Source organism: Melozone crissalis, unplaced genomic scaffold (genome assembly GCF_028551555.1).
Source record: "Melozone crissalis strain CALT ecotype California unplaced genomic scaffold, PUWL_Pcris_2 ptg000019l_1, whole genome shotgun sequence".
NCBI classification, from domain to species: Eukaryota; Metazoa; Chordata; class Aves; order Passeriformes; family Passerellidae; genus Melozone; species Melozone crissalis.
This window is the reverse complement of record NW_026535797.1, coordinates 3,989,557-4,133,735: the sequence shown is the minus strand read 5'-3', so window position 1 is coordinate 4,133,735 and position 144,179 is coordinate 3,989,557. Positions and strand designations below refer to the sequence as shown.

Here is a 144,179-nt window from a genome sequence, read left to right as displayed (position 1 = left end):
TTTGTATTCTTTAAAAAATAATAAAATAAACCAAAACCTCAAATAATTTATAAAGGAGGACCATAATTTTTCTGTAATTTTTCTGTAATTTTTCTGTAATTTTTCTGTAATTTTTCTGTAATTTTTCTGTAATTTTTTCATTTATTTCATTAAAAACTAAATCGATGAGAAGACATTCAAACCACCCCCAATAATGCTCCATTTTTTAAAAAAGATAGAAAGAGTGTTTCTTCCCTAAAAATTTTCAAGAGGTGCAATGTAAAGAAAAAAAGATAAATATGTAGGAGCTGTTTTTGTGGTGTTCTCTTTGGAGGCACAGCAGTAATTGTACCTCAGGTTAATTAATCAGGTGAATTAATTCTGCCCATGGAGTGATTTCCTCATGCATGGGGACCTAAAGCAAGTAATCTTAAATATAATGATCCTTTCAGGCATATCTTACAGCTAACTCAAAAGAAATGATGGTTTAATTGTTGTGCAAAAGTTAGATATTATTAGCTATGGCTTAGCCTCCCTCTGCAATATACTGAATTCAAGTATGCTGTTAGCTTCTATTTTTGTCCCAATAACTTCATTTTCTTCAGGAAAAACATCCATCCATCACTATTATAAATTTAAGACAAATTATTCCCCTATCCAGAAAACAAATCCGTTCCTTTTTTTTTTTTTTTTTTAGCTCTCAAATGCATTTTATTACAGTTTTTAAAAATTTTATTTGTGTCAGTGAGGATATGTACTTTCCTCAAGAACCAGGTCAATGGTGATTGGTATGTTATTTTAAAATAAATGGAATCAAAGAATAAAATTAAAATAAAAATAAATAGAATCAAAGAATTGTAGACTGTTTTAGGTGGAGAGGGACCTTAATTTCCATTCAGTGCCACCCCAGGCATGGCAGGGACACAGTCCACTATCCCAGGATGGTCCAAGCTCCAATGTCCAACCTGGCCTTGGGCACTGCCAGGGATCCAGGGCAGCCACAGCTGCTCTGGGCACCCTGTGCCAGGGCCTCTCACCCTCACAGGGAGGAATTCCTTCCTAAAATCTAACCTAAACCTACCCTTTTTCAGTCTGAAGCCATTCCCTGTGCCCTGTCACCTCATGCCCTTGTAAATATTCTCTCTGCAGCTCTCCTGTGGCACCTCTGGGCCATGGGAGGCTGCACAGCTTGTGATTTCTTCATCCTTTTCACTTTTAATCTTTTCCTCTGAGTCCATTTTTGATGTTTATCTCTATGTTGGGGAAAGGTAGTAGCAGGACAGAACTAAAATAAGTGTTTGTGTGCATTTGAACTCTCCTTACACTTCCAACCCAAAGGCGGCCAGAAATCAACCTTGCATTGCTACAGCCAGAGCAGGGAGAGAGAGAGAGCAGAAAACTTCAGCTGGGAAGGCAAAGGTTTCATGTTCTTTCATTTCTCTCTGTGCTGGAAATGCCCTTGAACAGAGAGATGCCAAGAGTGGCACAGCTTGTGACACCAGCTCATGGACCCCTCTGCTCCTCACCCTCCTCTACAGCAACACAAAATGAAATTCTTCTCCTGCTATCAAAATTAGGGCAAGCTGTGGTCATTAAAAATCAGGAGAAAATTAAATCCATCTATCAAAGCATCATCCTTCTCACAGAGCAACCTGGAAGAAGGCAAAGCCCAGTGAAAAATATGTAATTTTTATTTCCACCACTGCTTTTGATCTGAGTTTTGCTGGGGAGTGTCACAGGGTTTTATATTTTTAATTGCTCCTAGGAGCAAAATCTCAAAGAGTCCACTTGAATAACAAGATAGCTTTGAATTTAGCGAGTGGAAATCAACAACTTAAGGGGGAAGAGGTTTCTTTTTGTTGGTGGAAAAAGCAATTTTATCTTCTAGAAGCACATTCAGCCTGCATGGGTACTGTAAGACTTGCGAATGCAAGAGGGTGTTGTTAAAAACAGAGGCTACAGTGCAGAGTGAGTGCAAACAGAGCCAGGTAAGAGCACACTGAATATCACTCAACAAGTGGACTAAAATGTTTGTTATTCCGCATTTTCCCTTTTAACCAACCGTTTGAAAGATTATATTTCTTTTTAGCTTTTCTACAACAGCAGGCATCTTGTTTCTAACCTGAATTCATCTTGTTATTTTTCTTAAAACAGGAATAAAACCAGGTCACATGCTTAAAATCACAAGAATCTTTTGAATCTTGCTCAATTTTCAGTGTCTTTAGAATAATTATATTAGATTAAATTTACTCAGTTTCTTTTTTTTTTTTTTTTGAAAAACTGTTGCAGTTCTACTGGAAAATATTTATTCTCTTGGCTAAGGATAGTGTTGATACCACCTTTAATTCATGTTGCTATTTTGTCAATGGCAAACCATAATATTTCCATGTGTAAGGAACGTATAAAATACAGAATGTATTTTATACATTTTGTACACCATTCTGTATAAAAAGGCATGAAAATAAACCCATTTCTTGGGAGAGAAAAGAACTGGTGGGACTGGGAGAAGTTTCCATCCCTATGAGCAAAATACTCTTTTGTTTAGGTCAAAAAGCAGCAATCCCCCCAGAAAAGCAGTTTCCTTGTGCATCACCCACTACTCTTGTCAAAATAAATTGTACATTATGTATTTAGGAGAAAACAATATCCAGGGAATTAGCTCAGGCGAATTTAAACCAAATTAATTGATCTACCTCAGGAAAATACAAATCACCAGCTCACTATTTTTATTTTCCAAAGCTTTTTATAACTTCATAAGAGGAAAAACTCCAGAAGAGCAATCCATAGCTGCACATGCAGCTGCCTAAAACACGAAGGAAATAATTTATTTCTCTGTGCCTCTGACATTTTTCTTGGGTAAAAAAGATATTTAAGCTTCACAGCACAAATATCAAGAGTGTAGGATCTTCATTTTTCTGGGATAGACTCATTGTGTGCTTGCCTCTGTGAGATGAAGCAGAAGACCCAGGACAATCTTTTTGGCCCATCCTTTGTGTGTCTCTTGTAATTTTCTTTTTTGGGGTTTGTCTGCTTTCAACCTCAGTGTCTTCTGGGGACTTCTGTCAGTAATTCCTTACTCAGAAGCCCAATTGCACATTTTTTTACTTCCCTGCCACTTTAGCTCTCAGTGACCCCCTAGAAACATTTTCTGGGGAAATAGTTGTGAAAATCCACACTGATATCAAGAATTTATCTTTTTTTTTTTTCCTAAAAATATTCTCATAAATAAAAAAGGTCACTTGCAGAGGTATTAATGAAGATTGTATAGTAGGGATTGAAAAGGTAGCCTGGAGGAAAATATTGCTTTTATTCAGGTAAGCAGATAAATGATGTTTTTAAAAGCTGCATTGTGATTGTGTGTGAATTTATATGTATATATATATATATAATATATGTATATATGTGCTTGTGTATTTATATACACAGATGTTAGAGTTCTAGATACTAAAAAAATTTAAACTTTCTGTACTAAGAGACTCTAACTCCCAAGAAAGCACTACCTTTAACCTAAAACCATAGAGAAAACTTCCAAAATTAATTAATGACACTAAGATTACGAGAGTATAATTTGATTAGAAGTGTGCAATATCACAAGGTAGAAAACTTAGAGTTTAGAATTTTAGGATATAGACTATGATAATATATATATGGAACAAAAATAAACATTTCGGAACAGAAGCTAGTCCTTCTTCACCTTCTTCTTTGTTTGCAGCTGCTGTCTACCAGCACATGCACCTCATGGATATGAGATTTGTTACAGGAATATGGAGAAAATGTGGGAAAGTGTTAAGAGCACCTTCTGGAAGAGTCTGTGGGAGCCCCCACAGATAAATCCCACAAACTCTGCTGGCACTGAGGGTCTCCTGGACTCACGTGTCAAAAGCCACCTGCCAAGTCCTGGAGGAGTTCCAGCTTCCTGGGCCCTCTGTGGGCACAACCATGTCCACAGGGATATAAATAAAGAAGGCATTTTACCCTGGAAATGCACGCAAAATAGATCCTTGATAAAAAATAATTTAGAGAAATGATGAAAAAATACAAAAGATAAAACCCCATTTCAAAGCCAAATCATCCTCCCCAACTGAAGACCAACCACAGACAAAACTAATAACTAGAAGCAATTTATAAGGAGCTGAGAACACCATGAGAATAGGGGAATAAAATACATTTTGACTAGGACAATATAATGTTATTGGCAACACAATGGCATACAAGCCTCTGGAGGTGTCATGCTGTCTTCCTTGATTAAAAGCTTGAAGAGAAGCATGAGTATTAATTTAGAAAAACTGTTTATATCTTCTGTCTCTCTAGAATATTATTAATTGGAGTGTGCAAAATTAGGTCTTCAGAGCTCTTGCAAATTACTGTAAGCAGCAAGTCTTTATGCAGAAGGATAAAGCAAGGATTTCAGAAGCTTTGGGAGAAGTAATTAAGTTCTGTTACTTGCAAAGTTCTGTTTGTTTACAGGAAGAACTTTCCCTACAGAAGTGGACATAGTTATTTTTCTTTGTTTTCCTGACAAATATTTCCTCAGGGATGACTACCAAGATTAATTAATCCTATTAGATCTAAGGCAGAAAACATCTCACTGCTGTGAGAGACTTGAAAATCTGCACTGGCTGTCCCGGATCCTCAGGCTCCATGACTTGGAGCATCAATAATACCACCCCATCCAAAGGCAGGGGACAGCTGAAAAAATGTCATTTGCAACAATGTCCTTCTTCCAGCTGCCTAAAGAGATTAATTCCACTTTAAATGGGTTCAGGTAAGACAGAAATGCCTCTCTGATCTTTCCTTTAGTGACAGCATGGGATCCATGAGCAGCTTTATTCCTGGGTATTTGGTGATGTGGGAATGGAGAAAGTGTTTTACATTTATCTCTCCCTTTAGGATTTGAAATCAACATCCACCATTCCTTTTCTATCTTTTTTAATCTGAATTCATCTTCACATATCTGGATACTTTTAAGAGATACAAATCTGGGGCTTAAGGACAGAAAGAAAGCAAAAAAATCATTGAGTGGTTTGTACCATGGAGCAGTAATTAAAAAAAAAATAGAGGTCATATTGTTACCTAAGCAATTAAACAATTTAATAATTGTTTAAAATAATTTTTAAAAATTAAAAATAATTTAATTTAACAATTAAATTATTCCCTAATTTTCACAGCAGTCTCTTAATGAAGGCTTAAGCTGTCAAGCTCTGCAGGTCAATCCAAGTGATGGTTTTCCCATGAATAAGGGTTAAAGGATGGGCACCCCAAATGTGCAGCTGGTGCTGAGCAGAGAGCAGTGGCTGGGAGGATGATGTATGCTCAACCTCCAGCTAAAGCCATTACACTGAGAGTGAAGGAGCTCAGGGAGTGCCCATTGCCCGAATCCAATTTTCATAGCACTGTGTTGCTGAGAGTGCAAATTACTGAAAATTTGCCAATCCAAAGGTAATATTCAGAAAAGCCTTTCCAGTAAAAGTGGAAACAGCCTCTCAGTTAGCAGCGCTGCTCTTCCAATAAAGCACAGGTGGAATAAACGGCACATAATTTCAATAAATAAACCAAAACACAAAGCAAACAGCCCTGTAAAAATACTGGGGAGAGGAATTGCATTCTAACACTGAGCACATGGAAATAAACGCTTTTGGAATGCTTCCACTCCAGCTGAGTTAGAAGTAAAATAAACCTTCATGTGCAGTCAAAGACCGATGGATTTCTTGGTGGGAGGGAAATCAAGTAGCTGAGTATTACCAGCAGAAAGGTGGGAATGCTGCATGCTAGCAAAGCCTAAAGGTTGTCTGCTAAAGTGAACCTTTCCCCACCTAATCCATTCACTGCCCCTTATAAATGACATATTTCCCTGCCTCCTTTTCCAGCAAATTCATTCCCAGGTTTCTCCCGGTCCATCCCCACAGGAGCTGATGTGACTGCTCAGTTCCCAGGTCTCTCACACCCCCATGGAAAGGCTGTGCTGGTGGTGTGTCCTGTAAACCCTCGGTGTCACCAGCCTCGGGTGGAGATCTCCAGAGGTCATAGACTTATTAATTAGTGATTTCCTTTCCAAATGTGGTAATGCAATGTCTAACCTCCCTGGGATGTGTGCCTGTGAATCCCTGGTCGTTGCTTTACCCCACAGGAGGGAACAATTTGGCACCACCTGCAAGCTGAGCATGTCCCCCCAGCCCCAACCAAAGTCTCACTGATAAAAAGTCGAATATTGTGAAAGATAAACTCATTAAAATTATTATTAAACCCAGAGGGTGCATACCAAATACAAGTAGAATACAACTTTTTGATGTGGTTCAAATATACTCACCTATAAATGTGAGTGAGTGAGTGCTTCCACTATGGCATGTACCTATTTCTTTGGCCAGTTTGGATGGAATTTCAGAAAAGAGGAGTTGTTTCCATGTGAAAGTTCCAGCACTCAGCCAGCCTGGCTTTACCTGCCATGGCACTGGACTGAGTTGTTGTTAGGCATCATATCTGCTCTAAAGGAGAGATTGTTTGGAAAACTGTATTTGGAAATCCAGGAGTTTAATGGAAAATGAAGTCTAATTTCTGTCAGTGAAGTTTGATTGCTGAGAGTCAATTTGGTGCCTTATGAAACAAGAAAAATATTTTCTGCCTCAGGAAATACGCATGTTAACTGGATATTACTCTGAATATTTGACTATTCTGGCTGACACATCTGTTCCAAGGAGATACAAACTCCTCTTTCATGTGGCGGTTGATAATCTGGCAGCTGATGGAGGGAGGGTGATGAGGATTGTTTCAGAGGAAGATTGTTTCGAAACATGATTTAAATGCTACCCTGGGATTTATAAACTTTAATTAGTCCCAGTTCAAATGCTTTTGTTTCCAAGCTGATATTTTTAAGTGCTGATGCCTGGCCAGGGCTTGTGCAGTGGTCTGGCCTTGGGCTGGGGGGCCCTGGATGCTTTTTTGTCCCCGTGCTCTCAGAGAAAATCAAATCTGTGCCAGGCACAGCAGCGCACATGCGCTGCCACCAGATCCACACAGATGTGATTGTCTGCCATGCTGTAAACACTGCTTTTCATGATGCCCCAGAAAAAGAGAATCTAGTTCACTTCCTCCAGGCTACACAGAGCTAACTGGGATGGAAAAGAGTGAGCAAATAGGTGGAAAAGAGCCAGCAGAGGGAAGGAAGGCTGGCATCCCCGGGAAGCAGAGTGCCCTGCAAGGGAGGCTTTCCTGAAGCTGCCTGAGCACAGGGCAGCCAGCCCAGCCTGTAAAATGCACATTTGCTGATGGATAAATATTGTACCTGGCATTTGGAGAGGTGATGCTTCCCAGGGAATGCTGCCTTCCCCAAAGAATGCTGTTAAAGCCCTGCTGCTCAGGGAGAGTGTGCCAGGGCTGCTTCCTTGTGGGAAATAGTAAAGGTAAGAAGATTTTCAGAAAGCTGGGAAAACAGGACTTAGAAACAGAAAGAACAGAGAACTTACAACCAGCTACAGCTGTAAAGTCTGAAGGTAGAAAAAGCTACAATAGTACAGCAAGCAAGGACATGAAACGGCTTGAGTTTTAGGCTTGGCTAAGATAATTCTTAAGACTGCAGAAAAACATGCTTAGCAAGATAGTAGAAGGTTTTAAGTTTAATAATGGAGTATTGTGTATTGTAATAGAAGACATAAAAGCCAGCAGTGTATGAAGCAGGCGTACATGTGCTTTTAGTGATTGGCTAGAACAATTTATTTAGCAATATGCTATTGGCACATTTAGCAATATGCTACTGGCTAGAAAGTTTTTAAAAGGCTCTGTAAAAAAAAAAATTTGGCTGCTGCTGGCTGTATGTGAGCTTTTGCCACCTTTCTCTTGTCTCAACCCTGTCAGGAGGCTGATGCTATAAATAAAACTCAAGGAGGGTCTCTCAGCAGTTCCATTCTGATTGTGAAAAAGAAAAAAACTTCCCACGCACTTCCTCCCCTCCCCAGCTAATTGGAGAGGATGACTCCAGGTCTGTCCAGCTGGGAATCCTCTGCCCTGTGCACTCGAGCATTCAATATTTCTGCTGCACTTTGAGTCACTCCATGATACTGCTGTTATTAGCAACAGCTGACCAGAGCAAATGGAGCACAGCCTTTTAGGGGGGTTGTTTCTGCCCTTGGCCTGTTGGTTTATTTATTTGTGAACATGCTGGCTGAGGGAGCTTATTAAATAATAATAATGATAATAATGCTGGCATGCAATCCTCAAACAGCTGGTGTAGTTTGTTCTTAAAAAACTGATGGCATCTCCATGCTGCTGGATGTTCAGCTTCAACGTTGGAGTGGATTTAAACAAAACAAAAAAACCAACCAACCAACCAAGAACCCAAACAAAAACAAAACAACAAAAAACCCCCAAAACCCCACAAAAACAAAAACAACCAAAAAACCCCAAACAAAAAAAAAAACCACTAAAAAATAACAAACCCCCTGACAAAAACACAAACCCCAAAGAACCAACCAAAAAAAACCACCCCAAACTAAAAAGAACCCTCAAAAAAACCAAACAAAACCAACAACAACAAAAATCCCCCTGTGTGCTTCTAGATGGGATTTATTCCCAGTTTGGTGGGTTTCAATTTCTCCTTCATAATTTTGCTTCTGATTTGGCTCCCCATGACAGACCTGCCTCACTTGATTGCTGCCAAAGGAGTTAACCCTGGATTTCTGTGGCCTCCCCAAACAGCCAGAGAGGAGGGGAAAGGGGCTCAAAGGGATCCTGTGGGAGGGGAGAAGTATGAGAAGGACCCCTGAGCACAGAGCTCTGTCCCTCCCCTGGCTGAGGGACCTGTGCAGCTTCCCCCTGCACCAACTCACTGTGCTGCTGCTGTCAGAGTTATCCAGGGGGCTGGCATTGCCTTGGTAACTCAGCAAGAGCCTTCTCCTTGCAAAAATTACCATGTTTTACCTGTTTGCAAACTATGGGAGCAATCTGGGTGCCCAAATGAAGCACTTGTGCTGTTTCAGTCCTTCCAAGCTGTCTCTGAGCTGCCCCCTGACCCCTCCACAGCCCCAGAGGGGGTCTCAGTCACCCTCAGGGGGGAAAATGGCACTAGGTGCCTGTGTTTGAGTCATTAAATATCATCTGGCAGCCCTCTTTGCACACAGAACCTGATGGAATTGAGTGAAAGCATGAGAGAGAAGTAAGCCAAGCAACACTGAGCCTTTTTTAGGATATGCATATGGATGGCTTTCAGCAGTCTGGGGTAAGGGCCAATTTACTGGGGTTTCCCCTGCAATTAGGAAGTTTTTCATTGCTCTGGAGCTCTGGCAGGCAGCTGAGATGAGAGATCCTCTGGTTTGAGGGATTTCCTGATGATTATGGCTTTTTCCCTCTGCTTTGTATGACAGCTCAGGGCTCCAAGTATTTCCCTTAACAATCTCAGTGGTAATTACAGTTTTCCCCCATTGAAATGGAGGTGGGGGAGAATCAAGGCAAGGAGGTGCTGCCCTCACCATTAAAGCTTTCCCTGAATCTCTTGCTGCCTACCTTGGTTTGAAAAGCCAGATGTCTGCTAAGGAAGGGAGGAGCCTCCCTTGAAATGGGAAATGTAAACCCCATCCCTCTGAATTATTAAAATTTTGAAAGTAAGAGGCTCTCAGGAAAATATATGGGAATAGAAATAACAGTCCTTTAATAGGAAAATTAAAAATACAAATGCAATATTGCAAAAAAAATCCACTGACAGTCAGAATAGACCTGCCCCCCTGTGTGTCAGGGTGGTGTCCCAGCCCCATCCCATGGGGGCTCAGCCCTCCTGCAGTGCCAGCTGTGGCTCTGCTGCAGCAGGGATCCTGCACAAGGGGGGAGTTTTCCTCTGCAGCTCCAGGGCTGCTGCAGATGGGCCTGGGCTCCCTCTGGCAATGCAGGGCAGCAGAAAGCTGCTCCTCTGGCAATGCAGTGGGCAAAGGCTGCTGGGGTGTCCCAAAGCTCAGATTGGATCCAGGTAGGAATGCTTGGCTCCTCCCCTGGGCGGAGCATCTCCCCATGGGATGATGGAATTGGATCAGCCCTGCAGGGACACTCCCTGGCCATGGACAGCAGAGATCTCCTGAGGGAGGATGGGTTGTGGGAGAGATAAAGAAAAAACTGCCCAATGAACAGAGATAACTGGGGAGGTGTTCACAGGGGTCCCAGGATGAGGGAAGAGATGAGGATCTGACTCCCTGTTTCAGAAGGCTGATTTATTATTTTATGATATATATTATATTAAAACTATACTAAAGAATAGAAGGAAGGATTTCATCAGAAGGCTGGCTAAGAATAGAAAGGAATGGAATGATAATAAATCTTGTGACTGACCAGTGTCCAAGCCAGCCAGACTGTGATTGGCCATTAATTAGAAACAACCACATGATACCAATCCCAGATGCACCTGTTGCATTCCACAGCAGCAGATAATCATTGTTTACATTTTGTTCCTGAGGCCTTTCAGCTTCTCAGGAGAAAAATCCTAGCAAAAAGATTTTTCATAAAAGATGTCTGTGACAGATAAGTGCCCCACCTCTAACAGATGGGGATAGAATACATATCCCAGCCCCATCTTTCAACTTTTAGGACACTGCCTCTTTCAGGGGCTGGGTTGTTTTACCTGTGCTCACACAACACGCTGCCCCTTCCCATCCCAAAGTGGGCTCTGCAGGAAGAGAAGCTCCTGCTTGCTTCTGGCATTTTCCCTGCAGCTTCTCTGGATTCCTGCAGGAATCAGAGCTGTGACAGCTCCCACTGCAACAGCACCAACCCCAAATCACACACCTTGCAAGAGTACAACATCCATCATCTCCCTGCTGAGGCTGGGATTTTCTTTGCAGCTGCAGCAGAATCAGACATCCTAAATCCGCTGCATTTCAGTGGGATTTGTGTGTCTGATTCCCCTCTGACAGGCTGCCCCTCTGTTCCTGCTGCAGCCAGCTCTAAGCCTTTCATCTATTTTGGTAATTACCACACTATTAGCACCATTTCCCATTAAATCTCATCCTGCATCGAGTTCCTGACACATAACAGTGTTATAATACTTCATAACTTCACATTTACCTTATAACATTTTCAAACAAGATAAAGTGATTCACTCTTTTGGCAATCTCCCACTTTTGTGTCACATAAATTATTATAGAACTCTTTAAAAATGGAGTGTGTCTGTTTAAAATATGTTTCTAAGTGAGGAGGATGTATGAACAAAATAAGCTTTGTGCAGAAATGTTTGACCTGGTGGATTTAAAGCAGCACTGATTAGAGCTTCCTAATACACCTTTTAAAATCTCTCCCCCATCACCTCAGCTGGCTGATTGCAGAGTGATTTTGCCAGAGTCCTCACAGAGAATGAGCAGATTTTGGGGTTCATGACTCATTATGTCCTTCCTTGGGCTCTGGGCTGATATACTGCCTCTGCACTTGGCTTGGCTTGGGCTTGGGTTTGGGTTTGGAGAGCAGATTCCCCCCTGCTGTTGTGTCACCTGAGCACAGAGGTTGTACTCTCACGTAGTCATCATGGGACAATCAAATCTCAGCACAGTCAGAGTTGTTTCCATGGCTCTTGCTAGGATATTATCTGGATTTCATAATCAAACAAGCCTGGCACAGTTGATGTTGCACACTGAAGTCTGTGGCTCCCCACAAATATGAGCAGTGAAACATGGCCTGCTTCTCCTTTATGCCCTGAATATGTTCCTAAGGACCCAGAGCAGCAAGGGAGGGCTCTGTGAGCCACCTCTGTGTTCTGAGGCCAAAAAGGGCTTTTCCATCCTCTGTGTGAGTAGATGAGCCTGGCACACATTTCACAGGACCAGATCCTGCCATGGAATCACAGAGTGGTTTGTGTTGGAAGGGACCTTAAGGATCATCCAGTTCCAACCCCCTGACATGGGCAGGGGCACGTTTCCACTGGATTTCTCCATTTTTGTGTTCTCTTTCCATAACCAAGGTGTAGCACAAGAGCTTGGAGCTAATAAACACCAAGTGGATGAATCTGGGAGGGCAAAAGTGCCTGGCTAAAGCCAACAGTGCCCATTCAATATCTCTGCAGGCCGTTCATTTCAGCGGGTGGGACGTCTCCCCTTAGTCCTCTGCAGAGCTGGAGGCCAGGTTTGCCCCAAGGAGGGTCCTGGGGACTGGGCTTGACCTCACCCAGGGTCAGACAGGGACACATCTACCACTTCTCACCATCCTGATCAAAGGCTCTGTGCTTCCAGATCTGGCAGAGGAGCCCTTAGCAAATCTTCAAAAGGTGGTGCAAGCAAAATGGACTGTGAGGTTTGCTCCCAGCCCTGCTCTCATTAGCAATTAACACACCTCCCTGCTGGAGAAGAGTTAACGATCCCTTCGCAGGGGTTGACATTCTCCCATCTCCAGAGGTTGCTCCCCGTAGGCAGAATGCCACAAACTGTTGGATTTCCTCCCTAAAGTGCCTTGTCACTGAGAGAGCAAGCAGGGAAACAGGCAGCCAAGAGGTCCACCACGTGCAATTACCACATCTCCCCTCCTGTTCCTCTATCCAAATCCAGCTGGATCCATCCTGATCTCTCTGGATTGCTCTGTCCCCAGCTGTCCCACCCCTATTGCATTGCACGTGTCTTCAGCCAAAAGTAGCAACTCATGAATAAAAAAGGGATTTCTACCCACTACACCCTATATTCATACTGCATGCACAGGATTTATTTAGCTCTTACGGAGGGATTTTATTTGATGCCACAAAATACCTGAGTGGAGCTCAGTGCTTCCCTAACACCTTCCCACTTCTTGGAAACACCCTGTAGGCAGCTCCAAAATTGCTCACCTCAAGATTATCTCACACACAAGCTTTAAAAGTGACATGGTCACAGTTTTCCATGTTTTACACCATGGTAAGAGGTCAAAATTGGCTTTTGGTCTTGTGAGAGTGCCAAGGTGCAAGAGGATCCAGGGGAATCAGAGAGTTATGGGATGTCCAGGGTTGGAAGGGACCCACAAAGACCATCAAGTCCAGCTCCTGGTCCTGCACAGACACCCCAAGAATCCCACTGTGCTCCTTGCCATGGGAAGGAAGATAAGGAGCTGATGAGCAGCAGCAATCCTCTCCCATGGGCAGCAAGCCCAGTGTCTCCAGTGAGCAGCCAGTGCTTTTTCAATGCCTGCTGCTTGCTGCCCAAATTTTTACCACTTGGAAAACCCCAGGAGAGGGAGGAAGAGCCCAGCAGCAGTGATTCCTGCAGTTTGGGCAGTCTGACACCTTCCTTTGGATCCCTTCCCTCCTGGGCACCGCCACAGCTCAGGGTGGCAGCAGCACCCCCTGCTCATGGATCAGTGATGGCCATGCCTGGTGGCTGGTGCACAGCCTGAGCACAGCTCCTCATCTTTTCCAGGGAACCCTGGAATTTTGAATTCTTCTGAATTCCTGTTCTGAGAAAATTCTGGTTTTACTGGGAAATGCTGCATTCCTGGAGACTTTGAGAAATGTCACATTTGCAGCTCATTTAATCTGCATATTTGTATTTGGAGTGACATTACATTAGGTCAGCTGTTATTATCATTCCAGATAGTCACTGATTTCCATGTTTGTATCCAGCTGCTGTGTCCCTTTTGATGTTACAGCAGGAGCTTTTCCTTCTTTATGTTTAATCTTTATTCCTTAGAATACTTAAGGGAACTGTAAACCCCCCATAATAGGGAAGATAAGGTGGTTTTCCAGTACAGCAGACCACAGGAAGAAAATCCAATCTTTCAATTATCTTTATTTAAATTCATTTTATAACCAGGGAGCAAGGTTTTCCTGCTCTTTAGAACATGATGCTGAATTTGTCTGGATTTCTTGGTACAGACATTCATCCAGTTACATTTATTTAATGTGCTAAATGACCTTTTAAAAGTGCTTTTCGATGTCATGTGGAATATCAGCAACACATTTTAGAACAGCAGCAATGCAAGTTCTTTTTCTTTCTTACTTTTGCTGTAAATCAAAAAAATGAACCATGCTTGCAGTATTTTTTCTAACAGTTTTTTGGATCAACTACAATATATGGGTTTTTTTAAAAAAAGAGGATAAAACAATGTTCAGTCCTTCCAGCCCATCTCAGGTGCTAGAAGAAATAAGAGACTGAGAATTAATCTGTAATCTCACTTATTTGCTTAAATTTTTCATGTTCCTAGCTGAAAGGACCTATTAGTCCTATTCTTCCACAATTTTCTTCTAGAGCTGAAAAATACCTGGAGATTATGGACAGCACACCAAACCCCAGGGGTGTTTAAGATGAGTTATACTGGACGGAAAAGCTTTAACAGAATAATCTTTCAGAATACTAATTGGTTGGTAATGCTGGCAATTAGTTGCTTCAACTCTGTTTTATTTCCTTCAATTTAGACAGTTAAATATAGATGCAAAGTTTGATAATTACACTCCAATTGGGAGATGTACTATAAACAAATAAGATACAGTGTCTAAATTGATTAGCAAATCTGCATAAAGCTTTCTTTAAATGCAAGATGTATTTTTCATTACTGTGTAATTATTCATTAAACACCAGCTGTTAAAAGTCAAGTTAATGAAATATGAAAAAGTGTAGGATAACAACCAAAGTCAACTCATTTCAAAAGAATTTTCTTGAAAGGGTTCTCTGAAAATAAACATGTTTGATTTGAGCCAGTGAAACTTGTCACAAATCCGAGGAGGAGAGGATAATGTTTGCTGAGGATTTCATTGTGAAAACAAAACCATTCCCATTTCCAAATACCATTTTCCTGTTGGTTTTTGAGAATCAAACATAACATTTTACCCAAAGTCTCCTAGAGCACAGTGATATTTAAGCTCTTAGGAAGTTTATGGGAAAGCAAAACTCGCCACTTCATTTCTGTCTGAAACACTTCCTAGATTTTCTCTGTCAATTACTTCTCATTCTAATTTAAACATGAACTTAATTGCATTCAGCACATTCAGCTGCTTCCATGTGGAATGAGACCACAGTGAGGTCTGACAGAGCACAGAGCTTAGGATTAAACCCAGATTCAATCTGAGACCTTGGAAAAGGCTTCCAGACTGAGGTGCTAGAAGTGAGAATTTGGATTTATAGTTTAAAACAGAGACACATTAAGTAAAGGAAAGTTTTAGAGTTTAAGATATAAAAATAAAAGTAGTTACAGAGGTAAGCAAGGAGTTTAGAATGCAGCACTGTGGGTTTGTGTGCCGTAACAGGATTGGCTAAGAAATCTCACGCTGTAGCATTGGTCCATAAGAAAAAATATTTAAGGATTGGGTCAAAACCATCAATGTACTTGTTAGCAGTGTTTAGTTGGTCAATAACTCCTTAAAAGGTCTTGTAACTAAGGGTCTTGTGACCTTCTGAACCGTGTGGTAAAGATGTGAGCTGAACTCACCCTTCCTGCCTATGTGGAAGATAAGAAAATAAACCACATCATCAAAAGCAATTCAGAGGTCCCGTCTCAAATTTCTTCCAGAATTCCCCACAAGTGAATTTTCACATTTTGGACACAAAGATACAAAGAATTTTAGAATGGTTTGGGTGGGAAGGGAGCTTAAAGCTCATCCAGTGCCACCCATGGCCATGGCCAGGGACACCTCCCACTGTCTCCAAGCCCTGTCCAACCTGGCCTTGGACACTTTGAGGTGCCCACAGCTTCTCTGGGCACCCTGTTCCAGGCCCTCTCCATCCTCATTGTAAAAAACATCTTCCTTAAATCTGATCTAAACTGATCTTCAGCTCCAAACCATCACCCCTTGTCCCACCACAGCAGGTCCTGCTAAAATGTTTGTCCCCAGTTTGTCAAACTGAAAAGTCCGGCACAGCTCATGCAGCTGCATTTTCAGCCTCTCTGCCAGTTAAGCAGCAAGGGCTGTCATACATAAACATTTTTTTCAGAAACCTGATCTTATTCCTTGCTGCCAATTAAGTTTAGCATAAGCAATTTTTCTTCCCCAGCTCTTTTTCCTCTCTGTGCAAAAGCCTGATGTGTTTTTCTGCCTAAGTCCAGCTGAGAAGTCAGCAAGCTGAGTGATTTGCAGGATGGAAAGTTGAAGGCAGCGTGGATACAACAAAACATTTGGTTTTAACTTTTTTAATGGAAGCAAAAGGTTTGGATGGACCCAAGTCAAAGTGTGTAATTTGGATTTGTTAAATGAAATCATAACTCTGGATTGCAGTCTGGTCTGACACGGGATGCCCACAACAGCTGAATGCTGTTTCCCTGGATTCATGATGGTTCACAGCCACCAAGATGATTTCACTGTGGTTCTTCAAGTCTAGGAAATAAATCACATGGAAAATGTGTTTTCTAATGTTGTGGGAGCCACAAGGACAGGGCAGAGTAGCAGGAGGAGGGAGGGGAATATCTTTGGGCTGTTGATAAAAGACCAGAGTGGTTTCTAAACCATCTGCTGGCTAAGCCTGTGTTACACTGGAGATGATGTTTGGGACTTTACCCTATTTTGGATCATTTGTCATGGCATCCTAATCTTGTTTTATTCCTCAGAGCTGGAAGATGTTCCTTGCATGTCTGTATTGCACAAACCACTTGGGTGTGTATCAGCCCTTATCCAAAGTGCTCTTTGAAATTCCACTGTCATTGAATTCTAATGGCAGGAAATGCCTACACAGTTTATTAAATATTGAGTGATTACCTTGGCTACAGAGTATTTATTTCCAGGCTGATAATTTTTGATAAGAAGCTGAATATGTATAATTAACTAGCTAAATTAGCTCTAAAGATTGTAACATATCTTACCTACGACAGTCTTTATTTCACGTAAAGTCATGACTTGAACAAGGGCCACACAAATGTAAAGATTTATCTGTTAAAGAAATGGTGGCTGTTTAGGAAGTTTGTTCATGTTTATGAGCAGAAACTAATTTTTTAAGATTTAGAGTGCCAAGAAATCTGACTGCATATAATTCTGCCTCTTGGGGTAATAAATAAAATGAAAGCAGGATAACACAACTTCTCCCTTTCTGAAATGTGTCATAGTTCACAGAAAGGATTAATGTGCTTTTCTTTGGACATTTCTTAGGAATAAGAGGTCAAACTATTAAAAGGAGTCTCAGCCTGGCCTTCAAATTTAGATTGTTCTTACTTTCCTATCCCTGAATGCATTTACTCAGCTAAGACAGAGAGCATCTTACTGAATTCCATTTTTCCATGGTGAATTCCATGGTGATCAGGCTGCTTTATTACACCTTGTACAGGTCTGATCATGGCCACAGGACACTCCTTGGAGCAGATATGACACACACAAGGACCCAGTCTCAGACAAGAACTCCTCATTTTCACCTGAAGAACCAAAAGATGGAGAGATCTGCACAGACACATGCTGAAGGTTTTCAATTATCAGCAACTAATGTAAAAATTGATTGGAGAAAACCCTTTAGGCTGGCAGACACTTTACTGACAAAGATGTGTTGGGAGAGGCTGAAGCCTTTAAATCAGTCATTTACAGGGCTGGATTGTCACTCATCTCTCAATCCCATCAAGAGAAAATTGTGCCTTATTCCATGTGCTGGTTTATCTACTTCAGGGTGACTGAGATCACCCAAACCTCAATGGCCTGACTGATTGACTGCAAACTGACTGCTGGGTTTACTTCTTTCATTTTATTTGGTATAAACATATTCAGTATTTGAGTTTCATAACTTGATTTGTGGTCTGCCACTTTGGGAAGCACTCACTTTCTCCCAATTAATGCAGGAAGGCAACTGAAGCCAATTATTTTTGTCTGTTTGGGAGGTTTTCCCCTGTTTGCTGAAATGCTTAACAAGGGTTAATTAAAAGCCCTCAAATTCTTCCCACTGATCTTTACATAAGTCTTTACTCCAGAAAACTCAGGGTCAGGCCTAAAATACTGCGTGCTATAGGGATGGATGTCTAAATCAAATAATGAGCAGGGGATAGAAGTGACATGAATGAGAAATAATCCTGATTCCAGCATAAAGAATGACCTAAAATATTGAAATGCAGTAGACTTGTGCCTTGACAACTCCTGCCCATGCTGCAAACAACAGCAAGACACATAAGTAATAGCCTTTTCTATCTAATCTTGCCAGAATTGCTCAAGAAATATCTTTTGGGGGATTAACTGTTCCTGAACACTTTCTTCAGTGTTTCAGCTCAGAAAGCTTTTTTCTTTTTCTGTCGTGTCTTTCTTACCTATGAGAATTTTTTCTTTAGACAAATAGCAACCTTAACCCAGAAAGTGCAGCTTTTCAGATCCTATTAGGAAAGACCACATTTTGCTTGTGCCTTTTATGCTGCTGTATTGAGGAGAGAAATAATGCTGCCACACTCATCTGGGAGGGAAATGCTCAGGGCTAACAGAGGCAGCCAGCTCAGGAGGAGCAGCTTTAGAGAAAACAGAACAAGGATATTGTTATTAAAAAAAAAAATCCAATGAAGCTCTTTCCATATAAATTCAGTAAATCACCAAAGGTGAATTTAGTGATATTTTAAAGCAGTTTCTTCTGGTAGATACAGCAGAAAATAAACAGGGTGGTTGCAATCCCAAGGATAGAGTTAGGACATATTTTGCTAGGATGGAAGTCTGAGCAGGACATTGTTTTTGTAAGGTGTGTAACTATTCCCAGTTCCCACTTTTCCAAGCCCACACTCACCTATACCTACAGCTGCTCACACAAACCCAGTTCTTCTTAGGATCCATGTTCCTTTAATACCCATACAAGCAAAATCTTTCTCTTAATTTGTCTTGGAGCTAATACGATGCTCTGACCCAGGAGCTGGGCAATGAAAATATATATTAATATGTTCATCTCCAAATCAAATGATCAGAAAATCCCTCCTTGGCTCTCTGCATGCCAGGTATAGCATTCTACAATGGTACAATTAAAAAATGAAGGGAATGAGACAAAGAACTTTGCTACCAAATCCCTTAAAACAGATGAAGTTCTGTTTGGATAATGTAGTTCCTCTTGGAATTTTTGCTGCACATCCTCCTATGCTGTTTTTCAAACCCATTATAATACAGCTTTCTCTGGTGAAAATCATCAAACACAGTGCTTAATAAAGCTGCACAGCAACTAATCCTGTCCTTTGGTGGATAAAGGTAATATCCTGGAATATTCAGGGATTTATCTGTATTTCTGTCTGTATTTCTGTCTATCTGTAGTAATTTTCCAAGAACAATTACAATATCCAGGGTTATTCTCATGCTTAGGAAGGAGATAGGTGTAAGGACAAGGAACAAGATTTTAAGTCCAGTTTTCCTGTTATCAGCTCAGGGATGGAGAAAAAAGGGGTTTTTTACCTCATTCCTCATTCTGAAATCTCTGTGGATAACTGGGAGCCAGTTAAAGCTGTAAAGAGCCTCCAGTCCTTTCCGGGATGGAAAAGGGATTTCACCATTTACAGCCCCTACACCTCATAGGATTTGAGTAGAGAAAGGCAGTAAATACTCACTGCTACACCCAGGATCACCACCCACACCTGGGATTTTACACTCTGCTCATCCCCTGTGCCACCACAGCTCAGACCGCTCTGCTAAAAGCTGGAAAATCACAGCATTTGGCTCAAATTTGTTGTGGGTTAAACCCTCATGGGGCGTCACAGAGGCAAAGTGGCTTTTGAGGAACATCCATGTGGAGCACAGAGGGTTTCTCTGAGCCTGTGTCAGTGCAGGTTTGTGTTCACAAACCTGTGCCATCACTTCCATTACAGGCAAATATCCTCAGTGATGCATGTCTTGTCAGAAAAAATCATCTTAAAGCTGGGGTTTGGCACTGCAGGACTCATCCTGCGAGGTTTATAAAAGAAAAAAAAAATCCCAAAGCACACTTAGAAATAAAAATATTGATTTTAGCTCATTCCTGACTCAGTGGATAAATATGAGCTTTTATCTTTCTCTGGAAAGCTTGGGAATACAGAATTTGGGTCTCCCTGTTGCAAAAGGAGATGGCTGTCTCTGGAATTACACTTTTTTAGACCAAGCAAGCTGTTTGTTGATAAAGACCCCCAAGTTTGTTTCAATATTGCATTCCCATTTCCTCCAGTTGCAACAACCCTACAAATCTTTTTAAGGCAGGATTTACTTGCCCCTAAAATGAAATTCTTACAAATTTTCTTTCTGGAAATCATTCCAAAGACTCCATGAAAATCATGGGCAGAAATTGTCCCGTTTTTGACATCAAAAGCTTTGGATTTTCTGCCCTTTCAATCCTGTTGCCACCTCCATGTAACACATAGGGAAGGAAATGACCTTTAAAGGTCCCTTCCAACCCAACCCATTCTGTGATCCCATGATCTGAAAGGGCTCACTGCCCTGCCAGGGTGAGTTAGAGGATTTCCTGAGGGGCAGACAAGCAGTTTCTACTAATTGGATTGAACTTTATATGTGACAGTGTTCACAGGGGTTCTTGGAAGAGGGAAGAGATGAGGATCTGACTCCATGTTTCAGAAGGCTGATTTATTATTTTATGATATATATTACATTAAAAGTATACTAAAAGAATAGAAGAAATGATTTCATCAGAAGGCTGGCTAAGAATAGAAAAGAAAGAATGATAACAAAGGTTTGTGGCTGGGACAAAGAGTCCGAGCCAGCTGACTGTGATTAGCCATTAATTAGAAACAACCACATGAGACCAATCACAGATGCACCTGTTGCATTCCACAGCAGCAGATAACCATTGTTTGCATTTTGTTCCTGAGGCCTTTCAGCTTCTCAGGAGGAAAAATCCTAAGGAAAGGATTTTCCATAAAAGATGTCTGCAACATTTATATTATATTTATATTATTCTGTGTTTGTGCTCTCCTGTATCACTCACTGGGATGCTCTTCCCTTCCCTTAAGTCAGCACCAAAGGGATACTGTCAGATGTGAAACAGCTCTGATGAGGGAAAAAGTGAAGGAGAGTAGGGAAGAAATGAGGGAAGGTTTGCAAGAAAGGTTAGAAGAAAATAAATTCAAAATCCAGTGTGACTTCTACAGCTGGAATCAAAAAAGGGTCCAGAGGGGAGGAATGATGTGGCTGGAAATCCAAGGCAACAGCACTGTTTGCAAATGAGGGAATATTGCAGACATTTGCATTAAGACAAGCTCGATTTCTCTGCACTTAAAGCCATTTTTGAAGCCATTTTTTCCATTTCAAACAGTGTACCTGGAAGTAAAAAGTTCCAGCAGCATCTGGCTATGGGGCTGAGGGATATTTCCTGTGTCTCCAGATGTGGGGATGCTCCTCCTGCACTGTTTCCTCACCTCCCAGGCCCAGAGGATGAGGAGGAATATGTCCTTGAAGCTAATTAAATTATCTTGATTTCAAATGGAAATTTTAAAAAGAACCCTTTGCTAGTGATAATTAACATTTTTTCTTTCACATGAGAGAAAAAGATCAGCATTTTGTAAGGAAAGCAAATCCCCATTTGTGGCTTTTTGTTGAAATCTTTAGGGGCTTTGGCTTTCACACAAATAACAAAAGTGGGGGCTCAGAGTTAATTAAATAAAGCTAAAAACTGTGATGAAGAGCAGGAGGTCCTCAACAGTGGAAAAAGAAATCAGTCAGCAACTCCTTTAATTTTTCCCTCTTTACAGCTACCAGATCAATGAGGCACTCGGGGCTGCCCAGGAAATTCTTAACGTGAACACTGTAAAAGCATTTTCATCTCCAGAGCTTGCCAGGAAAATGCAGGTGTTCCTGGAGCCCCAAGTAATAAAAAACCCAGGGCTCTTGGGTCTGGCTGCCAGGGATTCCTGACAAAGGGAAGTCATCTTTCTGCGTGGGAGATAATTGCAGGTGATGTTTATTATGCCTTGGCTTGATAAAAATCAAAGAGTGATTAGGGACATAGACAAAACTTCACCACTTTCTTCTTTTCTGCCTTGTAATTAGGTTTTGTGGCTAGTATCCCAGCTATCAGGTGAAATTTAATATAAGAAAAGTAAAAAAAAAAAAGGTTCTAGAATATTATGATATAGAAGATATAACAGCTTGCTTCAAAGTCTCTGTCCTTACTTGCTCCTTCCACAAATCTTATATCTTCCTGTGTGTTTGCTTTTCTCTTTTCTCATGATTTCTCTGAACCTTTATCAGAGGAATATTTTAAAACGACAAATGGATTAGCCAGTAGACATGGAAACAGTCTACATGAATGTGGATTCAATCAGCTTTTTCCATGGAAAGAACTCACTTGAGACAGGTCAGGAGTCCTTGGTAAAATTAAACTGGAGGTATCCCTGTTCATTTACAGCTCATAAATGCACAGTACTGCTGTGGTCTGGGCAACTTTCCAGATTTTTACATCAGGATCTTGCTGAGCTGGGACACCAGGCTGGTTCTGTCTCTGTCTGAGTTTTCTCCCATTCCAGGTAACCTGGGAGTGGCCAATACTTCCTATTTCATTCTTTGGGTTATGTAAAACATTTACTGAATTGGAAAAAATTTAAAGGAGATGACAAGGCAGAGTTGGAGTTGACTGAAGGGCTGTGACTGTTTTAGAGGAGTTTTATCCCTGTGTTCTACACCAGTAGAGAGAAGAGGGACGTTGCTGAGCTCCTGAACATAAACCCTGCAGCAGCTGCATCTTGGCAAAGGGTGACACTCCTGAAACCAGACCTCAGAACTCTTTGGGTTGAGCTACTAAATGTAAAAAAAAAATCTTAACCCTCGTGGAATTTAACATAACTCACCAATTTTGCATTTGCATTGTTTTATGGGACGTGCTCTGCTCCAGGCCCGAGGAGAGCCATCACACAGGACCTGCCATGAAATGAAGGTCATGTTTGCTGTAGAAAACATCTGTGGAGCTACAAATGGGACAGCTCAGAGCTAAAGCCCTGTTTGGTGTAATAAAGGGTCCCAGGATTTGCTCTTCCAGTTTATTGCCATCTCAATAAATTTGATACAAGAATACAAGATGTTTTCAAACTGCAGCCACTGATCCTTGTAATCTTCCTGGATTACAAGGGAGTTATTAAGGGAATGCCAGTACAGCTGCATTTCTGGTGATTTCCATGTCAGGCTCAGAACCTGCTGGCTAGGGTTGATGGACACAGGATTGCTTTTCTTTTTAATATAGAAATAATAACAATAACATGATATACTATAATATACTATAATATACTATAATATACTATAATATACTATAATATAATATAATATAATATAATATAATATAATATAAATATAGAAACGAAGTGTGGTGAGTATTTACCTCCTTTTGCCTCCATTTACTCACAGCAGCTGTGGCTGCCCCTGGATCCCTGGAATTGTCCAAGGCCAGGTTGGACAGGGCTTGGAGCATCCTGGGACAGTGGAAGGTGTCCCTGCCCATGGCAGGGGGTGGGATGGGATGCGTTTTAAGATCCTTTCCAGCCCAAATCATTCTATGATTCTATTTTGCTTGTAAAATATTGACTAAGATTTACAGGTTCCAACCAAAACCCTTTTACACTAATAACATTTCAAAATGAAAAAGCCAAACTGATGGCAAGGGCAGGCCACACCTCATTAATAGTGCTTCCCATACTATGGCCTGGAAATAACTCATGTATTTTTAAAAGGCTGTTGAGTTTATTGAAGGGATTGCATAATTTCTTCATTACCACAGTAAGCCAGTTAAATCAATAATTAAAATTAGAATTTCAAAGTCCTTAAACATACTGGACTTGTGGAAAAGCTGCCAGTGAAAAAAGCCTTACAACACCTTGTCAATATATCACAGATCCAAGGGAATCACAACCCCAAAAGAGCTGTTACAGGGACATAACTTAAGCCCTTAATAGACTGCTTTGCAGTGAGTCTTTTAGTCTCTGAGAGAATGTATTGGATGTGTCCTTCCCTGAGCTAAAATAACCTTAAAAGGCTTTCCAGTGTATTTAAATTAGCTGTGCAGAATTTGCAGGTGACACAGAAGGAGTTGAGCCCTGAAGTCCAAAATCCCAGCAGAGCAAGGGAGGCAAAGCAAAACCAAGCTCTGCAAAAAAATAAATACATATGCTCATGGAAATTAAATTTATTTTTGAACCCAAACTCTTCTGCCCAGCCTGCAGCAAAGATCCAAATATCCTTCGTTAATAAAACAGACATATTTGGTTAGATCATCCCCATATGTATCATAACCTCCTCCCCTGCAGAACGTATTAGAAAGAGCAGGAATGGTATTCTGTTCAGTTTAAAAAAAAAAACAAAAACCTGAACACACCAAACCCCAAACCAGCCAAGATGCAAAAATCAAATATTGCAATCACAAGATAACAAGATTAATAATGGACATGTCATGAATGGATAGATAAGAATATCCACAATAAATTGCTATGGTAGAGGAAATAATGGGAAATAAAATACTTAGCTAATTGCTAAATGGAAGTTTACAAGGGTGCATGCTCATGCATGACTTTTTATATAGAAGCAGGCACTGACATCTACGTTTCAGTTTGAAAGCCTTCTGTTCTAGCCTCTATTTTCATCTTTGCTGAGTGAGAAGGAGCCAGCCCGGTTTAAAACAAGAGGAAATTGAAATACCACACATCTAAAAAGAGCAAGTGTGACAAAAGTGATTTCTGCTCTGACATTTTGAAGGAGTACAGGGTGAAGTGAACAAGTTCTATCTAGAGCAGTGTGGATTTGACAGGTGTCACATATCACATACAGGACCAATATAAAATGCAACATATAGCAAATCCAGTCCTGCCTTTAATCCTAAAATATTGGGAACTAATTTGCTTTACCTGTCTTCAGATGGCCAAGAATATTTGGGGTATTTAAATTAGCAACTGCCTTCCTTCTTCCTCTGCATTTCAAATACCCAGAGCTTTTCCCAGGACAGTTTAAATCCCAGAGTGACTGCACATCATAGGTGACATTATGAGAGGTCACCCCGAGGTTAATTCCTTTCCCTGAATAAAATCCTTCCAGTTCCATCACTTTCCCACTTGGATACAGGTCCCTAAGCCTCTCCAAGCCCTTTCCAGGTGCCCTGAACAAGAACAAACTTCCCAAGGCAAAGCAGAGCTCAGGCTGCTGCATCAGTTCACAAGGCAGCTCTGATTGCAAAGACAATTCTCTTTCAGCTGCTGCAATAAACATCCTAGAGAGAAAGGGAAATGGGAAACTGGCACAGGGTGCCCAGAGCAGCTGTGGCTGCCCCAGGACCCCTGGAAGTGCTCAAAGCAAGGTTGGAAAGGACTTGGAACCACCTGGGATAGTGGAAGGTGTCCCTGCCCATGGCTGGGGTGGAACTGGATGAGCTTTCAGCTCCCTTCCAACCCAAACCACTCCAAAATTCTATTTAGAATTATTATATTTTTATTATTATATTTCTAAGTTACTATTTCAGCAGTTCCTGGAGGCTGGAAATCATTCCTTCCAGAAAAGAAAGGTTGTTGGTGTGTGCTGAATAACTCTACAGGCTGTGATATTATGGATATACTAATTGAATTCCACTTAAATAAGATGGAATTTTGTTTGTTTAATTGGAGTTTTTCAACATCCCTCAAAGATGCTAATTTTCCCATTAGTTACTCTTTTATTCATTAGCATTAAGCAAGAGGCGAGGAATAAAAATAGGTTGAGAGCAAAAAAAAAAAAAAAAAAAGCAGAAAACCAAACTAGAATTCTCTTATATCTTTAAAAGCGTTAAAACATAGCTAATTATTTTTTGTTAATAAATATTTCCTGGGGTGAGAAATGGCAGTGCAATTAAAATCTAAAGCCCAAACTCTATTTTGAGCCCCCCTTTTTGTCTTTGAGGTAAACCAAATAAAGCAGGTACATCCACGCACTCTCTCCTTTAAGAGGATGCTGCTCTTACAGAGCTCCATATGAAGATGAAGTGTGACTCAATATCTGCATCACTGATGGTGCTGATAGGGAGTGATTCTAAAATACAAATTGTGAAGCAGAGCCCCTGCTGGAATCTGTCATTTAACATCCTGCATTTGCCAGAATAACACAGAGGGACCAAGTCACTGAGCTTGCTCATGCCCTAATTGGTCCCCAGGAAGGAAGGAAGCTCTCACCTGGCTCCAAAGGAGCTCAGGGAGGAGGAAGTTCTGCCATCCACCTACTCACACATCCACCCACAGCCCTCCCTGACTCAAAGCTTCCCATGCCTTTCTGCTCCTCCTGGCTTGATTTGGTTTCCTCAGCTGCCCTGAGAGTCCTTAAAAGCCCACCCAGCAGGCAGAAGTGCCAGGAGCACCAGCCACATGCCTGATGTTTCTTTAATTCCATGAAGCAAAGCCTCGGTGACAGCCCAGGCGTGGATAATCCACCAGGAGGGTTCTGGGAGCAGCTGGGGAGCTGTCCTGGCACTCCCAGCTCCAGGGCTCTGAGCTGAAGCAGTGAAGGACCTCTCTGCCCACTTCCCCACAGTGGTGCCCCATGAGGAGCCACCCGGCTGGCACAGTTAGCCCCAGTGTGCCACACACTGAACCTGCTGGAGAGGAGGGGGATGTAGCCGTGATATTTTCTAAAAAATCCCTTTGCTAGGAGTTTTCTCCTGAGTAGCTGAGAGGCCTCAAAGGAAAAGAAAAACAATGATTATCTGCTGCTGTGGAATGGAACAGGTGGATCTGTGATTTGTCTCATGTGGTTGTTTCTAATTAATGGCCAATCACAGTCCAGCTGTCTCAGACTCGCTGAGAGTCACAAGCTTTTGTTATCATTCCACTTCTTTCCTTGCTAGCCTTCTGATGAAATCCCTTCTTCTATTCTTTTAGTATAGTTTTAATATATCATTTTCTTTTAATATAATATATACCATATATTATATGGTATATATTTAATATAATATATACCATATATTAATAAATCAGCCTTCTGAAACATAGAGTCAAGATTCTCATCTCTTCCCTTATCCTGGGACCCCCGAGAACACCACCACAGGGAGCCAGGCCAGAATCCACTGGGTGATGCTCATTATCTGGGGCTGGGGAGAGTAAGGGCTGAAGTAAATGAATTTTTGGTCAGGGAAGGGGACAGGGGAGGTGTAAAGGTCACCTCTGATGCCCCAAAGAGGGGCAGACCTGTGGCTGCTGTCTCCATCAAGCAGCCCTGCCAAGGGTTTGCATAGTACTGGCTGAGGAGAGACCAAAGTTTACCCACACAAGTGCCTAAAGAGCTTCCTTTTCTTCCTTAGATTCTGGTACAAAGTTTTAGACTCTAGTCTAAAATTTTAGACTCTGTTCTGACCCAAATGACTCAGTGATTCCATCCCCTGGGAAAAGGGCAGTGACTGAGCAGTGCTCAGGTGCCAGCTGGGGTTAGCCCTCGACAGATGCCCAGCAGATTCTTCCCTCCTGATTTTATAAAATGAAGCCATTTCGTGGGTCCATCGTGCTCCCTTAGGCACACAAAATAAATAAATAAACCCAGAAGTGTTCAGCAAACCCCCTCTTGCAGGGATTAGCAGCAGGGGAATTAGTTATGTAAATCACTTGGGCCTTCAGAATACAAAATACACACTGACACTCAAATTACTCACTGAGAAAAACTTCAGCTTCCTCCTGGTATCTACAAAGGTTTTCCCCTTGATTGTAGATTTTATCTGAAATCTGACCTTCCATATTTAATTGCAGCTTCACTGAACTCTCCCATTCTGCCTCCCATTATTTCACATCCATATCTTAGGGAGAATCCTCTTTTCCCCACTGTCATCCCTAATCCTTTTTCTCCGGGCATGAATTTCCTCCCCCACTGTTCACCCAGGCTCTCACTGATGCCAGACAGACCCCTGTCACAGCAGGGAATTACTCAGGAGCAGGGCTTTCCAATCCTGGAGGCAGCACAGCTCGCTGAAGGGATAACAGCAGGAAACCATCCTGATAAACCCAGGGCCTCGTGCATTGGAGGCAGGGGAAAATCTGAATTTCCCAGTCCTTGTGCAGCTGGGGGCTCTTGCAGGGTTCATCTGAGCCCAGGAGGAGGCTGAGTGTGGAAAGAAGAGCCAGGAATCCCCTTGATGCCAGCTGAGGGTGAGTTTCCCCTTTACCCTGTCACAGAGTTCCTGCCTCTCATAAATGCATCACCAGAATTTCCCAATTTTTTTTCCCCTGTTCTTCCTAGCAAGTTTTCCCACATTTTTCTTCACAGTGGCTCCCAACTCACACAGCACCTTCCTGTGGTCCTGCAGCTGCCTCTGCCTGCTGAGCTTGAAGGCTTTGAGCTGTCCTGAGTGTCTCTTGCTCAGGCTGTGGATGCCAGGGGACCCCTCTCAGCAGGGCTGCTGCTCCCTACCCAAGGAGGAAAGCTGCTGACGTTCTGGTGCTGTGAAGCAGCAGCAGCAAAACCTTCATCTTCTCCCTCATTTCCTCAGTCCACCTCTTCTAAGAGGGTAACAACCCCTCGTTTTTAAAGAAGGGGTCAGCTTTAGGCTTTTCTCACAGGATCATTAAGGTTGGAAAATCCCTCCTAGATTATCAAGTCCAGCCATCAACCCAGCACCTCCAGAACATTCACCACTAAGTCACGTCCTCAAATGCCACATCCACAGGTGTTTTGAGCACTCCCAGGGATGGTCACTCCACCACTTCACTGATGTGGAAAGGAGACAGACACTGCAGGTGTCTCCTCATCCCCTCAGCATCAGGAGTCATGTTCTGGACACAGGGAGCTCTCAGGGCTGAGGGACTGACCCCGAGCTGCTCCTTTCAAAGCCTGGCTTTTGGAAACAAAACAAACCAAAACTGCAGTGAAAGAGGCTTTTTCTCCCCCATGCCAAGCTCTGGCAGCGAGCAGGCTGCCAGCTCTGCTCCTGAGCTGCAGTGAGCAGCTGCTGCTCGTGGAGATGCTCAGCTCTGGAGGGGAAACTGCCCGAGCATCGAGCACCGAGCTCTCCCACACGTGCAGAGGCACTTGCTAAGCCCCAATAACTCTGCTGCAGGGTATCTTTTGCCTTCTTATTGTACAGGGATTAAAGCCTGGCTGCCTCAATCAGAAAGCTGTCCTGATTGCTCACAAACTCTCAGAGCCTCCCCGGTTAAAACTGATTTAAAGAGACAGGAAAAGCAATGAGAAATCAGCTCCCGCTCTATCCTTTGAAACAAACTTAATTTTGACACCTAATTATGTGCAAGTCAGGCTCATTCCTATTTCCTTTGCCAAGCTGCTTTTTAGCTTGGATCTCACAGGGTGCTCACCCTCAGAGGGAGGGAGGCTTTGATTAGGAGGAAGGAGAAACTCCTGGAGAGGAGAAAGGCTGAGGGAATAAAGGCACCTGCAGCACGATGCTGCCTCTGCCCCTCACCTGCTCTGTGACCTTGGGCATGTGGCTCTGGCATCTGGGCTTTGATTTCCCCACTTTTAAGGAAAGGAAGCATCAGTTTCCTCCTCCACATGGTATTTGGAGACAAATGCATAAGTGCAAAGTGCTGAACTCGAGCAGCAAAACCATTCCCGGAGCCTAACGACAGCTCCAGAGAAGTAGCAGGATATATCCATTTTCCCCCATCTCTTTAAGCAGAGCTGAGGAAAAGAAAGCCCCTGCCCTGGCTGAGAGCAAGCAGCAGCGCTGCAAGTGATGCACAGAAATGTGGGGAACACGCCGGAGTGCAGGAATTCGGTTACAAGGCTCGTTTGCAAATTAATGGCTAAATCAATTAAATGAGAGCATGGGATTTCTCTTGAGGAAAGTCTAGTCACGGTGGCAGGGAGAAGGGGAGGGGTTGTGGAGCAGGGATGACATAATCACGTTTGCGAATCACCAGCACCGTGCACGCTTTAATCCATTAATGGGGTTTTTATCTGTGATCATAAAAAGCAGGTTACATTCAGCCTGGAAGGGAGCGAGGCTTGGAGGAGAGGGGAGGGGAGAGAACGACACAGAGGGAGAGAGAGAGGCAGAAAGCAAGGCAGAAAGAGAGCGCAATCCACTCGGTGCGTTGCTCGCAAGCTTGGGGCTGACAATTAGGGATCTCAGGAGAGCAGCTTCTCAGAATAACGCGCTCTCCTCCGCATGGACCGACGGCAGGCAGTGGTTCAGCCCTGCTGATATTTTTTAAGCCCTCCTCGCGGTTTGATGGGCATTCCCAGTGCCTTTGTGCACGTCTCGGGAAGCGTTGACGTGGAAAGGAGCAGCGAGGAGGGGGAGGCTGGAGGAGAAAGCTGCAGCTCCTCCAAAACCAGGGAGGGCATGCACGGGAGGGAGCAGGCTGGCAAGGAGGGGGCACCTCGCACCATGGTACCCCCGTGCCGGCGCGGCGCAGTTCCGGAGATGTCCCTGCTGTGACTGGACGCACCATGAGCATCTGGGAACTGCTCCTGGCTTTCCTGGTGGTGCTGCTGATGCTCGTGGCCCTGCTGGCCAACGTGCTGGTGCTGATGTGCTTCCTGTACAGCGCCGACATCCGCAAGCAGGTGCCGGGATTGTTCATCCTCAACCTCACCTTCTGCAACCTGTTGATGGCCGTCTCCAGCATGCCCCTGACCCTGGCTGGGATCATTTACAAAAGTCAGCCGGCGGGAGATCAGGTCTGCCACGCTGTGGGCTTCCTGGAGACTTTCCTCACCACCAGCTCCATGCTGAGCATGGCAGCTTTGAGCATTGACAGGTGGATTGCTGTGGTCTTCCCTCTAAGCTACCACTCCAAGATGAGGTACCGGGACGCCGCTCTCATTCTCAGCTACACGTGGTTGCACTCGGCGTCCTTCCCCATAGTGGCAGCTTCTCTCTCCTGGCTGGGTTTCCATCACCTCTACGCCTCCTGCACGCTCTGCAACAAGAGACCGGAGGATAGGACACAGTTTGTGATTTTCACTGGGGTCTTTCACGCCCTCAGCTTCCTCCTCTCCCTGGTAGTGCTGTGTTTCACCTATCTCAAAGTGCTGAAGGTGGCACGGTTCCACTGCAAGCGCATCGACGTGATCACGATGCAGACCCTGGTGCTGCTTGTGGACATCCATCCCAGGTAAGCTTCCCCTGAGGTCAGCAGCTGCTCCTGGCAGGAGAATTGAGGAGGGGGCTCAGTGTTGTGGTAGATAGAGATTAACCTGTCTCACAGCAGGGGATGGAGAGGGGGAGGAAACAAACATCCTCTCAGCCCGTTTCTGTTCTGCACGGTTCTCTTCACTTGTGTTTAATTCTCTCATTGCTGAACTCATTTTTTTGTTAGGCTTAGGTTGTTTTGGGAGGGAGAGCAAATGCACAGGCAGCTTTGGCCAAGCGTGCACTTCCCTTTGAGACAGTGGTCTGATCAGTGCCCTTTGTGTCTGAAGGTGGATTTAGTGGCCGATAGCTTTGCATATTTTGGGCACTGCCAGCCCCAGAAGCGTTGCTGGATCCCTGAGAGGGAGGAGGCTGCACACGTGCCTTGGAGTTTGGAAGGGAAGCTGAGTGCTGCCTGCTGCTCCTTTTCCCAGCAGTTTCCCCGTTGCTGTGCTTTCTGTAACTTTATCATTCCTGAAAGCAGAATCCTTAAGGGAATTACATCTGCAAAATACATGTGCTCGAATGCCTGTACTTAAACCTAAAGTGAGAGAGAATTCAGTGGGAGAGTGAATGTGACAAACAAGGGATGTATAAAGCTTGTTTCAAATGGGAGATTTTAGGCAAGTCCCTTGTGCCTCGAGACCAGAGGAGAAAAGTCCCCAGGGACTGTCAGGATCGTGGGCTGGAAGGCAAGAACCAAACAGGGAGAGGAGTGTGTGCAGAAATCATACCAGGGATTATGCACAAGCCATAAATCTTGCATGAATAATCGATGTATAGGTCTGGAAGGGATGCAGGATTGGTGTGTGATACAGGGAGGAAATGTGCCTGGAGGAGAGGAGAGCAGAGAGGGCAGTCCCACACCACACATCCCATCTGAGCATCCCTGCTCCCCTTTGCTCCACCAGCCTCTCCATCCGAGCAGCCAGAGCAGAGCTGCAGGGCTCAGAGCACATGTGGCTGTCCTCAAGCACAGGTCATGCTTTGGGGATGCCTGAGGCTGAGACAAATAGGTCTGGAAGGATCAGGGCAGGGCAGCACATTTTAGAGGGACAGAAACATTTGCTCAGAATCCTCCTGTTAAGCTGTTTGAGCTGTCTCTGGACCAAGAATGCAGACCAGAACTTTGGGCAAGTCTTGCTGCCGTTCCTGAGAAATACAGGGATAAATCTTCCCTTATTCACCAATCACACTGAGGAAAAAAACACCCTCCTGCCCTATGTGCTGTCTGCTTGATGAGCTGTGCCTCAACTACCTCAGCTCCTGCAGCATGAGGGGATGTGGTGCTTTCTCCCAGCAGAGTGCCACAAACCCACCAGGGCTGTTTGAAACCCCACTTGTTTTGCCTCATGCTAAAAGTATGCCTGGACTGCACAGAAAAGTTAAGTAAAAGGGCAAAACCCTCAGTGTTGCCTCTCCTCCCCTGCGTTTTTTCCCGGTTGAGGTTGATTTGAGGGTGTTTGTGCATTTTGTGATCCTCTCCCTGCGGGATGGATTCAGTGGGGCTGTGGGGATGATGCTTCCTCTCTTCAGGGCAGCCAGAGCCGTGCAGGCACTTTGCTGTGGACAACCTGCACCACTGCCTGCACCTCTGGCACCAGGTTATTCTGGTGTATCTCTCTAAGAAAGGAGCTTCAGTTTATTTTCTGCCCTGCAGAAAATAGTGGGTGATTTGACCCCTGGAGGGGCTGCTCTAACCAGTGACAACTCCTCTGCTGAAAGGGGCAGATCTGAGGTCACCAACCCTCCTGTGAGAGCTGCACAGGGGCTGCAGCTCTGCTGGCAGAGCCAGGGATGCTCAGAAACCTCTGATAACAAAAGGCATCATTTGCATTGTGTAACAGGCAATTTCAGGGTGCCCCTAGTACCTGACAGCACAGCTGTGGATGCTGGGAGAGCCCAAACGAGAAAATAAAGTTTGCAATCCCACTTTAGGCTACTCTGACTCCTCTGGTCCAGTTTCAGCGCTGGGAAATGTGTACAGACAATTTTCTGCTTCCCATGACTCAGAATCCAGCCGCAGGGGGGTCTGGTGACAGGATTGTGACAGATGGCTTTATTACCTGTGACTTAGAAAGACACCCGTGATCTCCTGAAGATCATTCAGGACGAGCACAAAGGAAACCTCCAAATACCCTGCAAATATGTGGGAATGTTTAGAGCATGTGGCATTTCAAGTTAGCTGATGTTTTTTTTAGTGGATCCTGCTTTTTCTTTGTTGTTAAGACTAAAATATCTTGGGTATTGTGGGAGATTTGGGCAAAACTTCACTTAAGCGTTTAACCCGTGTATTTGTTAAATAAAATTATCTATACTATCTTTTTGGTGTATCCAGCTCTACACATCTTTAGGTCCAATATCCCATAAACTTTGTTTAAAATACCAAACCTTCAAAGGGATATAGCTCAGATTTCCCAGGATATAAAAATCTTTAAATGAAAGCTTAGCCAATAATCCTGTTCTATTACTGATGTCGCTGCTAGAACTCACACATGTCTTATCTTAGTGCATGAAAGTGTGTGCAAAACCAAAATATTCATCTGTGTGCATGGTCTACATGAAGGAGTGAGATAAAATACCTTCCTCTGTGATGTGGAATTTATTGGCTACATCTGGAAGGGCTGAACAAAAGAAATGGGTTCAAGTCTACCAGGACAGTCATGGGTGAGCTCCAGGAGTGAGAGACAGCTTTGCATGTGCCAGAAAGGAAAAGATGTGACTGGGGAAACAGAGACAAAAATTACACCACCCTCTCCTCCCCAACAACACCTCAATTGAACCTGTCCTGGAGAGTCATTTTTCTGTATTGCCATGGGCTTGGGATATTCTGAATTTAAGAACACAGGTCTTAAACGAAGCTCATGAAACTCTGAGATCATTTTTCTGCACATAAAAATACTCCAAGTTCCCCAGCTCTTGCAGAATCAAAAGCACACAGGTTCCCTTGAAAAGGTGGATTTTTTTTCCCTTCTCAGCTGCCATTGCTAGCTGCAAGTAATTCACATCTAGAACATGTAACACCTTTAAATGTGTCATTTTCTTTAAAAGACAATTTGTTAGAAGGACAAACTTTTCCTCCAGTATTTATTTCATCACATCATGATAGCTCTCTGGGCCTGACAATGTAAGACCAAATTCAGAATGGAACAAAAGAAACACTTTTTCTTCAACAGAACCAAAGGAGCTCATTGCCACAGACATCACTGAAACACACTGAGATCCTCAGGACACAGCCTGTGTTTGCGTGTTGATAAAACATTTACAGATGAAGTAAATAATGTAAGGGTATGGCCATGAGCCTCAGAGCGTGTGGAGCCTGAGAGTGAGTCATCAATTAAAAATTTACAACAAAAAATGGAAAGACTAATGCCAAACAGTTGGGTTTAAAAAAAAATTATAAATATATATAAGTGCAGGACATGGGGCTGCCATTCAGGTTGCCTGAGAAGTGACTGTGGCACTGTGAGATCTGTGCAAGGAGTCAGCAACTCTGCCATGGGCACAGAGAGGGGTTCAGGATGCCAGCCTGGCTTTGCTGTGTTCTTCCCAAAGGGATTTATTGAGGTACAGGCAGTCCTGGCACTGTGGGAGATGCCAGTGCTGCCCAATCCACCTGCCTGGAGCAGACAGGAGCTCATCCACATCCCTCAGAAACCATGGGGAGCACAGGAGTCCCTCAGACAGGGAGCGGAGGAGGACGAGCTTTCACATTGATCACTGTTTTCACAAGAGAAAACCCAAAGGAAAAGCTCCCATCCTAAAATACCGTAGGGTAGGAGAGAAACCAAGGTGTGACTAATTTAAACTTGTTTAGTTAGAAACACGGTTGGTTTGAGATGAGGAATGAGGATATCCCAGGACTGTGGATTTGTGAAACAATTCCAGCTTTGTGGAGCCTTCAGCCCTGCAGATCTGATGGGATGTTTATGGGCACACAGCTCAGTGGGACACAGTGAGAGCTCCCATGTTGGCCTGGGGGTTCAGAGTGTTCTTTTTCCCATTGATTTTGTTGTTTTGTTTGGTATCTTGCTGGGACATTTCTCCTCTCAAAGGCAGTGGAATTGCTGTGTCTAAGGAAGAAGAATGTTGCCTATCCCACTCTGGATATATGGGGATTTTTGAAGGAATTTTGAATGAGTTAGAGATGGAACCTCTGAATTGTTTGTGATGATGGGGTTAATTTTCTTATCTTCTACAACTCTAAACTTCTTTTTAACTTGACATGTCTCTGCTTTAAACTATAAATCCATGTTCTCACTTGAAGCACCTAAGTTTGGAAGCCTTTTCCAAGGTCTCAGATCAAATCCTGTGTTTAATTCGGATTCCAACAGGATATTTTCCAAGTCTCTGAGTATCACCTTGCCTGCAAATACAGCTTACAGTAGTTCATAAACTGAATTCAAGGATGAAATTCACCAATTTTTCTATAGATTAGTTGATATATTGGGGTTGTGTGCACACAAATATTCAACCACGTATTTGTCAGGAACTTTGTGGAGGCTAAGATGAAGAGACAATGCATTAATATTTGGGTTTGTCCCATTTAAATGCAGTGCACAACTAAACCAGATTGTTCTCCATCATTCCATGGTGAACTGGAATTGGGAATTGTCACCTGGTGCTATTTGTGGCTGATTTGGTTGTGTTTGTGTTGGATGTCTCACAGCGTGCGCGAGCGCTGTCTCGAGGAGCAGAGGAGGCGGCGGCAGCGGGCAACCAAGAAAATCAGTACCTTCATTGGTACCTTCATCCTGTGCTTTGCACCTTATGTAATCACAAGGTAAGTTTGGACTACATCCTGGAAAAGGCTGCTGAGATGCACTCCTGGCTCGGGGAAGTAGGGCACTCTGAGCCAGAGCAGGGTTCCAGTCTCCGGGGGAAATCTGATGCGCCGCTTCCACTCCTGTAGCGGAGGTTGCATTTACTGAGCTACCAAATGATGGAAAATGTCCCAGTGCTTCTCCTCTCAGTCCTGATGCACTCTGAGGGTCAGACTCTGCTCACTCAGCCCAGTCAATGTACTGCTTGCATGGGAGGGATTTAGGAAACCATAAGGTTTTGCAGATGATGCCTCAGGTTTTAGGTTTTCTATTTTTCCCATTCTGTGCTGCTTTAGTGTGTGGGTCTGGGCTTCACATCAGGGCATGGTGAGTTCTCTTCACAGAGCAGGGAGACAAAACAATTCTTGCTCCAGCTGGGCACCAAGGACAAATGATCCAAATCTCAGGCTGGGAAGACTGAGAAGAAGGATGAGACTGCATGGGCTAAAGCTGGAATTGAAATTAACTCCAATGTGCAAGTAGACCAGAACTTATAAAAGTGACAGACCCCGTGACCTGCTGTCCATTTTTTGTGACCATTTTGGTTCATGTTGAGTATGGCCCTGGCTGGGCTCTTGTGCTGCCCAAGGTGGCTTCATTGAGGAGATCCTTTTAATAAATCCCTACTTTATTAAGCTCTGTCCAGCCTCTGCTCTAGGTCAGCCTTCCCCAGGCATCACAGACATTTTTTTGTTGTCACCTACTGCTCTGACTGACTTCCCAGTCCAGGGCTTGATCTCCAGGGAAAATCTCGCCTGAATAGCTCAGACTGTAAAAATTTGGTCAACAAAATTCTACTGAGGTGAAAACATGGTCCACAAACTCAAACAACAGTTTTGTCTGATTTGGTAGGGTTTATTAGTCATAAATATCAAATATCAAAGCTGTGCTAGCTCATAACTGAAAAATCTTCTTGTGATTTATGGCAGATATCTATCCACCAGCTTATCTTTGGAAATGGCTCCTGTGGGAAACACTAAATTACTCCTGTGAAATAAAAAGTGTTAGAAAGTGAGTGCATCCAGAAAAAAAAGTTATCTAGCTGTTAAAGGAAATTTACAGCTTGCATTCCTTATTATAAGATTTTGGAAAAACTGAGATGCTGCTATGCACAACAGAGAAAGAAAAAAAATTAAGGTATCTCCTATTCCAATACTATTAAGCAGAAATTAGTGAGGCTGATCTCATTCAAATCGTATCCACCTTGAAAAAAATCATTAAAAAATCTGGATTAAGAATCAATATAATTGAACTTTTGGCCAACTTTGAGTTTTTCCAATTCAGTGTAATGCCCTGAATTCCCAGAATTAGAAAATTTAAGTAATTTACTAGAATTACCTTAATTTTCCCTTCATGGCCGCAAGACACCACTGCAAGCCATACACTTAAATGGTGTGAAAGGACTTGTAATTAAGGGCATTTAGCCTTAATTCTCAAGCTGCAAGATATTAAAGTATTTGTCTTTTTGCAAACGGCTAATTTTCATTTCATGTTACGTCTCTGAACTTCCTGAAAATCCTCCCAGTCACACAATAGCTGGCAGCTCATCCTGAGTGACACCAAGTGCTCTAACCAGAGCCGTGAGGAGTATTTTTGTGCTCCTTCAAAGCATTCTCAGCACTCAGGCACCACCTCCCCACCTCCTCTTCACTCCATGGCATCCCAATTTGTGTCCCAGTAGCCTTAAAATACAGAAGAGGGGGTAGAAAAATCCTGGGCCTGCTCCCTTTAGTCTGTACAAGGATCACGGCAATGTTCTCCTGCTGAGGAGCAGATTCTCCACAGAGGGAGATGGTGAGGAGAGGGAAAATGCAGCTCCTGGATGCATGAGGATGTTTTGGGGTGGGGTGGGAGCTGGTCAGACGTGTCAGGAGGGGTGAAGCCTCCCACATTCCTGGCCCTTTCAATTCTGACATGTGTAAAAGGATCACTGCATATCATTGTTACCACTAATAATGAAGTTTTGGGACTATTTTCAGGCTAAGAATGATTTATTGCTCAGACAAACATCAGTCTCAGAGGCCCTGAGATTTTAGAGGAGCAGGCATTCTGCCATAGCTCAGAGCAGTCACAAGTTCTTTGTTACAAGGCAATCTAGAACTTTCTAACCCCATGGACAGCTGCCACAGGGTTTATTTTGCTTTTCTGACCCATCACCTTTACTCACTTCTGCTGCACTGAGGATACTTTTGTCCAGTGGGCTTCTGTCTCACAGGCACATATCTGCTTCTGTTCTAACTTATAAACTCTTTATTTACTTCATACAACCCCACCCCTACATTATAAACCCTTCACCCTCTTATGAGTGCAGTTACTCACTTACTTCAGGCATATTCTTACTTACAACTATAGAAATAGGAGTTTATTAATTTTCTGCTTAATTCTGTGTATTGTATTTTTACATCAATCCAAGGCTGCAGATCAAACCCTTCAGTGTCTGTGGGAGTTTCTGTTTTTCCATTCCCACAGCTGCACAGCAGGCCAAGGGAATTCCCTGTTGAGCTCCCTGAGAGCCCTTGCTGGATACCTGCAGGGCTGGGTGTTCCAGAACACTCATCCCTGCCTTCCATGGGCTGCGCACCCTGACACCAAGGGGATTGGGAGAATTGGAGTTTAATTGTGTGAACAAGTGTGTAATTGTGTGTAATTTCTGGACTACATCCAGTGCTTTGCATTCTCAGGAGGGACACGATCAATCACAGTTCAATCCATGGACAGAAGTCAGGACAGGGAGTGCCTTGCCCAGCCTCTCCTTATCAGCAATATATTTCAATTAAATATGCTTTTAAGTACTGCCTGAAGTGGGGGCTGACAGCAGCAAATCACAAGGTTTCACTACAACATCTTCCTGTTTCCACACTAAAAATATTCCATGAATGAGTGAAGGAGCTGTGCTCACGACCCCAGACAGAGAAATGCTTCTGTGGGCAAACCTGAGATTTTCAGATCACACTGAGGCAAAAATCAAATCAGGCACTTCATTTATCAAGAAAACACCCTTCTAATTAGTTCAGTGGATGATCATAAGTGGTGTATCAGAATCTGATTGCCTATGACCCTGTGTTTCCACTTCACCAGCATCACAGGTGTAATCCCCCCATTACATATTTCCAAGCACAGATTGTTTCTTGTTTTGTCAAATAACCTGCTGGTACACATTTCTTCCTCTGCTGTATTTATCATTATGCAATTAAAGATACTTGTTCCAAACCTCTTTTCTCCAAGGAACTTTTTCATAAGAAAAATGAAGATAAGTCATACAAGTTTCTAAAATTCATTTCCAACTCCAGGCATTTCATACTGAAATACAGAACTTTGCTCATGTAAGTTAATAAATGCTGTCAATGTGTGAGGAAATTTGCCTTAAATTAAAAATCCTGAAGTAATAGCAGGCAGAAGTTCATAATCCCACGCCCTCAGGTTACAGAGGAGGATGGAGGAACAGGCAGAAGATGATTAAAATTCTTTTGTATCATCTCTGGGGGATAGGGGGTAAGCAAACCCTCGTTTTAAACTGTTGTTTGCCCTCTGCATATGCAGATCCTGCTTGGGCACACAAAAAGCTCAGAATTCTTCTGTAATTTGTGTTCTTCAGCTTCCCAGCTGGGTGGGCACACGTTCAGTAAAATATTTTAGTGTAGTGGTGAACTGCACATGTAAATAAAGGATTTCCAGTGTGCATTATGTGTGTAGAGATCAAGGTCACACTCTTCCACATGGCATTCTTGTTTGTTTACTGAAGGGGAAATAAAATAATTGGATAGCCGTGTGAAATGACACACTCTACAGAGTTGTGAGTTTCTAAAATATCAACAAAATATCACAGAAAAAAGAGCTTAAAGCTTTGAAATAAAAAGAGTTTGAAGACCAGACAGTAGAAGAGAGGCTTATGAAAGCAAGCCAGGGAATTATGTAGTTGATACTGTAAAATTTAATTTACAGGTAGCACTGAAATATTAATGTACCTTCACTGAAAATGTCTTCTTTCAGGTTGAAATGTTCCGTGAAAATGGAAGCCGTGCATATCATTTCCCTCACAAATGAGAACCAAAACCTTTCAAAGGCAATAAATTCTGTGATGTGCTTTGAAAGGATGACATTTAATTGTTTGTACATGAAATGGAAATGCATAGCTCAGGGTTTGGCTACATTTCTATGTTTGCTGCTTGATAACAGCAAATGTAATTTACTATAAAAAATAATGCATGAGAATTGAAAAATGTGTAAATGTCAAAGAAGCTTACAGAATGCAAGGAAAATATTTAAGATCTTGTTAATAAAAGTGTAGGCTTTTCATTTGATCAGTCAATGAAGGTAAAATTAGCAAGTCTAGGCTTGCAACCCTGAAGTGTCTGCTTGATGTGCTTTAAATGGAGATTGTTAATGTCTCATAGAACTGACTGACAGAGCCTCAGACACAAATTTGTCATATTTTGGTTATTCAAGGCATCCGCTGAATTTAATTAAACGTAATCAAATTCACATCTGTAAAGCACTCAGTAAAAATAAATCATCCAAATGAGATTCAACGTGGTGAAATTCAAAGTGTGAAGTAGGCATTGAATAAATGAAGTGGAGAACAACAAGGATGGCTCACGGTAGATTACAAAGCAAATATGACTCAATAGGTGGTTAATTTCAAAATTGTCAATTCTCATTTTAGAACACATTAACGTGGGTGCCATAAGTTGCATTTTATTAAAGAAGAGAGAATACACCAGATGAGACCACCTGGAAACTCAAGCAGATGAAAATTTTGTCTCAGTTCTGATCTTTGTGGGAAAGATAACAACCATGAATTATAGGGAGAAGCTGAAAGAACTTTGGTTTATTCGAGATGAGAGAGAAATGGGACAGATGGGGGTTCTTTGGGACCTCAGAGCTGCTGAGCCAAGCAGCACCAGTAGAGTGGCACCAACAATTCCCAAGTATTTTCATTCCCTGGTCACCTGAAATGTCCCTCACATTGACTGGACTGTGACATCTGCCAGCATTATTTTAAATAATACGTTGTAGTGAAAGGTTATGGAATGGGAAATGACTGAGGAAAATAAATCCTCATCTCTAAACTGCCCGAAGTACCAACAATATTGTCATTGCTGCTGCAGGAACCACCCTCCAGAATGCTCCTTGGAGGTGGTGCTTTGTCAGGAGAAGGCATTTCCCAGGCGGATTTAAGAGCACCTGCTGCTGCAGACAGGTCCAGCAAAGCCCTGCCCTGCCATGTGGGCTCTGTGGCAGCACACGTGGCTGTTTGACCTCTATGAAAATCAATAGTTTCTAACAGCTATAGAGGCATATTGAACAGAGCTGCCCTTTGATGCTGCTCAAAGGCGTGGGGAGTTATCAATATTTCCCTGTCAAAAATGCTCTCAGTACAGAGTGAGCTATCTGGGCTAGTGTAGGTATGAGGAATATATTAAGTTTTTCTCCCTCCCCTAACAATTTTAAATTTTAAAGTCTTTGTCTTGCTCTATTTGTTGCAAATGTGAATCCTTGCCCTTTGAACTGGACAGTTTTTTAATTCAAGGTATGACACGCCATCTCGCAGCGATGAATTTTCCATTTGTGCTTCTACACCTCAGACAAACTGTTCAAAGGCGTTGAACTCTCTCTAGGAGCTGGACTGGCCAAAAGAGCTGGGTAGCCCTGGTGAGGTGTCTCAGGTGCTCTACAGGGGATCTAGAACCACAAGCTCTGACTGATGCTGGGTTTTTAGGTTGCTCATAGTAGAGGAATTTGACTCCCTTGAGACCAAGCAATGGCACTTTGGCAAACGGGCCTCAAGTTTACATTTGCAGCCTTTAAAATTGATAAGAGGAGGACAACATACACATTTTCACGAGTTGGGCTTTTTTTTCTTTAGTTTTGTTGCAATTGCCCAGCAGTAATTTGTGGGTTTGGGGTGGGTTAATGCAATTTTTAACGTTCCCCCTTTCCCCCTCCCTCTTTCCCCAGACTCGTTGAATTATCCTCCGTGGTCCACATCAACTCCCACTGGGGGATCATCTCCAAGTGCTTGGCTTACAGCAAAGCTGTTTCAGACCCTTTTGTGTACTCTTTGCTGCGGCACCAGTACAAGAAGACGTGGAAGGACATCCTAAACAAGATCCTCAAGAGAAGCTCCATCAACTCCTCGGCGCTAGCGGGCGAGCCACACGGCCGGAACCTCCCGCAGCTCAACGAATGAGGAGCCCATCACGGCACCTGCCAAGGGATATCTGGGAAACCACAGCAACTGGCCCACCCCTAGTAGCTCCCCTCAGCTGCCCAGGTTTTGGGAGGCAGCTGTGGGCAGGGTGAAGCCCAGAGCGTGTCCCTCCAGCGGCCCGTGGCTGCTCTGGACCTCCTCCCCGCGACTGGAAGAGCGCTATTGATCCGTGGTCCTGCAGGCTCCACAAATACAAATCTCCCATTGATTTCCATCAGCTGCTGCATTTATAGATAAAAAAAATCCAGTCCTACATGAAGGTAATGGGAGCAAACTGCTGCTGGTGTAAGGTTGTTCTGAAAAGCTGCACAGGGATGTTTGTGCTGTGTTTGTTGTTGGCTGCAGGTGAAGCTCCTTCTGATGTAGCTGCCAATGTGGCTTTACAAAAACCACCCCCCACCCTAGTGGCTTGTTTGTAGAAACAAAGGTTGTTTGAAGAAAATAGAGAAGATTGTTTGTAGAAAATATCTTAATGGAAAAAGCTTAAAAAAATTATCTAAATATTCATCCAGCACCCAATGCAGTTCAGCCTTTTCTGACATAAATTTTAGGAAGAAGCCCATAGAATTTAAGGAAGAGAAAAACCACTTTTGGAGTGTGCTGGATTCAGCCATGTCTTCTCTAAATTTTAAAATTTATTTTACATAGAATCTCACTAATATTCTCCCCATTAAATTTCAGGAGAATACAAATGGTAGACAGGGTGGAAAGGTCAGGATGCCTCCTGCCTCCCTTCCATATATCGGAGCTCTGAGTAGCTGGATTTTGCCCAAAGCTGCAGATCTGGGCCCTGCGCCCAGGAGGAAAATAACAAATCTCTTTTTCTGAGGAGTTATTAATCATGGGGCTTTTTCCTACTTAAAGGAAAGATGAGCCTAAGTCTGAGTTTCAAGGATAATTTCCAAAGCAAGTGGAGCACAAATAATAGGCCCCCCTCTCCACCATGAAAGTGGAGCCAATAATCTGAATCCACCCCTAAATGTGCAAATCTCTGGAGGTGTCAGTACAAATCTTTATAGCTCTGGATTGCAGTTCTGCATAGGAACATTATTAACATTTACCATGCACTCAGATGCCTGCCCAGATTTTAAAATAGGCTTGGTTAATTAGGCTTCATGAATGCAATGGCAGCTTCCATAACAGCTGGCACAACTGGCTGTTCTGCCATCCATCCCTGCTCATATCCCAACTGTCAATGCCATTCTGAGGAAATAACGCCTCAAGTTGTAAAAAATGTGGGATTGCTTTTTAGTTGCCACCTTCTCTCATGAAAGGGAAGGGCTTGGTGTGTTGCAAAAAATGTCCACTGTTGAATTTTCTGGCCTCCGATTCAAAGCCCAGATAAGGGACTGAGTGAGAGGCTTCACCCCAGAGTCAGTGAATGTCATACCTCAGTTATTATCTGAAGATTATCAGCTACCATGTAAATAAAAAAAAAATCAGCTTCATTCTTAATTTCAGTTATAAAAATTACCATAATTACAATAAAATCCACACATAATTATAGCCACAGAATTTAAGAAGCTTTTAAAACACTGCATTCAAATGAGCCCTTAGCCGGATTAAAGAGTCTACCTCATCTTAATCATTTTGCTTCTTAGGCTTAACATCATTTTCTCAGGTGCAATAGATAAAAACACCCAGTTCAATACTTATTTCTTAAGAAATTCAAGACATATTGATGATTAGATTGTATTGGAATACAGGATGTTAGCAAGTTGAATAGTATTGAGTTTAAAAAGATAAAAAAGCTGTATATTGAGCATGTTTGACTTAAATTGCACCAGAAAAGGCCACAGCTGTTGTAAACATGGAGATGATGCCAAAGCCAATGGGAGGTTTGTATGTCAATAAGGGCAGCTCCAGAAACATTTAAACCTTCAAATTCAAAGAGAGTAAGCTAATTTCCCACGAGAAAAAAAAAGCATAATCCATTTAGAACGTCTAGTAAAAGATGGAGAATACAGCACTGGACTTGTCTCATTATGCTTGTGTATCACAGTCAGTCACTGGCTGATTTATATCCCACCATGAGCAATAAATCTCTCCCCTTGTATGCGTTTAAAAATTTGTCTCTCTTTCATGGTGCCTTTCTCTCCTAATTAATCTTATAACAGAGAATAGGTATGATTTCCCCTTCCTTGCATCAGCTCTCTGTCATGTTTTGACCATCTGAAGCAAGCAGGAGTTGTAAATGCTGGTGCTTGACAAACTGCCTCAGAACACGAAATAAAAACACCACCCCAGCATTTCCTGATGACATTTTATAGGATACTCAAAATATGATGCTGTGGCTTGTTCAGTGCTAGATTTTCAGCTGAATTCTCATAGGCAACTGGCAAAATTGTCTAAAATGTGTGTCTCAGTGATGAATGTAGATATGAGTAACTATCTGTCTGCTGAGTATTATATGTACTACACAACACTCTGGCTGGAGTGGGTTAAAATCCTGCTGGTCAATGTAATGCACAGTATTTATTATCTCTGCTCACCAAGCAGAGCTGTTCTCTTGTCTAACACACGTGTGTGCAAGGAGAGGGAGGGGGGTGGGGGGAATTTCCATTTGTTACTTCAATATTTTTGAAAAAGTTTTGTCAAGTTTGGCTGCAACCTGTGCCCAAAATCTGGAGCTGCATGTGCAAAATCTGGGCAGCTGCTTAGGCAATGTGCAGATTTCTGTTTGCTGTATCTGTGACCCATCTGCAATATCTACTCCTCACACGCATGTTCAATTAACATTTCCTTCAGAGCTTGTGAATTTGGCAGGCAGAGAACTGGCAGATGATTAAGAGAATGTAGTCCACCACCACCACGTTGTTTTGTGGATTCTGAGCTTTTCCCTTTGTTCATTTGAACGGTTTTTGCACCATTTCAGGGCCCTCACTGTGAGCTGTCATCCTGGTTTCTGTTGTGTTCTTGAGCCAGTTTGAACGTGAAGATTAATTGCAATTGGCAAAAATTATGAGAGACTGATAAGGATTGTTGAGCAATTATTAAGTACCAGGCCCTCTCTTGACATAAATCAAAATAATGGTGGTTTCACCTGAGGATTGGATAAAGTCACCATTAGGTGACTTTATCCAGGGTTTATAGATTTCTTCTCTATGTTTAGAGCCCTTTTTAAATTGTATTTACAAGTGGAAGGGTGTAAGCAGGATTTAGGGAGTTCCTCTGATGTGCAAGTGCTCTCTTCCACTGTCAGGCAGCCACATAACTAATTAAGTCCTACCCCTGTTCTTACACTTTGAGTAGATGACCCTAAAAACCTCTTTTCAGCATCCCAAATCAGACTTTTTAGAACTTCCCTTATGTCTGAAAAATACCAAACCTGCAAACCCGGAGATTAAAAATGCTTCAGACAAACCCTGATGGAGCCTGATGGCTGCTGCAGCTGTAGCCACACAAATCACAGCAGCCCAGACCAGCTGAGGTTGGAAGGAACCTCAAAAAGCCCCCAGAATCCACATCCCTGCCTCTGGCAATGATTTACCCTCTCAGTTTTGCCAAAGCATTTAGAAAATTATCTTGGTCTGCTTCAGGTCAACAGTAAAATCTTCTGGCTAGGATTTTTTTTTTTTTAATAACTTTGAGAAGACATTTTAGACTAAACTTCACAACCCAGAACATATTTAGGAGGCTCCAAAAGTGAAGTAGGAATGGATGTGAGTGGGAGGCTGGGAAGCACAAACTGGCTTTGCTGCAGTGGTTTGGGATTCCTTGGCTGCACTGAGCTTTTCCCAGTGCCCTGTTCCCACCCTGAGATCTCTCCAAGCCTCTCAGACATTCACTCATCCCAAAGAAAAAGGTGAGAATCCTGTCAAAGGAGTATCCTTTTGGGTTTGGGAGGACTCTCATGGTCTTCAGATGGTTTTTATGGGAACTACTCACACAGTTTGAACAACTAGAGAATATAATTCTTAAAGTCTAGGAGGTTTAGGTCACTAAAATGTGAATTTTTCTGGACCTACATGCCCAAGGTTTCATAGCTCCCTCACCTCTCTTAATCCTAAATGAAGAAGGCTCTGAATACCTTGCCCTGTACATTTTTATGTGCACAGTGAATATCTCTAGAATAACCCTTTGGAAATTGCTTTTCTCTGCTGTTAGATCTGTCTTCTCCCCACACTCAGTGTTCTCCTGATTAAACAAAGCTTAAAAGCAAAGACAGAGAGTTCACACCTCTGTCAGCTCGTTGTTACTGGACTCTAAAAGTCACTGAGCAGCACAGAAAGCTCAGCTGGATCCTGACCCCAGAGCCACTGGGTGTTTGCTTTGCTGGATTGTGAGGGCTGAGCTTTTGTGTCTGCAGAATCAGGGATTATGTCTTTGTAACCTGCCCAGACCGGAATAAGTGAGAACAATGTCATTGTAGCCTTAAATCTATTTATTTATTATTTGCTTCTTATGCTTTCAGCATTCAATATAGTGAAAATTTTCGATGGGTGAAGGGTTTCTTTTTAGGAAAACCATCCTGCTCCAAAAGGCAGCTGTCCCTGTGGGGAGGGTACAAAAGTTTACAGAGAGAAAAGAGCTGCTGCAGTCTTTGTAAAAATGTCAGCTTCTTACCTGTACTCCTGGTGTGTTTGGTGTAAATATGTATTTAGGATTGTTGATTTTAAAGAAAATACTGCTGGTTTATGAGCTGAAGAAGTTGCTATAGTTTATCCTATATGTCTATATTTCTAAGGAGGAGGATTAGCCCCACAGGCTGTAAGTGCCCTTCAGAAATGTGTGTGCCAAGAAGCAGAAGCATCAGGGGTGTGACAGCAGGGGTGGCAATTGAGGAGTAAAATAACTTTTTTGTTGTTGTTGTTGAAGAAATGCTATTTCACATGGTTTCAATATACCCAAGGGCACAAGTCCATATGGCTGATTATTTACACACAAAGTCATGTCAGGGAAAGGATTTCCATCTGGAATTGTTACTGAGTCAGAGAAGGGTTTGGGGTTGGAAGGGAGCTTAAATCCCATCCATTCCACCCCTGCCATGGCAGGGACACCTCCCACTGTCCCAGGTGCTCCCAGCCCCAGTGTCCAGCCTGGCCTTGGGCACTGCCAGGGATCCAGGGGCAGCCACACCTGTGCCAGGGCCTGCCCACCCTCACAGGGAACAATTCCTTCCCAAAATCCCATCTAAATCTGCGTCAGTTTGAATCCATTTCCCTTTGTCCTGTCACCCCCTGCTCTGGTCCAAAGTTCCTCTCCATCTTTCTCTTTTCTAGTCACTGTAGGTCTACAATCAGAGCTTTAAAACAAATGTTTTTTTTAAAGGTCATGCAAAGCAAAAAAAAAAAAAAAATCAAAAGTTCCCATTCCATTGGTATTTGGATCCAGTGGTTTTTAATGCAATGCCAGAGCATCCCAGTGAGATTTCAGTGGGAGTGCAGCAGGTCCATGGTGCAGAACTGGCTGCAGCCTTCCTGCCCATCCCACTGTCCTGCTCCTTATTGCACTCTGAGCTCTTGAACAACAACTTCAAAAAGCCCTGTCAGATACCAAAGTGTTTTAATTTACCTCCTGACCACCAAACCCTTGTGCACAGACAGGTAAATTCTCCTCCTGTTTTGCTAATGGGATCAACGACCAACAGAGGGGGGAAAAACACAAAGGAAGAAATCTCATTAACTGAGTGACTTTTGTGAGGAAAATGTCAGTGAAATGCTCGGTGCCCTCAGGGTCACCCAGCAAACATGTGATAAGGCTGGGGACAAGTTCTCTGTGCTTTGTACCCAGCCTCATTTAAAAAATAGTAAAATAAAACTACCTGCATCAGCCAGACTAAAGAATGGGTCTTTTTATAGCAGGAACCATAGGGCTTCCCAGACAAGACATTTGAAAACTATTATCACATATTGCCTTGGAAAATAGAAATAGGTAACTAAGAGGTGCCTTGATTAACTTTATTTACACACAGGGCATTTTTCTAATCCTTAGAATTTTTTTTTCACAGCGTTTTTAGTTTTGAAGATTATTTTAGGATTAAAATTTCCATGTATTTGGCAATCACTAATCGTTCCCGTCTGAATTCTTGCAGGAATGTAACTTATTACCAATCCTTCCAGATACAGTTGGATATAAACTTTAGTCCCTAGATTAGACTATTAGAAGATAATTCGATTTTTTAAAAAGTTTTTAGGAGCTGGTTTTACAACTCCTTGCTGCAAGGACAGTGGGGTTGCTTGGGTGAGTAAGGACCATTCATATCATGAGAGGTATAAAAATTCAGTCTGTGTATTTAAACTATTTATTTTGTTTTGCAAATATTGAAAATTGATGGTTTCCTATTTCTAAAAGCACCTAGAGCCAGTCTGAAGGAAGATAGTTATGAAATAACATTAATAGCTGCTGTAGATAGGGCATGTTCGAATATATTATTATAAATATACCACTATAATTTATTGCATTTACCTTCTTTTTGTATAACAATGGGGTGTAATTGCAGGGGCTATTTATTTAGGGAGAAAATGGGAATATAAATGAAATCTTTCTAAGTTGCATGGATAAAGGGATGCACAGACCTTTTTGTAATGACAACACACTTAAGAGTGCCATGAGTTAACATGGATTTTAGGGTCCCAAGTCAGCTAAACTCTGAGAGTCTCCTAAGAGATATTCCAGAGAAACAAATCCATTAATGCAAAGGCAAACATGTAAAATCCTCTGTGTCTACAGTTTAAAGGAATGCAACAAAATAATTATCATTCCTGAGTTCAGATTTTGAATAATGGGGCCTGTGCTGTCTGTTCTGTTTACAATGGCTTGTGCTTTGTGGGTACATATCAAATGTTGTAATATATTTTTATTACATAGAGTTAATGGTTAATACAAAGTGACATATATACATAAATACATACTAAATCTGTATATTGTGATTTTGTTAACTTTACTGTTAATGAAATGTGATTATGACAAATGACTTGGCATGAGCTATTTTTTCATATAAAATTAATGTTTTAAAAAGCCTGTTTCACTTCATTGTTGCAAAAGTCAAGCCTGTGGTGTCATTGCAATGCTGGGACAGGTCAGTCCTGGTCAGTCTCTCCCATTTTTTTGGAAAACAGCTACAAAGTCCATTGCAATTGAATATTACTTCATTCCAATATGATCAACAACTAAACATATATCCAAGATTAGATATAAACATTATTCTCCAATAACAAACATTATTGGAGAATAATGTTTATATCTAATCTTGGATATATGTTTAGCCTTGGTAGACGTGATTCTGCTGAAGTTGAGTTCTTCCCTGACATCTGGGGCAGGTTTCAGGGTTGGTGTGAATTCAAGGTTGAGAGGCTTCCTTCTCCTGCTCCCTGAACATCCTTCCTCATTCAGAATTCCCACAGAAAGGCCTGAAGACTTCCTCAGCACCACCTCAGTGGTTTGCACTCTGCACAGGGCAAAATTCTGGTCCGCAGAAAGCAGACTCTTTCATTTTCCATTTAAAGTCCAAATTCTTGGTCCCCAAATGGTTTTTTTTTTTTTTTTCTGATTTAAAGGGATTCATCATTAATACTTTAATAATTAATAATGAATTTTATTAACATAGAATCAGAGAATGGTTTGGATTGGGGTGCACCTTAAAGGTTATCTTATTCCACACCACCTTCCACTCCCTGGAATCAGCAACATTTCCAGGCTTCTCCCTGTGATCTCCCGACAGAGATTTGAGCTGAAGATTAAATTCCACTCCAGTGCACAGATTTGGCCTCTTAAGGGCTCTTTTGCTTCCCACCAAGGTGTTAAATCTCCACTGTAGAAAAGCAGAAGAGATCCCAGAAGAGCTGAAAATTCACAGACATCAAATAATTTCTGATTTAACCAACATGATTACTTTGTGCTGTGTCTTTTATTCCCACTTCCCCCCATTATTTTAAATCACTATTTTCCCCACCTTTCCCTGTGCATGCCCCACCTCCCTGCCAGGCACAAATTAACAGGAGGCTCCAGATTAACACCCTGCTCTCACACAGGCTGGCAGGGCTGGCTGAGGTAAATCATTTATTCACATCCAGCCTGCAGCCACTTTTAATTTGTACCGAGAGCAAGGCACAAATCAGGCTCCAAATGCAAAGATTTCACTTCTTTGAAAGGAGAAGCTGGCTCTGCAAACCTCTGAGAACAATGGTGCTCTCACACAGGGAAAAGGCATTTCCCAGGATCACAGCTCCATCCTGGGCTCCAGGCTCCAGCAAACAGGCAGAGGAAAGCTGCTGACAACATGGGAGAGACTCTGGGATGCTGTTCCTTCTCTGAATCTGTGGGAGGTTTTATTTTGCTCTGGTCTCCATTACAACTTTTTTTTCCCCATCCCTTAGGAAGGACCTAAATATTGTCTTTCACAGCACAAAGGAATATTAATTCCTGGAAAGTTTCGCCTGGAGATGTAGCAGAGACAGAATAATTACCCTGGAAAATGCAAGGAAGTGCAGTTTCAAAGGACTTACCATCCACATCATTATATAACTTTTTGTTTCCTTTACCAGCATCGTGCTAGAACCAGGTTAAAAGCCTCATGGCAACTTCTGCTGGCCTGGCTCTGGGAGGAAAGCAGCTACAATGCCAGCAAGACTGGGCACGGTCCTGCACCTCCAAAAATGCCAATATTTACTTGAATCTTTTGTATTTAATAGCACGTGCAGTGTGTAGAAGAGGAGCCCAGCCAGAGCTGCAGGAGTCCCAACACAAAATAAAGAGCTCGGGTGTATCCCTGAGCCATTCTGGTCCCTGACACTGGAGCAAATCTCAGCACAGCACCAGGGACCCAAGGGACCTCTGAAGGGAAAATGTTGGGAGCCATTCAGTGGCCTCTGGGACATCTGGTGACAAGCAGCTGATCTAAACTGGTATTATGTCTCTTTGTAGGGTGGCACAGACTGTTCCCAGTGGGTGAGGTGGAATATCCTGTGCAAGCATCACAGAAATATCCATTTTGAGCACAGGGATGGAGCACCTTTGATATGGGAGAGCTGGGGGTGCTCACCTGGAGAGGAGAAAGCTCCAGGGAGAGCTCAGAGCCCTTGCAGGGCCTCAAGGGGCTCCAGGAGAGCAGGAGAGGGACTGGGGACAAGGATGGAGGGACAGGACACAGGGAATGGCTCCCAGTGCCAGAGGGCAGGGATGGATGGGAGATTGGATGGGAATTGTTCCCTGGAAAGGTGACACTGTCCTTGTCCTGTCACCAGCTGCCTGTATGCAATGTCCCCCTCCCTCCCTTCTATAACCCCCCTTAAGTTGCAGAATGACCCAGAGACAAACAGCAAACCTGGCAGGACTCTGAGGGTCAGAACTGATCCATGCTGAGTATTTTTCTGAACTTGGGCAGGGTTGCACTTTCCTCCATTAATATCTACAAAGACCTCCACTTTCTCAGGGTTGCAAATTCTTGTTTTATCACTACGAGAAAAACCCCTGAGGTTTAGAGTTTTTAAAAAAATCATCATTTGTTAGTTTGTACAAGGCTACTTTTTCCTTCCATTTTTTCTGATCCATAGATTGCTTTCAGTGCTTTGTCATCTGTCCTCATTTAATCCATTTCAAAATTTATCCTTGCAGCATGAAACGTTGCTGTTGATCCCATTAAATGTCTTCTAATAATTGCAGGGTTTAAGAAAGCTAAGGACAAAAACTGACTGAAATTAAGCTTGAAATGAATAAGAACATGAAAAAAAAATGAGTAGGAGTATGGTAATTACATGCTTATGACTGTGACATTAGGCAAAAGAAAACAGAGCAGCAGATGGTATCTGAATCTAAAGAAAAATGTAAATGATGATGAACTCACACCATTCCCTAAATAATGGTGTGTTTAGCAGCAGGTAGATGTTCCATGTAAAGAAGTGCTGCCTGATAATTCAAGGACATAGATCCAACCCAGGAGGGACATACCAGCATCCTTTATTAGATGAGAAATTACTTTCTCAGTTTCTGTGCACTGCAGAGCCTGTACCTCGCTGTCCTGGCCATTGTGCTTGTCAATAAACTCACATTAGTGCTGATATTTGTCACTGGTAATCACATAAAACATCATCTTCTCCTGGGTAGCTTTAACACAGAAAATGGAGCCTGGGTGGGTTTGTTACAGATATTTTTTCTCATAATTTGTCCCTTCTTTGCAATGCAAAAGAAAGAAGAGGAAAGGAATATATATATCTATGCATTTTTTCATATTTATGTACTTCTATATTTGTAGCACCTATAAATATGTATGGCCTTTACAAACATATTCCTCCAAAGGAATACTACAAAGGCAATAAAATCTATTATCTGTTAAAAATTGATCAATTAATTTTATGGAAGATATTAGTATTTTGTAATTATAATCTCCACTTCCACATCAAGAGGACTGAAAGAATGTTTCTGCCTAGCAGCAAACAATGAATATACATGGGCAGTGAGATCATCTCAGAAGAACTTGGAGTTACTTTGGATTGTTTTCTCCTCTATTTTTTGGCCAGTGTTCATAGACTGCTTCCAGGGACTGAGGCATGTTCTTGTTATGGTGAAAATGGGCAGAGTAGATGGAGTGGATCAGGTGACATAGGTACCACTGATGCCTCAGGTCTGGCTTTTCTATTTTTGAGATTCTGTGCTGCTTTAGTGTGTGGGTCTGGGCTTCCCATCAGGGGATGGTGAGCTCTGTGCACAGAGCAGGGAGACAAAACAATTCCTGCTCCAGCTGGGCACCAAGGACAAATGATCCCAATCTCAGCCCAGGAGCACAAACCCCGTGGGCTGGAGAGAGAAAAACAAGCAGGGTGGGACTGCCTGGGCTAAAGCTGGAATGGGACAATGAACTGCAAGGTGCAAATGGAGCAGAACTGATCCCAGTGACAGACCCCGTGCCCTCTCGTGCATTTTGGGGCCATTTTGGTTCATCTTGGGTGCAGCCCTGGCTGGGCTCTGGTGCTGCCCAAGGTGGATCCATGCAGGAGATCCTTTGAATAAATCCCTGCTTTATTCTTTAGCTCTGTTCAGCCTCTGTTCTAGGGCAGCCTGAACAAGGCATCACTACCTGTGCCTTTCTAATTTTACTTTTTCTTCCTCCATAACCCAAATTCCATGAGTGCTACAAAACCTCCTTCAGTTTTAGGAGGGAGGCAAATATCCAGTGTGGCCCCATGTGAGCTCCATTACACCATCCCAGGCTGTTTTACAGTGTATTTCCTCTTTTCCTTGTCCACCCCGGTTCCCACCAGCTCTTCAGTCAGATGGACTGGCAAGTTACAGCTCGTTATTCCCTATATTTTGCTCCTTTTAATGGATGCAGGTGCACACACTGCTGCACTGCTTTCCCCAGGAGCCCACAGCTCTTCATCATCCTATTAAAGTGATTCCATACTTGCCATCATTTTCACATTAAGATGATCAGCTTTGACTGCACACACAGAGATGTTCAAATTATTTGTTGTGAACAGCTGATCGGATTTAGGTCTGTTTGCTCACAAATTACCCCCTGCCTGTTTGAAGGGTTAGAGAGCTGCTGAGTCACTAAAGCTATCCAAGATATTTCGGGTATTTTGGGCTAGAGGGGCACCACTGTTGCTTACAGAGAGCTGATGTGACAAATGGTGGCTGAAATGCCAAGGGGGACTTAGTGGGGAGCACCTTGGCAGTGCCTGATCTTCAGGAGGTTATCAATCATCATCATCAATTCAGGCGTGCACAGAGCAGCAGCGCAACACAAACAGCCCCAGTGCTAACCAGTGGCTCTGTCAACAGAGCACTGAGGTATTAAGCAATTAAAAAATATATTATTGTCACTTCTGTGGCCTCAGGATCAGGGCAGGGCCTGTCTCCTGTGCTGGGGTTGCTGAGGGACCTCAAATCCTTGTCCAGTTCTGGGCTCTTCACTACAAGAAGGACATGGAGGGGCCGGAGGGGGTCCAGGGCAGGAAATGGAGAATCCCTGAGGGAGCTGGGCAGGGGCTGCAGAATCCCTGAGGAGCTGGGAAGGGGCTGGAGAACCCCTGAAGAGCTGGGCAGGGCTCACCTGGAGCAAAGGAGGCTCAGGGGCCCTTGTGGCTCTGCACAGCTCCTGCCAGGAGGGCACAGCCGGGGGGAACAGGGACAGGAGCAGAGGGAATGGCCCCAGGCTGGGCCATGGCAGGCTCAGGGTGGATTTTGGGACAAATTTCTTCATGGAAAGGTTTGTGCAGGCTGGCACAGCTGCCCAGGGCAGTGGTGGAGCCCCAATTCCTGGAGGGATTTAAAACTCTGTAGATGTGGAGGACACAGCCTTGGCATGGTTGGACTCAGACCTCAGAGGGATTTTTCCAGCCTGAACAAGTCTATTACATAAAATACTCTATAAATTTAAGAATATACCTCAAATTACATTTTTATTGGTGGTTTGTTTCCAGCAGCACCCACAATGTGCTGGGACCTTTGATGGACATCCAGGAGAGGATGGGTCATGAACTTTGATGTAGAAATTCCCCTACTTTCCCAGTGGGAATTAGATAAAGAGAGGGTCTTGGCAAGCTCTGGGATGCTGATAAGGAAGTCTATCAAATGCAGTGCCAAAGGGGCTGGGCAGTTTTATCTTGATATCAGCAGGCTTTGTATGGTTTCAGCAGAAGAGAATCTGTTGTTTCCTCTCTAAAGTCTCTTTACAACCTGGCATAAACTGTGGCCAAATTATCAAATATTTCCAAGAAAACATTTTCAGATACACAAGTCACAGGAGATTCTGGGGTTTCATCAGCAGGGTGGGGCTTCTGTTTTGTTTGTTTTCTTTTCCCCTCTTTTTTTGCATGGTGGGAGGGATGCTATAACCACTATTTTACATCCGGAGCTCTCAGGCTCGCTGAAATTCAAGGAGATGCAATCAGGGAAGCAGATAAACACTGGGGACTCCTACACCCTGCTCTGGCTGTTGCTATATTTAGGCTGCACTTGCACAATTTCTAATGTGGAACAATTGGAGCTCTGCAGTGCTGATGCCCCCTGAGGGTTGCCTGCCTTCCCATTTCTTGTGTGCCCACACAAACATACACCCCACTGCTGCTGGGGGTCACAGACATTCATTTCTACTTCATTTTTACCACCCTGATTTGCTCCTTCCTCCCCCTCCAGAGTTTATATTTTTCTTTCTAGTTACAGGCATTTATGTTGTTTAAAATTGGAAATGGGTGATTTCAACATCTTCAACATTTCAATCAACAGCTGATTGTCAAATCACAAACTCATTGAAGGAGTGCTGCTCTGACCATCCCATTTCCTACCCTGGGCTTTTATCAGCTTTGGTGTGAAAAAAAACCCCTCAGCTTTCTGATTTCAGAGTAATTTTCTGATTGATGATAAACTCGTTATCAGCATTTGCTGAAATACAATTTGCCACCATCTGCTTCTGAACTCTCTGGCTTGGGCTGGCAATCTTGAAATGCCACCACTTATCCTTTGTTGTTCACCTCAGTGGCTGCTCAAGGAACATGGACTATTTGAAAATTCAGGAAAAATAAAATTAATTCAGGAAAAATATGGGACTAGAATATTTCAACTGGAATCTTCTTTTCCATCTTTTAGTTTCCTCTCTGTAATAGAAGTTCTGTTTCACCCACCTCACTCTCACACTTTTTCAGGTCTCATTTCCCAAAAATCTACCAAGTTCCCTGCAGATGACAGGGAAGAGTTCTAGGGAAGCTCTATTGATTTATATTTATATTAAATCAATCATGCAGCAGTCAAGGTCTTAATAATACATCTGAAGACTGTGATAATCTGAAAAGTACCCTCTGGAGACTCTTTCTGCTTTAAGAATGATGCATTACTCCTGAAGCTAAGATGGAAATCAGCAATTAATTCCTATGGACATTTTCATTAGGGAGAAACAGATTTTAAAATGCTGGATTTTCTCCAAACCAGGTATGTTCTACACACAGTGCTGAGGGTGCATTGACTGAGGGTGGACAGGACCTTCAGTACCCAAATTTAGAGTCATTAAACTGGTCCTTGATGACCTTTTTAGGGCCAAAGTCACAGAAAATGTGTAAGTAAAAGCAGATCAATACCTCTGAGGAACTACTCTCAAATTTCTAACACTCAAGGAATTTGTTTTAGTATTTTTAAAGGACCATACAGCAGTCACCAGGAGCAAAGCCCTTTAGAATTAAACTGAATAAGGAGATTTAACATGTCTTATGTCTCTGGTGGAGCTGTTGATTGATTGTCTTGGTCCTTCAGTGCAGTCATTGGGGTTGGATGTTCCCAGAAATCATTATGTTCATCACAGTGGCTCCAGCTGCCCTTCATTAGCCAAATACAGAAAAATAAGGCAGAAACAGGGTGGATCATAGAAACAGAGTCAGTTTTTTCCTCCAGTTCCCATTCCTCTCCTAAGTATTCTGTAATTTCACCTGTTCTGCTTGTGAGGACAACCTTGGAGCCAGGAGATGATCCCTGAGCTGAGCCAAACCCAAATTAATGATTCTGTTCACCTGAGAGTTCCAGGGCTCACAAAACTGTAATAAATAGCAATGTGATTTTACCACTTTTTACACTGGAAAACCTGGAACCAGATCCAGATCTCTGTGGTAAGAAACAGATCTCAGATTTAAAACCCCTGGTCTGGTTAAGTGAGATTATGCTGCCATTGCTCCTTATTAACCCAAATATTGAATTTCTGTCACATCTAAACCACAAAAAGTAATTCCATTTCTCATCTTTTTACTTGCTGACAGTAAGGCTGGATGAATATTTAATCTATAAATGACAGTTTACTCTGAATGCTCTTTTTTGTTGCTTTTGGGACAGCAGAGTTAATAAGAATGACTGGGCTGCTGACATAAGTGATGTATTGAATTTTATAAAGCAGCAAATTAGGAGAGAGAGTTAATGACTAGAATAATTAAAAATCAGGTGGTTGAGATTACTCAGTGTAATAATAGGTGGGAATGGCTACTGTTTTCTCTAAACACCAGCAGTATTTCAGAATACACAGTGCAATGCTCTTTTGCAGTGTTTTGGTGGAAAAAATCACTTTCAAAAGTGCTGCTGTGATGTGAAAATCCAAACGTTCTTTGCTGGCACTCCAGTCATGCTCCAGGGATCTTCCCTGGGAGAGGAAAGTGCTTGAAAGGGGTCTGGTCTGAAGCTCAATTTAGTAAAGAGCACAAAACTGTGGGATATTGGTTAATCCAACCTGTGGAAATCACCCAACACCAGCGAGGGGAAGGTGGATTTAACACCTCTGAGTGTGACACCCAGCAGGTGAACAGAGGCACTCAAACTCCTGAAAAGGCAGATTAAGTATTAAAAACATGCACCTGTAAAGCACCTTTGTGTTCATTGCCTGGAGTTTTTTTACAAGCTGTCAAAAATCCAATTATTGTCATTTTTTACTAATGAAAGCACTCATTTACCTATTAAGTTGAAAGGTTCCACCAAAAATTGTTGAGTCTGAAATTTGTGAAATGTATAAAAATATCCTTTATGTGCCTCATGAGAAAAACTCATAATGAGTTTTTCTCATCAAACTCATGAGATGATAATTAAATTCAAGCATGTGAGCAATGTTTAAAATTTTAATGGAAGCTGTAATCTCCATCAAAATCAAATTGAGTCTCTTGTCAAGAGGACAGAGAAGCCACAAAAGTGATCAACAAATTTTTCTGCAAATCTCAGTGTGAGGCCTTGGTGGCTTTGTGAACCTCACCTAGCTATAAAGTGACCATGGATACTGCAAAATGTTGATTTTACCAATGGAAGATGGCAGAGAATGGTTCTTTAGTGACAAGATTGTATTCACTGTTACGGCTTCATTGAATGCAAATTTTTCTGCTAAAAAAATCTTACAACCTTACAGTGAAACACAAAAATGTCACCTGAAGTTTAATGACCTTCAAAAAGCAATTATAGACCAGTAAACACTTCAGATTAAGTGTATAGATGTGATTTAAACTTGGAATATTAAGGAGATAGCAGAAGAAAACACTAAAACTTCTAGAAGTTAATCACCTGAAGCCAAGAGGATTCAAAACTGTTTATTAAGGACTGGAAAGAGCCAAAAAATCCTATTTCTATGACAAAAGTACCCATGAAATCAAAGGTAAAAATCACTGATTCTTTCTCCAGGTGTGCAGCTGCTGCAGTAGGAGATGAAAAGGGCTGTGAAAAGCTTTGTCCTTGGGGAGGGTGAAGCAGCAGAGCTTCCCTGGGCCCTGGCTGGAAGGTGTGCACAGAGCTGGCTGTCCTGCAGCAGGAGGTGATGCCATCACAATTCATACAAATTATCTCTGCTTTTACACTTCCCCCTCAGGCTTAGGGCTGCTGCCCAAATTCACTCAGAGCCTGGTGACAAAATAAAAGGTAAAAAAAACCTCCAAACTTGGGCTTTTTCAGACCCACAGCAAAGGTATGTCATGGCAGTTTTTAAAGGTTAATTAGTGGAAGGCATTGGTGTGGATCCACTTGTGTTCTGTTTCAAGTTTGTCTCTGTTTTGGTGTTTCTCAGAAAGGTCAAGCACCTGCCACAGTGTGACAAAAGAGACAAGGAAATCTGGCTGGGTCTCTGTCAGTCACTGCTGAAATCCACACTTTGGGGACATGTCCCAAATTCAGTGAAAATAATGAGCTGAAGTTAGAGGAAAAAACCCACAATGATACATGGATAAGAGAAGGGAAAGTGGATGGTGACAGAAGCTGAAAATATGTGACAGCTTAAAATATCCAATGAAAAAATGTATTTCCTAACTAGCACAGACAATGATTTCATTCATTTTCATTTTCATCAATGTTTTACCCACACAAAGCTCAACCTCCTGGTAAAAGCCATACTCAGATATTCCTAAAACTCTTCTGCTGCCAGTAAATTAAATTTGGATCAGAGGTTACCAAATGGCACCACGTTTCTACCAACATGTGTAAGCAGATATTGTTTCTGTAGATTCCCAACCTGACTCACCCATCCCTGGAAGTGTCCAAGGACAGGTTGGACAGGACTTGGAGCAGCCTGGGATTGTGGAAGGTGTCCCTGCCATGGCAGGGATGGAATGAGATGGATTCTGAGATCCTCCCAACCCAACCAGTCTGGGATTTGCAGAGAGACTGCAAATGAGACCTTCTGAGAGCTTCTTTGAGAGGTTACTGCACTTGTGGTTATCAGGCTGGATGAGAAAAACCCAGATGATAATGAAACCAATAAAAATGAGCAGCTGGATAACCTGACAGGGATAGTTAAGGAGAAGCCAGGCAGCTCCCACTGTGTTTTATGATTGTCAGGGCTCTGCATGGGAGCAGATGAATGATGGTTGGCATTATCAAGCAGAATGGAGCATCTCCTGTTTTAACCTTTCATTTGTTTAACCTTTACTGTGTGGGTGAGGTTGTGCAGCTGAATTTCTTACTACTTGGAAGGGATTGTATTTTTCTCTTTTATATCAGGGATGATCAAGATTTAACAAAGTTCTCACACAAGAGAACTGCTATAAGCTGTTCAAATGGATCTGTAATTACAATAGGGCTGAATCCACCCTCAAGTTTTATTTCTTGGCATCTCTGCAGGGCTGTCTGTTTTCCTCCAACACTAAAAGGAAAAGAGATTTAAAGCACAGACTCTAGAAAAAAATTACCTGTTCTAAAGAGGTAGAAAAGGAGGCTAAATAAAAAACATTGGTATCCAGATTTACTGGCTTGTGGTTTGGATGTGTCTGAAGGTAAAATAATGGTGCTGTGTATTTCAAAGGAAAGAACATTTTAACTCCCAAGTGCATAACTACAGCAGTAAATAGGGCACACATCAGTTTGCCATCATTATTTCCAGGGCAGGCATAAACAGCATGAGACATTCACACATCTGATATTCCTGGTAAAACTCCTTGGAGCCTGAGTGTTTTCCAGTGCTGGACAATCAGAAAATAATTGCACAGACAAGTCCACTTGACAGCTATTAGGCCATTTATTTAGGAATGCCTGGACTAAAATGGAGTAAGGTCACCTGCATTAGTCCCAGTTCTGCTGTGCCCAAACTCGTGTAAGCACTAGTGACAGCCAGGAAAGAGCACCAAAGCCACTGTCCCCAGCACCTGAGGCCTTCAGCAATCAGAGTCCATCCAGTCTCAGCCAACAGATGTCCAAGGATTCCCCATCAAATCCATTCCTTCTTATCAAATGAAAAATAATTTCTCACAGGAAGAACCTCAGTTCTGAGAACAAAGCACAGGAACCTCAAGGTTTGTAAAGTTAAACTCTCACACCATTATCTCAAGGTAGAAAGACCTCACCAGGACTAAAGCAGTGGTTTCCACTTTCAATCCCATTTAAATTTGGCTATTTTGTTCCACTTCTGCCAGTGCATTCCAACCACCCACAAAGTTGCCTTTGGGGACTCCAGAGAGAATCCACCCAAAAAACTCCATTCATAACCCCAAAAAACTTGTGTGCTCTTAATCTATCGTGATGGTCATAAAATCTACATATGCCAGTGAACACAACAAATTTAGCTGCAAACAAATTGTCTGCTGTCATTACTCCTTATTCCAAAATTATTTCACTTTGTTACCTGCACAAAGACATCATTAATCCCTTTCCTGCTCTCAGGAAAAAAAATATCCCTTCTTGACAAACTGCAATTATATTTGCTACGCAGAAATACTTGGCATACAGGATGCTGTAAGGGTGCAAAGAGGGTGAAATTAGTAAAATATAATTCCACAGGATGGAATGATTGGATGAGTTGTTTACTTCTGTTACTTAATTGAAATGATACTGACTTGGAGGCGTTCCATAATTTCAGTCACAGGGAATTAAAAGTGCACTCTTCTGTTTTATTGGGGCCTTTGCTGTTATTTAATGGTATCTGCAAAACCAGGAAGGGCTGAAATTGCCTAAGAAATTTAGGAATATGATTATTTACTATGCAAGGGCTCTAGATTATATTTTTCATTCTGCAGTCTTTTATCTTTTATGTGTTTCCTTCATTCCTTGACAATAAAAAAATAATAAATACAGATGACACATGGTATTTTTACAGTAAATTTTCTACTCTGCTTTATTTTTTCCTCAGTTTCAATGATATTTTGCTGAACGTCTTTTCCAAGAATCCTATCAAACTGGCAAACACTGTAAATAGCAATCAAAATGTTTAAACCAGAATTGTATTTGGAAGAGTATGCTGCAGTCTGCTACCAAGCATGTTCAGAGATGTTTATTTAGCCACAGACTGGCTAAAATCATGCAGCTGACTCTGGTTTATTAGATGTAATTTAGGTCATAATATTGAAGCTAATGGAGCAAAGTCGTATTTTCATCAGCTGGTACCTTCCTTCACAGGGAAAGTGTCAGAATCAACATCAGTTGATTCTTTCCTAGATGTGCTCTGCATCTTTCCTGAACCTCAGTCTTGTCCTGCTGTACAATTTTACTACTCAAAAGCCAACAATAAAGCACAACTCCTGCTCCCAAAGAGGCACAAGGCCAGAAAAGCAGCAGCAAGAGGAGCAGGCCTGCAGAGGAGCCCAGAACCCCTTGTATGTCACAGAAGGCAGTGGCAGGAGATGTGCAGGAGCACAAAAGGCACCTCAAGTCAGGCCAAAAATCAAGAAAAAATATGGTAGAGAGGATTTGTGAATTAAGCACCCCTCAGTGACCAAGCCTCTCCTCTCATACATGACACAAGTGGCTGTATCCTCAGGAAAAGCTTTGTTCGGGTCCTTCTCCCACATCAGGGAAGAACTGCCACACCACAGTTGTCCTGATCCCAAAACCTTTTTGTCAGGTTTAGTTCATGGACTAAAATTGCAGCCTTGAAAAGCCAGAGGAGAAAACACTCTGGAATTTAACTCTGGCAGCACAAAGCATCCTTAAATCTAAACAACCTAAGCAGGAAAGCAAAGGTGGGTTACTCGCTGCAGGCTTTTTTCCTGAAATATAGTGCTTATCAAAGGGGGAACTTTCAGAGAAAGAGAGAAATTCTGACACAAGTTCTAATCACATTAAACAGAAGTTGTCGCCTCTCAGCTTTTCCTCCCATATGAGAATAAAACATAAAGAGTGTCAAAACTTTTTTGAGTTGCAAAAATATATCAATTTCATACTTTACATACTTTTTTCATTTTTTTCATTCAGAACACTTCTCGTTTGTAAGTATCTCTTTTTTGCTGCTGGTGTTTTGCATCCTTTCTCTTCAATTTTTAAAGGAAACAGATTGACAAAGGATTAAACAACCCAACAAGCAAAACATTTCATTCCGGCTCAACTCAAAACACCTTCCTCCATTCTCCCTGTCTCTCCCCTCAACCGGGGGCTCCTTTTGGTTCGACTTCATTCTGATTTTTTTTCCCACCAAAAAATGAGAACCCCCCCCGAGCATCCATCCAGCTCCACAAACAGCAAGGCCTCACGGTGCAGAGAAAAAGGCACGAAGAGATGGGCTATGTAACTCTCACTACGACTACAGCCAGGCTGGGAGAAGCAGAGCTGGCGCCGCGCTCTACCGCCGCTGCCACCGCCGCGCCCGCTGCCGCAGCCGGCGTGCCGCCAGGCTCAGGGGCTGCTTCCCAAACTTCCTCATGATCTCCTTGATCCTCGCCAGGTTGGTCTTGGAGATGGTGAAGTCGCACTGGGTGGCGCCCATGTCGTAGCCCACCTCGCAGGTCTTGGTGGCGGCGGTGTAGCCCTCGGCCTTGACGCCCACCACGTACTCGCCCGGGTTGAGGAGACGCCAGTAATCCCCGTCAGCTCCTGGTGGGGGCACAAAATGATGATTTTCAGGGTTTTGGTCCTTTCTCCTTGAGGATAGTGGTGTTTATAAAGTCACAGAATTGCTGAGGTTGGGAAACATCTCTAAGACCCTCAAGTCCAACCATCAACCATCACCATCATGTTGACCACTCAACCATGCCCTCATGTGCCATGACCACAGATGTTTTGAATGCTTCCAAAGATGGGGATTCCACCACATCCCTGGGTAGCCTGCTCCAGTTCTTTAAAACCCTTCACATGAAGAAAATATCACATCTAAACCTTTCCTGGAGCAACCTGATTCCATTGGATGAGGACAGAATCACAGGGGATAAGCTGATTTGGAAGGGACCCACAAGGACCAGCGGGTCCTTTCCCCTTTCTCCTTGAGGAAAGTGGTGTTTATAAAGTCACAGAATTGCTGAGGTTGGGAAACATCTCTAACCCTCAAGTACAACCACCAACCATCATGTTGACCACTCAACCATGTCCTCATGTGCCATGACCACAGAATTTTAGAACACTTGCAAAGATGGAGACTCCACCACATCCCTGGGCAGCCTGCTCCAGTTCTTTAAAACCCTTCCCATGAAGAAATTTGCATCCAAACCTTTCCTGGAGTGTCACAGACATATTTTCTGAAAAATCCCTTTGCCAGGACTTTTCTCCTGAGAAGCTGAGAAGCCTCAGAGGAAAAGAAAAACAATAATTATCTGGTACTGTGGAATGCAACAGTTGCATCTTTGATTGGTCTTATGTAGTTGTTTTTAATTAATGGCCAATCACAGACCAGTTGTCTTGGACTGTCTGGTCAGTCACAAGATTTTGTTATCATTCCTTTCCTTTCTATTCCTTGCCAGCCTTCTGATGAAATCCTTTCTTCTATTCTTTAAGTACAGTTTTAATATATCATTTTCTTTTAATATAATATATTTCATAAAATAATCAATCAGCCTTCTGAAACATGGAGTCAAGATTCTCATCTCTTCTCTCATCCTGGGACCCCTGTGAACACCACCACACCTTGGGGCAACTTGAATCCATTAAATGAGGACACAGAATGGGATAAGCTGATTTGGAGGGGACCCACAAGGACCATTGAGTCCAACTCCCGGCCCTCACCATCCCCAGAAGTCCTTGGCCATGGGTAAGATGACACCACAGGTAGAACCCTCCATCCTCACACCAGGAGGGTGTCCAAAGGGCTGCCTCACCACAAATACCCCTCCTCATCCTGCCAACCCCAGAGAAAAACACACCTCAACCATATTTCCCAAATTACGCAAAAAGGCTCCAAACCAGCTGTAGGTTTTTGGCAGTTGGAAAGGCCTGAGGAAAAATCTGGTGATTCCCATGGGGTAAAAAAGACTTCTGCCAAACCAATCCTAACCGAGGGATCCAGAGGAGCCCCAGTGAAATATCCACATCACACATCCCTGATCAGACTGCCGACACAGATTTTGGTGCTGTTTGTTAGGAAAAGTGTGTGAATACATAATATTAACTCACTTTGAGGAGTAAGTAAATATTCCCTTCTATCAAGCCTTACATTGGCGTTTATTACACTGATTTTCCTACAAAGTAAATTCACCAGGACATTTAACCATCTGGTTAAATGTAAAGGCACAAACCAAGATCCTGCAATCAACTAACCTACTCAGAAAAATGTATTTTAGCACCTCATTGAATCAGGAGTTTTTGGTTTCTTCTTTTTCCCCACGAATGATCTCAGATATATCCATTTTATGTACCCATATGAGCATCAGGATTGTTTTAGGCTTCTTTTAAATATGATTTTAACCACTGAATATTCTTAGCTGTGAACTGAAAAAGGGGAAAAACTATTACCTAAAATTAGTTTTTCACTCTGTCCTGGAGGAACTCCCTGTGAAGGAAAGTACATATTCAAATATGCAATTCCATGTAAAAATAGAAATGGAACATCTCTGCATGAGGAGGGGTTGAGGTTTTTTAGCACTGATGAGACCTGACAGCCTTACTAACACCAGCCTGGGCTCACTGGCAGTGCAGAGCGCAGCAAAAACTGAAGATGATTTGAATAAAAATATTTTATTTTGGGGAAGGATCAGGCTGGTCAGCCTCTGTTTAAAGAAACAGTGATTTAATTTAGGATTATATAAAATAAAAAAATGCGTTTGCAAACAGCGAGTGTTAACAAATGGCAATATTGATGATACCCTGACAGTGCAGCCTCTGGGTGTGCCAGAATTGTCCCTGATCAGGTCCATTCTTACATCCCAATATGATCAGGGGGGTTTTAAGTCAATTTGACCACATTTGGAGTGATAATAAGGCCCACATTTTCTGTTCCTCATGACTCAGGCATTTTTAGGAAAGGCTCTAAGAGAGGCTCTTTATTCAGCTCTCCCTCACCACTGGGACTGTTGGAAGCTGAACAAAAGGCCAAACCACAAATCTGCCCAAATTCCTCCTATTTATCCCCAAGGGCTCATTTTCAGCTGTAAATGCTCTGGCAATACCAGGGGCCAGGCAGAGGGCTCTGGATCCCCTGTGGGATATCACATCCCTGCTCCCAGCCTGGCTTTAGCCCCAGGACTGCAAAGCTGACCCACATTTTCCTGACACATTTAGCAGCCAGTTCATCACAACCCCACACAGGGCCAGGAATAAACCTACACATTCACACCCCACTGGAATTCATTGCAAATCTGGGTATTAAACCTTCAGCAAGGATGCACATTCCCTGTTTCCATTTAGAACCAAGCAGACAGGAGTATTCTGTCAGCTGTCAGTGCCCAGAATTTAATACCAGGCTAAAAGGTAGGGGTTTTCTGAAAATCAGATTAAAACCAGTAAAAAAAAAAAAAAAATCAGAACAGATGGCAAAAAGAAACACAATTAAAAACACAGATAAATTTAGTAAATAATAGGTTTGCTGAAATAATAGGTTCCAGTGGGAGCAGGCTGGAGGCAGACTGCATCCATACCCACCTACTGGGGCTGGAAAGGGATTGCCATGTCTGCTTTGATAAAATAACAATGCATTACAGGACAAAGATAGCATTGCTATGAATTCAATATGTCAGACTACTCCATAAATTCCACAATTAAGAGAAATGTCCTTTGAGCCTGATAGGACAGACCTTAGTTACAATTAAGCAATTGTGAAAGTGCAAAAGCAGTTTTTACATTTAAATGTGCCAAACTGCAAAGATTTAAATACATTATAAAAATCTTTCTAATGATTTTTTACCAACAAAAGACTCTCCAGGAAACCTGGCCATAGTGCTGCATACTCAAAGCATTATACACAACTTAAACTCAACTTTTCTGTATGGACTAGGCAGCCAGGAGTGAGGCTGAAGATTTTTAATACCAGAATTATGCTTAGCTTGGACTAATTAAATAAATATTTAATAGATAAATATATTTAATATATTAAATATTACTAAATGCTACTTCAAAATCCTTGGGGCTTGGTACATTAAGTATACTGAAATCACTGCAAACTTACCAAAATATTCATAAAAAATTTCTGGACACTGTGTGAAATTAAATTAATTACACCTTAATCAGAAACCACACAGAAGCATCTGTCTTTGAAGTCTGGCTGTGACACAGAAGTGTTTCACCAGGAAGAAACTGCACATTTCTCCATCAATATTTACTTTGTCATTCCCCAAATTACAGGAGGCAACCCCCAAAACTGTCTTGGCACCATGGAGGAGGAAAGGTGCATTTGTCCACCCAACTGAACTCTTTTTGCAGAGGCTTTCTCACAGAATCCAGCCCAAATCTGACTGTAACAATGTGGAATCACTCAGACTTAATCAATAGTTACATCTGCATTGAGGGAAAATGGAATAATTCCCCACAAAGCTCTTGCTCCTGGAATCAATGCCTTCAATTAGCCCATTAATGGTGTTAGCTGAATGTCAGCATCCCTCTCCTTCCATCAGGGATATTGTATCCAGGAGAAAGCCAAACCAATCTACTTTTATTTCAGTCCACAGGAAGAAGCAAAGGAATTTTCTCAAACCTTTAAATGTTATTACAGGGCTTTTACAGGCAACTTCTGTCTGGCTCCACAGGGCAGCTGACCACGGTAATGCAGCAGTGAAACAGCAGAGCTCTGCTCACTTGAAACAAAACTTTTGTGAATAGAGATCCTGGCCATAATTCTTCCCCTGCTTGGCCTATTTTTACATCAAGGCAACTCAGAGGTTTAAATGGGCACATTTTTCATTTTAAAAGGTATAAATGAAGGGAGACTGCTGACAATTTGCCTTCTTTCTCTGGAGTTATACATGTCATTTTAGCTTCTTGGCTCCAGCATAAATCCTCTAGTTTCAGGGACTAATGAGATGTGTATTGTTATCTGGATAATATGAAACAAGATAGAACTTTTATGTTCCCAATTCCACAGTGACTCCAGAGTGTGAGCTTAAACGTCTCATTAAAAAGAAAAATTAAAGGGAATGAAATAAGTATTTTTATTTTTACTAACAATTGCAGATGGCCTTGAGCCATGGAGGCTCAGCAATAAGTCAAGATGTAAATAGCTGCAAGATTCCCTGAGTGTTACAAGGTGGATTTTGAGATCTTGCACATTTATTGCACTTTATTTTTATTTTTTTTCATGACAATCCAGAGTACAGGGAGCTGGAGATTAATCACGTATTGCATTAACTCAGAGCAGTACATTAATTTTGTTAACAGAGTAACACAACCCACACTTTATGGCAGACTTTCAGCACTGCCAAGGCTTCCAAGACAGGAAAAAACAGCTGATTACTTTAATTCCCACTGTCATTTCCCAGTGGTCCCATTTTGAAATATTTAAGGCAGAATCATTATTGCCTAATTAAGTATCTGTCATTCAATGCTTTCTTTCACAATGGAGACACAGTAGCACTGAAATTAATCATAAACTAAGATATTCCAAGATTCATTATTGGCTCAGATCACCTCTTGTGGCAAACATGAAAGATTTGGAAGTCACAAAGCTCTATGATATTCCAAGGCCTGAAATCAGTTTGTGTGTCCAAATCTGCCTCACTCTGTGCTTCAGTGGCAAAGCAAATGGAAGCGGTAGCAAATGAAGAGCACAGAACCCCAGCAAAGAGATAAAAACCCATAAAATTAGCATTCAAAAAACATGTGGATATGGTACTTAGGAACATGGTTCTGTGGGTTTGTTTTTAACTACAAATCTGTTCTTTTGCACTGATATTTTGTATTTTTGGGGTTTTTTACCTGTGCGAATGTCATGGTTAACACCTTCCACTGAAATAACAGCATTTGGGATTCCCTTCCCATGCACATCTTTCACAATGCCTTTGATGCCACGATGGACCTGGGAAGAGAATAAAAAAAAACAAGTAAATATTGCACAGCAAAGAACAGTAATTGTCCTAGGAACTTACACTGAATCTTTAATTCCATAAGTGAATTATATTTCTTTTTTCCTACTTTATGGCTCACAACATGGTGAAACATCATTATTAACCCTATAGCAGCCCTTCAGGCATTAACTCGTGAATCAGTTTGTGAATTTTGTTAGGGTTCCTGAGGCATCAAATTCAAGATATAGATAAAAAGAACAGATGAAGCAGCAGACACAATATTTGGGTCTTTTTCCAGAAATCCTTTCTAGCAAGCTCAGCACTCACATCACATTTTCAGATGCTTCATTATTTTATTCCCTGGAGTCAAACCAGCCTGGTTGAAGTGCTATGTCTATCAAAAATACCAATAACCACATAATTAGTCATGCAAGAAAAATAGTAGGTGTTGGAACCATGGTTGCTAAGAATTTTAGACTTTCTGTACCATCACGCACTGACCCCCAAAAAACCCAGTACATTTAACCTAAAACCATAAAAATACTTCCAAAATTTAATAATAAAACTAAAATTTTAAGTGTGTAGTTTAAATAAAAGTGTATAATATCACATAATAGAAAACTTAAAGTTTAATGTTTTACAATATAATATGTATAAAATAAAAGTTTTAAACTTCTTCTTTGCCTTCTTCATCACCTTCTTCTTCATAAATTTAAGTAGTGTTATATAATTAAATAAAAAAGAGCATATTACAAAACACAAGTAATTAATTAAGTTAAAAATAAAAATAATTAAAGAATCATTTCTTAATTAGACAATTCATCCTTAAAAAATCTTGTAAAACCACAACTCCATTTTTTAGTTGATTAATAAAGTACTGTAAAACTCACAACTTATAAAACTAATATAAATAAGTATAAAAATATATCAATATCATAATATATTATATATAATATATTATATATAATATTATATATAATATATTACATATTATAAATATAACATAGTATAAGGAATATAACATAATATAACATAACATATAATTATAATAATATTATATATTATTAATGTATTATTGATAAATATAGAAATATAAAAACTAATACAAATAAAAACTAATAAACATCTAAATCCAAACCAAAAATGCCAGGTGAATACCTGTTCCATAAAAACAATCAGGGACTCGCGGTTGTTTTCCCACTCCTCTGGCAGCTCGCTCTCGTGGGGATATTTGTCACAGCCAACATAGATGGAGAGCTCAAAGCAGTTTGTGTGCAGGTAGCTGAAGTCATTGATGCCTGCCAATATTGGGGAAAAAGGGAACAACTTCATGGCCTTTTTAATCTATTGATCAGATCTGTTTTTACACAAATTAATGTAACTTCTGTAAACGCAAGTTGGGTATTCATCTAGCCGGCTTACCCTGCAGATTTGGAAAGGAAAAAAGATTTTAGAAATGCTAAATGTTCTGTAACAAATCACCAGAGTGCTCAAGGCCAGCTTGGACAGGTGTCCTGGGCTGCAAGATGTGGCTTTGGGTGTGTATTCAATTCCCATCTGTCAGAGCTGGGGCAGTTATCTCTGTTCATGGGGCAGTTTTTTCTTTACCTCTCCCACAACCCATCCTCCCTCCAGGAGATCTCTTCTGTTCATGGGCCATTTATTATTAATTATCTGCTGTCCATGGCCAGTGAGTGTCCCTGCAGGGCTGATCCAATCCCAGCATCCCATGGGGAGATGCTCCGCCCAGGGGAGGAGCCAAGCATTCCTACCTGGATCCAATCTGAGCTTTGGGACACCCCAGCAGCCTTTGCCCCCTGCATTGCCAGAGGAGCAGCTTTGTGCTGCCCTGCATGGCCAGAGGGAGCCCAGGCCCATCTGCAGCAGCCCTGGAGCTGCAGAGGAAAACTCCCCCCTTGTGCAGGATCCCTGCTGCAGCAGAGCCACAGCTGGCACTGCAGGAGGGCTGAGCCCCCATGGGATGGGGCTGGGACACCACCCTGACACACAGGGGGGCAGGGCATGTTCTGATTCTGTCAATGTTTTTTTGTATTAGTGCATTTCTTATTTTATTTTTATTTTCTTCCTTAATAAAGTACTCTTTATTAAGGAAGAGTTAAGGGAGGGGGTTTGCATTTGCCATTTCAGGGGAGGCTCCTGCCTTCTTTAGAAGACACCTGTCTTTTCAAAGCAAGACAACAGGCCTTGGAGCAATCTGGGATAGTGAAATTTGCTCCAAGCAAGGGTGGAACTCGATGGGCTTTAAGGTCCCTTCCAACCCAAACCCTTCTGGGATTCTGTTGATGGGGAAGATGGGAGCACAACCAGGAGAAAGGTCTCTATAAGAAAAAATTGTTCTTTTTGAAGAAAGCCCTAAGCATTCCTAATCCTGGACATTACCCACAAAGCAGCTCTCCCTTATGAGTGCCCTGGGTGGAAATGGAATCTGTCTGTGTTGGGTGGCAGGAAGGTGCAGCTGTTCACCCAATTCACAGAATTCCCATTCGATAGAACCCTGAATGCCAGCACACAGAGCTATGTGCTCACAGGGGCTGTTATGTAAAAGTGATTTATCAGAGCAGTTGGTGAAAGAGTTCCTCAGTCTGTTTTCCTCCCTGAGTAATCTAACAGATAGAAAAGCCAGAAAAATCAAGGCAGTAATAATTATTTTATGTTACATATGGTGTCTGTAGTTTGTAAGAAAGGAAAGGGTCTCTTTTCTCCCTGTCATAGTGCTGCAGAAGATTGGGATTGCACTGTTGTTCTGCAATAGGGATTCCCATCAGAAATATCTCCTAATCAAGCCCTAGGAACCCCAGTGCCTGCAGTCTCTGAGGAGCTGCAGTTTAATTCTGCATTACAGAGCCCACTGTAACCTTTGCAAAGGGCTGGAGCACTAAGGAGAGCTGTCTTTACATACACAGCTGAAATATTTCCATTCTCCAGGTTTCTCTCCAGTTTCTCACCATTATTTTTCCTCCTTATTAGTTCTCCACTCTCACACTGATAACGAGATACAAAACATGAACACTAGAGGAAGAAATTCTGTGAGCTTCATTTCTTGTTCAACCTGCACTTCTAATAAGAAAATATTTTGAAATATGTTTGTTAATGATCATTAATTGTTATGTTTTAAATAGCAAAGATTTGCAGGAGTTGCATTCATGGACTGCTTCTGAGCAAGAAGAGTTAAACCAAAATCGCTGTTCCTGTCCAATTAGCAGTAGTCAAGTATTTAATGAGCCCTCAGTGCCTTCTGGAAGCAGAGCAGGAGGATTATATAATACAGATGTTAAACTTTTCACTTTTGTTGATGGGGAAAACCTAAACATCAGCCAGTGGCATATGCTACTCTACATAAATGTGCTTCCCCTCCACTTGAGAAACAGCCACAATTATTTTCCCCTCACATACTGTATAACATTCTGATTAATCTGCTGTGAAATGTTTTGCCATACACACTAATTGCTCAGTTTTAATACATGTATTTAAGAAAATGGCTTTGTGTTGCCAAGAGCAACTCTTTCCTAGTGCCTGAACATGCAAATCCAGCTTCAAAAATACAGGAAATAAAATTAAATCAATCCCTTTTTTGCCTTTGTGCAGTTTATCCAGTGCAGAAACTTTATATGTAAAATTGCTGGAGAACTTGCACTCACTGCAGTCAAAATAATGTGCAGGAAAAATCATGGCTGGGTTTTAAAGGCATGAGGAGGTGCTGGGTATCTGTGGTGCACATGCTTCTCTAGGGACTGAAATGAAATCTAATGTTTCTAAATTAAATAAATATTAAAGATTTATTTGATATTTAAATAAATATTAAATATTTTCTAAATTAAATTTATCTAATGCCATCTAAATTTTCCCATGGCATGAGCAGTGAGAAGTTTCTGTGCAGGACCACTGCAAGGAAGCAGGTGGATGAGGAGAGGGTGTGGTACAATGAGGAGATGCCACTCAAACAAAAGGATGAGTAGGACAGCTTCTGCAAGCACTTTTTAGGAAGTCTTACCATAAGAGCAGGACATAAATCATAATTAAAACATCATCAAGAAATAAAGCAAATCAGATGAAACAAATCCAAAATGTAATTGGTCCTAAGAAATCAGGGTAATAATTCAGCATCTATATTGTCCATCTTTACTTAATGGAACTCAGTGTGACAGCTGTTAGTGACAAGGCCAATGTCATCTTTTCTGGATTGATTCATAATGATGTTTCTTGTAGCACTTAGGAAAATTAAATTCATAAATTAGATAATTAAGTGGTCATGTCAGGTCTTAGAGAATGCTTAAGAATCTGCAGAAATGCATGGGAATGTACTTTCAGACCTAAGAGTTCAAGGTTTCCCCCAAACTCGTCCAACAGTTTTTAACCTCCTGAAAAAATATTTGAAAAGCTAATTCTTGACTGCAGCCTTTAAAGGCCGGCCAGCACTAACTCCACATGGGCCAACATAAAAGCCATAAAAGCCACGTCCAAAATCCCAAAATGTTTATGCAGTGGACCTGCAAGTTCCAAACATGAGCCAGGTTCACCTAAACCTGGTTTCAGAGACACTGGCCTGCATCTGTTTGCCATTAGTGCTGCTCCTGTTGTCAGCCCACTGGTGGCAGATGCCTGTCTCATTTCCTAATTTCAGGGAATATGTTGCTTGACTGATGCACTTAGAAAAACACGAGGATTTTGAGCAAAGGCAAACGTGCCTAATGCTGTTAAAAATGGGTTTCTAATTGGGCTTTCCTGGAAATCAAGGTTTTGGCCACACCACAGGCCGTGGCTTCCCCTCTGTGCTCCCTAACAGGGTGACAGGCTTGGGTGTGTGGAGATTGATCCAGGCTGTGATTTATCCTGGCAGCAGGAATGCCTGTGCAGCCCATGCAAAATTTAAGTGTAAGGACATCCAGGTGTTTTAGAAATAGGAGAGTAGCAGGCAAACAGTAGCTTTTTATGGCATTTCATTGCAGCTGCCAGTGAATGTGAGTGAGGGCTGATCTGAGGCTGATTTCAGTCAGCATGAGGCTGCAATCAGGATTTCCTTATCTGGAATCTCTCCCTGAAGCCCCTGCTTCAGCTCTGACACTGGCTGTGGTGCTTGGCAGCAGTTTTCTTCTTGTCACCTTGTGTGGGGGTTTGGACAGGGTTGGTTTCTTCCTGACAGTCTTGACTGCACAAAGTTCTTAAAGCTAATGCTCTGCATGTGCAGTTTTGGAAAACTTGGCTGCAAAAATATCAGTCACTGGGTATTAATGACAGCAACGGCATCTGGAAATATTCCTCCTAGAACACACATTTTTGTGTGCTGCAATGCACACCAGGCAATGCTGGCTTTACCCTAATTAGCAAGGGAACACTAATTGGAGCTTTGCCACTCACTTCCAGCCACGGTGTGCCACGAGGCTCCGTTGACAGTGCCATCCTCCTTCTGGAAGTCCTCGGTGTGGCAGGCCCTCCTCCTGGCGTCCGTCATCAGGCGGTGCGTGGAGGCGTAGGAGTAGGCCAGCCAGCGGAACACGTGGTCGTCAGGGGTGGGAGTGTAGTCCTGGGTTTTCCACATGGACCTCACCATGTCGTAGGGATAGGCCACCACCAGCTCTCCCCCCTGCAGGTTGCCACCCAGCACAAAAGGGATTTTTTCCATCCAGGCGATGATCGCCCGCGTCTCCACCGCCACCTGGGAGAAGTGACAGCAGATCTGGTTCAGCATGGAAATCTGATTGTGCTGCTTCAAAGGAGAGCAGGATCAGGAGTTGCTGAGAGTGAGAGGCCAGCAGAAGGGATGTGGGCAAGGAGAAGGTCTTATTTAAATTATGGTACTTGTCAGCCATTTTAGGAGGTCACAGACATCCCTTAAGAGCTAACAGAACCTTCTCATCAGTGATTTAAGGAACAGGAACATCAATGTCAAGTGAGGCCCAGAGCAGGAACTGACAGATGTGTCAGATGGTGCCATTGCTTTTCCTCTTTGTTTCCAAAATAAGGGATTTTAAACATGGAAGTAAAGCCCATAAATTAAAACACAGGAAGTTTCAACTCAAACTTTTCCATGAGGGTGGCAGAGCACCCCAACAGCTGCACAGGGAGGTCATGGAGTCTCCCTCTCTGGACACATCCCAAACCCACCTGGATGTGTCCCTGTGTCACCCTGCCTTGGATTGATCTCCAGAGGCCCCTTTAAACTGTAACTATTCCATGATTGGGTGATTCTAAAGTACTAAAAACCACCACAGTGAAGCTGCTATTAATAGCTGACATTATAATTCAAAGGTCAGGCCAAAATAAGTTAAATTTCTGGCACTACCATCCAATAAACAACTTTAACATAAGCCACAACACAGGGTTTGCATATTCCTGATCTGTTGCTGTGTTTTTCAAGATAAGAACATATTTCAAGTAAGAGCAAGGAAGAAAATCCCAGGACAAATCTGCAAGTGAGTTTTCAAAGAGCTCATCTCTGCCACAAAACCTGGGAGAAGCCTGATCCACATGGCTGAGCTCATGCTGTGCTTCTCCTTGTCTACCTTGCTGCCTAAAAGTTGGGTTTGGAGTTCCTCCAGGTTCTTGCAATAGCTGATGGAAAAGAAAATCCTCTAGGAAACAGTTTCTTCCTTGAGACCTGTCTCTAAATCCTGGGCGGAAATGGTGCTTTTGTGGTGCATTTTTATTTCCACTGACATAAAGGGAATTATTGACTTAGATCAGGTGTGGAACTTCACTCCCAGGTTATTCATCTCTTGAAAATGTAAATCTCACTCTCTCAGGACATCCCAGCTTTTGTGTCCCCTCTCCTGGCCTTACTCACAGTGGCATTTTCGGACAGGTACCAGTCAGGGATTGGAATGTGATGGTTTGGAACTTTTCTTTTACTCTTCTTCTGATCTTCTGACTCCCAGAGCAGAGAGTTTAGGTCAGGGAAGTTATTGTTGATGTCAATGCCATCCTGAGTCCATCGTCCTAGAGACCAGCCCCCCAATTCTGAACCCTTGGATTAAAAATAAAAATAAAAATAAAGAAAAAATAATTAATGTTCATTCAGATTACAGAAATCTATGAGCCCCTGCAGAATGTTTGGGAATGTCCCAGAGATAATTCTATAGAGAGAAATGGAAGATTAATTATTTAATTAACTGAATTAAATCATTGGCACTTTAAAAAAGTTTTCGTATGAAATCTTGAATGAGGTGAAGGAAAACCCATGAAAATTTACTTGAGGTTAGCCAAAATATATCTCTCAATGGAGACAGCAGACATTTCCTCCCATGACTATGATTTTGACTTTCCTATTCCAGTCTTCTGCAGACTGCTCTGGAAGATTTTCCAGTGCAGTTGACCAGCCCCTACAATTTTTCCTGGTGTCTGTCTTCATCCAGACTGAATTATTACAATGCCCAACACATCATGCTCTCCTTAAAGGCACACTATAAAATTTCAGCTGGAGAGGAATGCAAATTTTCATGTGCTGAGCTTGGTTTCTAGTGAGAAACAGATTGCACAGATTTTCCATTTTCCATAATGGTGTTCCCATGGCTCTGTACACCTCAGGATGGTTTGCTCTGGCAGTCTTTGTGACTCTCCTTACATGTACATTTTCCTGTTAGCCAACATCACATCAAACACTGTTTCTTTCAGCTCTTTCCCAAGATGGTTTGTGTTTACTTTGATGTGCCCATCTTTTCATTTTTAAAATTCGATCGCTCACAAAACGTGATCTTCGAAGAAAATAAAGACAGGAGGAGCATTTTTGATTCATCTACTGGAAAGAAAAGAATTCCTTGATGTGTTCATCATCCCCATTACCGCTTTATAGGCCTTGTCATATCCATCAGGGTTCACTGAGGGCAGCAGGTGGATCCTGGTGTCCTGGATGAGGTGCACAATGCGTGGGTTCCCAGCCAGGTATTCCTGGCACATGAACTGCATGAGCAGAAGGATCAGCTCTCGCCCAAGCACTTCATTCCCATGAGCTCCTGCAATGTAGTGGAATTCTGGCTCCCCTGTGGACAAAAAAAACACGGAGCAGAGTTGTAGTCAGAGCAGCAAATCAAATCTCTATCAAACAGCTTCAATGTCAATCAGCAACATTTCACTTAAGGAGTGAGGAGAAATGTCTCAGCTGCACAGATGAGAGGTGAAAATGTCACTTTGGAGAAATAAATTGCTTTCTGTTGCTATTTTAGAACTGCCTTATATATTAGTGATATCTAAAGCCACTGAGTAAAAGCTCTAAAACCCATATTTGATTAAACAGATCTTTAATTATACTCACAACTCCAGCATGTTAGAGGTAGATTTTACCAACAGTTTTGATGGTCTAAAAGTCACATGAAAAATACTCTGCTAGAAGAGAATTCTCCTAATAACCAATCTAAACATGTTATCAGTGTATTCATGGATACAGCAAAGCACAAAATTCCTTTATTCCAAAAGCTGTTCCAGGCACTATCACAGTGAGAAGGACCAAAGACTGAATGAGTTTCTTTGGTGCTGAAGAATTATATCATGGTAGGAAACTGAACCCCAGGCCTCATTATTGAAAAAATATTTGGAGATTTGACCTGTCCCTGCAATGCATTAAGGTAAGTTTCTATCCATAGCTACATCAATGCCATAACTAAAATTCATTCTCCAGTATTAAAGTTCACTTTTATTTTACTTCTGTGAAGAATGATCATTAAAGAATTGGATCCCACATTCAAAATGTCCTCTATTTGTGCTCACCCTCCCCTTCCCAATTTAGAAATACAGCACTGAGGTTCAACCCACATACATTTGAAATCTTTGCTGCCATGAATATAATTCCATCAGTGATAATTAGTGCAGATATGGAGGAAGAGGAGGGGGAAAAAAGCCAAATTCCAACACCCCTTCAACAGATTTAGTGAAGATTAAAATCCTAACCAACTTCGTGTTCTCCTGGGTTGTCAGAAATCTCCACTGCATACAGCTTCAGTCCTTGGTGGCTTTTTCCAATATTGTAAATTCTTGTGATATTTGGGCACATTTTATTCACAGTTTTCATCAGCTGACAACAACAAAAAAAAAAAAAAAGAGGAAAAAAAGAACATATTTAGACAATGCATCATCAAATAGATCCACAATGAACTGGTTCATTCTAAATTGGATGGGGCACAAACTCTTCATTTTTTTATCTGATTACCTCTTAGTTGTAAAACCTTTATGTTTAGTTCATGAATTTATAGCTCTGCTATCTCATTTTTAAAACATTATGCCATAGAGAGTAATTAAAATAATGGAGAGTGAATAAAACAACCACATTCTGTGAGGTACAATAGATAAAGGACTTGAGGTGACACAGGGTGTCAGTGCACAGAAATGCATTTATTTTGCAGGTTTCCACATTTCAACAGAAATATGAATTTTTCCACTCTGCCAGGAAGCAGAGATATTGCATTAAAAGCAGTTCTATTTTAGCTAAAGGCTAAAACCCCGCTGTATAAATAATGTTACTGACTCAGACCTGGGTTTACTAATTTCTCTCCTCACATCTTCTTCAAACTGAGGCAAACTGAGCTGGCTGATGGTTCCCTGCATCCATGCAGCTCCATCCATGAGAAATGGGGAATGTGAGCCTGTAGTCTCAGAGCTCCTCTGAAACCCCTGACTCTGAAACTCCCACGTGCAGGAGCTTTCCTGATGTGCCTGGCACTCCAGTGCTCACAGGATACCAGGAGCATCAATTTAGAGAAGTGGTTGAAAGTATGGAAATGCTCATTAATAGTGAGAAAAATGCCCAGAACCAAGTTCAAAGTCTGTTACATTCAGTGGAAATATTTGTGTTGGCCTCAGCAAACTCCCCATCATCTCTTTAATTGCAAACATGTGATTATTTTTTGAGTCAAAGAACTTTTCCTGCATTAGACCTTTGTAGTAGCATTTACTGTGACTCTTTTGGTAATGTAATGCAGTGGAGTTAATGGAAATACAATGCTGAAAATCAACATATTTCATATTTGACCTTCTCATTCTTATTTCCTACAAATGGCAAAATATTTCAACTATGATCTGGGTTTGTTGTCTCAAAGATAAGGTTGTACTCAAATACCCACATCAAACATGTAACAGCTTCCTGTACCACATGAATAAATACAAATACATATGTAGAAATTAAAAATTAAGAAATATTTTGGGCTGTGAAACAATTCTGCACACAAAACACAGTGAGGGTTCCCATTGACTGGAAGAAGAATACTGAATGCTCTTTTACAAGGAGAAAACTGGAGCTGCAAATTTCATCTTCCTAAGCAGAGAGTTCTATTAAAATCACCTGACACTGAGAAAATCCCTCCCTCTCACAAATACTTGACTTATTGCAATGTAATGTGATGCTTCCAGAACATGGCCCAGGGAACAGCATCTCCTCCTCCCTCAGTGTTGATAATAAATCAAAAAACAGCATTTTTCTAGGATGCTTTGTGGTGAAGTAGCCATGAAAAGTGACAATAATGCATTTTTTGGGGGTTGGGCATGTTTTTGATTGTTGTTGTTTGTTTGTTAGTTTTTAATAATAAGTTGATTCTGGCAGTTATTATTACACTTTGCACTGAGGTTTTGAGAATAGTTTTGGGTATATAGGACTTGCTGCAATGCAACCCATAACATTCTGCCCATCAGCAATTAAAATCCAATGAGCTCTAAAAAAATTAACTATTTTGTCATAGAAGAAAGCAGAAATTGGGAGAGCACACAGTTCACAATTCTCAACCACAGTCACAGATTTTCCTTTTGTATGAAGAGTGCAAAAACATTCTGGTTTAAAGCTGTGTTTTTTTCCCCCCCAAGATATTTCTAACCTGACCAACCTGTCTTTCTGCAATGACAACATAAATGCATTTTATTTTATTGTTCTTGACAGTAATTATGCCAATTGAGTTCCTACTCGTCTAATCTTTGTGCTAAGAAATATAGGCCATGAAATCTCTACCAAAATAAACGTGTGACTCAGTACACAATTGCTCAATAAAACCCAGTGGTGATTCATGCAGTATAAATACACTGAAAACCCAGCGCACAGCAAGTGATTCACACACATCAAGTCCAAACATATTATCTTTATATTTGAAGGGAAAGTGGGCAGAAATATTTCTTCAGGACAGCCCACACTTGTGTCTGTGGTGATATGAAGCAAGATTAAAAACAATAACAAAGCCAAGAACTTGTTTGAAGTTAAAGGAACAAGATTAACAACGCTGGTAGGTTTAAAATCATTATACTAGCAGAGGTTTTTTTCTGGTGTTTCTGGTGAATTTTTGCTGATTTTCACAACTGTGAATATGGAATTGGACTCCAGAGTTTATTCTGATTATTCAAACCCACAGAAATATATAAGAATACTGATGACTAAATCAGAGTCAAATCTAGAAGGAGAAATCACTGTGTCATTCACCACTCAAATGCATGTGGAAGAAAAGAGTGGCATATTATATGAAAATACTTCCTCTGTCACACTGTGTCACCTCTTTCAGGTTTATTTATGTGCAAACTAAGACTTTGGGACTTTATTGGACTGCTTCTTTTAATAGATTTAAACAGAGAAAATATTTTTAAAACATTGCAGACAGAGTTTAATAATATTTTTAAATTAAAGTAATACTTTAATTTTTGTGGAATTCAGATTCCACATGGCTGAAAAGCTGCACCCTTCCACCCTCCATCACACACCATCCTTCTTTGCCTACCTGCCTCATCTCCTTGTAGTTGTGATGCTTAAAGTCCAGATTATCAGTGGTTGTCATTTCATTTCTTCTGTGGTAATAATTGTTTGGGTCTGAGAAAAGAAAAAAAGGAGTTTTCTCATGCTTAGGAATTTCAAATATAGAGATGCTTTGGCACAATGCACATAAGAAACAAAGAAATCTGAATTCCATTGTCCTGTGTTTATCTAAAACAGGTTTTCAAAAGCAAAACACAGAGAAACAACTAATTTGAAATATTTCTAATCACTGCACAAATCAATTCATAGAGATCCAAACAAAAGCAAGGAGGCACCAGCTTTCCAGACAGCTCCTCTGCACAAAAACCTGAATTTCAACAGAAAAGCAGAAGGGCAGCCTTAGGCTGCAGAGGAGGGAAAAAGTCATTGGGAAATGATGAGTCAGATGCAAGATAAAAGAGTGGAAGAAAAATCAAATTAGAGGAAAAAGCCACAGTAAATGCTTTGTGTCCACTTGATTAATTTACTATTGCGAGGAATTTTTGTTTTCCTGATGAGTATTTTCCATTTGGAAAGGAATAATTTGGCATATTAAGCATTCCTAATTATCTTCCAAAGGAGTTCCTGTGGAAGTCAGAGGTGCTTGCTACTAAAAATTTACATATTCATTTCTTTATGGATATCTTTTATAGTTTGTTCATTTTGAAGTATCAAAGAAAGATATGTGGTTAGAAAAGAATCTTCTGTTTCCTTGACATTCCAGGCCCTTCACCTGGAAAAAAGAACCAAAAAGAAACAGGACAAGACTGTTATGGCTGAGCTTTGAAGTTCCTGATAAATGTGCTCCTAGCCTAATCTATTGTGATTTATTTTCAGAGACAAACAAGTCTATTTGGAAAACATCAGACACATTCCTTAACTTGCCACATCTGGGATGTCTGGAATTCTGAGTAATCATTTGTCCAGCCAGTGGCTGTCAGGCTTCTATGAAAAATTGTTTCCCTTCACACAAAATCATCTTCATTGGTTTAAAATTATTGAGGGAGAAGCGAAATATGAAAAAGTTTAAATGTCATCCTTATTGCAACACAAAAAGACATTGTCTCTAGAGAGAAAAAACTGTTTTAAACCATTATATTCCCATAATATCACCTGTCAGCTGTGACTTTTTTTGTGGGGGGGGAAAAAAGAACAATTCTGAGTAGGAAAAATATGTAGTTACCATCCCACAGCAACAAATCCTTACTGAACTTATGGAAAACTCACAACAGTGTGAAATACTTTATAACATTTTTAAGTTTCATATTTCCTGCATCAAAACCACTAAATATTCTCATAAAATTCTGAAGTTTTGGGGTTTTTTTGCACTATTTAAGTTATTTATGAAATGAAACATGCAAGTCCCATTAAGCTTCACAGTAACATGGCCCATCCTTGTCTCCACTTCCATTTCCTAATCTACAGCAGAGATGCTGGAAGGTCAGTTGAAGGCTGCTCTACAAATATGACAGCAAAATGTCCCCAAAAAAATCTTGTCTCATCAAAACCCAGGTTAATTTGTAGAAATTGCTCATTGATATACTGATGAAAAATGGAAATCATAAAGAAAACCACCACTTCTTCTAAAAGGAGACGATGTGTTCAATGCCCCACAGAATATCTTCATCATTGCAAAAATACCTCCACGTTGTAAAAATATAAAAATAAATGTCATAAAACTGCCAGGATGTTGAAAGTTTTCTGTATCCCCATGAGCCAAAATATACAGCAACCGATTTTTTTCCCTGATACTTTAATCCCATGCCTTTCAAAGCCTGGCTCTTTTTCCATACATCAAACACTAATATCATGGGAATGACTGTGAATGCTGTAGAGTTGGTGGAAACTTAAAAAAACTGCAGTGAAAATGATGGTATCTCTGGCCCTTCCTCAACAACAGAGCTCAATTTGACAGTTCCCTGGGGAATTAACACTCATACTTTGCCAGGCTCTGCTGCAGCCTGCTTGGATAGCTGGAGTTCTGCTGCAGCAGGAATACAGATTAGAACATTAAAAGCTAAAATGTAGAAAGGCAAACAAAGCTTGCACACAGCTGGATGGGTCCACTTTGGTAAAAATTTTTTTTTGAATAAAACTGAGAATAAAAGACTGAAAAACTCAAACCACAGAAGATTTATAAGAGAAATATACTGATTTATTCACAGAAATTCTGGAGAAAGTCTCTCTTTCTTCCATGGAGAAAAGATCCTGCAAAACTGTGGCACTCACGTTTATACAGAGGGATATATTAGCTTTTCTCTACCACTAATCTGTCTATGCATCAAAAGTAGAGGTAATGAAGTTTGCTGGGAGAGGCATCTTGTAAAGATGGACAAGTGACTAAAGCTGTTAAATCACAGATTCACAGGAGCACAGATTGGTATGGGTTGGAAGGAACCTTAAATCCCATCCAGTGCCACCCCTGCCATGGCAGGGACACCTTCCACTATCCCAGGCTGCTCCCAGCCCTGTCCAACCTGGCCTTGGGCACTGCCAGGGATCCAGGGGCAGCCACAGCTGCTCTGGGCACCTGTGCCAGGGCCTGCCCACCCTCACAGGGAACAATTCCTTCCCAAAATCCCACCTAACCCTGCCCTCTGGCTGTGGGAAGCCATTCCCATTGTCCTGTCACTCCAGGCCCTTGTCCCAAAGTCTCTCTCTCCATCTTTTTTGTAGTTTCCCTCAGGGACTGGAAGGCCACAATTACATCACCCCAAGGCCTTCCCCTCTCTAGGATGAACAATCCCAATTCTCTCAGCTTTTCCTCACAGCAGAGCTGCTTCATCCCTCTGATCACCTCTGAGGTCTCCAACAGCTCCATGTCTTTCTGATGCCTCAGGTTTAGCTTTTCTATTTTTGAGATTCTGTGCTGCTTTAGTGTGTGGGTCTGAGCTTCACATCAGGGCATGGTGAGTTCTCCTCACAGAGCAGGGAGACAAAACAATTCCTGCTCCAGCTGGGCACCAAGGACAAATGATCCAAATCTCAGCCCAGGAGCACAAACACCGTGGGCTGGAGAGAGAAAAACAAGCAGGGTGGGACTGCATGGGCTAAAGCTGGGATGGGACAATGAACTGCAAGGTGCAAATGGAGCAGAACTGATCCCAGTGACAGGCCCCGTGCCCTCTCGTGCATTTTGGGGCCATTTTGGTTCATCTTGGGCGCAGCCCTGGCTGGGCTCTGGTGCTGCCCAAGGTGGATCCACTGAGGTATTTTAATAAATCCCTGCTTTATTCTTTAGCTCTGTCCAGCCTCTGTTCTAGGGCAGCCTTCACAAGGCATCACTACCTACACTGGGGATCCCAAAACTCTAAGTGGGTTAATGCCCAACAACTTTGCAGCATGAGGGCTTTGAAAACTGCCCAGAAAAAGTACCAAAAGTACGAGAAAGGACCAATTGCTTTGCAGCTGATGAAAAAAAGGGGCATTTTCACTTCTTACAGCTCTACAGCACCTCAGCCAGTGAGGCCCTGATGCTTCCAGTGGGTTTCAGCTTCTCAGAAGTGCTGTTCCAAATGAAGGCACTCCAAAGGTTTCAGAGAAGTTTTTAATAAAAAGAATATTCTGGTTTAAATCCCTTAGACTGCCTTAAAAACCCCAATGTGCTGTTTCACAAATGACTGCGGGTTTTTTTTTAATTTCCATGTAATTTAAGTGAATTTGACTTGTCTTCACTAAATTGAACATCTCACAGACAGCACATGTGTAATCTTGAAATAAATCCGCTGGCAGCCACATCAGGTGATTCTAAGTTTTTTTCCACATGATCTATTTCATGGCAGCCTCATGAGCATTGCTCATGAGCATTAACATCACACATGAAATCAGTAATGAAATAATATTTTTCAACTATAAACTGATTATTTTCTCCTTTTATTCTCAAAAGTAGATGCTGGATTTAGAGCTGCTGTTGACACGGACATTTATAATGAAAGATACTTGTAAAAAGTCACATTTTTATCAAAAAATGATCAGAACTTTAGACTTGACCAGGTAGCCTGGCACCAAGAGAGAAGCAGTAAAAATAAGACTGAAGCCACTGCAAAACACAGTGCTCCATTACAGAGCTATTAAAATCCTTTTTTTATCTTGGCTTCAAAGTAATGGCATGATCATGGTACCAGTGATAGTTTTCTGTACAAGAACTATTAAAAATTAAATTCCATCACAAATTTATTCCGTGAAAATAATTGTCTCTTGCTTTGAATACTCTACAATATAAATAAATGCATGAAGAACTCAACTGATTTTCTCTCTCCAATCTCTGGGTGCTTTTGATCACATATAATTTTGTTTTGACCTTCCTTAGATTTGAGGAATAGACGGCAAGGAAAGCACATCCATCCCTCTGAGGCAATTGCAAAAGATTGTGTGTGTCAGCTTCCCTCTGTGTAAATACCAGCATTTTTGGAAAGTGGAGAGGGAATTAAATGTTTTTGGGTTTTGTCCTCTTTTTGCCCTCTTTTTTGAAACATGGCAGCACTGATTGTTGTTACAGGTAAGATTTTCTGGCATCTTTCCTCCATGGAGAAATGTCTTTCTCTTGGTGAAACAGCAAATCCCTTCTGTTGCCCAAAGATAGCACTGACATAGTTGGACAACACAGCTTTTTTTCCTTTCTTTTTTTTAACGCTACTGTAACAATCTACAAAAAGTTATTTGTCCACACTAGCCTAAGATACAACAAAAGTGTATGCTATGGATAAGCATTTCACTGATAAAAATTACAATTATCTTACATAATACTGCTTAGATAAGTATGTTCCAGTTGTCCAAATTGTTTTTTATCATGATTTATCCAATTTTCACCACATCTAGCACATGCAGCAGCTTTTAAGGACAGACCCTACCCACAGGAATGGGTTCTAGCTGTCTTTAACCATTTCCATCTCATTCAGACAGTGCTAACCTAGAATATCAATCTTATTCGGGTTTTTTCTTTTCCTTTTATCCTTTCTCTTTATTCCTTTATTACCCTCCCTTGTGAGCCTGCTCGATGGAAAGCTGATACATGAACACAGACTGAATGCAAATGGTTTAATATATTCAGGGATTAAAGAAGGCATAAACCCTAAAATCACAAGTCTAGCAGACACTAAAAGAAATTCAGAGTTAGGCAAATGGGTTTCTTTCCTTCCATCACCCTTTAGTTGTTGGGCTATTTCCCTATGCCCTGAGCTTTGGACTGACTAGAGGTCTGTGAACTAACAGAGCTCCACCTCCTGATTTTGGTGAATTTAGGAAAATTGGTCATTTTGATGGAAAAAAAATCTGCCAGAAAAGAAGAGCCTTTGATTTCCAGTCCCACAGTCAATACAGAGTGTTAGAGCAGCACCGTCAAATTTACTGCTCCCATGGCCAAACCACCCAGACATTTAACTTGGAATGAGCAAAACGACACCAATAAAGGGTGAGGAATCCACTTATAGGGAGCTGCAAAAACATGTCCCATCCCAGAGAAAGAAAACGTGCTAGGAAAGGCCTCTGGAACCTGGGGAACAGCTTTGTCCCGGGCACCTCGCGTGCGACGCGCAAAATGAGCAAGGAGAAAGAAATGCCAGCTCTTTCTGAGCTAAAAAGATGGGTCAGCACTTATCAAAACCTATTAGTTCTTCAGTCCAATTACATTTTGAATGAACACACCCCATTCCCATTGTGTTTCTCAATGAATGATTCTGGTATTTTCTTTCAGGAATATACTGAATCAGCCACTGCGGGCAATTAACTCAATAAATGACTACCAGGGGGATGCTCTGATGCTGTTTCCATGTGAATCCAAGATCTGTGAAAAGCTGGAAGAGCACTCAGCAGGACAGTGCTGAAAGTGGGGATGTGTTCCCAGCTTCACCCACTGACACAGACCCGTGAAGCTGAAGGGTAACAAATGCCAGCACTGCCAAGTAGAATCTGGCCCTGAATGGGTGTAAAGCCAGTAAGAATCCAGGGTAAAAAACTGCTGCATTCAATAAAAATCACCCTTCCAAATACTGACATTTTGGCTTTTTTTTCCTGTTTAGATGCAGTTTTAGGGGAGAGAAAGGGATCATGAGAATTTACATACAAATTGCCCTAGGAAACAGTCAGATCACCCATACTATCTTGTTTTTTTTAATAAAGGCACTTACAGATACTATGGCTTGCATATCAAAAGTTATCCTGATACTCTCTGTGGGCTTGGGCAGATATTTCTATTTCTTTCTGCATAACCCTACTCACTAAAGATAAATATTATACCAAAAGCAAATCTATCCAAAGGAAATGCACTTTTTAAGTCCTGTCACATGCAGCCATGCCAACATGAACTAGCAAAGGCTCTCACCTGGCAAGGGGCAGCCCAGGATCTCCAGCCTCATGCAGATGCTGCCCTCCTGGAACCAGGAGCGCGGGTTGATGCGGATGTAACGCGCCACCAGCGGCACCGGCAGCATGTTCAGCACTGGGATCTCCTTCTCGCTGTTCCCTTCAAAAATCTGAGGGAAAGAGAGGGCAACATCAGTGCCTCAAACTGACTCAGAGTGGTTTTGGTAAGAGAAATGTAAATGTAAAGTGTAAAATCACCTTTCAGCTCCAGGCTGATGGTGGCTCGGGCCAGATCTGCTCTTTGAGGATGGCAATATCCCCCATTCCCCCATGGCAATTCTGATTCTGTACCTTGGGATTTGCTCTTAAAATCAATGACAGATGCTGCCCCTGACTAATCTGTGGCCAGCCCCTGCTTTCCCACCTCTGCTCTTCCCCATAAAACATGTTTTGTTCTACTCACCACATCTCCAGACTCGTTCCTCACAGCAGTCCATGCATGGCTGTCGTTGCTCACCAACACTCGGTAAGAGGTCACCCAGTTACTCCTTGAAAAAGAGAACAAATAAGTTACTTTTCAGAACTTAGAATGGCTGCACATTATTTAATATAATCAAACTTATAAGGCTGCTAGAAGTGGAAATCCCATTTGGCAAAGTCATGCCAATCTGGATTCAACACACTGTTCAAAAAGCCTGGCACATAGAAGCAAAATCCTGGTGAGATAATATTCTGGGATTCCAGGGGGTGAGAGACTTGCTGCTCTCCTCTCCTTTTATATGCAGAATTTGGAATAAATGGCTTATCTAGAATAGATTTATGCAGTGTTCAAAGATCATCTTTTCAGCTGCAGAACATTTATTAGTTCTGCTGTTATTATCAGAGAGGATGAGAAAAAAGTAATAAATCCTCAAGGATGAAACATCTGTGAATTTCAACCAGCAAAATTTCCATTTCTTTCAATAGAAGAATAACTGGTGCCTGCAGTTATTCTTTTATTTATTAGCAAAAGACAGGGACAGAGAGACAATTGATCACAGGACTACTGCACTCCTACAATATCCTGATCAATCCCCAATAGGCTGATTTTTCTAATGTCATCTGATTTACAGCAATGAAAAAGTTTCCTTTCATCTGAAAAAGTCAAATACTTCAGTTATGCCTCATCTGGATCCAGCTAAGGAAGAGTAGGAGCAAATGTAAAATGCTGCTTCCTGTATTCGGGATTATAGCTGTGGAGTTTCCACTGCTCAGGCATTACCTGTGGACAGGTAACAATGTGTGTACAGGGCTGGAGAAGGCTGGAGAAGGTAATGCCCAACTCTCCTCCCACATTTGTTACTCAGAAAGGGCAGCAGTGATTTGTTTTTTCCCCTAACACCTGGTTTCAGTAGGCAGGGACTTGGAGGAGACTTGTGGCTTGGAGGAACATTTGTACCATGAAGTCAGTCCAGGATGATTAAATTCCATATTTATGTGCAACCAGGAAGGCTCTGAGCTGCTCTTCTTCAGCACAGCTAAGCTACAGTCCCATGGCTGGGAGTGAAACCAGGGCTAGGAAAGCTCTTGGCACTGGGGAGAAGAAAAGGGCACTTGGGCAGGTATTAGAGAAGCAGCAGAGCATAAAAATTGAAGATCAGGAGTGCCTGGAAGGACAGAAACACCTAAGGACTTCCCCTTGTACTGCTCCTGTACAAATACAACTTTGTTTTTTTTTTGTTTTTTTTTTTTCTTTTAGAATCAGCTAATAATAGCAAACTACCTATGAGCACACACTCCACATTGAACCCACTGTGCCTGTGTTTAGGGACAAGCCAGCCTTTATGTGCTCACTAAAGAGTCAGGCTTCTAATGAAGACTAAAAAGGGACAAGGATGGAACAAGGGAAAAACCATCAGCTCCACTTCACCAAGCTTTGTACAAAACAGACAACTGAGGTTTTTAACACATCTGAAAACAAAGATGAGGTAAATATTTAGTAGGATTTGGAAAATCACTTATGGACATTCTATACTAATGCCCCCAAAAGTAAAAAAATGAGATTTTGACAAAAAACCAACAAAATAACAACTGAACAAACCCAGCTCTGTTTTAGACACTAAACCAGCCCTTTGCAACTCTTTCACCAGCCTCCTTCAGTGAATAGACTTTGCCATTCATGTTAGATTAAATGGAAAAATCTTGACTATTGCCAAGCAGGCAACTTTTTGTTATGGCAATGAAAAGAAGGGTACATCTATCACTTGTAATGCACACAACTTTAGTATTTGGTAAACAACTGTAACAAGTTAGCAGCACTCTGAAAATCCTAATTGCCTGCCTTTCAGTGGAAGGGCTCCTGGGGTAGGAGATTTACTGCAGAGCTGAGAAGTGCCGTGCTGGCGTCTCTAAAATTTGGCTGTAAAATGATAAATGACACACAAAAAAATAAACAGTGACTTCAGCATGCTGGATAAGTTTCTCCTGACTCTTGCAAAGAACTTTCTTCCCTCAGCTTCTCTGTGTTCTCAAGTTGAAGAAAGGCTGATTTACTTCTGTCAAATAAAGGAGCTGACAAGAGGAGAGGGAGTTGTGACAAGGACATGGAGTGCCAGGACAGGGGTGATGAAAGAAAGTAGGTTTGGATCAGATATTGGGAAGAAATTCTTGGTTGTGAAGGTGCTGAGGCCCTGGCACAGGGTGCCCAGATCCCTGGAAGTGTCCAAGGGATGGGGCTTGGAGCAGCCTGGGACAGTGGAAGGTGTCCCTGCCCATGGCAGGGGTGGAATGGGATGAACTTTAAGGCCCTTTCCAGACCAAAGCGTTCTATAAAATGGCCAACAGCAAAACTCTAAAAAGAGGAAAATAGCTTTTTCTGAATTACTAGAAAAATATAAGCTTGAGAGCAAAACTCCTGGGTTTGAAGGAGAGTGCTTGTGGCACTGTAAATATTCAGTGCACATACAATTATATTGAGCTTTTTGCTGTTTGTTTGGGTTTTTTTATTTATTTTTTTATTTTTATTTTTATTTCCTTGCTCATTTTGTTGGGAGTTTGCATGAGTTTTGCATAATTGTTTCTTTTACTATTCTTGGTCATCTCTCAATATCAGGCTAAAGGACCAAGACAGGCAACGCCACAAACCAAATTACATCATTGCTTCTGAAGTATTACAGAACTTTGTTCACTTCAACTGCACAGATCAGATAAGGAAGGCAAACACAACACATCCATATTCATTGCTCAACATTTGCAGAAGCAATTCAAACAGAGTACTAAAGTCACATGAAACCATGACAAACGTGGACAGACTTTTGTAAGAAAATCATGGCACATACAGGATGTTTTAAAAGAACAAGCTTGATTTACTGGCATAAGAAAATGCTGCTGTCACAGTAACATTTCTAAGCTGGGACTTTCATTTAACATATTTTGATTTTCTCACTCCCTACCACTACAAAAGTTCAAACCTCTCCCAAAGGAAAACATATACAAGTAGTCCTGCATATTTTCCATCTTGAGTGGCAACAAGCAATGTGCTGTGGAGGGGCAGAATGCAATTAAAACCCTAATGGACTGCATCCAGTCTTGGACACTGGCAGGATAGAAGGACCTCAGAGGGTCATGGAGGACGTAAATCAGTGCAATGTAAGAAGGTACACACCATATACTATTCATTGTGTTTGCCTGTGAGGAAAAAGCAGAATAAAAACATCACAGGGATCAGATCCTTCTCTCACTGGCACTGCATGCAAAGCTGCCTCCAGTGGCTTAAATCCTTCCCCCTTTTTCCCCAATGCCACAATAAAAACAGTTTCTGACAATATTAAGGAGGCTCCTGTAAATTGAGACTCCCTGAGAAATGGCACCTTCTCCGTAAAAGCCACATCCCCCAAGCTGGGGCAGGGGAGCTCTGTGTGTGTTCTTGGGTCAGAGGATCTGGAAAAAAAACAGCAAAGCCCTAATTGACTGAGTCATCAAACCCCAGACACTTCCACAGCTCCAGACAGACAAGAACTCATTAAATTCTCCCAAGAGCTGCAGTTTTCCCTCCTGTGTGTGGCATAGGAGGGCTGGTGATTCCAGGGAGCAGCTGGATGCTCCAAGAACAGCATTTCCTGGGATCCAGGAGTTCCAGAAACACCTGGTTTATTTATGCAGGCACAGAAATTTAAAGCTTTTTTGTGGCAATCCATCAGAGGAACAGGGCAGCTAAAGCCAAGCCTTGTGCTAGGAGAGGTATTGGGGAATTTTGTCTGTGTGATCACCTGGTGACACCAAGATCCATCTCCTCAGTTTGGGATCTGCAAACAGGGATTTCTGTCACATCCAATCTCTTTGCGGCCCATCAGCACTGAACAATAAAGCTGTCTAAGGAAGGCTGAAATAAAGCTGTAATGTTTTCCAGAACTCAGGATGTCCCTGCTGTTGTTTCACAGAAGCTTTTCTGGTTTCACTCTATAAAATCTCTCAGAACCTACCACTGCACTCCTAAGAGAAAAATACAGATATTTGCTGGGTTTACAGAGCTGAGGAGATAGAATTCCAGGGAAGTCCTAGGCCAGCATTCTCAAAAGAGAGCATTAATTATGGAGCTCTTTCTTGGCACAGAAGCCATTGTGTGACAATCCAGGAGTGTTTGAGGTTACCCTCAGCCCATCACCCTCTGCCACAAACTGACACTTCTGCCTCACAAATTTCCTCCATGCTGGAAAAAGATCACAAGGTACAGATTTGACAGGGAGCCTTTGGATTCAGGTGCATCCCTTTTAAATAATCCCTTTTAAAATTTATGGCAGCCTTATCTCTTCAGACGCAGCCTATCTGAAAAATCTCAGTATCCACTGACAATATTAATCAATTCTTTTCAGAGACAGTAAATGCAAAAATCAAAATATTATTCAAATTCACTTAATAGGGTGGATTTTTGAATTATTACTAATTATTTGATTTTTATCTGGAATGCACTGGCCTTAGACAAAGCTTATTTGAACACCTTCAATTTCAAATCCAGTCTTTTGTGATGCATGGAAATGTCCTGCTTTTCCATTTTTATCCAAAAAAAAAAAAAAAAAAGCTGAAGGATTAAATAACTTGCCCAGGGACAGAGACGGTAAACCTGAATCAAAGCAGAGAATTAAAAGCAGATCTCCTACAGCTTTGGCAGGTTCCTGTCCCAATAATCAGCTTTTCCTTATCTACCCACAGCATCAGCTACTGAGCAAAAAGATCATGGGCAGCACCAGAACAGCAAAACATCTTCCAGCTGTGCCTGCCCTGATACAATTTCCTGACTTTTCTCTCTGTGTGTTGGACAAAGGCTGAATCCCAGCTCAGGAGAATGGGAAGCAGAGGAGGGATGCCAGGTTTTCCTGCCCAGGTTCCAGCAGGCAGGGGATCAGCTGGGAATTGGGATTGTTTGGGTTTTTTCTCTTTGAGCAGCTCCTGCTGCATGTCACATTTTAATGCCAAGCTTCTCAATCATGGAAAGCTGACCAGCAACAAGTGAAATAAACCTAAAATAAAGATTGATCCTCATCTCTGAGGGTGCTTTTCCACATCAAGAAAAGCCTTTGAGGTACTGGTAGAGCAGAAGCTCAAGCCCAGAGTGGCAGAGATGGGCCACAGAGAAGATTGAAGGGATGGAGAACCTTCCTGTCTGGAAAGGAGAGAACTGGGGGTGTTCAGCCTGCAGAAGGCTCTGGATTGGACCTTAGAGCAACTTCCAGGGCCTGAAGGGGCTCCAGGAGAGCTGGAGAGGAATTTGGGACAAGGGATGGAGGGACAGGGCACAGGGAATGGCTCCCAGTGCCAGAGGGCAGGGATGGATGGGAGATTGGGAATTGGGAATTGTTCCTGCGAGAATGGATTTCCCAGAGAAGCTGTGGCTGCCCCTGGATCCCTGGAAGTGTCCAAGACCAGGCTTGGGATCATGGAAGGTGTCCTATGGCAGGGGGATTGGAGCAGGATGACTTTTGACATCCATTCTAACCCAAAATATTCCATGATTCTCTGACATTCTTGGAATGAGACCAGCAAACACCAGCAGAGCTCCCATGAACAACAGACCTGGCTCCAACTGAGCATTTTATTCTTCTGCTGTCAGGCCAACCTGATTTATCTGCAATAGAACCCCTAAAATTAATATAAAATAGATCCATTCAGGCAAATAAATGTGTACCCAGCAATAATAAATAAACTGAAACACCAAAATACTTGATATAGCAAAATCTCTGTACCAAAAAAATGCTGGACAAGCTTTATACTAAATGATACTCATGCAACAGAATCAGCATGCTGGCAATTAAATGGCTTTCTACTTGAAAAATTAATTTGTACTCTCATGCAATTAAATGTAAAACCATTAATATTAATATGCTATAATAATAATTATGCTGATAAAATTTTAAATCACCCACTGCCAAACAGCTTCCAAATCAGCCAAGTCAGAAAATGCCCAGGCAAACCACAGGTAGCCCAGCAAGTTTTGCAAACTAATTAAAATAAATATGATTTAGGAGATGGAGATTGACTAGCCAGCAAGGGTATTTTTTTAATAATTGAAATCTTTGAATGTTTAATTTTTAAAATTGCTTCTAGCTGACTGAAATGAATGTACTGCTGTGAAATCCATCCCTTTGGAGGCCCAATGAAGAAAAGCTCAGAGCCGGAATTTCACTTGCTTGAACTGAATTCAGCACAGATTTTTCAAAGCTCTACTCAACAAACAGGATCTGGGGTTGCAAATACCTTTCCAACCCAACATCTGCAACTTACAGCCAGGTTTTTACATCAATTTTATGACATTACAGAAAATCTGGTGCCAGCTGTGGATGTTTCTTTTTGCTGTTGCACATTCAGCCAGGAATGCTTGAGGGTGCCAGGGTCAGAGACATCCTCTGCCCCAAACATTTTGGTCTTAAAACCCCTCATTTTGGGCCACTCTGCAATGAGACCTGCATGAGTTTGAAATTCTTTCTGCATCAGATTCTCTGTATCTGCTGAACACAACCAAGCTGTGATGCCTTTTCTTCTGAACCTCTTTTTGTGGCATTCTTAACTTTCCATTCTTTTTTGTGTGTACCTCACCTTTGTAAATCAGTTGAGTATTTGAGGAGAGAAATCCAGACATTCCAGGCAACACCTCACTTCATGAATGTTAAAATACAGGAAAATGAAAAGCCCTGAGAGTCACCAGCAGACAAACACTGCCATTTGTGCCCACAGCTGAGAGAATATTTACAGCAACACTGGAGGCTCTCAAGCCCACAGAGAGGTGGCCAAGTGCCACCCAGTGCATGTGGAAGGGACAATGGTTTGGGAAGGGCACAAGTGGAGGGACAAGGAGCTTGATGAACATGAACTCCACCCAACCATTCTCATTGCACCAAGTCATCATTCACGTGCCAAAGACACAAACTCAGACTGTAATGAGTAAGGGTGAGCAATCAGCTGCAGCAGATGCCCAAATTCACTGGAAGTCTCCTTTTCCAAAAGGATTTGCCTCATTTGATTTCAAGTCCCTTCCACGGAGGTGAAAAAGCTTTCCTTCCTCTTCTGAGCATCCCCTCTGTGCAGGGCAGGTTCTGTTCCCTCCTCAGCTCCCTCTGGGCGTGCAGAGTGACCACAGCCCCAGGGTGGCACTGATCTGTTCCCTGCCTGTGAGTGACAGAGGCTGGGCACAGGATCCCCGTGACAAATCAGAGCCACAACAGAACAGCATCAGCTCTGACATTTCTGTCAGACAGACTTGGGAAAGCATCAATCTGTGCCTGGGTGTGCTGTCAGCACCCCACCCACACAGGATCACCCCAGCTGGTCACCGAGGCAGCTCCCCAGAGCCAAGGGGAGGTGGGGAGGGCTCATCAGTGACAAAATCCTGGGCAGGGAGCAAGAACTGAGCTGGAAAATCAACAGGGCACAGGGAGTGAAATTAAACAAATAGATGGACAGCCCTGGAGGTGCAGCTGCCAAAGGCTGGCTCATGAAAACCCATGAGAGGGATTCACCAAGCCACACCCAGAGAAAATCAAACTTATTAGGCAAACCCATCATAATCATTAGTGTAACATGGAACTGCTGACACTATTATCTCAAGGGAGCTTTTCCTGCCATGAGTTCAGGTTGTTTTATAACTCCCATCAATATACTTGATATGATTTATATGGATTTGGAACAATTCACCCCATGAGGCTGACTTTGGGAAAGCTGTAATCATCTCTGCAGTCCTGTCACCCAGTCAGGGCAAATAACAGTTTGCACTGATTTAATGCACCAGAATTACCCAAGTCTGCACACAGCAGCTGCTTGTTTTGTTACATGATCTGGATAAAACATGGAGACAAATCCCCTGGACTTGTTGAAGTTTCACCAGGGTGTGTTTTCACAGCCTCTGCGAGGGGACAGGAGGAGCTGCTCTGAAAGGCAGAGCCAGCTTTGTCTGTTGTGCTTGTGAGCTGTGCAGAGTTTGGGGTTTATCCTTCTCTGCTCTCACAAGCAGAACTGCACTGCTGAATTCTGGCCCTTCATGTGTACAGTGCAAAATTCTCTTCTCTTAGGTTGTAGCAGCAGCTCAAAACACCTGTGAATATCCACTCCACTTTCCTGAATGCCACCCCAGTGTCACTGGAAGGATTATCACTGTTCTTCTGGTATTGTTGGAATATTGAAGATGCTCATGTGATCACCCCTTCAGGAAGCCAGTGTTACTACTGAGACCATGATTAGCACCAGGAATAGCTGAAAAGACCCTGGCAATGTTGGACTTGATGATCTTAGAGGCATTTCCCAACCTTAATGATTCTGTGACTCTGATTTTTACTGCCTTGCAAGCAAGGAAATGACCCCCTTGCCATAGACACTGCCTAAAAACCAGACCTGAGCTTCTGAGAATCTGCGAGTGCAGCAATGAGTTGGAATGTGGGGCAGCACATTCATTTTGTGACTGAGGAGCAGAATGCTGTAGCACCGAAATTAGAAGCAAGCAGGCAAATTGCACTGACCTAAATTTATCCTCAGCTGCATCTCTGGAAGGCACCCAGCTTGTTACAGACCTTCAGTTCCCTCAGGACAGTTTGTCAGAAGGGATGCTGGGGCATCATGAAGAGCTGCACTGCACACAGGGAAGGCCGAGGTCGAGGGTGCACCACCAAAACAAATGCAAAATCATTCTCCTGTTCAATCACAGGGATCTTGTCTGTAGCAAAAGCATGATCAGACACAAAATCCAATCTGCTGGGTATTTATTGTTTGCTATTCCTACAGGGAAAGCAAAGGAGTGCCACAGAAATGAGTGTGCCATGGTGTCTACACCAGCTTCTGGCTAAAATGTTCCTTCAGCACTAATGAAAACAAGTGACCAGCTTAAAAGGGTGTCAGTTTAGAACCATGAAATACATGAAAGCCATTCCTTCTAGCCAGCAGCACCACTGATTTGGTGTCTCCTCAAACCTTTTAATAGCTATTACAATTTTGGAAGACACAGGAAATAACCTCTACCCAAATCAGACTTGAAAAATTATGATGTTCCCCCAACATTTTTTTTCTTAAAGACAAATATCTTGCATAAAAGTAAAAAATCTTCAATATTTTTATGAAGCTGAAAGGTCTTAAAGAGACTTGAAAGTAAGTCTATTTTGATTTTTCTCTAAAAATTTCCTAATTTTGCTGCAGAACTCCAGCTTTCTGCACAGATCATTTCATCCATGCTTTTCCTTATTATTGTCATTTTGTCATTCCATGGCGTGGGGTGATAGTTCACAATTTACCATAACTGAAAGGTTAACTTTTAGAACACACATCTCACTCACTGCAACATTACATCCTCTCCTGAAAACCAAAGCATCCTCTGCATTCACACAGCCTGAAGCTTTACATTACTGTCAGCACACACTGACTCTATTTTGACATGTGGGTTTTCTCTTGATACAGAAGATGATGCTGAATTATCAGAAGAGAGTTTGGTTTGTGGGAAACAAGTTTACTCTGTTTTTCAAATTCCTGCCAAACTGCTAAGAGTGATTAATAGTTTCTTTCCCTCTGTCAAGAGAGTGCATATTTTAAATTACAACATCATTGCTTTAAATCCCTGGCCCAATTCCACAGTGATGCTTCCAGTGTCCCACTCTACAGCCTTGAACGGTCCTTTAATGATATTTGGTTCCTAAAACTGGAAGATGTATTGGCAGCAATATGAAGAATTACATATATTATTATTTCATTTATTATTATACATATATTTTTATTATTATTCATAATTATTACTTAAGAATTACTTAAGAATTATATTATTCATTATTATTACTTAAGAATTATCTATTATTAAGAATTACATATTATTATTACAGATATTATTTCTCCCCCAAAGCAACAGATATCCTGCTCATTTTCAAGGCATTGGATTTTATCCCTATTAGCCAGCACTTGTGGCAATCCTGATTTTTGGATATCTTCAGTGTAAAAATCAAAAAGAAGTCCTGGTTCTCACAGCTGGGCTCAATTTTTTTCTGTGGAATTCATCACCTGCAGATATTCTGGATGATCTAAGCAGATTTGCCCATTTATGGTGGCAAAATAACCCTTTTCCATTATTTCAGGTTTCCCAGGAATGACTGAGGTGCCTGAAGAGCAGCAGCCCTCAAGCTCGCGTGCTTGCTTTGACTGGTAAAAGGAAGGACTCCTCAAATCCAGGATTTTTTGTTCAAAGCCTGTTTTTGCTTGTTTCAGGCTTAAAAAAGAGAGGAGAAAAATCTGATTCACGGAATCCACAGCCGAGCAAAAAATTCTACTCAGAAGTGCTTTTCCTCAAAAAGGAAATGATGAAACAATCCAAGTATTCACTACAAACCAGGCTCAGTTTCCTTCCCTCCTGTCAGGTCATCTGTGTTTCCACGAGCTGCTTCTGCAGCTCCTCTTCCTCCTCAAGGCCCTCCTGTCTCGAGCCTGGCATGGCCAAGGGGAGCCACAACCCCCCAGAGACACACAGGGAACAGCAGGAGAGGAAGGGCTGAGCAGCAGCAGCTCCTGCCAGTGCACAGGCAATGGAAACACCAAAAAAGCATTTTGGTGCTTTTTTGCATTGTGTGCAGTGCAACCTTCCGTTTTCATCATTGCCCAGAAAGCCCAAAAAAGCCCCCAGTGAGCAAAGCTGCATGTGAGCAGCCTTAAGCTACCCTTAAACTTCTATTTTATGCCATATTTAATGACTTTGCCTTCAATATATATAAAAACCCATATATATTATTATTATTAATTTCTTATATATTTATTTATATATATAATGACTTTGCCTTTTATATATTTTATATTATGCAGAATATTATATAGTCAATTATGTATATAATTTGAAAGAAAGAAATTATAATATAGAAATATATTATATAGAATATATTTTAGAATGTATTTATATATATTTCTATATAAATATATATATTTATATATTTATAATATAATTATTTCTATATTTATATATAGAAACATAGAAAGAAATTATAATATATATAATATATAATATATAATATATAATATATAATATATAATATATGATATATAATATATTATATATTATATATTATATATTATATATTGTATATTATATATTATATATTGTATATTATATATGTTATATGTTATATGTATATATTATATATTATATATTATATAAAATAGTTTCTTTCTGGGGGAAAAAAATTTATATATATATAAATATATTTATAATCGTGTCTGATCGGAGTGGTCACCAGACTCCAGGTGCCAGAGCTGCCCCAAAGGAGGAAAAGGATGAGTCCAGCAGCAGAAAAAGAGCTCTGGCTGCAGCATCACACACAGGACAGCACAGGCCAGACTGCTGGGAGCTCAAGTGTTGCAGCTTTGCAGTGAAGGGCAAAGATGTTTGAGGGAGGATCCTGCAGGGTGTCCTTGCCTGCCCTCCCTTGGCATTTTAAATGTCCTCATCAGGTCAGCAGCAGGAAACTGCAGGGACCAGGGCAGGTACACATCTGATCTAGGCACATCTTCCAGTGAAGTACAGTTTTTTCATTCTGTTAAAACTCTTTTTCAATAAAGAGATTGGTTTAGTGCTTCTTTATCCCAGTGTCATGGAATCACAGAATGCTTTAGGTTGGAAGGGATCTTAAAGATCATCCTGTTCCACCCCTGCCATGGGCAGGGACACCTTCCACTGTCCCACTCCAAGCCCCAGTGCCCAACCTGGCCTTGGATCTCCAGGGATGCAGCCCCAGTTCTCTGGGCACCCTGTGCCAGAGCCTGCCACCCTCACAGGAAAGAATTTCTTCCTAATATCTGATATAAGCCTGCCCTCCTTCAGTGCCTTGATTTTTTATTTTTAAAATATAAAGCTGGGAAAGTCTCCAAGGCTTTGGACTAAATAAAAATCTTTCCTCGGCTCCCCTGCTTGGCAGGTTTTCACTTCTAATACAACACAGATCAGAGAGGTGTTTTTTTGGCTCTCATACCTACAATAAGATTATTCCCCAGCATATGTTTCCATCAGTCATGAAAGCACTTTTTTCTTGTCACACAGCCTCATAGAGCTGGGAAGGTGCCTCAGGTAACAGAAGGGCATCTTTTGGTACAAACTTTCCCCTCACAAACAATCCCTTTTGGTACCATCCCTGTCAGCAGCTGAGGGTCAGGGAAGGAAGCTGATGAGTATCCTTTGATTTCTGAGCAAAACAGGCACAAAGGAACCTGCTCATCCCAAAACAACTCCCACTCCTCTCTTTCTGTCCTTTTCTGGGACTGTTTCTCCCCCCTGCCCTGCTCCTTCCATGGGGCACAGCTCAGTCCTCCAGGAGGTGTTTTCAGGAGACATTAACCTGCCCATCTTTGCTCCTGGCAGGCAGAAATGTGCCTGTTTCTCCTCAAATCTCAGCAGTAATCCAGGAGGAGCCTGGTCCTGCTCTCCCAGCACCAATCCTGCTCTTCCTGCAGACCCTCAGGGCTCTGCACACCAATATTTTATGGGAAAGAGTCAAACACAAAATTTGACCCATGGCAGGGGAACTGAAACTCAACAATCTTGAAGGTCCATTCCAACCTTCTGTAATCTGGTGTTTCTATGGTTTAAAAAACCCCCAAAACCCCAAGATGACTGTGAATACCAGCCATAAATAGAGTGTCAAGATCTGCTGTAAACTCCTAACAGAGCTGAACTAAAAATAGAAGCATGACAGGGTGAAGCAGTGCAGCTCTGGCGTTGAGAGGAACAGCAATGTCAAGAGGATGAATAAAGAAAAGAGTAAGGCTTTGCTTCATAATTACCTACCTACCACAGAACAATGTGGAATAAATATAGAAACCTTATTGCCAAATAAGCACCTACTCCCACAAGCACATTAAAAGAAATTAAACAAAAAAATCCCCACAAAAAATTCAGCTGTTGAAAGGAAAATATGATTTTTCTAAGATACGAGTGACATTTTTTCTGGTTTACCTTCAATTACGTGTCACATTCATTTTCTAAGGAGAGTTCTGACTGAATGGATCTCTCAGAGTGATTGTGCATCTCTTGCACACTTGTGCAAAAGGTCCAGCAGCACAAGTGCCATTATCTGCTCACACAAAGCTGTGAGACTCAGTGACAAATTAAAAGGCCAAACAAACACGTGAAGAGCAGGAAAAAACCCAAATCCTCCCCTCCAGTTCCTGTATCCCTCTCATACATTCCACAACAGTCACAGAGGAGTAAATGCAGACAAATCTGGGTAAAACACTTATTTCTCTGTGCCATGAGAATTCTCTAGCACAAGCAGTGGACAGAAAGCTCAAAAATAGTATATTTAAATATACATACAATATCTATATTTGCATAATTACATGCAGATATGTAATTAAGTAATATTTTAAATAAAATTAATTCGAAATAGATATAAATTTATAAATAACATATTCACATATATAATACATATGAAAATACATCTAGTACTATAAAGTTTGTTTTATCTGCTCACATAAAAATCATGTTGTTTTGGAATTACAGCGATTACTTGGAGATTACCTAGGGATTAAGACATCTCAGAGAAGCATGGTTACTTGAAACTAAATTAGAAAGTTCCCTGAAACTATAACCTGAGCTAATCAAGCTAAATATTGGGAAAGAATGAGGAAGTTTAACACAAGCAAATATGACAAGGTGAGTGTAAAGGCACAGATGTAGATCATGATTAGAGAAGTTTGCCACCCTTAAACTTGTATTTTATGCCATATGTAATGACTTTACCTTATATATAGATGTAACTATATAAATATATATATGTATTTTTATATTTAATGACTTTGCCTTTTTTATAGATAAAAATAAGTATTTATATTATATTATATTATATTACATTATATTAGTAATTTAAAAAAAATATATATATAATGACTTTGTCTTATATATTATGACTGTTGCCCCATTCAATGACTTGATGTCTCACAGCATTTCCAATCTGATTTTTCGGGTTTTTCCTAAAGAACCAAAGCACATCAGGACATGAATTCCTTGGTCTGAGAGCTCAGAATGCCATGGAGAAAAGTCAGGGTGTACTTACGACCAGAGGGAGTTTCTTCCCTGGGTGATGACTCCAGTGAATTTTGTCAGCCTTCGAGCATCGACTTCAATCCACTGGTAGGGGTCATTTCTTCCTGCACACCAAGCACCATCATAAAAATCATTTTCGTTAACACCTGCCTGAAAAGAAGGCAAAGCTGACCATAAATCAGAGCTAAGAAACTGCAGGTTTTTCATGGGAGAAAGAAAGGAACACATCATTCATCCCCCTCCCTTTAAGACCCTTGAGGCCCTCACCAAAATATTTCCTTACTCAAGGCAGGGCAGGAAATTCTGGGAAGTCCCTTTGAAAACTGAGAATGTTTACACACAAATTTCAGTCAGAAAAGATAAACAGAGCTTCAGTCTGTTCTTGTGGCCTGATAGAGCCACAGACCCAGAGCCACAATCTTTATTCAGAACAAATTATCCACATGGTCTGCAGAGTTTGGAAAGTCCTAAAAAGCCAGCTCCAGCCCATGTAAATAATGGTGATTAGAAAATCAGTGATTAGAAAATCTTGTTTTCCCTGGAAGCAGCAAAGCAGAGTGCAGGGCATGAGGAAACAGCAGCACCACCTCCCACCAGAACCAGAATTATTAATTTTCATAGCCAGGGTGGCAAAGGTTAAAAATTCAGGAATGTCTGGCTGCTCCCCAACTGGAGCACCAACCTGTATCCCAGTTTCTGCTGGAAACCCACCACAAACAGCTTTCCCAGCATTTCAAACAAATAGTTGAAGGTATTTTGGGTAAGCTGTTTTCCAAATAAATCTGAACTATAATTTAATGAAACATAGCATCTGAAGCTTTCAGAGATTTATTTTCCTTCTAAAGCTCAGGAAATGTTTGGCACCAAGCTGGATGCTGGCATAAAGAGCACAGAAGCTTTGCCATGTGGTCCTCTGAGGCTACTTGTATTTTTGTGGTATTTCATCTGTGGTTTATGTGGATTTATCATTGCCATCCCTGCAATTCCAGGAATGGAGATCACTAAATAGTTCCCAAATGAAAGTGAAGAGGTTTACAGAGTTTTGCTACCCAAAAGGGTGGCTCTAACTCAGAGAGGATGCAGTGGTTAATCCCTTTTCCCTGTGTGGCATCTGGAGGACGTGCTCCAAAACACAAGACACAGATTCAATTCCTAAAGCATCTCATTTTCTCATTTTCAGGACTGAAATAAGGCAGCTTAAAAATCACTTGTTTTCCTACATCTACCAAAATTAAATTAAGCCCCCTATTTCTGTGCATTAGCTCTGATATTTTAAGAAGTTTGTATAAAAGTCAATAAGAAAACACAGAGAAAAAAGCCTGTTAACAATGGGAGATAAATTCTTCAGGGAGAGCAGAACAACGGGAAAACATGAGAACACAAACATGGTCACTGACCTGAGTTATAACCCTTGGCAAGAAAAGGTTTCAATGCATTTTAAAGTAAGAAGGAATTTGAAGTAGCCTGAGGCTTTAAAACCTTGCCAGGGAGTGTTAAGATCTGCAGAGCACCTTGAACCAGCATCCTGCTAATCCCTTCACACTGGAAATTCCAGCAGTTCCTGCAGAACAAGTCTCCCAATCCCCGCTCCTTTTTAAGATGAGGATATTTCCCTTGGTGTGATGCTCATCAGGGAATAAACCTCTCCTCCACATTGCAATGAGAAGTGAAAAGTAGAGGAAAAAATATGGGAAAAGTGCTTATTGAAATTAAAACCCCTCCCACCTAAATTACAGTTATGAGTATCCATATCCATGGTTTCAACCGGGTTTAAATAAATTTCAGCTGAAGTTGCTTATAAAATATGAGGAGTTTTAGTTATCCACAGCTTAAAATACTCTGGCCTTAAATAGGGGCAAAGATCCCATAAAAATAAAGTAAAAAGAAGAAGAAGAAGAGGAAAAAGAGGAGGAAGAAGATGAAACCCCATGCTGCTACTTCTTCCTGCTCTCTTATTTTCTGATAGCAGCTTCTCTGAAGCTAAATAAAAAAGTTTTTTACTGAGTAAAAAGAAGGAGGTGTCTGTGCCTAATCAGCACAAAATACTATGTGAAAAACAGGAGTTTAATCAATGAGAAGTTATTTTTAGAAATGTATCTGAAGGGAAAAAATTGAAGAAATTTATGCTACAATTTCTCAAGCTTCAAGTCTATATCTTTTTCTGAAGGTGCTTTCTCTCCCTATGGCCACTTCAAAAACTGTTTCTATAAAATAAAAACGTATAGATTCAATCAAGTATTTAGTAATTAGAATTCCTATTAAATTTCTTTGGGAAAATGCTCATTCCTGAAAGATCTTGTACAGTTTTCACCAAGTACTCTATCAAATAATACAGATCAAGATCTTTCCTCAGCAAAGTGTTTCCTTGAATTTGAAAAATCCATATTGAATTACTGGAAAAAGCAGATTCAAGTTATGCCATGGGTACTTAAATTATCTTCATAAGCAGGAGACTGAAAGACTGAAACAGCTGATGAAAACTGGAAGCCAGGGCTAAGTCTTTTTCCTTTCGCAGAATATTCAAGAATAACTCCAAGTCTAACCCAGTTTGTGCTTCACTTGCAGCCAAATGCAAAAAATATTTCTCAATATACAGTGCCTTATTGAAAAAAACCAACAGAAAACCCTTTTGGACAGAGGAAAAGCGATTTTTTTCTGTCACTCACAAATCAGTTATTCCCAAGCGTGAAAGCTGAAAAATGTAATTCAGCTAAACCAAATGAGCTGCTTATTAGGTATCCAGAAAATAATATGAAGGTTATAAATTCCTTTACAAATAATATGACTTTGCATTTTAATTCGTGTTTCTCTTCCAAATTAGATGTGTGCAAGAATAAAAACTTGCTCACAATATCAATGTTGTCCTCATTATTCTATAATGAGGAGAAAGATGATACTACCAAAATGTACTCAAATAAAGAAACTCCAGTCTTCTGCCTCAAATCAGCTGGAGAAGCAGTAAAAATACACCAAATATCAAACCACCTCTGCTTAAACTCTTTTCCATTCCCAGCAGGATGATCAAAAAAAATTATTTTACCATAGGAAGTTTGGGAGGGAAAAAAAAAAGAGCATTACTCATCACAGGTATTTATAGCAACCACTGCCAGTAGGGAAGAACTAAAACACACAGGCTGCAAGTAAACCTTCAACAATTTTGCCTCTTCCTTGTGATTTGATAATGCAGAATTTCAAAGGGAGCAAAGACCTGGAATGACAATCGTGGAACCATGGGATGGGTGGGGTTGGGAGGGAGATTAAATCCTATTGAGTTTCAACCCCTGCCATGGCAGGGACAACTCCCACTATCCCAGGGGACTCCAGCCTGGCCTTGGGCACTGCCAGGGATCCAGGAGCAGCCACAGTTGGAAATCCATTCCAGTCCTCCCCACCTTCACAGGGAACAATTCCCAATTCCCAATCTCCCATCCATCCCTGCCCTCTGGCAGTGGGAGCCATTCCCTGTGTCCTGTCCCTCCATCCCTTGTCCCCAGTCCCTCTCCAGCTCTCCTGGAGCCCCTCTGGGCACAGGGAGGTCTCCTTCAGACACAAATGCCTGAGTTTGCAGACATGGGATTGCTTTACTTGGGTAACCTTCAGTGTTTGGGTTTCTCCAACCAGGAAAATGAGGAAGGGAAAGAAACATAGTTTGACAAATTATCCACTCTTAATTATCATATAAGTGACAAATACTAATGAATTTCATCCCTGAAGGCAGAGAGCCTCAATTAATATTATTTTATGCCATGATTTCCCTTGATGATGTTAAATTACTCCTGGTTTATCACTAGTGCAGTTAGATCTCCAAAAAATGGCACTCTACTAACATGGCTCGTGCCCTTGAGAAATCCCACCTTAATCCCCACACTCAGGCAGGACTGGGAGGAAAATCAGGGCCCACACAATTCAAGGGCACAAGAGAAGCAGATCCTGCAAAGTCTTACCCAATTTTAAGCCTGTCCTTCCCTGGAATAAAGCACACACCAACTGGTTCATTTCATGTGCTTCAGATAATCTAAACAGGAAAAGTGAAATAACCAAAACAAACCCTGACAAGCTTTGGAAAAACTTAATTATTCTGCAAATTGTCTGAGAACTGAGGCAGTGCCAGTTACCTGGGGAGAGCCCTGAGCTTCTCAGCTGACTTTGCATCAGATGATGAGGTTGGGCAGAGAGAGGATTTTGTATTATTCTGGGGGGGAGCACCACAGTCCCAAGAACATTGTCACAGCTCCGTGGTGAAATGCAGATCACTGGGCAGGGGCAGCAGCCCATAAGGCTGCTTGTCACCATCCCCAGAGCATAACATGTTCACAGAATTCCAGTGGCACAGCGGTGTCTCTGAGCTGGCCAAGTGTTTTCCTTCAAGTACAGCTCTGAGCAGCAGGAAAACACAGCAGCTTTTTGCCTTTCCCAGCTCACTGCAACCTCCTGTGCTGAGCAGCAAAGAGAAAGCACCAGGGAGCTCATCACCCACCTGGCACATCAGCCACCTGCAGCACCTGTCCCTGGGTAAAGCAAATTCCCTCTAAATACGAGTGAAATTCAGAAATCTCTTCATGCACTGAAACCCCAGTGACAGGGACATGCAGATTCCAGGTTTAGAAAAGTTTTAGTGCTATTCATTTTTAACTAAGCCCAAAGAAAACTGTTTTTAAAGAAAAATAAAGGCAAGTCCAATTTTTTTACCAGTAACTTCATGTGGTGAGGGGGTTTAGGAAATTATTGTATCTATAGTTTCAGTAGCGGTAAAAAAATGGTCTAATCCAAGATTTGGGAAATTTCAGGAAGAGCTGAGTAGCATTTTTCTTCTGCTTTGCTTCCCAGTAAAAAACTGTGCACTTGGCTTCTCTGGAGATTATATTTAGAGGAAACTTCAGCCATTGGCAACACTCTATTTATTATATATATATATATACATGCATTATATATTTATTTATCACCTCTGTTTATTTTAACACACTACTGGTGATGACAGGACTGGATGGACTCCTGGACTCCTGCTCTAAACCAGTGTGGTCATGTGTTTAAATAAATTGAACTTCAACAACAGCATGAAAAGTAAGTAGCCAGAACCAACAGAGAACTCAGAGGTGTGCATCACAGTCCTAATAACTAAGAACCCCCCTGAATATCACCTGCACTCCATTTTTTTGATCATGAGGGGTTTTTTTCCTAGCAGAAAATATCAAGTAAAGAAGCAAAATCTCTCAGTGGGCTCTCCAAAGTCAATAAATATGAAGGCTGCAGGTGAGAGCTCACCTTGCACACAACCCCATGGACCTGGGTTGGAAAGGAAGGGCCTGGATGGACCTGGATTGGGCCCATTCCCACTCTGGGCTGGCTGCCTGCCATCCCCCTTTTCCAGCTGCCTTTTCCAAAGTTTTCAGCTTTCTGACCAACTTTAATATCTTAAAACAAACACTGTAAAAAAAAAAAAATTAGGAGGGCTATGCAGGCATTTTCCTCAGAGAGATGTTTGTGCAGAGGCAGAGAGGTTTAAAAATTGGTTGAAAAATCAAAAGTTGATTGGTTAAAATCAATGCCTCTTCCAGAGTGAACCACATGGAATGTGGCACTGCTGATTAGAGCTCATCCCTCCTAGTCCCAGCCTAAGCATCAAACCCCTTTAGCTGGGGAGAAACACAAATGGAGGGGTCTGAAATGAAAGATAAATTAAACAAACTCCAGAGATCTTTCACGGTTGGCTCAGCGCTGATATCCTGTTTATGACTTTAAGTGTTCTGCTTTATCATGCAAAGTAACCTTTTTAGTCTGGACAGACGGTAATTCAGAGAACAGCCCTAATAATAAAGTGGGAAACAGAAACAGAAGAAATGGGACAATGGCATTTGGTGCAAAGCACTGCCAAGCACCTAAACACATTTTTAATCTGAAACAAAAGATGCTAAATACGGTTCTATGTTAGAGAGTTCTGAAGTGAAGCATTTTTTGGATGGTATAATCACTGCTTCTGAAAACAACTGCCTTAGGGAAAGGGTTTCACTTGAAACCACACTTTCAATTGACCATTGTCATTAACTACAGACAGACAACAAAGGAAAAAGCAACTTGCTGTGAGAGCTTCCTTGCAGGCTGGTGAAGGGAACAGGGTGTTGGGATCTTTAGCTGGTCTCAGTGACCCTAAGAAAAATTAGAAAGTCTCTTTTCCCAGCCCAGTGCTTGAAGAAGGAGTCAGGGCTCTCCATTTCTCGGTCTCAAGGTTGTTTATTGTTCCTTATCTATAAAAACTTTTTTCCTGCCCTGCCGAGGTCCTCTTAGCAAGACAGTCCAGGTACTCTGCCTGCCCCCAGGGCAGTGTTATGTCTTTATACTAAAAACTACGTGTGCAATATTTACAATAACTTCCCAATACCTATTACCTATGTTAGACAGTGAGCTTCTACTCTAAACCAACACTAAAAGTGCCAACATCACAGCAGAAGATGGAGGCCAAGAAGAAGAAGGAGAAAGGCTGGATGTACCCAGATTCCTCCATTTTGCCCCCTGAACCCCCATACCAACCAGAAACCCCAAAATCTACTTTTTCACCCCGTGATAAACTCACTATTATTCTACTTAAACTGTTGTGGCTTGCAGATCTTCATATAAGGTTGGTAATTTGTTCCATGGGTCACAATCAAACCCACAGGCATCCTGGGCTCTGTGCCAGCGTCTCTGAGCCCCCTGGAAGGGATCTTGGCCATCCTGGACAGCCAGAGGGATGTTCTGGGTTCCCACAGCAAGGAAAGGAGCTGCCTCCACCTTTGCCTGCTCAGAGTCAGGATCTGCACACCAAGCCTGGAGATTTCCCCAACTATCCCAGGAACCCAAAGGTTATCCACCAAACCCCCTCCCTTGCACAGCCCCAGTGCTTCCCCTCCATTTGAATTACATGAGCTGACAAAGCAGTCAGAACCAATAAGTATCCACTGGTTCTCTTTATTCAGCAGCACAACCTGGAGCCATTCTGGCACTCGGGAGGAGGAATTGCTGTTACCTGGATGTTGAGCCTCCCTCGGTGGGCCCCGAGGCCGTAGCGCTTGGCCGTGGAGGCATGGAGCTGGAAGTCAGTAATTTTCAATGTCTCCAGACCGAGTGGAGGGCAATCTACAAAACAAAAGATTGATTAGGTTTTAATTGAACAGGAAAACAACAAAAAACAAACCAACGAAACAACACCAAACAAACAAGTATTCACAGTTCCTGGATTTCGGCAGTGCCAAGCTGGCTGGGCCCTCGCTGGGACGGAGGAGCAGAGCAGTGCTGAGGGCAATGAGGAATGGCAGCTCTCAGAAAATCAGCGAGGCAATGCAGATTTACACCCTTTGCAGGGGCTCAGAGAGTTATTGCTGCTTGCTCTGTGCTTCAGTTTCTCACAGATATGCACAGTATTTCCTGTCAAGTGCTTTTCACCAGCAAAACGCCCTTTTTATTTTTACTTTTTGTATTTTCTTTTTCATCTCTTGCTTGGATTTTTTTCTCCCTCCCTGTACTCATTCCAAGCTACTGTATGAAATGATGTTTCTAATTAAAATCTCTTCTGGAAGCTTCACTCAGAGTTTCTCCCATTGCACAACAGCATCTGTTCCAGAGGTCTGGGAGCCCAGAGAGAGCTGAGCTCTGCAGAGGTGGTGATTAAACACAAACAGAGCAATTTTGACCCAAGGATCATCTCTCTAAGCCCCAAATTCTGCAGATCCTTGAGGACAGAAAAGGAAATGCCAGCACTTCAGCAAAGCAGTGCTTGGAGCTCTGGCTTTGGAAGACAAGAGGTTGGGAAAAATCTGTTCTGTGATTATCAGACAAATATTTGGCTTTTTAATCACTCACCAAAATGTCATGAGGTTATCAAAGTATGAAAGAATCATTTATGGTGGGAAAGCCCTCAAAAATCATCAAGTCCAACCATTCCCTCATCACTGAAATGTTCACCAATACTGTCCCCAAATGCCACATGTACATCTCTGTTAAATCCCTGCAGGGATGGGGACTCTGCCCTGGACAGGGAATGTACCTGGTTGAATTTAACTTTCAGGTTGTCTTTAACTTTCAGGTGCAATTTTGCATTATTAGGCACAAACTGGCAATGTGTGAGATTTCCCAGATTCCTCCTTAGTTCCCAACAAATTAAAAACCCTCAGGAAAAATGTGACAGGTTATCAGTTCATGCTGCTGTTTCTTTGGTCATCCTTAGGAAGTTCCCACACAAATCCAGGGACAAATGTGTCCTTCAGAAGTAATAAAGACATAAAGTAAAAATGAATATATTTTCTGAAGTACCAACAGTGATCTTAGTGTTACATAAGAGCTGAAATGTAGACAGCTCCTCATTTCAAAGAGCTTTCAATTCAATTATCCAAAGCAGAGAAGAAACAGGATGTGTAATGAAAGGCAGAGGAAGGAATAGCTGGGAGGATTTTGGGATGATTGTCTGATTGTTTTAATTTCATTTCCTTATAGAGTGTTGCATCTTTCATCATACTCCAAGTGGAAGTGTCAGGCTCTGACAGATCTCCTCTGGGAGTAAATTACATTGTTGGGAACTGCCTGCCTCTTTTAACAAGTTTGGTCCTAATGACAGGTTTGGAAATCAACCTCATGGTGCAAGGTGCATTCAATACTTGCATGAAAATAAATGAAAATACTTTCTTCCACTGTTGGCTCCTCTTTGTCCAGTGGACATCCCAAACTGGGAGCAGAGCAGCAGGATTTGCATTCAAAGACCTTTAGATATTTATGTATTTCCGATGTTGGGATTCATGCAGTTTTCCACCAGAGAAGACGTTTGATTTTTATTTAAAATAAAATTATGTTTTCTATTAATAGCCATAATAGCTAAATATTAACACTTTAAGAATATAAATGTTTTCCATATGCATACAAATTCCAACATCAATAAAGGGATGAAAAGAGGAGCATGTAGACTGAAACAACAACATGTAATGTACAGAGATGGTGGGGTCAAATTTTTCAATATAGCCTCTTCTGATTACCTCAGATTTACTCATTATAATACAACAAAATCCACCTGAAGTTGCCATATCACTACTGAAAAAAATAATTCTGAGTCATACTGAGAATTTAATTTTGGATAAATTATTTTGTTGGGGTGTGTGTCCCCTGCTTCTTGTACCTATTGGAGATAATCAGGACAGCCTAGTTTTGAAAAACATACAGGAAAAGAAACTGATTTATGGCATTCATAAAAACTTTACTTTTTAAAGTATTGCTTTAATACATTTTATTTAACTTGAAGAAATATTTCACAAACCAATGAAAATTGCCACCCAATCAGCAGGGCTGTCTTAATGATTTTGTATTCTCTGTGCCAGTTTGAAAAAACCTTGGGGAAGCCACAGAAATTGGACAGCAGGAATGACCAGAGATTGTGTGAATCTGTTGCATAATGGATTCAGCTGGAAATGACCCAATTATTTGGTTATTTCTTTAACCAGCTGAAAATTTAACCATTATAAAACACAGGGAATTCAACTGTGGCTTTGAGATATTTAAATAAACATGCTGTGTACATAAGAACTTAATAGATAAATGCACCTACAGCATTTCTGGTTTAGAGGGAAAAAAAGCAAACATTCAGCTTGAAGGTGCAGGGAAGGGGCTGTTGTGGACATTTCTTCCCTCCTGGTCCATATCCAAGCATGATTTTGTGTTTGATTTGCAGCCATGGATAGGTGTTCCCTTTAGAAATGAGCATTAATAAGATGTCTGAATCAAATGAATTAATTCCAGTAAAAAGAGACAGGGCTTGGATTCAGAGTTAATAACATTTGTCTGTGGGAGTGTGTTCTTGTGAGGTTTCCTGCAGCAATACTGAATGGCCACATCCCAGTGTCCTTTATTGCCAATTATTCTTCCCCCAGGAGTCCCAGCAGGGCACCAAGGCAGTTCTGGTACCTGGGGGAAATCCCTGACCATTAAAATCAGCAGGAGAAACACCCAGGAACCAGTTCAGTCTCCATTTCATCTCTTGAAATCTGGATTTGCCTCTCATTCCAGGTTTGCCTACAGCAGGAACAACGCCTGGGTGTGCAGCTGAGCTCCCTGCCCAAGCCAGCAGGGGCTCACTTTGCAATCTCAGTGTGGGGGGATATTTGAAAGCAGTTTCATCCTCACGATGGCTTTGTCCTGTGGCTGCAGCATCGTCCATTGAAGCCCTGGTCAAACCCCACCTTCTGCAGAGCCAGCCTGGTTTCCTTCACTCCTGCAGGGCAATTACAGCTGCTGTGCTGCAATTTCAGCTGCTCTGCATCAGCTGTAGGAGCAGGCCAGGAAAACACTTGTGCTCATCTCTGTTACTTAAATTACTCATTTATTTTATTTCCTTCTGGTCTAAATAAAGAATGCCAGATAAGTCCAGACTGCCTTCGTGGCTCTTGTATCCAAAAAAGATGCATTTAGGAAATCATTCTGTCCTCCTCTTTCAGAGGCAAAGCAGACAAGCAATTCTTTTACTTAAAGAGAATTTCCCATCAATTTTGGAGTATGTTCCAAAATGGAACATATTCCAGCTTTTCAAATATACATATATATATATTCCAGCTTTTCAAATGGAAGGGCAGAGAGAAGCACCATGTTTCCTCTTCAGCCCATATCACAAAAGCCGTACCTGTAACCCTCTTCAATTCCTGCAAGTCTGTGCTGGTCTAACTCCTCATGAGTACAGATACTGGCATCTGGAAATGGAGAAATATCAGCTCTGTGCAGCCTGACAATCTCCTGTCCCAGGGGAGATACAGGGTTTAAATCTTGTTTAAACAAAGCATTTCAACAGGCAATTAAGAGGCAAAACTGTGAATTTGCCTACAGATACAGGTAAATTAAGCACACAAGTAAGTGTATAATCTGTGGGAATTAAGACTTTAATGTTCATTATACCATTGATACTATTCTTAAGTCTTGATGGTCTCACACAAAAATTTCTTAATGAGGCCAATATCATAAATTTTGCCCTAGCAGCTAAATTTAGAATTTTTCCTATGAAAAGTGTGGTTGATTATTCATCTTCCAACAGCAGAAACTTTTAATGGGAGCTCTGGCAGTCGAATTTCCGTGGCTAAAGTTCTGCTTAGGTCACAGGTAGGAAAAGGACTTTAATACTGCAATGCACCTGCAAGGTGAAATAACAGTAAAAGCACATTTCTGACAACCTTCACCTTGCTGAAAATATATTTTGATTATGTTTCTGTGATTGACAGCCTTTGTAAGGGCTGAGTTCAACAGAAAAAAGTTTTCAATTTTCGAAATAATTTGTTATATATATATATATATTACATAAATAATTTATATTTACTTATAAGGGCATGGAGGGGTGCAAATCTGGTCTCAATGTTGCTGTTTTGATGATGTGATCATGGAAGTGTGAAATTCCCACAGATGTTCATGACTCACACTCCACAGTTGCTTTTCCCTGCAAAAATGTCCATGGGTTTCAGTCTGGGTGCTTTCCTGGCTCTGCTCATATCTGAAGTGTTGCTAACAACAATAACAAGTTTCTTTTCTGACCTGAATTCAGGCCACAGCCACCCTACACCCCAGATCATTTCAAGCAGCATCTTGAGGCAGCTTAAAGTTCCTCAAACACCTTTTGCTTTTATTTACTTTTTCTGAAAAACCCATGAGCACTGTGAGAGCAAAGCAAGCAAAGTGCACTTACAACAAATCCCCCTGCACAGAAGTTGAAACACTGAATTACAGTCCCAGGCCAAAGATCAAATAAAGAATTAAGGAGATGCCAACATTTCCTGTCCTAAGACCACATTAATTATTGGCTCATGTTGCACTAAAGCTGCATATTTTTCCAGGACAAGCACCAAATGCTGCATTGGGGTCTTCAACATTAGGGACTCCTCTCAGGAGGAAATATTTACCACAGCAGTGCAACCTACACTTGTGATTGCTCCTGAAGATTTAAAAAGAAATAAAGAATAAATGAAGCATTCTCTGGGTTCTTTAGGTCAGGTCTGACATGAAACCAAATGAGATTCTGAAAATGCACTTTTTTTTCATTTTCTCTCATTAACTTTTCACATTTTTGCTCTCTCACAAGCCCAGGTTGTGGCTGGCTGCAGATGCAATGAAACACTTAGCCGGAAAAGCTCCTATTGTTGCTGGCACAGCTGGAGGCAGCAGTTCCAGAGTGCCTGGGGGTTTTGTGGCCAAGCCTTCAGACTCAAGAGGTTCATCTAAACTCCAGACATCACATTCACTCCCTGAGCTGCCTTCTGCTGCCACCAGCCTGGCACAGGATGGGATTTGTGATGTGGCACAAGGAGCCCTCCAATTTGTACCCATATCTGCAAAGATCTGCCCTCTCTCTCCAAAGTATTTAATTTAATCACTCTCAAAAAACCATATTTTTTTTTAATGGCCAAAGGAACCCAGCCTGAAAAATATCATATCAGCTCTTAACTTCTATTTTGAGCTTTGACAAGGCTGAATTCTGTGCTATTAATTTTAAAATGCCTCCTCTGATGTTTTTTTCTGAAGCACAGGGTGAAGAGTTTCTGTAATTCCAGCTAAAGCCACAAAACTGAGTACAGCCATCAAAAATGAGAACCATTCTTTTTTTCCAGAGCCAAACAAACAGACTTAGCCAAAAAAATGGAGAACAAAACCGAGACAGACCACTTGCACAATGGCTGGGTACAGGACAAAAATTACCGTTAAAAACACATCTTCATGCCAGAAATAGCTCAAAATACCAGGTCACTGAGGTGTAATGCAAGAACAGAGATTCTACACTCAGAGCATTAATTGCAGCTATCAAAAATAAACATTAAAACTTGGAATACCATTAACAAGTATAAAACCAAGACAGAAATAACTCTGATCTTAAGATACAACCCTGGCTCAATAAATGAGACATCTTAGAAGTGCTCAAGTTTAACCATATAAGCAATCCAATTTGAGTGCATTTCACCAAAAATAGGATAAATATATAAGAAGTATGAGCATAAAACTGGCTTGTGGTGCAATTTTACCCCTCTCCCTCCAGGAATTTTATACAGCAGTAAATATATCCAATATATCCATAGTTGGTATAGAAAATTCACTGGGCAGAGCGACAGCACAGTCATGAAATTCCTTGAACATAAATAAACTGGAAAGTATCCACAACTCCTGGTCCTAGAAATATACATTTACTGAACATTCTGGCTGTTTTGGGGGGATTTTGCAACACAGCCATTCTTTTGGGGGGAAAAAAACCAAAATATGGATTTGGGGTGGTCCAAAGGAATTATACAAGTGGGAAGACACAGGAAAGGGGCTGTAAATGCTCCACCCTGAGAATCAGAACTGCTCACCTGGGGCTGAGACACACAAGAACAGCTTCAGAAATCCTCTGGAAACACCTAATTCCACTGGAATAAATGGCACTACTCTGATATCACCCAGCTTTCACCTTCCCACCCTCCCCACACACATGGAGCGGGAAAAACCTGAGAAACTGTAGAGTTCTCATTAGTAGTAAGCCATTAAATTTCATCCCCACTGCTACAGTCACCTCCACTCCCAAGTGCTAAATTTACACTTGAGAAGGATTGAAATCAGCAGCTTCCCAGAAAGTTCCACTTAATGTTATTCAAATTTTAATCCAGTTCAACTCCAGCACAGACAAAACTACATTCTTTTACTTCTCAACAAGGCAGAAAACGAGCTGAAAATGACACCGAAACATGTGAACTTCCTTGGATGATGTAGCTCAAACAGGAGTAAATCATGGATGTGGCTAGAATCACTTGGCTCCTCAGTTTTGGGTTTTATAGGGTGTTTTTTACCCCTTTATCTGCCTGACTTAGCTCCTGATGCAAACCAGGAACTCCAGAGCCACGTTGATGAAGCAGCACGAGCCGTGCTTTAGGCAGATGAGACTCATTAGTCAGCTGAGAGTTGGGATGTCACCTTCCATATTTTTATTATTAAAGTTAAAAATACTCAAATTGCCAACAGAGAGCAGACTAGCAGCAGTCCATATGTGCAGTGAGAGCTGGGTGAGGATCATCCCTCTGACCTGACCATCAGCCCTCCTCTGCTGCTGCTGGAATGTTGGGGGACACAACACAGATGAGGCACTTTGGACCTGGTTAACATTAGAGATTTTATAACAGGATGTCTTGGCAAAAGCAAACAGAACTTTGAAAATTAGACCTGGATTGCAAGAAGATTCAATCAAACGGGTTTACTGAATAGAGAAAATCCCATTAAACTCTGCAAGCAAGAAATGTTGTTCATGCATAAGTTTGTGTTTGTGATTTCAACCTAATCATTGCAGTACTTATATTCTATTTCAGGGAGACTAGTACATTACTGGTCTCCCTGAAATAGTATATAAGTGTTTGTTTCCCATAATAAAATGGGATTCTGATCACCAAGTCAGTCTCCCTGTCTCTCTCCATCGCCGACATGCTGCCTTGGGAAAAACTCATCCTTTGGAAGGATGGATGGAATCCTTCTATGCTTTGGATCTGAAATCTTCCCAACAACGTGCAGCTGCTCAGTGCTGACATGAAAGTTTGAACACAGAGCTGCAAACACAGCTCCATGCACGAGCAACACCCTCAAGGATGGGCTGGGATTGCCAAGCCAAGGCTCACCCTTGGCAGTGCCACCCCTTCTCCTCTCTCCATCACCGACATGCTGCCTTGGGAAAAACTCATCCTTTGGATGGATGGAATCCACCCATCCTTTGGATTTGAAATCTTCCCAACAACGTGCAGCTGCTCAGTGCTGACATGAAAATTTGAACGCACAGCTCCAGCTCCAAGGATGGGCTGGGGTTGCCAAGCCAAGGCTCACCCTTGGCACTGCCACCCCATCTGCCCCAGCAGCACCAGGAGCATCACTGGGAGGCTCTGCCCCAGCCCCAGGGTCCCTCAGAGCTGCCACCCTGCCCTCCCTCCTGCCCAGCCTCTGCCAGGCTGCACATCTGGGATAAATATAAGGAGCCTGTGACAGGAAATACCTCAAACCAATCCAACTTGCTTTTAAAACCTTTTATAAAGTGTAAGGTCTGAGTTTTATGAAGACCTGCTATGGCTGCTCTAGCAAGTTTACACATTTAGACACTTTTTTTTTTTTTCCTTCTAGCATCACATCTGTTGTTATTATTTCATAGGAAAAAATAAGAGAAATTAATAAACCCAAACACTTCTCATAAGGCATAGAAGTTTTCATAGTGCCTGGAGCTGTTGCTCAGGCAGTGAGTCCAGAGGAAAGTTGTGTGGTTACAATAAACCTGAACTCAAGCTTTGTACTCCTTCCCAACCCTTAAAAAGGAATCAGTTTGTAAGTTCTAGGGCAGAGGAAAAAGCAAAAATAAGTTTGGTTGGATTGTGTGCTTCTCACTTAATTATTCTTTTTTATTTAACTGATTATTCATTTGATAGACTGCATGTTCTTTGAATCCACAGAATTCTCTGAATTCTTGAGTATTCTTTGATACACAGCACTAAGACAGCACTAAAATGTCAGAAATAACTTATACATTTAAATCCCAAACAGTGGAAAACTGCTTCAGTGGAGGGATAAAAACTTGGCCAGGTGCACATAGAAAATAACCAGAGGTTCTTTGGATATATCCAGAAGTGCAGAAAAGCAGAAGATTTAGGAACTCATATAACAGGGCTTTCTTGTTTCCTTTAAAGCCCACCAAGCCCAAGCTCCTGCACCCTTGAGAAACACCCTGAGAGCAGAGGATTTAAGAGTTCAAAGCATCAAGGAGCAACATTTCAAAAAATAACTAAATCTCTGAAATCTGAGAAAATCAAATCCAGGCCTGGATTGAAGAGTGAGTACCCTCTTTTATTAAAAAAAACCAAAAAAACAAAACAACAACAAAAAAAAAAAACCCAACAACCAAAACCACCATACCCCAAACCAAACCCCAGAAATAAATAAAAAAGAAAAGAGGAGTGGAATTGCAGGGGTGCATGAGAGAGGATTTCCTTGGGAAGAGGAGATCTGAAATTAGCATTTGGGCTCACTCAGGGGACACAAACCCCAGGGCACCACAGGAATCCCACTGGGGAACGTGGAAAACCCAAGGACAGAGCCCAGCTTGCAGAGGGAATCAGTTCCTCCCCACTGTAATTTTAGAGGAAGGAATGATTCCTAAGGAGCTCAGAAAGCCCCCTGTGCAGCCAGGCTCTCCCTTTCCCACATTTCAGCAGGTGATTCCCTGAGTTTTTGCTCATCTTCCCAAGGATTTCAGCTCTCAGGTGACTTTTTAGCTTTCATGTGTCCATTGTGAAGATGACATTTGGACACACCAGTGTCTCCCTGTTCAACTTCCCCCTCTCTACCTGCCTTCAAACTAATCATGGAAAAGTCAGCTTACATAAATAAATAAGTAAGTTTTAAAATGCCTCAAGCCCAAGCAAGCACCAGGAATCTGTGGATTTAAAAGCTTGGTTATTACCTTTTAAATTCTGAACACTCAGCATTTTCTCAAGGCTCTGAGTTTCCTGTCTGCAGGAAGAGAAATGCTAAAATTGAGTCAGACATTGCTTTTGGGGGTCTCTGGGAGGTTTGTAGGGATGGTTTGGAGCTTGGGAAGTTGGTGTGAAGCTCCAGCTCCAAGCTATGGAGCAAAGGAGATAAAGCAGTTCAAGCAAGGTTCAGACAAATATCTCCAAGGGTGGGCGCCTCTCCAGCACAAATGTTCAGAGCTCCTTTCTCCCTATTCCAGCTTCCTACGGTTCCCAAATTCATTCTGTCCAAACATCTTTTCTGCTTTGTTTAACAATTCAGCTGTGGTCCAGCAAAAGCTCAGAATCACAGGCTCTACATTTAGCACATTGGAGGCCTCACTGGTTCAAAGCAAAGTGTGTCAGGAGCTCCAAATGAATTGGAATATGAGTTATTAGTGAGTATAAAAGTGACTGCATTCACCTCTGCCTGCTCCAGGCTGAAAGCCCAAAAATCCAAAAATAAAATTTAAAAAAAGGCCCAAAAATGCAAGCTGGAGGCAATGCATTTCCCAGCCTGTGGACCCAAGGAGGAATGCTCAGGAGTGCATTCAGATAAAATCTAATTTTTCTCAGTCGCCCAGTGAGGTTTGACATCCTTTCCCTGGAGAAAAATGCCCACATTGTCACCCAGAGATTCATCTGCACTGCAAAACATCAAGGTGTTAATGTGAAAAGTTCAGGTCATGATTTGGGACTTGTTAACTCCAGTGCTACCCTGGAGAGTCCAGCCTCCTTCCCATCCACAGGAGCCAAAAGTATTTGTTAAGTGCAGGTATTCTGCACTTGAAAAGCCATGGAACAGGGAAAGCTTCAAGGCAAGCTTCCCTGAGCACACAGCTCCTCATTTTCCCACTTTCTAATTGGAAAGGAAAAAAATCTGATTCAGGTTTAATGAGCAGAAATATGGAAAGAGTTGCAGAGGAAAAGTTCTGTCCTATTTTCTGTCCACTTTTTCAGAGAGTTCTGTGGCATTTTATCTGCACTAACTCCACACTAGCACTTTTTAAAAATACTTTTTAAGGCTTCCCATTTTATTCCTCTTGTCAGACAGCAGGGGGGTCTCCGTGTCTGATTGCCATTTGACTTGCATTCAAGCACCAAAAAAGCCAAGTACATATTTATAATATGGAACAAACCAGATGTGTCTGGAGGATTTTGGATACCACATGCCACCAGCCTCAGACTCCTCATTCCTGCCAGCTTGGGATTTATCCATTTTCTTCTCTGGGGCTCATGCCTTTCATCCTTCTGTTGGCTTCTGCAGCACCTGGACTCACTCTGTCAGCATTTCCAAAGGTCTTTGGAAGAACACTCAGAGATCACTCACGTTTCTGATTCTGTGCATGATTCCCCCATCTTTTGTTCCACTACCAGATGGAACCAAGGTTTTTGGGGTCCTTTTTGTCACTTCCATGTATCTGATGAAAGGCAGAGGAACTGGTCTAGGTCTGAGCCACTCATCTGGGGAGCTGCAGGAGTTCTGGACTGCAGACCTCTGCTGGGATCCAGAATTATCCAGAGGAGCCTGAGGAACAAAATATCCCCCAGGAGAGCTGTCGGACACTTTTCTCTTTGTTTTAGCTTGAGTGCTGGGCCTGCTATTCCTCTCCTCATCCCTCTGTTCCCTAGCAGCATAAGAGCTCTGGCCTCACCTGGGGAAGCCTCCTGCTCCAGGGACATCACTGAAGGCTGGGACACGTCCCCATCTTCTTGGGTCAGCCCCATCCTCTAACAAATCCAAATCCACTCCACTTTTACCATGGGAAATTCCATCCTCCCCGGCAGCCATCTATACAGACCACGTATAGCCCAGATTTACTTTTGGCAGAGCTCTCACTGGAATTTTTGGTTGGAATTTAAAGATAGTGCAGTGTGCACACTCTGGGATAAAGCTGGGTCTGTCCTCTGGGGTAGGGTACTGCCCATCCAGCCTGTGATGGCAAACACAATTCTAAACTGGCTCTGAAATGCCTTCTGTAACTCAGAATCACAGAATCATTCATGTTGGAAAAGACCTCCAAGATCATCCAGTCCAACCTTTAACAGTATTTTTCAGGACATGAGCAATTAAGGGGAAAAAGGAGAAAAATCACATTGTCAAGGGCTAAAGTTCTACTTTTAGGCAATCATAGGGAAGGCTGTTTTACTGAAATTGCAGTTCCTGTTATCAGTCAGTGAAGCATTTTTGGGAAGGTTGAGATTTGGACCCTTGTTTTCAGACATCCTCTGTCTTGTCCATGAGGAAAATTCATTACACTATTGAAAATAATCTTGGGGAAGGAAAAAAAGGGTGTGTTTGAGCCAATCTGGCCTAAGGGGTGGCTGTACCAGTGGTGCAGGGAGTGCTGACAGCCAGGTCTGACATCAGCTCTGAACTGTTCCCTTCCTTTGACAGAAGTTTCAGGTGCACCCTGAAAGTCGTGAGGAGCCATAAACCTGTCACCATAAACCGCTGTATCTCTGAAGGGGAGAACATAAAAATACCCTGGGAAAGAGGGACAAAGATGGGTTTCAGTTTGCAAGGTGCAAGCAACACCTTGTCCCAGCACACCAGGATGGTTGGTGGGCTTGGCATTTCCCCTCCATCCTGGATGTGGAGAAGGAAGGGGATGCTCAGCCTGGCTCTGTGCTGCCCCTCTCAACCACAACCCCCTTGAATTGGGAGGCTGCTTTGCTTTCTAAAGTTCAAATGGGAAAACAGCTACAAAGCAAATCTGGGGACAGTGGGGACTGCAGACCTCCTGGAAGACAAACAGGGACATTTGGGGTTCACCCTCAGGATCTCTTCCAGCCAGAAGGATTGATCCCATAGAGCCAAAATGAGGGGAAGCAACAAGAAAACCACTAAATTTGTGATACATGGGAGAGTAAGGAAAAAATCATCTACAGGAAGCACTCAAGCCCCATAAGCTAAGCAAGAAAATCAGATTTAGGAAGGTCTACCAGGTCATCCAGGTCTACCAGGTCATCCACTGTCTGGATGAGCTGCTGAGGTCCAAAAGAAAGAATCAACCTGAACAGAGGACTCTGGTGCTTTATCCAACTGAGTCCCACTGTAGAACTTTCAAAATTCCCATATTTTTAAAGTTTTTAACTATAGATATACACATAATTCTTTACGATTAACTTCATGGAAGATCTCACTTGGATTTGGTCTTTAGGAATCACATTGATTGTAGGAGAAGAGTTTTGCCAGGTACATACCTTAAATAATTCACCAGCAGCCCCAGGCTGATGTACAGTCACACCAGAAGTCTGTCTGGCAATTCATTAATAAAAAGTAAACCACAAAATAAATCTGTAAGTAATTAACCCCCCTATAAAAAAACCTCAATTAATCACTTCCACTATCCACTTTGAAAGTCATATTTTCTATGTCAGTAGCTACAGAGCAGATACACTGTGTAGCAGAGTAAAAAGACATGTAACTGTGATCTTTGTCTAACTTATGTACACATCTTTTACTGTGTGCCTTGCTGGGCAGGTTGGATGCAGCAGCACTTTTGCAATTACAGCATCCTGCTAATGCTTGTGTGAAAGCAGGAGCAAAAATCTGTTATTTACTCTGATTTACACACCGGTACAGTTACAGGTAATTAATCACAAAGAAACAGAAGATAAATCCCATATCTGGGTACTTTCACTCCTAAATCAGCTCAGCTCCAGCCATGAGTCACAGCTACTGGAAGTCACTGTGGCCCTCTGGAACTTCCCAGCTTTTTTTCACTTTTCTGCAATGTCAAATCCCAGCAAGGCAGCCCCACAGAGCCCAGGCAGGGCAGGTTTGGGGGTAATTCGTGTGTCAGAACAGAAAATGATTCACTCTTCCTAAGGCAAGAGTAAAATGAGTTTCTCCCCTCCTTACAAAGTGGTGTTATCTCATGTAATTCTTTGAAATGGATTGTTATAAAATATACTTCACTGTGTATTGGGGCTGATTCCCATTTATAAGATAGCTCCTTTAAATACCCCTCCAGAATCAGAAAATCACTTTAAGGCCTTTTCTTATTTGCAAAAATGATGTAAATCACTGAGCAAACAAGGAATGAAACCCTTGTCTTTCCTTGTCTCCATTTAAACCATAATAAGATGGATGTTCCACAACACCAGGATGTTCCCCACCAGGAGGGAAGCATTTTTTGTCCAAAAGAGGAGTTTAGATATCTATCAGAGCAGACTCACCAGAACATCCTTTGTAATTCAATTAGAGCAGGGCTGGAGGGATTAACAGCTAAGCCCAGTGCTCTGAAGATGCCTTAAGTGACCCACACACTCTCCCTCTGATGCCTTCACAGGCACTCTGACTCCCTGAGTCACCAGCTGGCATCTCTTCATTATTCTTGTTTTTCTCACCTTTTTTTCGTTGCCATTTTTAGCCACGGGTAGGAAAGAGGAACAGTTTTCCCTTTACACCTGTCAAGTTGATTTAGCACTGCCTGGCACGTGCAGGAGGAATAAAAAGCCTTGCTCCAATCTGATAGTGCTCCATCCCTTGTAGCACACAGCAGACATCCAGAATAGCCTGTTCTTGCTCACATTGGGATGCTGAAACCACAGGGGAATGGAATCATAAATGCTCCTTTTGCTGTGCCACAAGGAAATTACAAATGTGGCTGGATCAGGAATAATGAATTAACACGGCGGTGTGTTTTACTAATGGTTTGATGTCGGTGTTTCTCATGGCTTGATTGGATATGCAAACACCCCACCAAACACCTTGTGAAGCTGAAATAGCCACAAGAAGGCTCCTCTGGAGCAAGGCTTGACCCTGAACGATGCAGGAATTTGTGGATCAGGAATCCTCATCAGGAAAACAATCAGCAGCAGTGGTGGAGACCTGTCTTTGGGCTCGACAGTTTCCTCAAACATCCTCATTTAATTCCCCAGGCACTGAATTTAAAAGTTCATCTTAAAAGGCAAGAAATTTTGACTGCATCAGAGCTTTACTTGTTTCCTGGAGCTCCCAGTGTTAAAGGCACAGATTTGTATTTCTATAGACCAAATAATCCCACAAGACATCACCTCACCAGAGGTCCGACAAGAGGACCAAATCTAGAGCATCCTTTGCAAAACAACAAGGTCACAAGCAACCACTGTGTGAATATGACATTTAAATCTCAACTCTGACCACCAGTCTTTTGGTAGTTTGCTTTTTACACAGTGAATTGGGCAAGACTTTAAAATCCCAGGTCAGATATAGAAAAATCAGGAAATTACTTCTTCTGCACCACAGCTTCTACTTCCACCACTTCATTTTTCTGACAGATTTGAAGCTCACATAGCTGACAGAAATCTTCATTCCAAACCCAAAAGAAATAAGTGAACTTTGGTTGTGAGCCATGGGATTGACCTGTCTAGCCAGCTCACTGAACAGATAATAACATTAAACCCCAAGACTGAATTCAGCTAATGAGTGTCTCATAATTGCTGGCATTTCAGGAACAGCTCTAGGCTCAGGTTGAGATATTAAAATCTATTCAGTGAAACCATCCCCCTTTTAAAGATGTGTTTTTAAAGAGACATTTTTCTCACCTTAAACATGAGGTTGAATTCAGAGAAGGCTGCTGGAAGAATTATCTTTGAAAGTGGTTTTGTCTGGCATAATCAAATGTGTTTATTCCCATTTTTTTTCTTTCTCATGTTACATTATTCATTGAAGCCATGGGTAAGGAAAGATGCTAATCAAAAAGATTTGGCCAATTTTGAGAGTATTGCTCATTATTCATTCTTAGTCATCCCTTGTCCTCTTTTGTTGTGACATTCTTTAAAGGATGGCTCTTAAATAGAATAGTGAGCATTACATTATTCTGCATATTTTAGAAGTGCTGAGGAGAAAATAGAGGCTGGTAGATGAAAGAAAACTCATTAAAAGCCACATTGCTTGTCACAGATGGCAATTAGGATGCAATACAGGTCATATTAAAATTCATGGGATACCCACCTAGGGCCAGGAAGTCCATTCTTAGGAGTTCCCATTATGAGAAGTGTAAACAGAAGCTTTAAAATTAAAGTCTGTGTTCTAGGTCACAGGAGAGCTCCACTTTGGGCTGCTCAGAGAAGGAAGTTTTAAGAGAGGGGACACCAAAGGACTGGAAAAGATCAGCACTGGGTGTTCCCCAGCTCATGAGGAGTTCTGTGCTGCTGTGTCTTGGTGACCAGGTCTCAAGTGCTTTCAGCTGTCAGTTCAATGCCTTCTGTATCACTCTGTCATTTCTTCTTCCTAGTGAGCAAAACCACCACACAGATGCCAGTAACACCCCAAACCTGTCATGTTTTTAACTTCACACACTCCTCAGAACTTCGCCCCCATTTCACATCAAAATATCTCCAGTTTTTCCTGAATAACATCCCTGTGATTCAGCTTTCCCTCCTCATTCACTCACTGATCTCTCTCCAAGTTTTCATTATCTTGATAAACATCTCAATTAAAGTACTATTGGTCTATTTTTATAAATTCACATTCTCTCTGCTGGATTATTTCCATGTTTGCCTGTACTGTCCATTTTATCCTCTCCTTGCCTTCCCTTACCGACTCCTCCTCACACACATGTCCCAGGAAAGTCCTGGCCCATCCTGTGCACTACAGAATTAAAAAGAAATAAACCAAACCCTTAAGAATTGCATTATTGAACAGGTGGCAAGACTGCAGAAAAATAAACAAATATGGGGCAAGTAAACACTGATGCATCTGAGGAGTTTCAGCAAGTCTGGGGAAAGCACCAAATGAGATGAGACAAAGGAAATCCTGATTTCAGCTAAACACAGACAAATGTTGGGTTGTGCAGAGATCAAACACTGGGAGATCTGTGAAATACAGAGCAAATGTGCTCTAAGCCCCCCTCTGAGCACTGCCATACAAATAAACATCACTCCTTTAGTTTCTAAATACATTCAGAATTGAAGTATGGCTCTACAAGTTTAAATTTTGCAGATCAAATTGAAATAATTACAAACTTCACTGTGGCAGACTTGGGCTACACTGATGAGGTTATTGGGCACCTCAGCCCTATAAAATCCCTTGATGATGAATTTTTGCCTGTAGTCAGACCCCCAGACTCTGAAGGGATCTGCCCCACAGATGGTAGCTGAGGCACCATCTATCAGACTCTATTTAAAGCCTCATAAAAGCAAAACATTGATGTTAACAAGACTCTTTCCACTGATTTGATTGGGCTTTGGACAGAGGCCTATACAAACAAGGACAGAATTAGAAAATGGAAATCTGTTTATATACACAAAACCTGTCAATCCAAATGTTTGCCTTCCAAAGATGACCTAGTACCACTTAATTTATGAGGCATTTAAAGGGCAAAGAGGCAGATTGATACTTTCAACTTTTACCTGAATTGACTATTTGCAAATATTGATTCTAATATTTTAAACCAAAAATTGCAAACCCACTGGCATCAACTGGATTTCTTTCTACATTAATATTTCACAGACTGAAAACATCTGTACTCTGGCCACCTTCAGTAATTAGCTGAAATAAATGGAGTGTGTGTCATCTGTTTAGTGCCATGTCCTTGAGACTGCTCCATTTGATTTCCATTTTGATTCAAAGCTGGGGTTGATCAGGACCAGCTGCTCAGCCAAAGGGCACATCACACATTCCCATTGCTCCTCCTTCCCCATCCCAGCTCCCAGCCAGGCTATTGTTTGTTGCAACTAATTAATCCCACATGTCCTGGCTGCCAGTGAGCCTCACAAACCCCAAATTTCGGTATTTACTGCATGTCCAATAAATTAATTCCACCTCTGGAGAGATGCATAAACACAGTTGTGTACATGCAAGCAGAAGACACATTCTTACCCAGCCAGATTTATGGTTATTATTATTGATACTTGTTTGACAGCTGCTATTATTATTTCTAGCTGGCCTCTTAACATGCAGATGTGAGTTAATATGGGTATGTGTTAGTATTTCAACATCTCTGTGAGGGCCAGATTGTCAGATCTTCATTCCAAACTGATCCCTGGTGACATGGGGACATGGCACTGAGCATCACAGTTACTGCCCTGGCAGGACCTTGCCCTTGCCTGCCTCTAGGTGAGGAGAAAAGAGAAAATTTAAAATATTACAGCCAGGACTTTTAACACTGCAGCTGAAACTGCCTGACACTTCCTGCAGGAACCCTCCTGTTTTCACTCCCATCTGTAGCAAGTGGTGACCCTTCTCCTCACTGGTGTTCACCTCAGGGACTGTGATGCCTCTTGCAGTTAAAATTGTTCAGCTGCTCCCAGGGAAATCCATTGAATTTTCCCAGATAAATAAGTCCAGTTTGCTGAGTTGACATCAATCACCCATGTCCTGGATCAAGGAGCAGGAGTTTGGTGGAGGAGATCGGGTTCTTGTTGTACCTCTGGCTGATTTTTAAAAGCTCAGAGGCTTTGAAACCTCTTATTGCACATGGCTGGTGAAACTTTGGAAGCTCAGCTGTGTCCAAAGGGCCCAAATTTGCTGCAGAAGGAGAAATTGAGCCATTCCCAGCTGCTTTTGGTGGTGCACCACGAGCCTTGCCCTCTGTACTCAGTGCAGCAGGTGGGGAACGGGGAAGATGCCAGTCTGTAAGGAAAAATAAACTTTGCCCTCATGGATTGGATTATCTTCCCAACAGTGTCATGTTTGGAGCAAGTATGAGTCTCCAAGTGCTGGGAAAATTGGGAAAAAGCCAACAGGGAAGGTGAAAGCAGAGATGAACCACAGAACATCCCACCAAGATGGAAATCTCAATTGTATCTACCACAATGAGGAATCAAAAACCTAATTACAGAGTTTAATTTCCATGGGCATGAATTTATGCAATGGTTTGGTTGGAAAGGATCTAAAAACATCATCCAGTCCATTCCACTATCCCAGGATGCTCCCAGCCCCAGTGTCCAACCTGGCCTTGGGCACTGCCAGGGATCCAGGGGCAGCCACAGCTGCTCTGGGCACCCTGTGCCAGGGCCTGCCACCCTCACAGGGAACAATTCCATCCCAATATCCCATCCAACCCTGCCCTCTGGCAGTAGGAAGTGTTCCCCCTTGTCCTGTCAATCCAGCTGTTCAGTCTGTGGAGGTGGAAAGCAGAACCTTTTTCCTTAATTTAAAAAACCAAACAAATAACACATTGGAACAAGAACATTCTCAGATCTCCCGTAGACCGCAGTGACCATACTGAGATAATGAACTTGAGGTGGTCCAGGGAAGCTGCTGGCCCCTGGGGGACAGGGACATGGATGTTTTGTGTCTCTTCTCCCCAGACAAGGTGCATCCACCATCACCCTTGACTTCTTCCTGGAGTTACTCTGACAAGCCACGCTGCCTGTCCCACAAATGGTTTTAGAAATGTCAGGTGTTAGAAATTACGCTTTCTTATCACTATTTATTAGTATAAAGGCCCATATATTTGCTGCACAAATGCTAATTAATTTTTATTACTGCTAACGTTAAATTTCAAATATTTTGTTTGTTACCTGCTGGATGTCACTGGACGAAGTTAAAGCCGCCCTACAATCCCTGATCCCCTGTTTTGCTGTACTGATGGTTCTAAACCACAGACTTTGTGCTATATGCCCCAGTAATTAACATGAAATTTCCTCCTGAAGGAAAGTTCAGCTGTAGAGGAGTGAGATTTGGCCCCAAATTTTACAACTCTAAAATTCATGGACCAAACTCACTCCTAAGTATCCCAAACCAGTAAAACACCTACCAGACAGGGAACATAGAATGGGATTACTCTTTTGGGGTGCAATCAGGTGTTAATGGGAACAAGTGGGTGGTAAAAGCTGATCGAGTTTCTGCAAACTTTCAAAAATGGAATTAAGGGTGGCCTTTTTATTATAAGTCATTTTTTGTTGCTGTTTAATTTCTTTACTTAACTGGTCCATAATTAAATGGAGCTTGTTAGGGCTTAGTCTTTTCCAGGAAGATCTCTGTTTACATATCTTCCTCTGGAGGGCTTAAAAGTGAAATCTCAGAGAAATTCACAGGTTTAGAAGTGAAATTAATTCAGAAGCCTTTCTTAGATTAAAGTGACAAGGGATAAGGTGAGATGTCACTATACATAATCACCTTTTACTATGAGATCTGTCTCTGTTCTTTTGCTTATAGAACAGCAGCTTTCACAGCAAGCCAGTTGCCAAGTGTAATTAAGAATAATTAAGAAGGAAAAGTCCACAGACTAGCCAGAGTACAGCAGAATTACTACATTCCAACTCTTTAACTCTTTCCCTTTCAAGTAGAGATTGTTTCAAAGTATGTAAAAGTTCTGTTCTGTGGGATATTAAAATTTAATGTGTTGTCATCATCATCACCACAACCACATTTATTGTTATTATTACCAAGATTGTCATTAAATGGAAATTCATTAATGCTAAAAGTCACAGCCAGCGTGAGATTCAGCAGGCTCCAAACTCTGGAGGACAAGGTGGAAAGTTACCTGGTGGCGGTTCAAGAATGGGTTTTCCTTTTTTGTTGTTTTTCCTCTGTTTTAACTCCTTCCTGCTCGGTTTGAACCCTGGCTGCTCCTCTCTCTCAGCAGCACGGATAGGTCCTTCCTCTCCGGGCTGCTCCGTGAAAGGAAAGAACTCTTCCCCGGGATACGGAAAGGAGTAATAATGATCCCTGTTGGTGATTTCCTGCAGGTAATAATCCTGATCGTCCATGGGGACAGCCCGGGACACATCGCCCAGCAGTGCCAGCCCCAAGGCGCAGAGAGCGAGGCAGAGTCCGGAGCGGCCACGGGCGATCATCGCTGCCTTGCACGGGAGTCCCGGAACTTTATTGGGAGAGGAGAGCGGGCAGAGAGAGTTTGGGCTGCGGGAGCAGCGCTCCGGGAGCGGCGGGGATGGAGCCGAACCGGGACAGGGATGCGGGGAGGAGGCAGAGCCGGACACACGGACACACAGACACACTGAGAGGCGGGCACACGGACACACGGACACACTGAGAGGCGGGCAGTTGGGCACACGGACAGTCGGACACACGGACAGCAGGGCACACGGACAGTCGGACAGTTGGGCACACGGACAGTCGGACACTCGGGCAGTCGGACACACGCAGAGTCGGGCACTCGGACACTCGGACACACGCACACTCGGACAGTCGGACACACGCACACTTGGACACACCTACACTCGGACAGTCGGGCACTCGGACACAGAGACACTCGGACACACGGACACAGAGACACTAGGGCACACGGACACTCGGGCACACGGACACTCGGACACACAGACACTCGGACACCGGACACACGGACACTCGCCCCGCAGCTGGGATGCTGCCCAGCCCCGCCGCCGTCGGTGCCGCTGTGTCCCAGCGCCAGTTCCCGCTCCGTGCCCGGACTCCTCGCTCCTCCTGCGCGCCGCTCCTCCAAGAGAGCGCTGATTCCAAGGCAAGGCGGCTTGGCAGGCAGCCCTCTCCTCCCAGCCCGCGGCCGGAGCGCTTCCCTCCCCCGGGACATGGGGGTGGGCACGCAGAGCCCCAGCCTGGCAGGGGGCATCCGCTGGCACTGCCACCCTGGGCACGCCGGGGACACGGGCATGCGGGACTGGGGCAAACAACCCTCATCCCACAAAAGTTATTCCCTTTCCCCCTCCTTTAACTTCTAACTCTCCCCCTCCTTTTAACTTTTACAGAGTAGGATCCGTCTCCAGTAAGCATCAATCTCAGCCCCCCTTCTTTTTATTAGTTTACATCCATATGACAACAAAATTTCTATATAACTTGGTTTATAGATCTAAAACTATATTTTAGTTTATATATATATGTATAATTTTATATATATATAATTTATATATATATAGTTTTTAAAATATATTCATACATATATATAAATTTATATATATAATTATATATAATTATATATATAGTTTTTAATATATTCATTTTTATATATAAATTTTTATATCTATATAATTATATAGATATAATTTTATATATATAGTTTGTATACTTTATGTATATATGGTTATATTAGTTTATATAACTTATAGTTTATTTATCTATATATGGTTATATTAGTTCATAGTAACTTATAGTTTATTGTGCAAATAATATACTTTAAATCACATAGCTTTAGATATACTTATACGTTGCATTTTTCCACTTTCTTATTGGAAAGGAAAAAAATCTGGTTCGGGATTAATGAGCAGAAATATGGAAAGAGTCACAGGAAAAGTTCTGTGCTGTTTTCTGTCCACTTTTCCAAAGAAAGTAATAAGCTTATTATTTAATTTTAAAATAAGCTTATTATTTTATAGCAACTTACAGCGCATTATCTATAACTAATACAACTATATCTATAACTAATATCTATATTAACTAACTATCTATAACTTATACAAATCAACACTTATCATGTGCCAAGTTATAAGAGGCTTCTCCTGGAGTTCTTGGCAGCTCCCTGGATTCAGCCCAGCTGAAAACCAGGAAGAGCTTGGTTCATCTGTGGCCCTTTTCCTCACTCTTTTTGGGATAATCCTGATATTTGCTCCCCCCTGAAACATCTTCCCAGCAGACCAGGATGTTTTGTGCTACACACACGCGAGCCAGTGTCGTTAATGAAATCAATTTGTCTGAGAGCAAAATCCTATCTTTCATCTTTTTCATACCTCTAAAATAACCTTCAGTGCTGAAGGAAATGTGCAACAGTTGGCTCACATGAAATATGAATTCTTACTCCTGTGTTGAAAATACCAGCTTATATTTTCATCATGTATATTGTATTTCTTGCCACGGTCCAGTCAGCTGGGAGAAAGCATTACATCTGTTACCCCAGTCTGTATTCTGGCTTTGTGCTCGCATTTTTGGTGTGTTTCTCATCATTTTATTACCATAATAAGCATCATTTCATATCTTGGTACCTGTATCTTTTGATATATTTGGTTTCCAGGCTGTGGGTGTTCCTGTCCCATAAATGCAATGATCATCCTTGATTTCTTAGTTGCTATCCCAAAGGAATGTAGTGATGATGTTGTGTCTGTTGTCCTGCCTTTTATAAAAATGCAGCTGTACTTTTATACTGAACTTTTACACTGAACCTTTTATTTTTTTCCCTTTAAATCTGACAACTATGCGCCTTTCTATTTCAAGTATAGGAATTTTTGGTTTTTAAAACTGGAATTAAATGTACTTTTCTTTTTCAATGTTTTTTTGAATTTTATATATACATAAATAAACTTTATTTGATGAAAAGCTGCTTCCCATCAAACTTTCAGGCCCTTTTATCTGAAATAGATGGCTTTGTCCCCTCTGCCTCTGGGAGCAGTGTGGGAGCAGGCTGAGTATCCTGGAAATCCCCTCTTGGTGATTTCACAAATATTCTGACTTCATTTTCCCTTTCCAGAGTCCTCTCCCTCCTTGGTCCTAATTTCTGAGGGCGGAGCACAAGCTCCAGAAAATGTGTTTAATTTTGCTGCCTTTTGCAGCATAGCCAGTCTTCTGAAAACATTATGAATATTCACATACCTAAAGAAGTAGTAGAAAAATAAACTTTTCCATGACGTCACTAAGGACTTGGCTGTTTGGTAACTAAAGGAGCTTTAGCTGCAGATCATTATTTAACTTGCTGTAGTGTTTAAAGATGGATAGAGAGACAAGTATTTACATTTTCAAGGATAAGAAGATGCATTTTCATAAAATACAAAGTTGATTGTATTTTAATTAAAGGCCTGAGGAATGTGATTTGGGGAAATTTTGCATTCCACTGGGAAGACCTTTGCAGAACATCAGGCAGCACTAAACCCATTGCTGCTCCTCATGAAATCACAACAAATAATTCCCTCTTTTCTCTCTAATTACCCTCTAGAAAGATTAATTCATCAATACCTATTGGGTATTGACGTGTGCAAATATCCTGGGTATCAACCTGTGCAAATAACCAGCTCCCCTGTATTTCTTTTTAGGGTTTTAATACTTTCTGTGGGTGTGGGTATGGATTCACTGCTTCCCCTTCCACGCCCACCTCTCTTTTTGGGATGTGCATGAATTCAGCCAGCTGAGACCACACAAAGTCTGTCTCTAGGCACAGTTTTGATCTACTTCACCATAAAATGTTTTTTATCTGTCAGCATCCTAGAAACAACTTACAGGAAAGGAGGTTTTTCTTCTAAGAGTGGCCCAGAAGTATTGAGATCGCTGAGGGCTCAGATGTTTTGGGCCTGAGGGCTTTTTTCTTTTCTTTTGCCTGGCAAACATCACAATAGCTTATAAAAACCTGCGTTGATGTGGAAGGAGATAAAGCAAACTGAGATTTTTGTAGAAAACAACTGTAACTGTAACCCTGAAATGATGCCAGTGAGAGTGTAGAAGTCATTCCACACTTTGCTTGAAATGTTTGTCCTGCTGCAGGGAGACACAACATGCTGTGGTCTGTGAATGAGTTTGGTTTCCCCCTCTATTCCCAAGAAGGATTTATTTGGAGGATGATGGTTTTCTCCCTAAGCTGGGCGAATTTCAACAACATCTCTGGAAAAAGAGGCACTCCCAGCCCTTCCTTGGCCCTGCCAGGGGAGGTTTAGAGTGGATATTAGGGGAGGTTTCTTCATGGAAAAGGTGATCAAGCTTTGGAGCTGCCCACAGCAGTGGTGGAGTCCCCATCCCTGGAATGATTTAAAAGCTTTGTGGATGTGGCATTTGGGGACATGTGTAGGGTTAACAGTTAATGGATGGACTTTATGATCTTAGAGATCTTTTTCCAACATAAATGACTCTGGAAAGTGCAGATTCAGGAATGCTTTTCCCTGAGGAGAAAGTAAAGTTATACCTGTAAGCACAGTCCTTGCTGAGAATCTTGATTTGTATTTATACCCCACAATCAGTGACCACACATTTAGGTTTAACTCAAACAGCTCAGTGACTCCTGCAACTTCTCATTTGGAAAATCACTTTTTAGTTGGAACAAAACTTCGTGGTTGGAAAAAAAAAAAAAAAAGACAAAAAACCAGGCATCTCTGTTTTCCTTGCCATTCCAGGGTAACTTTCTGAGGTAGCACATAAGGTTTCTATATGCTTTGGCAACAAAATGACTCTAAAAATAACTTTCCTCCTGAACACCAGTGAAGTTTCTGTTCTTTTGTACTTCAGCTCTGTAGTAAATAATGAAGCACAGAATGGAGCAAGAGAAGAGAATTACACTTTCTAAAGTAATTTTCTTTGCTGCATAAAGCATTTACCCCTGCTGTCAACAAGGTCAAACCATCTCAGAGGAAATGGAAACCTAAAAATGACACTGGGAAATACAAAGGAAACTGCATTGAACATTTATGTGCCTTTTGGATGCCTGTTTCTTACGCATTTATCAGAGACAGGTTCTGATGTCCTGCTCACCTGCTCACCCTGAATATCCTGGCATTTAAGCCCTGTTTGCACTTATTGATAAGGCAGATCCTTAAAAGAGTGGTTCTTACCACAGATTAAAATGACTGGAAACACAAACAAGCTCTTACATAGAGACATTCTACTCAGTTTTAAGATACATTTAACTTTAAAGGCAATATAATTATTTTACCAGGTGAGGGATGCCAAATATACCCAGAATCTCAACATTTGTCTCTGAACATATCAAATAATGGTACAAAATATCCTTCTGATCAGGCTGCTCTTCCCTTTGGGCAAACAGATTTTAAAATAAACTGTTGCCATTAATGAAGGCAATTATTTCCTTCAGCAGCTGTTTATTTGAACTGGTTAGAAATGCAGTGTGCATCCTGGCTGGGGAATTTATCCCAGTACATTCTCCCTAACTTTTTCTCCTAAGAACAACATGACCTTCAGACAATCATTCAGCATATTGCCTTTGTGCTGGTGTCTGGAGAAGGATCTCAGATTGCCATGGAAACAAAAGTTCCTTGTTCTCTTAAACTTCCCCGTGCTGTGATATCATTTTCACTATATGAACACTTTTCCAAGCCAGAAATGGAATTGTGGGATTTTCCTGCTTTGAGCACCTCAAAGTGATGGATCAGTTCATGGTACAAATGCTGTGAATGCCAAGCAGAGGCTGCACCCACCATCATCATTATTTGGGGATATTTACATCAGATCCATCTGCATCAGCCCCATTCTGCTGGAGAAATGAAAATTCTCTACCTACACTTTCCCAGAGTTTTCTTTACTTTTTCCTTCTGTGCTGAACACATGAGAAAAACCAGAATTTTAAGAAAGGCTAAGTTAACCAGTGACATAAACAAAGCCAGAAAAGGAATTTCTGGCATTTTTTGCAAAGAATGTAATAGTTTTTGGGGTTTTTTTTATTATTATGGTAACTACATTTCTTCATGCCCCAGAATGTCTGTAGATTTTGTGTTAACAACCCATTGCCCTGGCATTTGGCAGCCACTGCTGGACCAAAGCCAGCAGGATTATCACTAGGAAAGGGACTGGAGAGGCAGCTTTGGAATTAAAAATTCTCAAATGCTAACACTACAAAAAGGAGAACTAACATTTTAATTTTTTCTAATACTATTAGTATTTGTTGATTCATCAGTATTGCAAAGATTGTAGTTCTGCCCTGGTCAATGGTTTAGACTTGCTGCATTGTTCAAAAATGGGCAAGTTGAATGTGTAAATTTTATTTTAACTGTAAAACCGAGACAGCACTGAGACAACAGAGATGAGTGGATGACAGTGGTTATGTGGAACAGTTGGAGAAAATGGGATGAAATTCCCCTGCTGTGCTCCCAGCCTGTCTGGAACGTCCCTTTTTGGTTCACTTGGATGAAAACAGCCACTTCCAGCAAGTCCCCATGGACATCATCTACCTGCCAACAGCTGAATCCCAAAAAGTAACGACTCTCACATTTCAGTCTGGTATTTCCTGGACTGAAATTGCTGCACATGTGCCATGTGGAGTGTGAGCAGCATGTTTAACACATCCCAGGCAGCAGCAGGGAAATGCAGTGTGCAGTTTGTCTGAAAGGTCATTTTTTCCTGGGATTCCTTCAATATCCACAGCCTAAGTGTAGCCTGAGAAGTCGTGGATGAAGGTCCAGTGGGAACTGAAGATGGCACATAAATGTAGAAATATTTGTTATGCTCAATGTGATGGAGCTGGCAAACACATCACTGGAAAGTAATCCATAAAATTCTGTATTTAAAGAGGGTGTTTTAAAGAAAGAAGAGCCAGGAATTATTCTTTCAGGTACAAGCAATATTCATGGCTGGGATTATTTGGGTGAAGAATATTTAATGTAATGCAACATTTTCATATGATAACAATGTCTCTGCATAGCTTAATTCCAACCCCAGACTGATTAATTTAGTGGTGTTTAAAGCCAATATTTGAAGATCAAATTTTATCTTCATAATCACATATTTTTGACAATATACTGAAGGTACCTTCCACAGTTCATTCACTTATGAAAATAGTGAAAATGCAAGAATTAATGTGAAAGGAAAGCAATGAAATGAATTTTCACTTGTCACACAGAGATTCATATCAGACTTACATTACCAGATATGCCAATATAATTTCACAGCTGTGTAATAAACTTGTTTGAACTGAACTTATAGCCAATAAAAAAGGGCTTGTGCCAGCATGCTGGACAAGGCTATTTGAGAGGTGAAATGATAGGATATAAAGGCACAGTGAAGTTTTGATGCTATTCAGATTCTTGCTAATAGGTGGCATAACATAAATTATAAAGTTTCACTGTTTGAAAAGCACTAATCTATTTTTCCACACAGGACTTTACACTAATTTTGCCAAAAAAAGCAGCATATATGAACTAGCTTGCATTTTAAAATTTATCCAAAGAAATTTTAGAACAAAATCATAGAACAGCTTAGGTTGAAAGTGATATCAGCATCTCCCTTTTTAAACCTTCTTTGTATGTTTAAAGTATAAGATCTCTAAGACAGAGTATATTTCTTAGAGTGTGGTTGTATATCCCATTCATTAGTGGGATCAACAGTGCTAGGGATACTACTGAGTCCAAAACTCTTACCTTAAAGAGTGCCATTATCATTTAGGTTACTGAATTTGGTTTTGGAAATACTGAAATTTAGCCAAATGCACCCCGTAGTGCAGTTCAGATATGGTTTTGTTTGCTTCCTACTGGTTATGGCAAACTCAGTCCAAGCAAAACACCTCAGCCTCACTTGAGGCCAGATAAGCTTGTCAGCAGAGTGGGGAGTAATTTCCAGAACCATCCATCAGCACTTAAATGGTTTTATCTCAGAAATAATGATAATATTTTTGGAAGGAAACCACTTGTGACTGAAAGGAAGAAGATCTGCTGGTTCCTTTGATCAGCACCTAGACAAGGGAGTTTCTTATTCCTTATTTATTGCCAAAACTGGATTGATAACAAAACTGGCAGGAAGCAATTTCAGTGTTTTCCTGGCATTTAGGGATGCTGTTATGTGCTTTTATTGCTTCTGATCTTCTTTTTCTTTCTTTCCCATGGTCCCTACAGGTTTGCCCTGGGAAGGGCCTCCTGTTATTGATGTTTTCTGATATTCAGCATAGTGTGTCAGGGGAGAGGCTGAGCCCAGGGGCTGAGCAAGGGCCAAGGGTCTCCTCCACATGGTGAAGGGTGATGGAGCCAAGGAGGCTCCCAGTGCCACTTTCCCAGATTTCCACACAAATCTTCCTAACCACTGCCCCACGCTCAGCATTGTGTCCTGCTTTATGGCTCCTCTCTGTTTCCCAGTGACCACAGGCTCAGGGCTCCGCATGATGGGAGATTTCAGATCTGCAGTGCTTTGGGAATGAGATCAGCAGAACTCCTGCAAGGCTGGCAGCCTGGGGAACGGGACATCTGTGGGAAATGCAAGCACTGAGAGCTCCCAAGGCCTCGAGCATACCAGCTCAGAGATAGAGATGTTTGACCTAAGGCCTTGGAGAAGGCTTGAAACTTTGGAATAGAATAGTGAAACAGACACAAAATAAGAATAAAGATTTGTAGTTTAAGCAGAAATATGCTTTAAGCAATTAGATATAGGCCTCATATGAGTGAATAAATATGTTAAGCCAGATAGAAGACTTTATGGTTTAACCATTGAACTTGTTATAGAATTGATAAAAAGTAGATGAAGCAATAAGTCTCTGTACAGTTATGTGAATGGATAGAAAATTACACTGTGGTAAATGTGTAAAACATAGTAATTAGCAATTGGGTATGAAGATGCTAGCAAGATTTGTGGAAGTAGCTGATTGGATAAGAAATTTATAAAAGACATTGTAACTAGAATTATAATGGCTTCTGATGCAAGGCTTCTAATGTGATGGCTTTGGATGTAACAACCTTGTAGTATCACCCTTCCATGAGACTGATTTTGCAATAAACCATCTTTTAAACACCTCTTTAGTCTACCCTGTCCTTCTGTATCCCAAACAGACATCTGCAGAGCTGAGCCTGAGGCTGGCCTGGTGTTTGTGCAGGCCAACACCATCCCAAAATTATCTTCTCCATCTTGTTTCACAGGTGGCTTGGAGCTGTAACAAATAGGATGTGTTTTCTAAATATAACGAGGCATTTTCAAATGCATTCATCATCTGTGTTTTATTCACTTTAGACAAAATCCCAGCATAAACTCACAAGATCTGGAACCTCACAAGAGGCATTTGCAGGGAGTGTTACCAAAGGCGTCTGCTGGCGAATGAGGAAAAATGAAAACGTGGCTCCTCTTTCTCCAGAGAACTCCATCATGGGCTCACAAATTTTGGTTGTTTAATGCTCAGTGACAGCTTTAGGTTTTAAGAGTACTTTTCATGTATTTTAGATGAGATTACAGTCACATGAGGTCAAAATGTTTTATAAATTTTAGAAGTCGCTTGTGAACAGTCCCTTGAAAACTGGTCTTAACAAAAATGCCACACCCTTCCTGTACATCTGGATCAAATCCAAACTGTAACAGAAGCATCATTTTTTTCATTTTTTTCTCCCTCAAGCCCCATGGAAGATAATTGATTTAGTAGTTTCTTTGGAAATGCCTGTCCCATTGTGTTGCCCTGTCACCAAGCTGTCTGTCTGCTCATTTTCCCAGAAGTCTGTCCATCTGCACTGCCCTCATCTCTAGTGATGCTGCAATTCCTGATGGATTTCATTTGAACTGAATGGAAAAAATCAAGATGGCAAATAAATTCCTTTCACATGTTATGAAAATTGGCTGAATAGTAAAAACACAGCCAAGTTAATAACCCCAGGGATGGGAAACTGTGTTGGTGAACTTAACAATTTTTTGTTTTCTTTAGCTAGCTGATTTCTCAACATACAGACAGCTGCAGACCAAGCCAAGCACATGAATTCTCCTGCAAAAATGACAATTTGAGGGTGTGGAAGGGAGCCAAAGGTACTCAATTAGGACAGGGGAACTGGAGATGTGAAGAGAAACTGAACTCAGAGTGATGAGCAGCCCTAGGCATTAAGTCCCTAGAGAAGAATCATAGAATCGATGGAATGGTTTGGGTTGGAAGGGACCTCAAAAATCATCTTATTCCATCCCCTGCCATGGGCAGGGACACCTTCCACATTCTCAGGCTGCTCCAAGCCCTGTCCAACCTGGCCTTGGACACTTCCAGGGATCCACAGGGGCAGCCACAGCTGCTCTGGGCACCCTGTGCCAGGGCCTCACACCCGCACAGGGAACAATTCCTTCCTAACATCTCATCTAAATCTTCCCTCTGTCAGTGTGAAACTGTTCCCCCTTGTCCTTTCCTTGTAAAAAGTCACTTTTTGTTTTTTTTATAAGCCTCCTTTAAGTACTGCACCAGCATCTCTGGTGTGTGATTTGCACAGCCCTTCCAAGGCTGACAGGCTGGACAGGAGGGCAGAATGCCAAAAGCTCTTCCTGAGTGAATGCCAAAATCTCTTCCTTCTCTTCCAGACATGTAGGCAGCACATCACCACTTGGAATGGAGCCTTAGAGGCACGTTTGGTTTCAATCACATATATTCACCCCAAGTGCAAAGGGAGAAGGAAACTTCCCTCCCAATAACACAGCAGGGAGGAAAGGATGTTATGTGCCTAGAAAGTTTTCTGCTCTACCAGAAGTATCCACACCTTGGTAGTGGAAAATAAGCTCCAAAAGTCCAGCTGGAGAATCACTTACAGTTATTTTCTACGTGGTTTGCTTCTGACTGTGATCCATCACACATACCAGACTAATGGATTACACTGCAGCAACCTTAGCTTCATCTTCCTTTATCTTGGAAAATCTGGGTAATGGCATTAAGTGTATTTTTCCATAAATTATTTACAGGAGGAGACCAACCTTGTAATTGCAATGGAAAATATTTATTTCTTGCTATTTCGCCCAATCATGTGCAAATTCCTCCTGCCTACTTGTCTAAGACTGCCACAAAAGAAAAAAAAATACTTAAAAGGCAATGTTTAAAATACCCTGGAAAGCATCAGAAGCTTAAAACAAGCTAGTAGGGTAGCAAAAGGCAAAGCAAGACACAGTAAATTCCAGACAGACAGCCAAATTCCACAGATAAACATTAAAATGGGGGGAAAAAATATCCTTGCAATTTCTAAGATTTCAACTTCCTGTATTTCAATTCTTTTTAGCATTTCTGCCCTTCCAGCTGCAGGAATGGCCCAGCCTTCACTTCACTCACCTGCCTCAGCCACAGCAGAGTGATGCCTTAAGCAGCTGGAACAGAGGCTAGATGGAGTTAAGGGGAATAAAGTGAATATTTATTGAAGAACCTTCATAGGCCACAGTCATGGCTCTGCCTGGATGGCACCAAGATGGAAACCAAAGAGGGCTTGGTCATGAGATCTCACATTTTTACAAGTTTTGGTCCATTTGTATATTGTAATTGTCCCATTCCAGCTTTAGCCCATGCAGTCCCACCCTGCTTGTTTTTCTCTCTCCAGCCCACGGTGTTTGTGCTCTTGGGCTGAGATTGGGATCATTTGTCCTTGGTGCCCAGCTGGAGCAGGAATTGTTTTGTCTCCCTGCTCTGTGCACAGAGCTCACCACCCCCTTATATGAAACACATATAAAGCAGCACAGAATGCGAAAAAAATAAAAAGTGAAAACTCGAGGTATCAGGAGACAGCACAAAGAGCCAGGCCAAACCCAACCCCAACCTCATCCCTCCTGTGCCCTGCCTGGAATATGAAATCTGCTGGCTGCAAACACTGCTCCCAGCTCTAAAACATCACTCCAGCTCTAAAACACCGCTCCCAGCTCTAAAACACCGCTCCCAGCTCTGATTCCCAGGGATTTTCCTTTCAGGGAGCTCTAATGAGGCGCTGTTTACAGAATGCTTACAGCGGCAGCAGCGGCCCTGCCCTGCAGTGCCGGGGCCTGCAGCCAGCTCCGGCTTCCAGTAGCCCCAAAAAGCTTTCTTCAGGCCACCCCAGTTAGTGATTCCCTTTGGAATTCTGGATTGGATTGGATTTCTGGAAGGGAATGGATTTCTGTCTCCATTCCCTTCCAGACTCCCAGTTGTTTTGTAGCTTGGGCCTCCATGCCTGTGCCATCGTTTCGTATGGCCCCTGGTTCCATTGGTGTTCTCAGTGCCAGCTTTTCCAAAAGCTGCTTTTCTACAAAAATAGGAGGTTTTCTACAAGCCCAGGAGGTTTCATTATCAGCCCAAATATCCATCTATTGAGAAAACACTGCCTTTACAGACAGATGTTTCTGCTTGCTCTGTCAGTCTCATTCAGTTCCTTTTCAGAAAATAAATATCTGTGCTACAAAGAAGGGTTTAAAATGGCACAGTTATGATCATGGTCTCTTCAGAGTGGACAGTGTTGTGCTTCTATAAAATATTAGAAACTGTTCATTCTGGAGAACCAAAATGCGAGTTCATCTTTCAACAGATAAGCAGCAATACTGCACTCCTTAAACATCAGATTTAGGACTCAAGAGAGAGAAAAACTTTCCTTTTTCCATAAGTTACTCCCTTTCCCCCAGGCACAGGACAGTTCCTTGCATATTTTCCTTTCTTTGCACTACAACAACACAAGTTCCAACCATAAGCACAGAAAGCTGAGGAATAGCAGAGCTCTGAGTGTTGCTCTGAACTCTACCCATGTTGCTTAAACTTTCTGTATTTATTCTCCATTTATTCACTTTCTCCATTTATTCTCTATTTTTATGCAGCTGAGGAGACCTGTCAGCATTATTCACTTGTTCTTTCGTATGCACTTGTATATTGAACACAGATAATTGTGGTTTTGTTGGAGTTTTTAAAATTTATATTTAGAGTAGGCAATAATAAATTGATTATAAATGGTGCTTCACCATCCTAATGAGAAGAAAATAGGAATATTCTTGGCATCTTTCCAATAGTGTCATCTGCACTCACTCTGTTTTGTAATTTCTTGAAGAACCTGGAAACTCTCTATAAGTTTACAGGCACATTTACAAAAGGTATTGTAAGAGCCTCCCTCCTGCTAAGGCAGCTTTTGAGGTCTCATCTCTGCAAATTTCCTGGTTAAACTGGTGATAGAGCATAATCATGGCTTTCCTTGCAACAAAAGGGAAAAAAAAAAAAAACCACCCTAAAATGCCAGTTATGTTTATAGTTGATTCAAATAAAAAGTTACTTTCCAAAGAAAATGAGACAAAAAAATAATGTTTATACTTTTCACTGAAATTATGACATTTCCCTAATGGAGAAATCTGGAGTGCAAAAATTTGAGTTTTACTCTAAATACCAATTTCTGCATATAGCAAATGTTATAGGTGGCTATGTTTTTAAAGCAAGGTAGAAGATTAGTTACTTTTCAAAAAAGCTCCACAGTTCCTGAATTTAGGGCTGGTACCCCAAGAGGATTTGTGGATTTCTTGTAGCTGGCTGTGTCAGCGCTGTTTTTTTGGTGGTGCTGGCCATGACCTCCTCTGTCCTTTGGGATGTCAGAGGGATTGCCCAGGAAGCACCAAGAAGAGATGCAGCAGAAGCTGTGCTGCTGGGTGTGGAGCAGCCTCAACTCCTCTGCTAATGCTGCTAATGAGGATTTAAAACTGAGGTGGGGGATTTGGGTTTGTCCAGAAAAACATGCAGCTGGTAATGATGTATAACTTCTCCTTTCTCCACACTTTTCATTAATTCAGGCTAATTCTGAAGAATAGGCTCATGATCTGGATGGTAAAAATTGTTATAATTGGATATTTAACTCCCTTTCCAGAAGCTCTGGGGAGCTGAATGCTCTTGGACAAAAGCAGCAGAAACTTTTTAAAATGTCTGTTGACATTCTCAAAAGGCTGATGTTATCACGCAGCTTTTTTAAATAAAAGTTAATACATGTGTGTGCCTACAATTAATTAACTCTTCTCTCTGTGTGGCTCAGCGCAGTTAATGATTACCACTTCTATTTGCATGATAGTGGTCAGAACAGATTAGCTCGAATTGCTCCTGTTTCATCTCTAAATAAATGCAGGTCATAATAGCAAATAAACAGCAGCAGCAGCCAAACTGACCTTTAAGTATAACATGCAAATGAGCTCAGTGCAAATAATGACCCTAAATGAGGAGGAGGGTGTGAGTGTCCCTCTCTCTATCTGTAGATGCTTTCTCAGGGAGGTTCTTGCTTCTGGCTTGTATTGATATTAATTCTACAAGCCATCCCTCCTGCCCAGACCTGTTTGAGTCCCCAGCACACATCCTGTGACAAGCCCAGGGAGGATGGATGGATTTAAGCTGTAAATGGAATTTTCAGGAGCCCAGACAAATGTTCCTGTATCCCCCAGACAGGCAGTGAGGGAGCCCAGGGAGCATCTTCCTGGGAGAGGATCTGTAGAAGGATGATTCCCTGTTTGCTTTGAGGGCCTCTGGGTTTCCATCATTTCCTTCATTTTTTGATATACATTTTCATTGTTTTTAACTCTTCTTTCTTCTCTTTGTATGTTATTGTGGGTTCACCATGTGGGCAAGAGTGATTGGGAGATTCTTAGGGGCATTTGGCTCACTGATCCTGATTTTCCCTAAAATCCATGGGCATCATTGGGCAGACACCAAGAAGTAGCTGTGTTCAAATATGGAGCCAAAATCTGTCTCAAAATCAGAACAAAAACTATAATATACACTACATACTAACCCATTCCAGTAAAATTTAAAATTAATAATATTTTATGGTGATTGAGCTGCTTATGATGTGTCTGCCCACATAAATTCTGTATTGGCTGTTAACAAATCAGTTCAAGCTATGGACTGTCCCTCACCCAGAGCATCAATAAACTGTATTTCATAAAATTCAGAATATGGGAGAGGAAATCTGTAGCAGTAATTTTAAATCTCTGTAGCCTCCATATTCTCCGTCAAAATCCAATGAGCCAGGCCATTTGAAACAAAAGTTTATTAGAGAAAACACCCTCACAGTATGGATATAAAAACCTAATTAATTAAAAAAACAGGCTAATTAGGGAATCAAACTGGGATTTGGTAACCACATCCAGAGCACTAATAAAATTAATTACATGGCTGCAATCAACATGCTGTGATGATTTGGGCCAAGAGATTATGACTCTGGAATCTCCTTTGAACATCAGGAAAAGGTGAGAGGGGTCTGGTGATCAGGTTCAGATCAACTGGGCATCAATTAGTGCAGGAGGCCCTCCAAAGCAGAGTCCACTTTTAGAATTTTTTTAGAGGTTTAGAAATCTCTAAAAAAATTTAGACATTTTTAGAGACCTCTAAAGAGATTTCTGCAGTGCCACGGGTGACAGTGGCAGAGCCAAGGTCAGTCTCTGTCTCAGGGGAGCCTATTTACTTTCAGCTTCTTGAAGATGTCTAGAAGATGTCTCCATTTCCATTTACAAGAGGTTGCACAGAAATGTTCATTATAATTAATAAAAAAAGCAGCTGCCAGGACCATCCTTGCTCATTTCTCGAGCCCCCAAGGTGGCTCATGCTGAGCCCCATCCCTGCTGCCACAGCTGAGTGCTCTGGGCCTGCTGGTTTGAGCTGATCCTGCCAGGCTGGAGCACGTGCAGCTGTAAATTGCTGCAAATCTGGTGCAGACAAAATCAGCATTTCATTTTGGCTGGAATAAATGACCCACTCCTGGCTTCCACAAAGTGAATTTACTCTCCAAGGACTGTCTTTAATGGTGTGCCTGGAGCCAGCTTGCTCTGTCCACACCTTCCTTTTCTTTCTTGAAGTCTAGCATCCCCAGAATGCCTATGCTAGTGAAGGGACGCTCCCTGTGCCCACCCAGAAGGATCCTTGTTTCTTCACCATGGATTGCTCTGCAGGACTCAGCAGTCCCAGGAAAAGCCCAAGGGGATCCAGGTCCATAAGGGTGAGGGGAGCAGCAACGAGAACAGGAAAAACCCTCACAGTTAATGTTCACAGAACAGATGATGCCTCAGGTTTAGCTTTTCTATTTTTCACATTCTGTGCTGCTTTAGTGTGTGGGTCTGAGCTTCATATGAGGGATGGTGAGCTCTGTGCACAGAGCAGGGAGACAAAACAATTCCTGCTCCAGCTGGGCACCAAGGACAAATGATCCAAATCTCAGCCCAGGAGCACAAACACCGTGGGCTGGAGAGAGAAAAACAAGCAGGGTGGGACTGCCTGGGCTAAAGCTGGAATGGGACAATGAACTGCAAGGTGCAAATGGAGCAGAACTGATCCCAGGGACAGACCCCGTGCCCGGCCGTGCATTTTGGGACCATTTTGGTTCATCTTGGGTGCAGTCCTGGCTGGGCTCTGGTGCTGCCCAAGGTGGATCCATGCAGGAGATACTTTGAATAAATCCCTGCTTTATTCTTTAGCTTTGTCCAGCCTCTGTTCTAGGGCAGCCTGCACAAGGCATCACAGAAACCTGGAGTTTCAACCAGCACATTGCTTCCACTTTGCAGTAGCAGAGCTTTTGTTAAAGGTCCATTCACACACTTTTATTAATAAGAGCTGTGAAAATCAATCAGAAACCTTCAGCCTTTGGACTGGTTCTAGCTTTGGTGGCATTTGCAGGCACTGTAATTGCAATTTTTAGAACTTCATGTCCTTCTCCTGCTCTGAATGGTGATGCTGTGAAACAGAACCAACACACCACAGAACTGGCCTTCTCTCTGAGTGTCAAATCCACACCTTGTGGCTGCCTCTCACCAAACACAACATCTCAACTTGAGCCATTTTTCTCAATATTGGTTTGAAGAACAGTGAGTTCCAGGTGAAATCTGAGACTTCAAAAGTTTGAAGAAGGGAAATAAGGGAGAAGGTATTTTTGAATCCCACCACAGCTGAAATGCCAGTGTTTGCAATGCCAACCCACACACCTCTTGGCAGCTTTTAGAAATGTTTCAGAACACAGCTACGAGAAGGCTGCCAGCATAAGAAATTCTGCCTTCCAAAAGCTCAAAAGCTTCTTTTCTCTGCACTATGCAACTGGACTCTTGGC

The 144,179-nt window shown here is 41.9% G+C and overlaps 2 protein-coding genes across 2 annotated transcripts; one reads left to right on the top strand and one right to left on the bottom strand.

The window, feature by feature from the left end:
* The first annotated feature begins 29,669 nt into the window (after nucleotides 1–29,669).
* On the top strand, nucleotides 29,670–42,101 carry GPR26 (G protein-coupled receptor 26). The gene is made up of 3 exons (XM_054277203.1): nucleotides 29,670–30,807; nucleotides 35,494–35,607; nucleotides 41,606–42,101. Exons 1-3 carry the CDS (start codon nucleotides 30,140–30,142, stop codon nucleotides 41,835–41,837), a joined length of 1,014 nt encoding a protein of 337 aa, XP_054133178.1. The 5' UTR covers nucleotides 29,670–30,139; the 3' UTR covers nucleotides 41,838–42,101.
* Nucleotides 42,102–62,174: 20,073 nt separating this feature from the next.
* Nucleotides 62,175–127,622, bottom strand: CPXM2 (carboxypeptidase X, M14 family member 2). Its single transcript, XM_054277053.1, has 13 exons — nucleotides 127,310–127,622; nucleotides 107,396–107,505; nucleotides 100,406–100,545; nucleotides 86,338–86,422; nucleotides 85,894–86,044; nucleotides 79,561–79,649; nucleotides 76,763–76,886; nucleotides 75,662–75,858; nucleotides 74,667–74,846; nucleotides 73,241–73,538; nucleotides 69,023–69,162; nucleotides 67,776–67,875; nucleotides 62,175–62,537 (listed from the first exon to the last, which is right to left on the bottom strand). Exons 1-13 carry the CDS (start codon nucleotides 127,620–127,622, stop codon nucleotides 62,287–62,289), a joined length of 2,178 nt encoding a protein of 725 aa, XP_054133028.1. The 3' UTR covers nucleotides 62,175–62,286.
* Nucleotides 127,623–144,179: the final 16,557 nt, after the last annotated feature.

Bases quoted from the DNA above. Each gene is read 5' to 3' on its own strand.
- GPR26 (XM_054277203.1), top strand. From the start codon at position 30,140: ATGAGCATCTGGGAACTGCTCCTGGCTTTCCTGGTGGTGCTGCTGATG. The intron at 30,808-35,493 runs GTAAGCTTCCCC...GATGTCTCACAG, and splicing joins CTTGTGGACATCCATCCCAG to CGTGCGCGAGCGCTGTCTCG. The intron at 35,608-41,605 runs GTAAGTTTGGAC...CTCTTTCCCCAG, and splicing joins GCACCTTATGTAATCACAAG to ACTCGTTGAATTATCCTCCG.
- CPXM2 (XM_054277053.1), bottom strand. From the start codon at position 127,622: ATGATCGCCCGTGGCCGCTCCGGACTCTGCCTCGCTCTCTGCGCCTTG. The intron at 79,650-85,893 runs GTGAGAGCCTTT...TTCTTTTCTCAG, and splicing joins CCTGGGCTGCCCCTTGCCAG to ACCCAAACAATTATTACCAC. The intron at 67,876-69,022 runs GTATTCACCTGG...TTCTCTTCCCAG, and splicing joins TGATTGTTTTTATGGAACAG to GTCCATCGTGGCATCAAAGG.